The following is a 114,284-nucleotide window of genomic DNA, read 5'->3' on the forward strand; positions in this document are numbered from 1 at the left end:
CTTTGGTGGAACTCGGTTTGCTATTTACTAATGTTATGTTACTCATTAAAGATATTGTAATGAACACATGAGTAACCTATTAATAAAATGTGTTTACATTTTGACTTAAAACTTACTAATTTAATTTAAAAAATAATTTCATTGTGTAATTAAGTTTTTTTATTATTTAACTTAAAACGATCATAAGAAAACTTAATGACAACTTTTCAGACAATTGAATAGTTATAGTTTTAAATGTTTGCACATCGTTAACATAAATATTATTAACTGTGAACAAAGATTTTAGTTTATAATTTATAAATAATAATAATTAAAAATTTTAAAACAATAAAACTGGATAAAAACATCATTTTTAAAAATTATAAAAGTTTACTTTACATAAAAAACATGGTAAACATGAATTTTACTTTGTAATGTTTTGTAAATTAAAAATGCGTAGACCTTACATAAATACAATATATTGAAATAACACATACAATTTTGCAGTTTTACCTATCATACTATTCATATTCATACTTAATATATTCTATTCATAAAATTAGGATATCGATTTATAATGTTAATAGGTAAAATATATATATATATATATATATATATATATATATATATACAGGTAAAATTGGGTAAAATATCTTTCAATTAAAAAGACGAAAATATTAACTAAATTCCATTTCAACTATTCGATACATTTCTATCTTTTAATCTTCTTAAAGGTCTTTCATTTGTGCCAATTAAATTATAGTGCATTTAAAGTCAGAATGTCAGAAGCGATTTAATGTCGATATCTTTGAATTATAATAATTATTTAAATGCACATGACTAATTGTATGCACTTAATGTATATATAATATAAATTAATGTATTATTTTTGTGTTTATTTAAATACTAAATCTTCAAAATAGCAAAATTAATATATACGCGTATTATAATCAATATGGTTATAGATAATATTCTACAACGATTTATTTATATTAAAACTTATTATTAATACAATATATTATATACTTCTTTGCTGTACTGTTCTAAAATATTATTATTTGTAGCTTGTATATTATTTATTTAATTTTGGGTTTATAATAAATATATACTGCGATTTTATAATATTTATAGTCATTTTTAAAGCAAATACAAGGATGGAAATAATTAGAGCAGTGCAAACTGTTATTATAATAATAATGAGTACAATCAAGTTTCCGAAAAGACAATTTCGAAAAAAACTAATATTATTTTAATAAATGAACGTTGGTTGTTAAAAAAATAAAATACCCATATCCTATATAATTATACGTATAAGTACGAAATAATATATCATTATAGGTTCAATTTTATATTTATTTTATATTTTATATACAATAAAATTTAATTCAAATTTCAAATGATAAGAAAATGTCTAACTACTGTATTGTGTACTAATCAAAGATTATTCAATTGAAATATAGTAAAACAAAAAATGTATGTAGATACGTATCTTTGGTATAATATAATATTATGTATAAATCTTAATGTCCCTCACGCCTCACAAGCTAGGAATCACTGATTAAAACTATAAAGTAATTCAATTTAGTAAATTGGATTTTTTTTATAACCAATAATATAATAAATTATGTAATGAATGACTGTTGACATGGTTTTTATTTTTCTCTCTAAAATACCATTGGTACTTAGTGATTTTGTGTTTTTGTGTCAATAGATTTTACTTAGTTTAATTGTGATTTGTATTTTTTAACTATGATATTTTTGGCCATTTATAGAAAATTATTACTATATTTTTTTTTAATTTCAATTAAATTGGTTTTGCTCCGTCAAAAAGTTTACAAGTTTAAACTTAAGTTTTTCATATATTACTAATCGAAAAAAATCTAAGAAATAAATAATCATATAATTTTATTTTATGGATTTATGAAATTAAAGTTTTAATAATATGAGATGTTTAAAGAATAACGATTTTAGTTATTTGATTGTAACTCAAAAATATTATTCATTAATTATTTCATTAATCTCTATTTAATTATTTATTACACATCTCTTTATTTTTAATACGTGGAATCTATAAATAAATTTTACATTAAGCATGTTTGAAGATTTAAATTTAATTTGTTGGAATGATTGACATGATGAAGTAATCACCCAGTGGCAACACTTACTGGCTAGATTTACTACACATAATGACATTTTCTAAGATGTAATTTAATTTTTAATTTTTTGTTAGTTATCGCCTTTTTAGGCAGTTAAAATGCTTCGATTTTAAATTTGTATATTTTACCAATCACAATAAAATTTTTAAAATATGCAGATTAATTTATAGATAATACCTATTTATACCACATCATACTGCTGTTAAGTTAGGTTTATATACAATTAATACATATTGCGTAAATCATTAAATTATAGAATTATTTAATGTTTTCAATAGAATGATTTTATTAAATATAATACTTCATTAAATTATATTAAATTTTATTACGTTTATAAAAATAATATTTTCTCTAACATTTTTTTCCTAAATCGGTAGTTGATTGATCGCTTTTAGTGGCAGATATATGAGATATCACTCAAATAAGTAGATAGTGTATAGGAAGAGTTCCTTTTTTATTATTAAAAGTATGTTTACATCAATATAAAGTTGCTATCTTCAAATCAATATATTTTTAATATTTGATGGTTCATAATATAATAAATAAAATTTATTTATGGCTCCGTTTAGAATCTAAAAAAACTAAAAATTTACATAAAATAAATAAATTTATTTTTTATACATGAATATAATATTATTCATAATTTAATTAATTTCATTCATTCTGTGGTATTTACTCGAAGAGTTTGTGATATTTTATTTATTTCTATTAATAATTTAATGATTGATCTTAATATTTTTAAAATGTATAACTCATATAAAATTTTATTTTTCATATAAATTATAGATCGGTATTTAGAATTGTGTTAAAAATGTTCCTGTTTGTGATTTATCAGTAAAATAAATGTGAATTTGTACCCATTAGCACACTTATATTAACGTTGATATTATTATATTTAAATCATATTGATATGCTTAAAGATAATTCTGTAAACATATTTATTATAGAATGCATTTTATATAGTATCTATATTTAGATCTAATGTATATAGCTTATACAAATCGAATTTCGCATCCTTTTCTTGTTCGAAGAAAATTAGAATCCACTAATTATACTATTTAACTTTATGTTAAGTTATAATTTAGAAACTATGTCGTTAGAAAAATGTTGACAATTTAAGTCGGTTTAAATTAATCATTACTCTATATTATTTATTGATTATAATCATAATGTACAAATATTGACTACGGTACACACGACAGCAGCACTATATGTCTTTCATAACAGTCGTAAGTCGCTTTAAAATTTTTTTTTCAAAATTTAACTTTTACCGTTAGACTGTAAAGTCGGTAGTTATAATGTCATTCATATCTAAATAAAAAAAGAAATTTTTTCGCATCGTTTTTTGCCACAATTTTCACTACTTGCTTGATTGCTTTTGTTATTGCAATCACAATATGTGTGGTTGCGACCATATAATCATAAAAATATATGTCATATTATATACGAGTTTGTTAGCCGTCGTTGCGGCAATGGTGGTGGCGTCAGCGGGGTCAGGTAGATATAGGTAGATTAGGGGTATATAACGCATACGCGAGGATAACGGAGAGAAACCCAAAAGCTATTGATCAATTTGCCGTGTAGTTGAATAATTCATTTGGTACAATGTTGTTTTACGTAGCCAACGCAAACATTACAATTGCCGGATGTATATACGGAAAACAAAATTTCATGACGCAAAAACCCCGGTAACCCATATATATATAAAGTGATGGCTAAGTGGAGAATACCGGAATGGAACAGAGGGTTATACGATATCGAACGATTTTGAACTTGACACGCGCATTATATAATCCGCAGGGCATATATTGTACACACACACACATACACACACACACACATATATCGGTATTTATATTTGTATATATGTAGGTATTGTATAAATATATATACTATATAGGTATATCACAAAAACGTTTACTCACGTATATACACACTATATATACTTTGAACTTAGTATTAAGAGCTTGATAAATATGACTTTAAGACTGTTGTTCGTTGAGAAACCGTAATATAAGGTAATGTTGGTATGCAAAAGGCAGATCTAAACGTTGTGCATAACATGATATTATATGTGGATGTTAGCGATGTTGAGTTAATGTTTACTACGGTTTATTGAAGATATTTGCACGTTTTTCATCTTATTATTATTTTTATTATTTTCTTTTTATAATATACAAAATCTACAATATGAATACCTATATTATGTTCATTTTTGTATTATAGTAGCAAAGGGTACTGTTGCTGAGTATAATAATATCTTATATAACTTGCAAACATATATAATAAAATAATAATATAATGATATAATCATGAAAATAAAAGAGAAGTACAACATTAAAACATTTATATAAATATAAAAAGACAATACTTTTAACAATCGAAACACATTATTATAAAAGTATTAAATTTTTTGAAATAAATTGTTTAGGTAATTTGAAGTCATTAAAACAACCCCCCCTCCCTCGAATACTGGATCTACATTTTTCTGGTTCACTTACATCATTTTACTCTAGTTATCTGTAGTTAAATACTCATGATATAACCAATTAATTACTCAGTAACCGTTTGAATTTTGATTTTTATAAATTTAAATTATAATAAAAATATTCTTCTTTGGAATATGAAATCAAAAATGTACGTTGTCGTTAAATAAAATGTAAACCTTAAAATAGTAAATTTTTTATAATTTGTTATAATTTATTAATAATTATTTATTGAGGATTATGTAAAAGGTTTTAAAGATATTTTCAAAAAATATAATACATTTCAAGATAACCTGATAATGATCAGTATTGTATAAGTGTTGACTATTAAATAAATCACCCTTCATAATATTAATTGTATTTGTAATTTTTTTGATTTCTGAATTTCGATTAGAAAAACCAAATAGGTAGTGTATATTTTGATTTATTTTCGATTAAAAAAGTTGAACAACCCAATGCAAGCATATTTTATGTGAGCTATTAAAAATATAATAATTTTTAATTTATCAAGTCAATAGGTATTAAAAACACATTATGATTAAGTATAAAATATACCACTAGATTAAATTATAATAATATATTGTATTTAAAATTAAACTGAACGGTTGTACGACTTAATAGCTCTTGCACCAAGTATTGGCACCACAACCATTGGATGTACTTATTTCTTTCGGATGACAATCATACATAGTAAACATAGGTTGGTAATTATAATTGCATACAAACTTTATTTTATTTATGTAATGTAATTCCACATACGCATTATCACTGATTACAACAATTCTTGAATCATTAATATTATAAATTACGTTCAACAATTATCATACTAAACTATGTGAATATCTATGATAATATGAAATATTGCTTATATGTAAAAAAAAGTTTTAAATAATAAATAAAAATTTTTAACGAGGCGGTGAGCGAAACGAGATGAGTAGGTAGGTATTCCACTCAATTTTTGAATAATGTTTATAACTAAAAAAAAAATATTTTACATAATACATTATGAAATAGGTCACTTTGAGTGAATATTAATTTACATTGATCAGCAATTTTCAAAAAATTAAAATATCAAGTACTTCATTGACGTAATAAAAGCTCTTATAAAAGTATACTTGAGAGGACATCATATATCGATTTTGTATTTCTGTCAGCCATATACACCATAATAAATGTACATTATCTGTTGTAGTACCAACACTGCTGAAAGCTATATGATAAAAATATTTAGTATAAGTTAATTTACCAATAGTTAAATTTTAATTTAAACAATGTATTTTGTTTGACATTTGTCTAATGTCATTTTATTTTTGAAGTATTAGGCGTATTATATACTTAAATAAAAAAAATTAAGTATAACATATTTATTAATATTAATTAATTATTTAGCTCCTGCAATATTGATAAATGTGTAGTGAAAAAGTATATATGGGCACTAATATTATGCTACTGAAAATGGCTGTACAAATATAAATATAAGTAAAAAGAAACCATAAAGTAGATAGATTGGAAGGGTTATTCTAGTTGGTTAAAATTAACAGAATCGCATACCTAGTACGAATTATTATTGAATTGATGATATTACATAATTTTTAATTAAGCATAATATTATATATTTAAATCTAATACCTGCATGATAATAATATTTATAAAGTTCATATGCATAGAATCAAGATCTTAAGAAAATTATTTGTATTACTTATTTAATCCAAATATAAGTATATCATTAGACTTTCTTTTTTTAAATACATAACTGGTAATGATTTTAGTATATTTCAGAATTACGTTGATAAAATTCATACTCATAATAAACACAATCGATGTAACCAATATAATATGTATAACATTATCAGAATTCCAAGTTGATGAAAGATTTTATTACCACCTTTAAATATTTGGTATTCATCAGTTTTCAATCGAATTAATCATATTGAAAATTGACGTCTTATATTATACGTTTATACGTAGTAAAGTATATAAAATGTAAAATATATTGATAATATTATGTTATAAAAGACATAAATATTTAATTATAAAATCAGTATCAACGATATTATTCTTATATTTATTTTAATTTAATTTCAAAACAAATTTGTGTATTATGTAGGTTTTTGAGACACATAATATACTTATATTTTCTGTAAGTGTATCCACTTATTAGTCTTACTTATTAGTAGATATAAATAACTTTATAGTAACAAATAAATACCTATTAAGTATAGTTTATTTTTAACTACTTATGTCAAACTGGCTTAAATTATGTATTAAGCTATTAAGCTAAAAATAATCCAATCTATTTAATGTTAATTTTATTTTATTTACTCTAAATATATAATATAAAGAATACTTTACGCAGATGATCTTGAAATTTTCTATTATAACCTTTATAAAAGGTTAACGGTGTGAATTTTAATTCAGTTTACATCTAATTACCAGTAATATTTTACTTTTAGGCTGTATGTTTATAGGTTTAATTATTATACATAGCTAATAAGTTATAATTCTATAAATATATATAGGTAGATTATTACTAAGATTTTAATTATTTTTGTCGAATATGCATAATTCTAGGAGTATTGGGATTATAGCTAGATTTCTATAGGTTGGTAAGCACATTTAATTTAATTGATTGGTATTTTTATAAATACTAATGATGATGATAATTATTAAAAAAAACGAACAATAAAATCGACGGACTTAGCAAAACGTTAATCCTTAATATTATACAAAATATCTCTATCATTATAAATTAATATAAATAATAAACATGTACATATTTTTCTTTCTTTAAATACTTATAATTTATTGTTTACATAACAATTAAATCAATTTTTCTTTTAGCAGTGTTACAAGAAACATCATAGATAGATATCGAAAAATATATTTTTTTTAAAAATTACTTATTAGGTAAGAAAATATTAGAGATGATCAACCTTTTAAGTATAATATGATGCATTTATCTGTACTTATTGGACATTTTGATTTTTGAATAAAGCTAATGATTATTATTAGTGTAATATGTATACATATATTTTAATATTATTGTAAACTTTTCATTAATAAATGAGTAAGTGATAAATTATAGCGTGTTGATTGAAATTTGCTTCTATTAATATAATATTTTAGAATAATAAATAATAATAATAATAATTTTAAACGAGTGAACCGTGGATTCATTATATTATAAATCTTGGTTGATGTGTAAATTGATGTATAGTTTTTACATTTTTATATTATCAGAAAAAAATGTTTTTCGTTCCAGTACACGTAACACATTAAATGTAAAAAATTAAATTAAATTTTGTAGTTTGTACAAGGTTTGCGATACTAGTGATTATTTATACAATATATTATCTCACTTATATGTAAAAAAAAAGTTATAAAAAGTGTTTTGAACCGTAGAAAGTTAGTTTAGTAAGTTTCAAAATAAACCCTGATAGAAATTAGTTGGTGACCTTTAGTATATCGGGTACAATGTTCGGATGATATACTATATATTCGTGTATATATATATATATTTTACAATCTAAATTCAATGATTGTTTTTATAATAATTGTTCTATTCAAATCTCTCAAAGACAATCTTATATAGTGAACTCCTTCACGGTTTTAAGGAAATCTTTTATATTTGCATGAGTATTCCATAAATTTTTTAAATATTAATAAATAATACATTTTTTTCATCGTTATATCTAAAACTATTTATCACTTACATTTAAGATTAGTTTATTTCGTTCTGAACAACTAGATATCGACTTAATTTAAATTGGTATCTACTTGAATGATGGGAGTATTCGATGGTATAGAAACAACATTCCTCACGGCTTTTGATAATTTTATAATATATTGTTTATCATAATTCATGATAATATATAATATTAATTATTATTGTGGACGTTTGTAATTAAGTGCGATCTATCGGAGAAAATTATTTAAATGCGACTTTGATTTCAGTCATTATGATGATATATTATTTAAAAACGTGTCACTGCATACAGTTTTTTAGTCTAAATTGAACATTTGAATGACCCCCGGGTGGGCTAATAGAGTCGGTAATGTTAGGGACAATGGTTGGTGGACCGCGGTGAAGGATGATATGTGAATTTGTTCGTAATAAGTACCTATCCTGCAAATATCGAAAACGCGACAGCACTCGCGTGTCATGTGTGGAGGTACATCGTCCAAGCATCTATCACGAAAGAGGGTGGCACGTATGATTATTATATTATGTGTGGCGCTTGTATTGTGTGCCGCTTATTGTCTGGGGAAGCGTGTACTTGCACTTATAACTTAACCCGCTTAGCACTTACTCGTGTGTAAACAATGTTATAATAATATATACGCGATGCAACATTACATCGTTGTGTATGGACGGACTGCACATACAACATAATAATAATGATTATATTAATATATTATATATAACGTAACGCGCGATGCGTTCGTGTGTGCCCGTGGCGGCGGCGGCGAACGAAGAATCAATCTTCGCGCGCGCAAAAGGTCACCGCCGCCGCCAGCTCGGTCGTCGCGGCATTGGCGAGAGGATCGTGTGCCGCCGGGCGAGCCAGATGCGACGGGCGTCGAGGCGGAGGGAGGGTGAATCGAAGAGGGGGCCGACTTTGGGGTATAGACGGGGACGCCGCCGAAAGAAGGGCACGAGGCTGCGTTTAGCAAAAGCACCTGTGGTGCCCCACGGCGCACGATCGAACCGGGCGGCGGCGGTGGCGATGGGCCTTTGCGGGAGGCGCTCCGCACGTATATATAATATATTTTATTATATAGTATATATAGTATATTACAGCGTAACCGACGAGAGGGACAACAGTACGCACTACGGCGGCTCAGGGTCATGAGCTGACCCGGCCGCGCGCGCCACAGCCACCACCGCCGCCACACGCAACAGCGAATCGCGTCAGCCACCACCGTCGTCGCTGCTGCTGCCGCCGACGCCGCCGCCGGGTCGTCGTCACTTCGGCTGTCAACCCGACGACGATACGGCCGCGGTTGCCACCGTCGTCGCCACCGCCGCTGCCGCCTCCTCCTCCATAGTCGACCACGTGTGCCAATTAGTCACACAGGTGAGTAGTATAATATTTTAATTGTTATTATTACTATTATCAGTAGTACCTATTGTTATTAGGTAGGTATGTGCAAACACATCGTACCGGTGTTTTGCGGCTTTATGTTTTTTGTTGAAATTTATTTTTGAATTCGCGCGGTCGACGTAATATACGTAATAATATGATACACACGCTACGTCACCGCATACGAAGAAACACATAAATTATAAATGATTATTTAGTAAATCGTTTTTTGGTCGTGAAAATATTTCCGCCCGGAAATCATAGCGTGCTAGTAATAGTATACATTTGAATATTATAATATAATATTATTATTTTCGCAATCGTGGTCAATCGTTTTAATATAAATTTATAAATTTGATTAGCACAAGCTTTACCTTATAGGGGTTGTTGATGAGATAGTTCAAAAGATGAAAGTATAAAATGTTATCATTAATATGGTACAACGTACGAGACGAGGGCAGGTCGGTAAAATTGTACTACATCATAACCACCGCGCAGAACACAATTCGTTGTTATTTTTGTCGGTGCACGAGTATAATAATATATTATTTTAACTTAATTTTAATTTTATGTGCACAGGTGTTATAATCTTTTAAAAACGTTGACTTGTGCAGTTATTTATACGAAGTCCTCCGTGCACGTCTGGGTCATACATATACAGTATTTGTTTTCGTTCTTCCCACGCCGTCATTATAATCGCGGAACTGGGATTGGCATATATATTATATATACTTTATACCTACGCGTTATTTCCGTAAAAAACATTTATCCATATCTAATAAGTTTCATTACACATTTATACGATACGCGTATATATTATGTATATTTTGTACTAAAATGTCATTACCTGATATATCATTGCGTCTCGTCTTCGCAGCCGAATATTAATATTATTCGCTCGCACCACTTGTTTGCGATGCCTCTGCACAAACGACAGGTTGTATATACGCGGGAAATGTATATTAGTTTTGTACATGACATTGTGTACTGTATAGCACCTATATTATAGGTATTGATTTTTTTTTTTTGTAACACATCGTGATGGTTTTCAAAATATATTATTTCCTACACCACATAGCCAACCATTTTCTTTCAATTCAACCACCCAATTCAAATACATCTCAGAACGCTTAACGACACAACATCAATTTTTATTTTATTATGGACGAGTGTTGAATAGGGACAACAGAGATAATCTTTTTAAATTTAATTTTCGTTGTATACATAAATGAGAATAATATCATTAAAATTAATATCAAAATATTACAATTATAGTTAACTGTATTTTTTTTTGGATACTGATTTATTAATGGAAGGGGGGTATAAAAAGAGGGAATATGAGGTCATATACCAGAGCAAAAACCAGGCACCCCCTCGGGGATTTTTTTTTAAAGATATCTTATGAAATTGTGTTGTTTTATAAAAAATAAAATGCTTAAAAAATTTAAAAATATAATACAGTGATTCATATGAATATTGAAGTTATTTCATTCTAATATATAGTGGAAATATATGAATTTGATATGCCTAGTAAAACATGCTATACTCTATATAGTATAATATAGTATAATACACACAAGACATAGATAATGGTTCTATATAATAGCCGATCTCATTACCACTCATCAGTTGTCAACTACCTAGTTGGGTTAAACGATGATTGTAAAATACCATATTTGTATCACTGTTTAAGAATTAATTGATGAATTGGAAAAAATAAAATTAGCTGAAATTAAGTATTCATTATTATTATTATTTAATTATTTTAGCGTAAGATGTTGAAATAAAGTATACTAAATATGTTTACGTTTTATTAGAAAACATGGGTCATTTATAGAACTTCAGAAACATAATATAATAGATGTCACTAGGATTTAAAAATTAGAGCTCAATATTTTTTTCAATTTAAACTTTTTTAATTCCCTCCATCCATACAAAATGTATGCATATGTCCAGTGCCATAGACAGGAATTTTATATAGGGGGGTTTATTATAATAATAACATGTTATAGTAAATTAAGAAAAAATAACACATTATTTATATTTTTATATCTTTATTTTGATAGTGTCTTTATAATATTAGATCTATTTTTCTCTTTTTTTTATAGTTTGTCCAGTACTTCTTCCGGTGTTATTTCGATATGTTGATAGTAGCTCAAAAGCACTAATCCATTTAAACGATCATATTTAGAGTAGTGTTTAATTAATAAAATAAATATATATATAATTATAATATATTTCTTTCATGCTATTTCTGAGATAGGTCTTTACTTTTTTTAAACTAGAAAAAGTTCTTTCTGGCGTGACAGTAGATACTGGCAGTGTGCATAACATTTTTAAAATTATAAATATATTTGGGAATATTGTAGGATCACAATGCTTAATAACATCTAAAGCATTTGATTTAATCACTTCATCACTACTAGCTGCTACACGTTTGCCCTTTTGTTTCCAAATTTGTAGTTCACAGATTGCCGTAGTCAAATCAATTTGTGGTAGATAAAAAGAAACCAGAGTCTCAAAATCTGTATGATCCGAATTAGTGTCATCAAACAAACACTGAAAACCTGAAATATTGTTTTGATTGTTTAGAATTAAAATATATAAGAAGTTAATCATTGATATAGTTTTCGATATTTATACCTTTGAAAATATTTTGGTGAGCTAAGAATCTTTCATTTAATTGATGTATAAAAGATTCAATGAAAGGGATACATATAGAAACACGATAATAATCTTCTGGATCATCACTTGATATTAAATAGTTAGAACGGTGTTTTTGACGGCTTATTAATCGTTTGACTGATATTTCAAATTACATATGATATGTCATTGTTTCTGTTAAGTTAAGACAGTATATACTTTCATTGGAACATGTTTTTCGTACTATTTATTATAATTGGTACTTTAACTTATACAATTACTAATATAGTTAGTTCAATAGATAGCTCTGTTATATAAAATGTGTCGAGTGAGTTACTGTAATAGATATGTGAAGTTGTAATTTACTATTTTCAATTTTGGATTATTATGATAAAATAAAGAAATTAATTTTGCCGAAACCTGGTTCATCATGATATTGATGGTTTATTCTTTATTCTTTTTTTTTTTTTCCTAATTGTTAAGACAATTACTAAGAATGTTTACTACTGATTTCAAAAGTACTTACTACATCTAATTGTCTACCACAAACCTAATCAAAGTTGAAAATTGAAGCATTTCTACTGTCTCAAAACACACACACACACACACACAGACACACACACACACAAACACATCATTACATTCATTACTTCATTCAAAGTCTAAAATAAAAATGTATTTATAAATGAGAAACACAATAATATGTAGCTAGGTCTAATATAATTAATACTTTATTTTATTTTAAATCATGTAATTGGAATTTATTTCCGTAAATAAATAAATAATTTTAATAATAATATATGAAAAAATCATTATACTAGGGTGCCAACATTTTTATTGAAACGTTTTTCAGAATTTTCTCAAAAAACCGAAAGGTCGTCGTTTAACTGTCTTAATACAAATTTATGTATTATGTATCTTATTACTAACAAATCTTTTGAATTGCCTATTTTAGTAATAATATAGGTATGTGTAAAATGTATATATTATACATTATTGTTGTACTAGAAAAAAACATGTACTCATAATTGAGCTGCAGTGGTAAATATGATAAGAACCATATAAAATATTTTGTAATATTTAACATGATATTTTATATAATATTATCTACAAGAAGCCGTAAATAAGCACTTATAATAATAATAAAAATAATAATGGTGCTTTCGCAAACAGAAATTTATATGTATTGGTATATACGTATAAGAATATAATATCAGATCAGATTGGTTTTGAAAATCTAACCTTGTGAAAAGCAATATGTTATATACCTAACGATAAAATTAAAAATCTGTTATATTTCAGCAGTGATGTTAAGCCCGAAGATGCAAAGATGTGTCCGGGTGGTAGACAATCAGCTCCTGATGTTGTCAGACCGTGCCCGTACAGATAGTACACTTACCGGAAATCTCCATAAAAAAGCGTCAGACAGCGGAAGGTGGAAGAACCGATATTTTGTTCTATACCAGGTATGTTGTACTAATATTATACATAAACCAAAATATAGTGGTAAATTATAATTATTTGTTTTATTTATCATAATTATATAATTTATTAATAGTTATCAATACAATGACTATGAACAATACATTGTATTTAATATTGTATAACTAAAGTTATTTAAAGTGTTTATTTTATTTGAATACCTATTACATTATAAATAAAATTAAAAAAAAACACACAATTTATTTAAAACTGTCAACTCGTAGAACGTTGGAGTTAATAACAAATACATTGTAAAATTTTAATTTAGTTTAAGGTATTGTAGGTATAAGGTATTGTACAATTTATAAAACATAAATCCAATGAAACGAAATGCATATGCAAATAAAAACAAACTATATCGATATTGATGTTAAATAGAAACGTTTTAGTATGGAAATATTCAACAATACATAGTCGATTGAGCTTCATAAATTCTCTTTTATAAAATGTATAAATTGCTCATAGCAAATCATTTTTATCGCCGTCCGTCACAGATTGATCGTTCGAGTGGAATTTTTTTTAACTTATTTATATTTTTAAAATATATTCAGTTATCTTTTTAAGTGTGTAATATATTATAATATAACCAGGTCAGTTGAAGACAAAATAAAATTGTTAATATATTAACGTAGGTTCTGAAGAGTCGATTAAAATTTGTTCGAATACCTACATAGTTATAATAGTCAATTTTTTTATTTTGTCATATCCCAAGTATTATTATAAAGTGCTATAATAACTAATAAGTAAGCTTTTTCAATGCGTCATCATTTACTGAAATCAGGTCATAAAAATTTAAAAATCACGTGCATACAAAAAAATACATAAAAACCATTTTACTATATTACTTTACTCTGAAATCAAATCGATTTGATTCCAATATTTATTTATTTATATTAAGTAATTAGTATATTATTATATTTTTCCCTTGATTAGTGTTCATAAGATAATTTTAAAGGTTTTATTTAATCATCGCAATAAGTGGGTAAAAGGGTGTCTATTTATATATGCATATATGACTATGTGTATGATACTAGCTGTCTTTTTCAATTGGGGACATGAGCTGACTACAAATAGTATTTGAGATTGAGAGGATGGTTGAAGCTAAGGTCCATACCGAGCTCTTATAAAACTTCTGGTATAACAAAACCCTTCAAAAAACAAATGGATGACAGTATGGAAAATGGTAGCCGCAAGGAACCAGATATTTTCAAATTTTTTTTAATGTCCCATAATGACTATATGTATTGTTGTCATCTGTCTAACCACTGAACCACTCGGTACCAAGTGTTCATATTTTAAATCGAAACAAAACACTGTGCATCTATATAGATATTTTAACATCAGAGTTAATAAATTTTTATATTAAGTTCCTTTAAAAAAATCCAAAGTTATCTAGCTTCATATGAAATAATATTATTTCATTATCTAGTTGTTTAAATATTAGACTTAACATTTAATGGAATGTTATGAATTTATGATCTTGATAAGATAATTGTCCCGAAGTTTTTTATAGTATATTTAAAGCTTTAATATAATTATTACCTACTATATAATCACGTATATTTTCAAAATTAGTATGATTATGTTTAAACTGTGAGTTAATATTTTATATTATTTTATTTTTTTTTAATTAAAAAATGTTAGTATGTGTAATACTGATATGAATTATTTTTTATATCAAAGGTTATAATAATATATTTTATAGTATATTTAGCCTAAAGAGCTATACATTTGTTATATATTTTTCTGAGGTTCAATGTACTTTTAGAGTACCTATATACATTTTGATCAGATAATGGGTTTTGGTAAACCATCCCAAAGTTAAATGCCTTAGGGATTAAACTACATAGCATGTGAATATTATTCTGTTTAGTATTTAAGCTATTAGACATGTACAATAAATTCTCTTCCAGGTTCTGGTTAATAATTCTATTGAAATCTATATAGCGGAATAATTGTTCTCACTCAAGTTGTATAGTGACCATAGTGGAATAACTACTCAATTGACCATTGGTAGATGATATTATTTAGAACTACCTAAACCAACAATTTGTCGAATATACCAAATCATAGAAATTAAAGAAAGTTAAGTTATAACATCAACTGAATAAAATTAAAATTGTTATTTAATTTTTATTTCAATTATAATAATGATTTATTATTGGTATTTCGAATGGAATAAAGTTTTTATATTTAAAATAATTTAACGTTTATTTGATGTAAATTATACAAGGTACAATAAACGGAATGGGTTTATGTGTATAGCTTATTAATAATATATATGTAAAAATGTATATGCTTATATGAAATCGTAATTTAAATGTTATTCATAACAAAGTTCAAAAGTTTTATGATATTAAAAATTAATATTTAAGGTGTACCTACATTAGTAGGTAAATAAGTATTACGTACACATTTATAATCTCAATTGATTACTCGTTTATATATACATTTGTTTAAAAAATATTTGTTTTATTAAATCTATGAATAAAATAAAATAATAATATTCTCATAGACATTACCTATTTGTCATTGACGTTAAAACTGAAATGTTTTGTATTGTGTAGGTATCACTAACGAGTGACGATATACTAAAAGGAACTCCTACATTAAAAGTCTCATAGAAAAAGTAATTCAAACTTTAACTGTTCTCTGTGAGCTGTAACATATTTTAGGCTGTCATTTGCCGAATATTCTGAAAAAAAAATACGTGTAGATATTATTATTTTCTATTTTCGTAGAATTCCCTAAAGCAACTTTTTATGGTAGTTGAAAATTACTAATCTATCCTTTACAGCTAACAAAATGACACTAAATAATCTCCATGCTTATAAAAACATGGTGTTATAAAATGAAGGTTTTTTAATAATAAAGAAAAAGATAGTTACAATGTAATATAAGTTACAAATATTTTGATACAATTTCATTTATAATACAACCACGAATATCAATTTATTTTATTTTGAAAAACAATTAATAACATTTTATTTAATTGGATAAAGAAAAACAAAATTATATAAATATATAATGAAATCAATAAATCGTTTTTGTATTGATAATTGTTTTATCAGACGTATTCAACTTAATCATCAAAGAGATTTTCAAGAAGAAATCTCATTATTGTAATAAGAATAATACTTCACTTCATCAAAACTATTAAAATCCATCTTTTTCAATAATTTTATATAGTTTTAATAAACATGACTATCATATAATATTCCATAGAATATAAATTATAAATAACATACAACCATTAAATGGGGGTTTTATTTCAAAGTTTGTAATTGAGAAACAAAATTTCACAGAAGAAAAAATAATCTAGTGATATTATAATATTATTAGGAATATGAAATATTTTATTCAAAACTTAGTATCTGTCTTCATAAAATTCTGAAGTTCAAACCCATGGCTGTCATATATTTTGATATATAAAAGGTAAAACAGAAGTTAACAGGAAAAAAATTGCGCAGTGTTCTAATAAATCAACTAATAAACTAGAAGTCTGGATTTTTAAAGGCTGCCGGTTTAAAAGCTCTTTCTGAACGTCATATACCTTATCTTTTTATTATTTTTTTCCTGGCGTATACAATTTGATTTATGATGTACATTTCATCCGATGCGTGCCGAGTTTTTTGGAAAGAACAACAAATTTAGGCAACTTCATTTTTTAGCCGGCTAAGCCGGATGAAACCTAAATAGAACGGAAAACGAAAAAAGAGAAATGAGTGAGAAAATAAAAAGGAACAACCCTTGTAGTGTTACCCATGGGCTATAGTAAAGGAAAGCAACAGGTCAATGTTTAACATTTTTATTTTCTCATCAAGTAGTTCAATCACATGTTTTGTATACTAATTCTATTTTTATTTTTATTTTTTTTTAATATATCATTGTATAACTAAAGAATTATTGAAACTTTAAAATATTTTTGTCATTTTAGAACACAAAAACACTGATATTGATAATATGTTAAAACGTCTATATAAGTTAAAATTGTATTGAAAGTTAAATATGCACTTTTTTAATTCGTGTGTTATTGTTAAATGAAAATATTGTAGTATTTATAAAAGTTTTAAATAGCAAATTTAAATTACATTATTCTTAGTTTTCCAATTTATTAATACCAATTCGTTTTCTAATAATTAAGTTGCCTATATTATAATGTTACAATTTATATTATTTTAAATTATTGTCACAAGTTTCAATATCTGATTAACCACTTTTAAGTATAAATTATTTTTAAAACTGTTGATTGCAACCATGTCACATTGTTACTGCTGAAGTTGATTTTAATGTATATTGCCTAATATAGAGATCTTAATTTTTTTTTATGAAATATGTTGCTATAGAAACTTGCCGTTATTTCATAGTAAAACAAAGATTCTTTTATCAGTGACTATTAAGTCTCATGAAGACTTATAATAATATTAATTTAAGCTAACATTTATTCATATTAAAATGAAAAGAAAAAAATACTTAACTTAAACTTATTTACAAAAATACACATAAACACAATCTTCAATTTTCAGTAAAACAATAATAACGAAAGGTACTGAAACTGGAGGTATCACCGGTATGGGTGAACAATTTTTTATAATCATCAACATTAAATTTGTATGTCATAAATTTAATATTTATAAACTTATTGAAAATATAAAAATTATATTAAAATGAATTTCATTTTAATTTATATCAATTTTCTTAGTTTTTGAAGACCAGTTATCCATATAAAAATATAATTTAATATAATAGGTAGTGTGTTTCATTTTAAATTTAAATGTAATACAACATATTCCTGTCAAGTAACCTTAGATTAAAATATTATTTTTGAGAGAATTTAGAGAATACTGAAAAAACATTGTTTATTATTGAATTATTACAAGTTAAGTTTAGTTGAATAGGTGACATTTAATGGACATCTGGAAAACTATTGGATTATCATCAAACAATTCATTAATTTAGTTAAATTAATTGAAATTTTAACTTGTAATTCATCAATTTTGGTTTTTAGCTATGATTAAAAATCAAAATGACTAAATTTAGTCAATCTAATTCTGATTTCATTAATACATGTCATCGTTAAGAAAAATCAAGTTGTACAATTGCATGTATCCACATGAAAAAACTAAAAATGTAAACATTTTCAAAAAACGTAAAATTTCGTATATTTTCTTACCCTTCTTGAAAACTACGTTTTTAATACTAGATAATAACTGAATAGAAATAGTTCATGAGTTCATGTCGAATTTAAAAGGAACACGCTGTATATTCATATAATATTTTATGTACAAAACAATTACAATTAAATCGCATTCAATCAGGCAAAATTTTATTTAATATACGAAATTGTATGGTTACTTAATAGAAATTCTACAGTTCTCTAAAACACATAATCAGGTTAGATTTAGCTATAATGGTTAATACACTAATGTTTATAAAATAACTGTGGTAGGTTTAAAATATGTCTTTTAGAAAATTAAGAATTTAAATATTATTTCGATATATTTTATAGACTTTGTGTGAACAATAATTAGTTTTAAAAATGAGCTTAGAAAAGTTTTAAAAATTGTTTTTACTTTATAAAATTATCAATAAGTTTGATAATAGTCTTTTCCTAGTATATATCAAGTTTTAACGAATTAAAAAATATCTGAAAATATGTTGGTTATCCATTTATAATAAATAGGTATTAAAAAATATCTTAAATATATAAGAATTGTAAATTTGTTATCTAATATAACAAGTATTAACTTAATTGAGTTTATATTTAAAAAAATAAAATGAAAATAAAATAACATTATATTTTCTTTATATAAATGTATTGAAAAAATAATTTATAACTAATTATATTTCGTTAACACAATTTACCCTTGTCAAATATACCTAAAAACTTGCCTATTTAAATAATATGTATAATGAAATATTATTCAATTTCCTAGTTATTGAATTCATATTTAAATTAAAGTATTTAATTAATGTAAAAATATTTTTAAAGTAAAAAATACAGACTTAAGTATTTATATACTTTATTACTAGATTGAATTATTATTTGTGTGTATAATCACTTTATTTATTGATTTTATAAAAATTAGAGCTCTGACATATTATGTATATTCATTTTGTTTTTTAATGATTGTAATGTTTAAAACGAGTAACAAAAGTGCATTTCAGATAACTAGTGTTCAATAATTTTAATCTAAAAGTTATATTTACAATATAATATAATATTATACTGTTATATATTATGAACATTACACATAACTACCTTTGTAAAATTAAAATTAATATATGAAATATATATCATAGTTATCATAAGTATTTTGAGCGGTGAATGTATTTACACATTTACAATTATGGTTTTTTTTTGTGTCTCTTGTTAGTTGTCACCTTTTGGCTTTTGAAGTAATAAAAATGTTTCAATTTTCAACGTTAAGTGTGGTTTGTAGTAGAAAATAGGATTTAGTTTGTCAGCATGCTTAGCAAAATAGTTGGGAAAAAACAAAAAAAGTAAGTAGTAATACGAACGCGACTAACTAAATATTAATATTAGTATTTAGGTAGTAGATATGATATACTTTTCAAAATATTTCGGCTCGTTTTGTGCTTTTTATAAATATTTGAAACTGTTTACTTGTATAGTTTCTTTAAATTTATGTTCGATAACATTTTAGTTTTTGAGTAAAAAGACTAAACAATTAAATTAAAGTTCATCATAGCCTTATCATACTCTAATAAAAAATATCAACAATATATATTAACAATTATTTTTATAATATAAATTTCAAACGATTAAGAAATTTATAAGCACCAAGAAATCATTCAGATTATTTTTGTACCTAGGTAAAATACTAAAATGTTGTAAATATTTTAATTTTATTACTTTAAATTGAAAAATATTTTACAAAATTCCATTTTAATATATATAGTTACATATTTACCTAATAAAAAAAACAAGTTACATGAAATTATTAATTTTATAATATATACATTTGAACATTTGAAATTTAAACAATTTATAAATAAAAAAATAAAATTTGAACCTAATGAGAACTAAACGAGAACCCCTTGGAACACCAGAAGGAATACATTTAAAATTTATATATTTTACAAATTGTTTCCTATTGTTTGATGGGACCGTATACCAGACCGTTCTAAAACCACTCGGTATAAACTCAAAAATTAATAACAATAATATATGTTACACTGTTATAATTTATAATAATTAACATTATAATAAATGCGAGGTTTTAGGCAAAAATTAATTTAGCCCACCGTACTAATAACAATATGAATATAATCATAAATTATATACAAATATACTTTGTAATATGGCCTGACAGACCGCTTTCGCCCAAAATCGTTTTTGTTTACAATGATATATCACTGGATTAAAATTTAACACATCCGTTACAGTAGCTCTCTCAATGACCATGTACACTTGAAATCTACTATACCAGTATAATGCACAGTGGTTTCCGCGATTTCATTTTTTAGACATGCTTAATTCGTTGCTTGTCATGTGTATACTATTTTAATTTTAGACTGAACTTAGTCACGAATGTAAAGATTTTAAAATTATGTAAGTTTTTATTTTTTTACTTTTGTGTAAAAAAATTCTCCAATCATAAATTTGTATGAAAGTTTCTGATAGCAATTTGCATCTTATTAATAATTTTAGAGAAGTTAACATTTAAATATCTCAGTATTCTTTAATATAATAATGGGAAAAATGTAAACACATTTGTTATAATTTTAATTATTTTATTACTTAAATTACAATAAAAAAATTATATTTTATTAGTAATAGTAATTATAATAATAATATGTTTATTGACGTCTTTGTCGGGTCAATAAACTAGTGTACTCGTTTTACATTTTTTACAAGAAATATGCAATATTATTTAACTAATAATTAAGTACATGATATTAAAGTATGATATAGTAAGCAATAGTAATGAATTATAATACGATTTTGATTTATATGAATATGTAACTGATATAACTAGTTATTGATTAAAATCAGACATAAATTAATTGAAAGTTAAAAATAGATTCCGAAGTTAGGGTTCATTGTTAAATTTAAAGTCAAAATTATCCAGGCTATTATAGGATCGAAGCGTTCGATTCTCAGGTTCATTGAAAATATATTGTTGTGTCTGGAATGACTCATACAATTTAGTTTTAGACCAAGAAGTATAGTATGTGGGAACCTGTCATCCTATTTGTTCTGAAATTTCGTAGCAAATAACAGTACCTTTGATAATTTTAAAAATAAATGATGTATCATTGCATTTGCGTCTGAAAGAAATATAATGTTATATACTAAACCTAACAAAAAGATCTTCAGTAGAGTAATATAATGTACATCTTTGATTTTTAATCATTTTCATTGTATACAATGATTTATCATTAAATTTAAATTTATCACATTCATTACAAATCTCACTAATGAGGTACACTCATTCCTATTGTACTGTAAATTGCCAACAAATAGTTTATTATTTCAAATATCAAATGGTTATAATATTTTAAAGGGGTTTTATTTATTATAGTTATTATTATAAACACTACAATTTATGATTTCTTCATTAAAATTAATACATAAATATAGTTATGTATTATTTTTGTGTGTGTTTATATACATTAAAAGAAACCTATAAGGAGTGAATATTTTTAACATCAGGCCATATATGGTGTCGGGTTTCTATGTATTAACGAAAAAGTTTCATAGTAATTTATTTATTTTTTTTTTTTTTAAACTACCGCAATATTTTATTACTCTAATAATGAAGGTAATTCCCAAAAGTACGAATTTTGCATAGCAATTTGACTCCGGTTGTCTTGTTAAAATCATAAGACGAAAAAATATCTTTAAATTTTATAGATATTCTTAATACCTACATTTATAATATATCTTATAGTAAATAATTATATTTTTTTACTATGACTTGTTAGTTACAAGCTGAGTATCTATCTAATATTTTAATCTAAATATTCTTAACAATACAATAGATACATAGTAGTAATATTATATAGTTATTTTTATCCTTAAAATATTTTTTTCAGAATTAATCAGTACTATAATAGTGTAGTATAATTAAGTAGGTATTACCTAAGACTTAATACTTAAGTAAAACAGATGCTTTTGATACATTAAATCGCTTGATCGTGTATATTTTTATGATATAAAGCAGTTTAGCAGTTATCGTTAGTGTATTGTTTATACTTAATTTAATATAATATAACTGTAACTTCATTTAATTTAGGGAGAAGAGATGCATTAACGTAACAATGTTTATTTAAAATATTTAAAATTATTCACAAACATTTTCCAAAACCACTAAAAGTTTTTAAAGTTTAAAAATTGTGGTATACTTACATATTATACCTATAATAGTATGTATAATGTCAGTGAAATATCAAATACATACAGGATTTAGGCATTTCAAATTAAACCTTGTAAATAATTCAGTTTTTTTTACTTAATTTTGTTGAATTATTTAACAAGCAATGTTAAATGTAATTATTTAATTTACTGTCGGCCAATGGCCTAAATGTCGTAGCAGTTGTTACGAATAAAATATGTGTGTAACAAAACAACTGTATTTTCCATAGATATTTTATTTCAAAATGTAAAATATTTTAAGAACAAAATGTAAAAATGAATATTAATATAGTTTAGAGTTAGAATAAAGTTTTTAAAATATACAAAAAGATTTGTGATGGTACAAAAGTTTTGTAATATTTTTAATAATTCCAAAGAAATTTTAAAATGTTATTTTTTTATTAAATGAGACTAATTTTTCAGATTATTTTTTTTAAATTTTTTTTATAAATTACTACATAAGATATTTTTGTATAATGTGATTATACCAAGTGTAAATAATAATATTTTTTCAAAAATAGAATATTTTTCTCGACAATTTTTTAAAGTTTTATTTTACAATAACAGTCACTACGATATTTTCGGAAAATAAATATTTGTTTTTGTAAACTTTATAGATAAATATCGAGTTTTGAACATTTAATATTGTAAGAAGTGGAGTATACTGACAATTGACATACTGTTGTAATTTGATTGAATGTACTATATATCAGATTGAAATGAGCTATATGGAAGCTTTTACCAAGGGTACTTGATATATCATGTTCTTGATTTTCTTTTTAATTTGGAGGTTTTTTTTAGCAAAAATATTATCAAAGAACTACGAAGATGGCCCAACATAAATATTTTAACACTGGTGCATTATAAAATATCATGTAACAAATTGAAAAAAAGGTTACAAAAAAATTAGATTTTTTTTACTGGGAAAATTCAATTCTCAACAAAATCAATTTTCTTATTTAGTTTTAATCCTAGAATTCTTGATTCTTTTTGAACTATTATTATAGGTATTTAATATTTTTAATTTTTTTCGTGTTGTTTCATAATGACTTTAAATTAAACAAAAGAAATATTTTAAAAAAACAATTTTTAAAAATTTATATTTATCGAGAAAATGAATGTTTACCTTTAAAATAATTACAGGCTACAATGTTAATTTTACCAATTTTCCAACCTTACGTAACCTTATGTTTTATTGTTTTATTATAAATAATAATAATTATTTAATCATTCACCATATATTTTGTAGTGTACACATTCTTTTGAGTTCTCTTAATATTGTATTATGCTATAAATAACTAATAAAAGCAGCAGCTTATTATTACCAACACTAATAAAATACGCAATACATAATAAGAAATATGTAATTTATTTATGCTTAGGTATAATATAGTAGTTATATTCATATATTATGTTTTATATTCCAACGAAATATATTCGTGCTCCATTCTTGTGGCTCGGTTTTAGTTATAATATATTTGTTCAATGTTTTCATATCATTTCAAGTACAACCTACTCCAAATTATTTTTTTCAACTTATAAATATTTTTTTTTGAGCTACGTGTTTTTACAATGTAAAAATATAATTGTAATTTTGATGGCGAGTCTTAATATATTATCGATTGCCCACTGAAATTGTACTATTTAAAATCAAAAAGTTTATTTACAAGAGCGGTTTATTTATAGATGTTCTTTTAGAAATGTAAATTCCAATCTATTATTAAATCATGTCCTTGGTATAATTTTAAAAAAAAAATACGTAACAAAAAAAGTTCCTATACGATTGCAGACTTATATATTTGTAGTTATAAGTTATAACTATTATTAAAAAAATTAAAAATATAGTTTTTTTTATTAAATTTTAATAATATTTAATAATTTATATTACCTGCGGTGATGATTGTCGTTATGCTTGCCTAGTTTCACGTTACATGCAATTTTATTCGATACTTTACAGATTGTATATATTATATTGTATGTAACAGTATATAAAGTCGATAATATTGTAGATGAGAAGATAAGACGATTATTATTAGTAATTAGTGGCACAACTATTAAAACTTATACATACTCTAGTGGGATATAGTTAGTGTATACTATACATAACACGGGTGATTCAAAATGTATGTTATAGCCATTTTATCATATAAATATAAAATATTCACGATAAAAAAAAATATTTTATACGAGTTTTTTAATTTAGAAACATTTAATAATCTTGAATATTAGAAATTTTGTAGTATCTATAAAACGATTAGTAATCTTCATATTTATTTTTATAATATTTTAGAGGGGTTTAGGGTTTTAAAAATTCAAATGAGAATCTATACTTTTTTTTGCAATTATAATAAATTTTTCGCAATATTTCATAACATAAAAATTGAAATTCGGACGAATAGTTTATGAATTATAAGTATTTTAAATTTAGATTAGCGAAGTAGTACGGAGACACTATGCAAAATGTTGGTCACCTTAACTTTAAACTTGAAATACTATATTTATATGATTTCAAAAAAAAAGTATGGGATTCTATTTAAATTTTTAAAGCCCCCTCTCTACATAAAAATGTCATTTTGAATATTTTTCTCTATTATGAATATAATATAACGAATTTAACATCAATTTTGAAACGCCTTGTATATAATACTCCTAACTGTCCTCTGTAGTCCTTATCCCAGAACCAACCTGATCGCAAATTTAAGACAGGATGTAGGATATAGGATTGATTATCAATTGTAGATAATGTATAATAGTACAAGTGCTAGCGAAAATATAATGAGTAATGACTATGTAACATATTATTGTTTCTAAGCCACTTTTAGACGTGACAATAGTTTACGAAATTCAAAAAAATTATAACTGTTTTATTTAGTATTTGTTAGGTGATAATTTAATATTATTTCATAACCATAATGTTTATAATGTACCTACCTATTAATTATATTAAATGGTAATTTATGTAATTTTCAAACGAAATAGCCGCTTTTAAACTTGCACAGAATATTAAATTCTATTTCATATAAACAACTCTTCACACTTCAGAATTATAATTGTTCCATTTCTGTTAAATGTGCACTTATAAACTCGTATAATTATTAATTATGTAATCGAATTACCGATAATTGGAAATTACAATAAATTCAAAAACAATATTATCATTTATCACTGTGATGTGTAAACAATAAAATACTATTTAAACGGTTGTTACAATCTTGCTATAGCTTGTGTAATACAAATACGACATTTTTGTTTTGCCTTTTCACTTAACATTGTGCACAACTCTCGACGTAGTCGAAATAATTGAAATAAATCAGATCACCATTGGTTGTTCACTTTTTGTATACTTCAGTAATAAATGTTGACAGGTTTATGGCCAAATCACTCGTCGTATTTTAATTTGTAGAGTTGTTTGTTTTTTAATTGACCTACATTTTGAATTCGATGCAAGTTATTTTTATGTTCATTTCGGTGACAAAAAAAAAAATATATCCATTTTTCATTTGATTAATAAAAATGTATTTAATCACTCTTCGTAATTAAAATATCCGAAAGAAAGATACCTAGACACATATTATAATTTGTTCGTCTATAATAAAAGTATATTTTACATTTATTGTACCTGTCCGTGTATATTTAACGACGTAAACGCCGTTTCACTTTATGTCCTAACTGTAAAATTTCATATTGTCTCATACAATTTTCTACCTAGTGTACCTATAATATTATAATAAATAATAAGCTCGTTTTATATATATACGTTTGTGATTGTTGTTTCATGTAACACATTTTATTATAATATTATAATATAGACCTATTGCTCGTAAATAGTATATTAATTTAAATCACATTACAGATAAATTTTCGAAATATTAACAATATAACTTAAATAAATATAGCACTGTAGTACAAGATAGATATAAATTATACAATTATATGTCCTTAATTATTGTATATGTTAATAATATTTGTGTATCGTTCACACATAGATGAAGTCGGTGGACATATTCAATAATATTATAACTAGGCGTATAGGTAGCTATCGTCTTCAGAAACCATGTATTATTTTTATTATATTTAACAATATTCGCGTAAATATATACTTCTGTATATATACTCGGGATACGTATTTCAAGTGCAAGATGTATGTACGTGCTCGTTTGACATGATTAAAGGACGTGCTGACGTCATTCGCTCTTCCCAGACTAGAGAATAGAGAAAACGGAGTATACGAAGTACCTACTATCTAGGTACAAACTACAAAGAGATTTTAATATCTATTATATTATATATTATAATATAATATGTGTCATTATAATTATGTGATTAGCCACGAGCGGGGAAATGAAGAAAAAAGAAGTAGATACTCGACGACAACCCTATATTTTCGGACCTTTCTTTCATAAAAGTCTACACGTCATCGATTTCCTGAGTCCTGACTTACAGTTGTGTAAACAACAATGTTGTGAATCGCTACCGAATGGGCTACAGTACGACCGCGGATTAATGAATCTATTATTATAGGTACTTCCTTATTTAGGAATATTTAATAAGGGGGGAGTGGGCTACGAAATAAATTAGTTATACAACATATTTTTATACAATGAATCATGTTACATGATTCATGTAGGTATACAAAATTACAGTTTATACTTTTTTTTTTTTTTTAATTATATTTATAAAGTTAATAATCGGTCAAGTTTAACGTGATTCACACTAATATACCAACCGCGACAATATACTATTCAAATGAAATAAAAACTCGAATTCTAAAAAATGATATTATTATAAATATGTATAGTTTCCAATAGTCATATTCTTAATTTTGATGAGTATGTTGTTATTTTCAACTGGGTGAAATTGAATACTTCGAAATAAAAACCCCATAGCGTTTTGTGTTAGGTAAAAAAGTATAATATATATGAATATAAAAAAAATATTTTCATAATTTTGACGTAAAGTAAATAGGACTTATAAAGTCTAGCAAAGTAGTTAACACGGGGCGAGGGGAGATTTAAACCTGGTTTACCCGATCTCTCGCTATAAAATATATGCCACTATTCTCCACAGTCCGACATCGCATGTAATATCGTACACTAATTTAACAATCATGATTCATATCATGATAATATTATGATTTATGAATGCGTACGTATCACAGTATTTATTACTCATAAACAAATAGTATATACGCACGACAACAACATATTAGAGTCCAAACCCATTCTTGCTAATACCACCGAATAATAGTGAAATTCAATTAATATAATACATATTAATGTAAAAATATAGTTTGGACCCCTGTCCGTTACTTGTGGCTACGATTTAAGATAGTTCCAAAGACACTGTGTGATTAGCTCGTATCATGTCACCGACACACTAAATGGTCTTGACATAGATAATATCAGTCATTACTCAGTGGTCGTGCCATCATAACTACAAACATAATATCATATGATAACGTTATAAAATAAAATGAATAATAGGTAGGTATAAGTATTATTTAATATTAAAATTAGCACAGAACAATAAACTATTTAATATATTTTTTTTATTTAAACCCTGCAAGATAAATAATTACTTGTAAGTAATTAATGTACTAATAGTGTAATGACTGTAATGAATATTATGAAATAACAATATAAATCATAATACTTACCCATCAATGTAGTGAAAGGTTTACATTACTTTGTAACTAACACGTTGCTAACATCTTATCAGGTTACTAAAATATTTTTACCTTTTATTAAAGTATAATAACATTATACTCGTATATTATATTCCATTAATTATTATACTTTATGCCCAAAAATTGTTTGTGGCCTGATCAGATGATCGGATGTCATTTATATGTATATTTAATTGTGGCATTATAATTATACTTATTAGTTGTAAGTATTTACTATTCTTATGACTGCATAAAAAAATAACTAATTTAATGGTCCATTTAAATTTAATGAACCAATAACCGTGAATTAATAAATCGTGTCTAAGAAAACATTGGCTTACTATGTATATTGATTTATTATAATGCATAGTGATAACAAGAAACCTGGCATAACAGTCTTATTTTATTGATTCTATAATTATTCTGCTTAGTTAATCTCTGTGATAGAAAATATAAAAAACAAATCTTGGTTTGTAATTGTTAAATCAATTTCATAGTAATTCATCATAATAATGTTAATTATTGTGGTAAACTGATAAAATTAACAGCGATATCGCATCAGAAAAATGTTGATTTTATGTAAATTATGGATATTTGAGACTTATTAAGAGAATACATTTATCGTTAAACAGTGTCTCGGTGGTAACTATTTTTTGAATTTTGAACAAAAGTCTCTCAGGCGCATGCCACACAATATTCTCAATAACATTTTTTTTTCGTTTAAACGTAAATAGATTGTCTTTCACAAAAGTGCACTTTGTCATTCTCTACTAGCCGTGTCGTCTCTTGTTGTGTATTTGATATGGCTGCAACCGGCTTGCGTACAATTTATAATTTTTACCTGAAAAATCGAAACTCTTTTGGGCATACGAAAATAATATTGTTTTTTTCATCTATCTAACGATATGGGCACTGATAGCGCCATCGATAAAGATTACGAAAAATATAATTAAATTCCTTACAAACAGTACATCTCGAGAACTTAAAGTGTGCGTACTCAAAATGGATTTAGAAATCAGTAAAGTTTTCTAGTTTTGACGTGAAAATGTAAACACAGGTATAAACAATTTTAAATTTACAAGATATCGATGTTTACAAAGCGGTGATTTATATTTTTGTTGTACAAATAAAAAATGCAAAGCTATTGTTATTGTAAACTAACTATATACAACAGTAATTCAGGATTATAAATGATCATAGAGAACATAGTGAGTAAACTTAGCAAATGAAATTGAAACAGAGATGATTTGCAGTGCTGTGAAATGTTAAGCTAAAACAGAATTACACATACAATAATACAGTCGAGTTAGATAATAAAACAAGTCTATCAATTTAATCAATAAGGTAATAATCTAAAATTCTAGAACAAAGTAATATTAATTTACTAATCTGTGTACATCGATGCTGTAAAAAGTCGTCAACAAGTTTTTGTGCTCAAACCCGTACCGCCCATCAATATGTAAGCAAAATAATGATTGTAAGTGATGATACGTTACCGACAAGTTACATATATTCGACTCTATATTAAAATATACGAAATGGCAAGTTGTAAACGCAGCTGTAGTGCTGACGTGCTTGTACGCTTAATTAAACGCGGTCCCCTGGTTTAATTGTAACGATATACTATTTCGTTTAAACCGTTTAAGCGTTACAGGTAGAACCACTAAAAAGTATAATTAAATTAAATTAAACAACACCCAGGATTATTTCTGTATCATTAACATAATGTGACGTGACGTTCGCCATAATATTTTATTTTTATTACGAGTACCTATACTTACATTATTTCGTATTATAATATCTAATGATAAACATTATTTTGTTACTCATTATTGTCGAGGTACGTAGTAGGTAGATACGTACATTGAAGTCGGAAAGTGCACTTATATTATTGTTATTATTAACAATTTTTATATTTTTAAACAACCATAAAGACTTACAATCTACTAGTCAGTCCGTGAAAGTCTGCTACATCCGCGGAAATGCTTGTGTCTGTAATGATAAACGTTTATTCAACTTACATAAGTAATATTTTAATTATAGTTTTGTCCTATATGTACGCTTAAGTTTTACGAATACTTTTATTAACACAGACAAATTATAACATCAAAAAATATCTTTATTCAAAAAAACATGTATCAGTTCACTGATCGTAGTACCACGAGTTTCGGTGAAAGCCCTTTGTGTCCCACATTTCGTTTTATGTTTACCTTTACCTTAGAATATGCCTTATTGGCCATACGACAGCTTAATATATAGTAGTATCATATCATAATATTTGTAACTTGCTCGGATATGTATAAAATTAGCAAAATTGGAAAAAATTATGGAATTTAAGACTTGAACGTCAGAGATTCCAGTCAGTCAAACATTAAAATCTATTTGGCTCATATACCTATAATCTAAACTAAAATAATATTAGTTCAAAGATCATTTATTTTTGAAAATCGACTTATACGTAGCAAATATCAAACAATTATAATCTTAATTATTAGAGCAATGCAACGATTTTTCTACGTGAAAATTATTTTCACTGCACTGTAGCCGTTGATGCGAACGTAAACGACTAAACAGTATACACGTGTATATTTAACCATCAGTCACAAACATGTAAAAAAAAAACATTAAATTCAAACTTTAAAGTATGGCTGCGTTCGAAAAATATTCGATAACGACTTCGTTTTAATAAGCTTCTTAGTTTTTATAAGTAGGCTTAAATATAGCTTATTCGAGTATTTGAGAAAAATATATATGCTACCATTAACATTTAGATATATATACTCGATAATAATATTTTGATTGATAATTATTCATAATCACATATGTAGGGCTTTTAATGTGGAATTACTTTATAGACTGGAAATTTACTTGCAGAAATATTATTTACGTACAAAAATAGATTGTAACATTTTAATTTTTAATATACATTGACAGGACATATCAAATGAAATGTATTTGTTATAAATGACGGGCAATGGGAAATTTTTCGGAAAATATTTCTTAAAAAGAATATATTATACGCGCGGTATTACGGCTTGCTACAGTTATAATAGAATTTTTTTTAATGTATTTATTATATTTAAAATGACTCGAAGTACAACAAATTATTATAAGTTTGATAATGTTAATACATAACAAATTAAGTTAAATTATATTTTTCCAGTTTAGCTGACTCTAAATTTTTTATACACATATGTGTTTGATATAATATGTAGATTTTGTTAAAACTAATTATAAATTTTGATTTTATAATTCGTCATATTTCTTATCATAATATAATATACTATTATTTATTGTTATTTAGAGATACAATCAGTAGCAAATTAAATTATAAATTTATTGAATCTACGCTTATAAAAGTCAATTAAATATTTTATAACCAAATTTGCATTTAATTTGCAATGAAAATCATGGAAATATTTTGTTTTTAATTTTTTATTGGATAGTAATAACTAATAATATAATAATAATTGTATGATTTATGAGGGGAAACTCCATTAAACTGATTATTCATCGAAACTAGATGTTGTTTTAATCGAATCCGAAATTCATATTTTAGTGAATTTTAATAAGCATCAAGTAGATTAGCTATCTGATTTTAATTAACACGAAACTGTACATAATTAAAATAGTTTTTAATGGCTTATAGTTGTTGTACTCGTACATAATATATACATAAGTTCCATCGTTCCGTGTACCTGTTTACAAAATCGATTTTTTTCTTTTCACTTCACACTGAATATTATTATTATAACCATCATTTTTTTTATTTCTATCTTATCAGAGTAATAGCGTAAGAACCGCTTATGTAAATGTAAAAAAATCAATTTACTGTTTGTTCCTCTATTTTTCTCATCGTTTATGAACCAAAAATAAACTACCATTCTGACAATATATCACAAACGCTGCTTGAAAAATAAATGTATACACTTGTATCAAGATTATAATATTTATTTCAGTTGGTATGTAACCCATCCCTCTTTTTTATTATTATCCAAGTGTTTGCAATGCTAACTACACGAGTCATAATTTCACATATTAATTACTGCCAATTAAAAAAAAAAAAACCGCACGTCTATTTTTATTTTCATATTGTTTAAAATAAAATAATGAGGTAGGTATAACGTTGGTAATTAGTATTATGTCAACACTTAATAGAAATAATTGTTATTTATAAACGAACTGATAAATGTATCGTTAGTTTGTTTTTTATCTCTACGTTATAATATGCTCGTTTCAATGTTTTTATTATACGTTATTTCAAATATTTTTAATAACAAATTCTTATACAATCAGTTTCATGTTTAGAACTATTATTACGATTTTAAAGTAAACTGTTGAAATTTATTTTATAGTTTAAAATACTAAAATTATAAAAACTAAAACACATATGTAGAACATTGTGTTTTATGTACTAAGTTTTTAGGATGATGTATAATATTTTTCCATCAATACGTTGCATAATATTATTATGTTTTTTGAACTTTTTTCTCTCTATATTTTTATTTAAATTTTTTTTGTAAATATTTATTTATATGAAATTGAAAGTTAAAAACACGAATTTAAAATTAATTTTTGTCCTTTAACGATAAATTGAAACGTTATTCGTAATATATTCATGTATTACTATATCTATCGTAATATATTTTTTTTAATAGTTTTCATATTTTGCTTTCTGAGAAATATAATATAATTCAATTTTATACAACAATGGATTAAATAAAAATATTTTTAGGAGTAATATAAGTAATAAATAATGTATATTTTAGAACTATTGAGTTGGAAGTGATAAATCTGTTATAAATAATATTATGTGTTCTATTCTTTTTTTCTATCTGAGCTGTCCGATGGATATTGAAAAAACACCTTGGTCCACTCAGTATACATTATAACGCAATGTATGTTATGCAATGGCCATATCAATTATTTATTAATTGACTTTTTAAACTTAAAATGCAAATTATTTTATTTTATATAAAAATATAAATAATATTCAAAAATGTATAAAAGCTAAATATAAACAAAAAGATTTTATTTTTCTTAAGCTTTGAAGACCTATATTTTGATTTATTACCTACATAATTAATTATAGATTTAAATTAAAATAAGTTCTAAATTATTCTAAATCCACTTATCTATACTGCCAATTTTCACCAATACAATAATAATAACATAAAGTCGACAATTATATTATTTTCGAATGTGAACGGTTTAAAACATTCTTCAACACAGCATTGTAGCTATTTTGCCTACACAATTCGCCATTCAACACATACAAATGGTAAAATATACAAGTACCTTTGTAACAATGAATTAATGTCACCATTGGCATACATTTTAAGTGGGCTAAAAAAGAAAAGTTAATCATTGGTTTTCCATCTCAAAAAACAATGGATATGTTATAGCTGTTATTATTAAAACGACTACAACTTAAACATACATATTTTATACTTTGTCCTGCAAATGATTTTCCTTATTTTTCAAAATAATAATGAGTTCTATTTGGTATCATGATTAAAAATATCATCAAAAAGAAAAAAACATCTCAACTATAGATAATTAAGAAAAAAGGTACCTTGCGGCCCACATGACTGAAGAGTCAAATAATAATGTAATAGTGGTTATTAAAATGTATCTATTAATAGTTAATATCAACAAAAAATACTATTAATTTTATCATTAGCAGTTTTTTATAAATCAGCATGTTTTTCCAATAATCATATTATAATAATCACTGTGCTTAACTAAAGCATTCTTTTCGAGCATAGCATTCCATGTATTAGGTATAAACAGAGCCCAAACATTTGTTTGTAACACATATTTTTTATACATTTATATTCCTTTTATTTAAATATCATACTTGATCTAAATAGTTTTAAGTATTGCGTACGAAAAACCCAATATAACTGACCCACTTTTATTTTTGTTGTCGATCGAAATTCAAATTCTCAAACTTATTAATTGTTTTATTTCCATTTTTTTATTTTTTTTTTCAACTTTCAAAGTTAACTTATTTTTTCGGGTAACATAACACAGTCTTGAAATCCACTTATACTAGGGTTTTATGTTATGTAAATAAAAGCGTCGTTATAAATACTATCAATAATTATTTTAACGAATGAGAATCGTTTTTTTTTAATAGATTTACGTTCACTTTATTATACATCTGCATCTTCATTGTCATTTGTCGCCGATTAACTAATATTATTATATCAATCTCCGTCGAGTACCTTGATCCCAAATTGTGTTTTATGTCGTGTTCCATCGGACGGTCACAAAAACCACTTAATAACTTTAAACACCAATCGTGGTTGCAAATGTGTCAAATGTCGGCTTGATAGTAGTTTCAGTTGATTCTCTTATAAATATTGATAGTTAACTGTAAACTGTATGTAAGTTTTATTTTTTATGTGATAAATATTTTAACTTGTTCTTCCATCTCCGTATCACCGTAATTTTTAATTAAACATTAAAATGATAAAATATCGTAAGCACTACGAATGTTACCGTTGATTAAAAATACTATTAGCTAATATTTTAGTGGCCATTAGTACGTTATTATTGATTAACTACAAAATGTATATTTAGAAAAAAACGAATAGTACACGACTACCACATGGTTACACTGGTAAATGTTTACTATGCAATATAATTTAATCAATTATTTTTCTACATTTTTTTATGTTACTAAAATTATGTTTCTAATAGTGTGATTTGTATTTTTAGAATTTTTGTAATTTGCTCATATAACATTTAAAAACAATTGATACAAAGTTTCAGGAAATGAGTCTATGTCAGGGTGGAGCATGTTTAAGTGATAAATAAAATCAAACAATTATAGGTATTGGTAGCTTATCATTATCATTGCTTTTTAAATTAATAGCATAAACGTACCACACCCAACCATATAAAATTACTCATATATACCTATTAGCATTATTTTATCTTGTCTTGTAAAAATAATGGTTCTGTATAGTATAAACGCTCTGACAGTATTTATATTGATTTTTAAATTTCAAAAAATAGGTATAAATATATAAATATATAATTTAAACACACGTTTTATAATCTTATATTACGTATAAATTTGATATTTTTAGAACATCTATATTTTTAATTTTTAACTTAAAATAATATATTTTTTAAGCATATGTTAATATTTATCCTTGTTTGTACAATGTTACTAGTACAATTTTCATCATGTTTCTGTATTTTAATAATTTCGAAAGTCTATTTCAATTAAATTGTTTGTTAGTAATATTGTATCATTTGCAGTTTTTATTTTTCATTTATAGTAGTTTAACAATTACTTACAATAAGTTACATAAGATTATAACATTACATTTCAAGTGGTGAATAACCTATTCATTATTGTACTTCAATATAGCAGTTACAGTTACATAAGCGTTCTCAAAGTGACAACCTATATTAGAATAAAAATATTTTACTGTGAATAAAATTAATACCTATTTTATAATTATTATTATTTTTAATATTGTTATACGTAGTTTGTAATTTTTCATATAGGTATTATCGCATTTAATCACAAATTAATAATGATAATAGTTACGTGGTAATTTTGTCAAACTACAAAGTGAAAATTTTACCAGCAGTTCATTATAATTATTGTTAAGTCTATTTTGACGTTATTTTATCACGTTCTCGTCGAAAACGGATTTCTTAGATTTTCAAACACCTTAATGGAAAACAAACTATTGTTGGAGCAATTTTAGTAATTATCATTTCATTATTCTCTTCATCCATTCTCATTCTTACTCAATCACACACTATCTCTCTCTCTCTCTCTCTCTCTCTCTCTCTCTATTATACACACACTCACTATCGTCGTCGTTCAAAGAAACCTTTGTCGATGTGTTGATTTTGGAAAACAATAATAGTTTTCGAACAACAAAACCTACGTAGCTTGGTCGTCTCGTCACCTGCAAACTTGCTTTGTTACGTCTCTCTCACCGATATCGATTTTTGACGAATATTACTGGCGACCTTTGATTGTGAGGGTGTGTAGGGTTAACTCCCTAGTGCGGCGAATATCATCGTATAGGTAGGTGCTGCTCGTCGAGACCAAAATACCGTTATTTAATTATCCGTTTGACGTCGTGGAATACGCACGCACAAAGGATTTGTAGGGTATGATGTATATATAGATAAGTATATTCGTACATCTATAGTAATAAATAATATAGTATACTGTATTTAAGATTGCTGCACCTGTTTAAGACAACTCTGAATGTACGATAAACGTTAAAGGAATTAATCCGAGAAACTCGAATACTCGATGTATAGTTTTGCTTTGTCGTTGAGTATATATATAATCATAAAGAGATGCCGGATGTATAAGATTATAATATAATAGTTGGACTTCCCGGGTGGAAGATCTGGGGGCTAGTATGTCATACAATAGGTGAATCCCAATTCCTTTCCATACATACCTGCTTGTTAGAAGTTGTACCCAATTCCTCTCTTGATGTTTGCAGATAAATCCACACATAAACCCAATTCCTTCTCGAAACAAATTTTATTTACATGTTCCCAATATATATTATCTATTGAAATTTTACTTCAAATTTAAGCTACTACTAATGTCAAATAACCTCATAAAACATAAGTTATAATAAAAGAAAGAATAAGTGTAAAAACAAAATACTACTAGCAGCAAATGAATATTAGTATATTATATGAGAGATGAATTAGAGTTTGTAAAATTTGTATCGCACATGCAGAAATCCGTTGTTTTCATTTTTTTTTTTTTTTTTGAATATAACTATAATAACTATGGCAAAAATACATGATGGCTTCAAAAGTAGTGATATGATGCCAATTCAAAAAAAACTGATATTATTTTTTACATTAATGCTAAAAAAATTGGTACACCTTGGGTAACATCAAACTGACTGGGGACCAACCGTAACTTCAAAGGGGAAATACATTTATGTACCTCGTATACTCCACTTTTATATGAAAGGAATCGACTGTACCTCATACAATCATATCTATTATTAAGTATTGAAATAAAATTAATACTTTATTATGACGTACGTATTTAAGTTTAGAAAAAAACAGTAAGTTAGAACACAGGTGATGTACTTGTAAACAACAATTATATTATTGTAGGCCCAAGTGTACCTTTACTAGGTATCTTATGGGTGTATACGTATAGGACAGTATTATTATCTATATTATAATAGGCCTCAAATAATGAAATAAACATTCACCAATTGATTACGGGCATTTATTTTGTTGTTACATTACTTCAATAAAAAATTACTGATAAAGTGATAAACATAAAATTAGGTACCAACACTATACTAACGATTGCATGTGTCCTGCGCAATAAAGTAAAATAAGCACTACTATAAATTAATTATATTATTATACGCGTTTGTTAATTTGGAAAATTTTGGTATTCTATAAATACAAACGTAAAATGATGAGGAGGAAGGGTTTGTAAAGGAGATGTGAAGTTTATGGGTTATAACCATAGGCCGTAATTTATTTTTGGTTATGACACTGGATTGTTGCTAAACTTCCTTTTTTCGCCTTGGCCGAAATACTCTCAGTCTACCCGTGACAAGATCGGTGAAATGTTTAATTTATATATATATCGGTTATACTGGGGTAGTTAAAGAAACACTACAATATCATATTGTATACATTACACAATATACGTTTATATAATAGATTCAGGAAAATAAAGGCGTAGCCAAGGGATTGGCTTAAGAGTTACAGCCTTTCTCTCTCTTGACTGTGTTTATTTTTTCCATTATAGCCGTTAATAATTGATATATTATATATATATATATTAATTACAGACTAATATATTAGCTAGAAGTGTCACTTCGGCAAAAATTCAACGTATCTGTTTTTATATTCTATACATTTTTTCTTATATTATCATGACAGTATAATTAGTTCAATTATACGAGCTGTTATACCGATAAGTATTTCATTTACATCTATATCTAATATGAAGTATAAGACCGTATCTGAGGGGGTTCAAGAGTATCATATGGAAAACTAGTTTACAAATGTTTAAAATAACTATGTTTAATACCTATCAACATACTCGTAAATATTTTTAGTCACAAATGGCTTAATTTATTAATACCATATAAAAATATTATCATATTTATATTATTTTATTATCTAAATTCAGTAAATATACATTATTTAGGTTTTTGACCCCCGCCCCTTCAACAAAAATGTCTAAATACGGCATCGATTGATGTGTTTATTGTTAATAAATTATTAGTTATTAATAATTATTATTATAAATGATAATTAAAATATACTGTTTATTGTTACTATAATATTCATTTTTCGTATTTTCGTAATTACTGATGAGTACTGAGTAGCGTCTAGCTCAAAATGGGTGATAGATGGAAAGATATTTTTTCAATATTTCTTATGAAACGCCAAATTTATTCTTTTCTATCTTGTCGAGAATGAAAACTTCCTTACGTCCCACAATGACGAAAAAAAGACCAAATGGTTTGGTAATGAGTAATGACAAATATGAATAAAAATAACATATCAAATGTTATATAATTTTGGCTTAAAACGTCCCAAGAAAGAATTAGAAAATTGGAGCCATAATAATAATGGCTTGTTGCGTTATTTATTAAAAACATGATTTTACAAAAAGTGTAAATGAAAGAAATATTTAATAGGGAATATTTTTCGGGGCGTAGCTCTCCCCTCCCCATTGTACAAAATCTCTAGCTACGCTACTGCAGGAAACCGAGCTACTTACTAGGAGTACGTTTACTCTTAATTAAAGTATAAATCTTGTTTTCGAAAAAAAAATATAATCTGTAGAGTCTAGACAATAAATTAGACAACAGAATTCTAATGGTAAACATATTATTGTATACCTATGTACTCAAAATATTATGCTAACATAGAGTGAAAATTATCTTCAATAACTCAATAACTTACTTGTCTTATGACTTATCGTTTATCTACATTATTACCTAGCTGTGCTTCTATAGTAATATTTTTTTTTATAGTTAGTATTTATAATATATTAATATGCTTTGCCATTGTCAAATTATATGATAATATAATATTGATAGCAAACGTAAATTACTATAGCTAAGAGATCATTTTCACCTACGTATATTTTAATACGGCTAATAAACTTTTTTCGTTTTTTAAATAAAAATTAGTCATCAACAAGTAAATGTTGAATAACTGAGAATAATTAATTTAGTGAGTTTATTAAGAACAATATTATTAAACATTAACGGAAACCTTAAAATCTAATAAAAATGTGACTGAATTGAGAACTAATATTAAATATACTCACGAGGAAGTAATAATAAAATCATCAACCATACTTATTTTCTAAATATTCGATTTATTAAAATGATTTTCATTTTGATTTGATTCAAAACAACTTATGCAATATTAGTAGATCATTAATGTAGTAGTAGATCTTCATCGGTCATCACGGTACGATACATTTGATCAAATTACAATAGTATGGCAACACTAAAATATATTTATAGTAATATATTAATATCGTATACAATATATACATGTAATTCATTGTTTTTTCTAATTTTTAATTTCAGAATATATTGTTCTATTACGACTACGAGAGCTGTAATAAGCCGTCCGGAGTGATACTGTTGGAGGGCAGTTATTGCTCGAAATTAGATTTTTCTAGCGGTACGTCGAAAGTCACTGGGAAAATTCATCCGGAAAATGAGGTTAACTATACATGATTTATTTTTTATTACTATTACTCAATAGACCATGGCTTACTTGCTATTTGTGATTTGTGATTTTCCCAGCACTGTTTCGTCATTTCATACAACCATCCTCAAATGCGGCAGTACGAGTTCCGCGCGTCATCAGATACGGCTTGCAAGACTTGGGTGAACGCTTTGAAGCAAGCCAGGTATACACCTAGTTACCTTACCTATAGTATACACTAATACAGTGGAGTTATTTAAAACGAGGTAGATATTTGACATGTCAGATTTTTTCCAAATAGATAAGCCAGTTTTTGCTGATAAAACTGGCTTATTTTGTTAATTATGAGGAACTGTAAACAGGAATTGTATGTACCTACTGGAAAATAATTTTCACAATATGATATAATTAATATTTAATAATTTGAATAAATATTAGACACGTGCGCATATGTTTTTCAAGATACGCAATTAGTTGTTTGATTAAGGTATGTGAAATTATTGTGTGAAAGAACGTATTATTATATTATAATATTATGTATTTTTGGTGTGAGCTTTTATTATTATTAATTTTTCATTATTTATTGAATGGAAAGACACATGCAGACGTATATTGAACGTATTTATATAGGTCATTATATATTTACATTAATTGTATTGCTTTTTTACGTTTATAATAATTTCTATGCATTTATAGGCTGCAGTATAAAATGTATTAATATATAATTATGTATATTTATTATAGTTTCTTTATTACAATATTATATTTTAAAGAAAAAAAGAAAATTTACAATTTTTTTTAAAAAGTTGTATTGAACTGGCAGATGTATACATTTTTAATATTCTCATTTTTTTAATCATATTTGTAATATTCACGGACAGTTCTTACATGTCTGTTCAAATGAGAGGAAAATATGTATTGTGTAAAATTTCGCCTAAACGCTATACACCATATTATTAAAAATGTTCATTCAACTGAAAAAAAAAATTTCATTAACTCGTCAAAACGCAAATCATTCTATTCATATATAATATTATATAGGTACAAATTTACAATTATTTATATGCAGAAACATGTACAGTCAGAATAATATCATTATTACACAGGAATATATAAATACAATTTTATTTCTATAACTGTTTTTTTCATTCTAGTAACAACATAATATAAATTCTAAAAACAAAATAACCGATCTTAATTTTATTCATAATTTTTTAAGTACTTCTAATATAAACAAATATTTTTACATATCCAGCAGTTATTTGATTATAGTAGTTGTATAGTTATAAAATCACGATACCGAGGTAGGTATTATATTTTATTTAGAGCCCTTCCTCTGCTTTAAACGACTTTTTCTCAAAAAATGTACAAAAATCGTACTTGTTAAATGTTTATTTTATACATAATATATAAAATGCTATAAAACTCCATATGAAAAACTAAGATGATAACATTTTACTAATATTATGTTATGAAACCTTGAACATATTGCTTCACGTCCATTATAATATCTTCAATTTTCACCGTTTCAGTTTCAATAAATTGTTGTTACAAAAAGAAGAGCTCGAACAACGGCACTTGCATTTACTACAGGTCGTCGAAAGCGAAATGACTGCAAAATGGCAATACGCCCAACAGGTCGATGAATCGGCCTCAGAAATCAAAAAACTACGCGCAGAAGTAAAACATATTATTAAAAACGAATTATTATTTCCCTGTAGTTTGTACATAGTGACGTGTCCATCGTAATGATTGCTTTTCCATTTCATATCACTGGTACAGTTAAAGATGTAAATTATCAGAACTAGTTTTTGTACCTATTTCAAAAAGTCATATACATTACGCCACATTATTAATTTTAGCATATTTTTTCTAGTTAAGTTCATCGTAAAGATTCTAACATCAATTATTTGGAAAATTATTGAGTATCTTGAGTAAATCATATACTCTATAATTTTGCGTGATATTCCGGCTATCTGTTATATTAGTATTTAGTATTTGTATTTGTACGAATCGTACAACTAGATAGTTCTGCCCAAATAAACGGTAGAAATAAACTTATGTAGACATAAATGTATAACGTGTTATATTTGTTATTATAAGAACGCAGGTAACAAGTAGACTGCCGTGGTATTTCTTTAAAATTGTCTACAGTTGCCATAAGAATTTCAAAATTGTCTCTAAAAGACTGAGAGTAAAACGCCAATGAGTACCAATATTTGTATTTAAACTTAAAATTGTGTAATATAAACGAGTTTAAACTGTTTAAGCTTAGGGTATAAACCATGGTAATTTCAGATGTACGTTGTACTCGAGATAGTCATCTATGACCTTTTGTAATTATTCAGAATAGGATCTAAAGATTTCATATTTTATGATACTTATATTTTGAATCCGTTTACATGGTTTCTATAATATGCAAATGAGAATGCACGAAAAACCTCGTTCGATTTATTTTAAAGCGTTTTGTTCTAAATGCCAACAATGGTGTACGTATTCAAAAACACTAAACAATATTCATCTGCAATAAATATTTTAAATGTACTACATACTTTAAAACGCTATTGGTTTATTTTATTAGATAAAGCTTTTGTACATATAACTGGATATAATTTGCCATTCAACGAGTAACGTTTTGACTAATAATAATAATAATAATAATATAACAAAAAACACCAAAACATCTTACTTTCGCTTAGTTGGTCTATACTAAAACGCCAATAATATTGTTATATGTACTTAATAATATATAGACTCAGTGATGTATAGGTAAAATAAACAGTGATAGGTATATGCTTTTTTCACGTAGATATTTGAAGCGATCCAATGGTATAGTCCAAAATTGTTTTTTTTTCTCTTCGCTCGCCTGATTTTTAAATATAATATAAAACAATAAATAATTTTACAATTTATAGTAAAAATGTTTTATATTTTTCCTCTGTTTTAAATTAAACAAAAAACCAAATACGGATGTATGTACCAAACAAATATATCTGTAAAGTACATGACAATACGGCAAGATCGAGTTATCACAATAACTAGTAAAAATACAAAATAATATTAAATATGATAGTGTTATTCGAATTGACCATAGAGTAACCTGAAAATTCTATGGTTGATATACCACGAGTTTCAGTTATGATTGCTTGATAATAAAAAATTAATTCTTAAATAATAACATTTCGTATTATGTCTTAATTTTACAATATTCGTGCTGGACGCTAGTGACTAAAAATTTATTTTACAAATAGTTCATTTATTATTTATAACTATTGTCCTATAGGATGTACAACACTAAATATGTCCGTATACCCGTACATCATCACTTTCTCATAAGCTATACAACATGGATAAAAAAAAGCGTGTTGGATATACGCCGTATACCCCCGTTTACTCTCCAATACGTTCACGTTAAAATAAATAAATAAATATAGTTGTATTAAATCTACATCTCGCGATGTAACTGATTTTCTCACCTGTACGCCCCGAACACCACATGTATAAAAGTTATAGTCAGCAGTCAGATATTAAAATATCACTGGACACCGTACCTTTTGGGGTGCCGTTTTTATAATAGGTGTTAACATTAAAGAAGGAGCTGCGACCGTTAACATCGTACGGCGGGTCAAGTACCGGGTCGTTCGACGGTGGAACGACGGGCTCGTATTCGCGAAGGCAATCCAAAGACAGCTTTATATTCTCGGACCCGACCACTTTCAACGTCCAGGACTCGATCGAAATGCGCAAGATCAAGAAAGTGCAGAGTTTCTTTAGGGGATGGCTGTGCAGAAGACGGTGGAAACAAATCGTCGAACAGTACATCAAAAGTCCTCATGCCGAGAGTATGCGCAAAAGAAACAGGTGAGTACCAATATATTAACTATGTTCATTATAATATTAAGTAAACCCCTTAATAATTAAAAATATCATACCTACTCAAAATTATAATAGAAACGAGGTTCCGGTATATAATATATAATATAATTTTATTGTAAAATTAAATTACCCTCCTCCTCGAAAATACTAACTAATTTAATACAAACGTCACGTTGATTAGTACCTATAGGTATTGATTAATATTGAAACGATATTTAATGTTTGATTAAATGTTTTACATTCGTCGTGCCCCACATTATTTAGTTATTAACATATTAACTTAATATTTATTCAACGGATTTTAGTCAATAATGTACACTTAATATTATTAAATAAGTACAGTCTGCAGATATTTGGCTAATTGGCTATAATATCATATAATTACATTATAGATATAAAACATACATTTTATTTTTCAAACCATATACTACCTCTATTTTTTTTTATTATTGTATGTAAGATAACTATACTTACTAAAATATGTATATTTTAATTTTATTTAAATTAAATTAAATTATTCTATTGTTTTCATAATTTCAATTGTATAAAACCACCACTTATTGGTAGTCTAAAATCGAAATAAATACAAGAAAAAACTTACTTTTCAAGTAATTTCTGTTTTTCAATCTACAATTTTCTAAATATAATACATTTTTTCTTTATTCTAATGTTTTTTCTGTAAAAATATTATTAATAATATATTTTTAAGCGTTTTAATGATTACCTAATATATTATAGGTAAACCAATAATACGCTGTTAAACAATATTTTATTTTTTAAAACATTTTTGTAAGATTAAATATTTGAAATTATTCAGAAAATTCTATACTAATCACTCTGTTTAAAAAAAAAATACAACTTTATTTGGAAAATTTATTGTCTTTTGTTTATCTATTCAACTGTCATAATTACATTAAATATTTACTACTACAGTGTGCGTAACATTTTTATTATTGCGCAATATTGATCGAAAGCATATAATATAATATTAAAACTTGCATTATATATTTATGTCTACGGTTTGTTTGAATCGTTCGATCGTGTGACCAGAGAATTTCGTAACTATACATACAAACTATAATATTATTTTGGTAAGTACACAATATAAGACAGCAGCACATGCCGGTAAACGTTAAACTTTGTTTTTTACGTGATTGTGGTCTAAGCAAAATACATTTGCATGATAGCCATATAATTTATGTAAACACGTGTTTACTCTCGCATAATCGTCACAACTATTTCGAGTACTGTGGTTTTTTATTTTATACATACCATGTAACTACGGTTTAAAACTAATACAACATTAGGTTATAACACAATAACAAAAACAACAACAACAACATAATGTTATTATAGCCGCTTATCGTTGTTGTACACACGATGCGGTTTTCCTGTATTTACGACGCTGATGATGATGTTAGTAATAATGATAGAATCGAGTGCTTGACGTTGCATATAACTACAATATTTTTTTCGTTTTAAAATCGCCATCAGCCTGGTTTTTCGTATGGTCGAAGCCGAAGAAGAGTACGTGAGTCAACTGGAGGTGTTGGTCACGTGTTTCCTGCGCCCTTTACGGATGGCGGCCAGCTCAAAAAAGCCGCCGTGCTCTCACGAAGACATAAGTTCGATATTCCTGAACAGCGAAACAGTGCTGTTCCTCCACCAGATATTCTACAAAGGGCTAACGACCAGAATGGAAAATTGGCCCACTCTAATCCTAAGTGAGTTTTGAATAAATCTAGAATTATTTAGCATGCTTATATAAAATATATTATATCGACGCGGGTGACGACTAACCTAATATGAACCTGACGTCCGTAACGATATTGCTCGATATAGCTCATTGCTTTTTTCATTATGCTGTGAATTTTACACACACTGTTTAATGCGCAACTACAATACCATTTCTGTAACTATTAGAAATTACTGATTTTTCATAACTATTTGTTCTTTATAATTTGTTCTTTTTGTTTTTACAATATTTTTTATTAAAGCGTACTAGTCCTTTTTGTTTAAACACTGAGTAGTGAGCTTTTAACGCGAATTATTGTTTCGTTTTAATACTCGCACGACGTGCGACGTTTCAAAATTATTCATCAATGTTTCGTCTCCGTCATAATAATATTTAATTGATTCATTATTTCAACCCCTCGTGCGTTATAATATATTTAACTTGTATACATTTCGACCATCAGGTTGCTATATGCTATACAGCCGTAAAGGGTGGTATTATGATTACGACCTTAAGTAAGGCAAAAAACTAGGAATGTAATGACTATGGGTTGTGTTATTGATAACGTTAAGCGTACATACCGATTATATTGTACCCAAACACACCATAATAATTACCTACCCGATTTTTCCACTACTGAGTTCCCGATATTATTCAATTACTTTAACACGCCTTCAGTAACATCGGTCTCTTGTTTCACGAAAACAATGGCATCCCGTAAAGTTTTTTTTTTTTTGTTCCATCTTGTTATTAATTTTTTCTCTTAGATTGGAAAAATATAGTAGGACTTCAGCGGCATCAAGTGGCAGTCACCATAGAAACAAACGCCTTTACTGTATTCGCTTTGGTCTTCAGTAATCACTAGAAACTTTTCCGCACAAAACTTTACTCGGCCAAAATAAATTTGGCAAACGTATTATTTTTATCTCTTGCCCAGTCCATCTCTCCTCCTTATTTTCATTTATTTTCACTACAAAGTTATTTTCACGTTCTCTAACGCAATAATAATGTTTTATCTCGCTTCTATTACTGCTAGAATCAACTGACATAATATTACATTATAAGGTCGCTTGTGCGTGTGAGTGGAATTCTACATTTCATTTATTGATTCGTTGAACATTCCCTAAACCCGTAATACTATAAAATTAAAGATAGCCTATGGCATATATTTTAGACGTTTTAAAACTTAGTGAACTAAATTATACAGTACAGTTTACTGTTGGTATAACTATATCTAACCTCAACTCAACTGCCGTTAAAATTCGTTTCGTTTCCCGTGAGCTTTAATAATTTATATAGGTACCGAAAGTCAAATACGGTATTTTATTATGTTGGACTTAACTACGAAAATATACGATTTTTTTATTTTTATTTCATTCCCAGGTGATCTCTTTGACATACTACTGCCTATGTTGACAATCTACCAGGAATATGTAAGAAACCATCATTACAGTTTGCAAGTGTTAACCGAATGCAAACAAAACCCGGCGTTTGTTAACCTTTTGGAACGGCTGGAAAACAAACCAGCATGTCATGCACGATCATTAGAAAACTTTCTAATAGTACCAATGCATCAGGTAAAACTTATGATTGGTGTAAAATAATAATATTGTTATTTACGTATATAGTATAAATAATAGTAAATCTTAGTTAATCCGCTTAAAGAAATAAAAAGTCGCAGTAACTACAACGCAGTAAAATTAATTATTTAGTCGACTATTAAGATAATATTTTCAAAATATTTGGACTGTTGATGAGCTATTTTTAGGCATAAGAAATTTTCAATTTATTTTAGTTTACTTTTTTTTTATAAATGTCAAGTACACTGATAATTTTTAAATTAAAAAATATCGAAAAGCTATAGTTGCAATATTTTTTTATAAGCACTTATACTTTGAATTCTGATAATTCATAAAAATGGCGAAAATTAGTTAATTATTTTGTTGTTAGAAATTCATAACAATTTTTGTTTTTATACCTAAGATTTAAATTAACACAAGGTTCTTTATTTAACTAAAAAAATTCTACCGAAATGCCAAATTAATTTTTTACGAATATTTCAAGTTTAAATGTTTATAATATTCCGTATTCACCCGTAAAATAATTATTTATAATTAATTGATAGTGTTTTACATTCATTTTTATTTTTGTATTACTTAGGTTATGTGATAAATTGTACTTATTTGTGTTAATGTGTTACTAAGGATAGAACACGATTGAGATTGTCCTTATCGGTCGTATCTTTTTATCTTTTTTAATAACACGATTGAGAACATTTTTACCTACTAACTTTTATGCAACGTTGACACATTAATTAAAAATATAAAATGTGTCATTTTATTAAATTTTTAAGCAATAAAATTGTATTCTAAATGAGATTTTAATTTCAGTTAAAACTGATTGCCTAAATTTTAACAATACTTCTTTTTTAGCCCTTGCAACTACTAATAAAATCTTAAGTTTCTTCATTTTAAGTAATTTCTAAAATATTCAGTTTCTTTGATTGGATTACCTAAGCTATTTGAAAATTGATGACCACTGTCTACTATAACTTTCAACTACGTATACAAAAATAAAAATTCTGTAATACCTATTATAATACACTTCATAGTAGATAAGATCTATAAGGTTTCAATCATGTACCAAACATTTCTGGAAATTGTTGTATTTATATTTATTTTATATTAACTTATGGGTGAATCAGTGTTTTTAAGTTTATATTATTATATAAATTAGTCAAACTTTAATACATAATATGTAGTGTATATCATAAAATTATTACTCATTAATAGAGTATACATATATTTTATTTTAAGTACACATAAAACTATGTATGGGTAGTTATTATAAAACATACTTAAGTTATAGACATTTGTGTTATATGCATAGATAATTATGCAAAGTGTATAAGGTATCAAAAAAATTATAAATTATTTAAAAGTCAACCTTAAGTCATTGATTTTTTTTCCTTCTCAGATTCCTAGATACATAATAACTCTTCATGAAATATTAGCACATACACCTCACGACCACGTGGAAAGAAAAAGTTTACAAACAGCATGTCAAAAACTGGAAGACTTAAGCCGACAAATTCATGACGAAGTTAGCGAAACTGAAAATTTACGAAAAAACCTTTCCATCGAACGAATGATTATAGAAGGCTGTGATATTTTACTGGACGTCAATCAGATATTTGTCAGACAGGGTACTCTGGTACAAATGCCAATAGCAAGAAAAAAGAGCAGAATACCCCATTTCAAAACTGAAAAAGAAGCAGTAAGACAATGCTTTCTATTTACAAACCATATGATAATCACAACTAGGTGAGTCTATAGCTTATAATATAAGTACCCTACAAATACATGGAATTATTAATAAACACACATATTTGAAAATTTTAATTTATTTAGAACTACTAGTGGAAAATTACATTTGGCTCCCGAAGTCGGAAAAATATCTTTAGCAGACTGTCGTTTAATAGAGGACCCTAATGATAAAGAGGACGATAATAATAATCCAGGAGAATTGGAAATTCCAGATGGAAACAACGAAGGTATGTAAAATATATTTTTATCAAAAATATTTCTGACTGTAGTGTTTTTTTTCAAAAGCTGACGATTCAGCGGGTACCAGCCATTCAAGTGATGTTGAAAATAGCGACTGTGAAGGCTTAAAATGTTCATCTAGCCCAAGTCCTAGTCCTAGTCCAAAACCACAAAATTATGATTTTCAACTTTGTGTTGATTGCAAATCGTCTACGCCGATCGCAGTTCATTTGTATGCGCCATCTTTACAAGAAAAAACCGCGTGGGTCAGTGATATTAGTCAAGTAAGTACAGAACATTTTTCTTTTAGTATAATTAAGTACTATTAATAATAATTACAATTTGGATTCTTTTAATTTTATGAATATTAGTGTATTGAAAACTTAAGATTTGACGCGATGCTTCGAAATTCAATGTCAGATACTTCTTCTGTAACAATGCCGAATTCAATGCGTGATCCAAAACTTTTTAAAGATGACAAGGATATCAAATTTAGTAAATACTACAATTCCTGTAGGGTGCGTCAAATTTTTGATTTAAGAAAAATGATTTTTTTTATGTAAAATTACCTTTTATATTTAGATTCCACGTATTCACCATGCCACAAAAGAAAAACTTATATCTAGACTCGTTGATTTGCGATTTTTATCAATAGATTTTCTAAATACATTCCTTCTTACGTATAGAGTTTTTACTGATGGAGTTACTATTTTGGAAGCGTTAAAAAAGGTGTTTTATAATAACGAAGTTGACGCTTATGAAAATATTGGTCAACCTATGAACAACACGTAAGTCAATATATTATTATATTACTTAATGAAAATCTAGTATTTTATTTTATTATCACTTTTAGATCATTAGATCGAAGCGAATTGCATAACAATCATCACCTCACCACAGGAGATAGAGATAGAAGATCTAGTGTTATTTCATCAAATCGAAAGAATAGTGCCGCCAGTTCTGTATCCGGTATCCATTCTATTAAAAACGCTCACAGGAGCGTTCTTTGGTACTTACGCATTTAACATATATTTTATTTTAATTTACAGGTTACGGATCAGAAGTCAGTGATCGAGATAGAAGTTCCAGTGTGGATTATTGTCCGAGAGGAAGAAAATACAGTTTTCGAAAATGTAATAAAAAAAAAAGTTTTATTATTGCAATTATTTTATTTAAATGGTATATTATAGTGGAAGAAGAAGAAAGAAAAAATAAAGGAAAAGTGTCGGAAGAATACAGTTCAACGACTAGTTTATACCAGCAACCTTCACCGGGACGAAAAGTCAGTATACTAATTGAAGACACAGGTGACAGTTGTCATTTAGCCCCTCCTTCTATGAGTAAAGCAACTTCATCATCTAGTAATGAGACTCTGACTGGAGGTTAGGATAAAATTATGCATGGTGTAGTTTTCTTTCTTTAAATGTTTGCATATTTTTTAGATAACCAACCAACAGTAGTTGCAACATCTCCATGTAGCAATAATAGTAGTTCAACCTTAGTAGCTGCGACTTCTAACTGTGAAAAAAGTATTAATGACAATAAAATCAGTAGTTTTCCAAAAGTATCTACACCAGAACGTAAAATACAATCGCCTTCAAAAGGTTTCCCCATTCACCATGGACATGCGATCAAATTTGGTTCCATAATATCAGATGCAGCCAAAGAACTTGTAGAAAAGTAATATTATTTTACTTGAAGTAAACAAAAGTATAACAATTACTTTTATAGATTCCATTCAGAAAAGCATTTTTCCACTCCACAACCACGTAGAAGAAGTTGGTTCAATCATGATTGTACTCCAACTATAAGGAAAAAGAGTATTGGACTTTGTGAGGACGATATGGGCGGCACCGATGAAAACGGGTGGCTCAGTAACTTACATAGTGCATCATCGTCAAGATCAGCTTCACTAGCAAATTCCAGCATTGCACAGGTAATTCTTATTTCTGGTATATTCATAAAACAAAACTAAACATAATAGTTTGGATTTCTGCAGTATTTCTCTAGAAGAAAATCATTTGCATGCGCTGGAGATGCTGATGGCTGTTACAGTGGAAATATATCACAGAGAGCTAGCATGCAACACGATAGCCCTCCACTATCTAGTCGAGTTGGTGTCGTAATAACGTCATCGAGACAATCAAAAAGAAGGTAAACCCATAGTTGATATTCAAATCATATCGTCGTTTATTTGTTGTTTGTTATTTTGAAAAGCGTGGGACCAAATTATCACTTAGGAACTATAGAAAATGACTAAATAAAATGGGTCCTGCGCTCAAAACATTTATACAAACCCACAGCTGTAAAGACGGTTCTCATATGTTTACACGTGTTTTGTTTTATTTTTGTGTTCAGAACTGGAAGGCCGGAGTTTTGGTAAGTGCTGTGGATACGCACAATGTGAGAGGTCTGACATTTGAAAATCGGCATAGCTAAAGGGGTTTTTATTCAGTTTTATTTTTGATTTCATATTTCTGCATGAACCTATCACTTACGGACTACATATACTATTTTGCTGCTCTTTGACAACTTTAAAAGCTAATATTATTATAATACTTAGTACTCTCCCACACTGTACAGAACATTTGGTTTTAGCACATAATGAACCAAATAGTATTTATAAAGGGTCTTCCGATATTTTAGAATAATTAAAGAAGGAAAATAATATATGCATGGACTCTGACTAGCAGTTAGCTAAAATGTTTGATCCACACACCCTAGTAGTGATAATATATTTAAAGTTCTGAAGCTAATACTATACTATATTTAGTTATTCCAATAATTGGTCTCACAGCCACCAAAACCATTTAGTTATAACTGCTCATCCTTCCGCTGTATAACGGCAAATAAAAAGCCATTCAATCCAGACTAATAGAAAGTAGAGTTTAAACTTTTAAAGAATGTAAACAATATTATTGCCGTATAAATAGTTTGAGTTTGTTGCTGACAAAATAGAGAACACCTGCGACTCCTGGGAATGTTTCCGTGCACGTGTTATTCATTCAAGTATCATATTGAATCGATTCTATTCCCTCTGCCTCGCAATCGAGACATATGCACATTTCAATCAGTATACTCTTCTTTTTATTATTATTATTTTATTATTTTATTTTATTAAATCAATAATCCGATCAAAATCAGTTCTTCAGCGCAAACATTAATATTTTCGATTCAGTATTAATAAAAGCTCAACACAAGTTTTTCTAGACGAACAAGTATAGTTTTACTATACTAAAAGTCACAATAACACACATGTGTTCTTTTATTCAAAGGAGCAGCACGTCTACTGCTGCTGCAGCGTTTGCTATTGCAACGTCAGCTTCAAGTAATCCTCGAGAACTCTCTCCATTGCATGATCAAAGATGTTGTTCAGTAGAACGAAAAAGAAAAGAGTCTGTAATGTCCACAGCAGCTACGATGCGGGTGTTAAATGTCTTAAAACATTGGATATCAAAACACCCACAAGTACCATATAACAAATTTAAATACGAAGAATACTTATTAATAAAATTAACATAACTTTTAGGATTTCGAAAATGAAACACGCCTTAAGAACATGACTATAGACTTTTTGGAAGATATACTCTTCAGTCCTAATCTTTTACCAGCTGAGCACAAAATAGCTGGACAATTACTTAGATTACTCACAATGGACGAAACAAAAAAACCTACTGTTGATCTAAACTTGTTATTGACTCCGTCTCAGGTATGTTAATTATTTTCTTTTTTTAAATTATTTACTAAAACAATTACCATAATATTTTTAATACTAAATCATTTACAACACATATTATGTACAAATAAATTTGTACAAAAATACCATTTTTTATGAAATAAAATGAAATTGTAAATAATTTGATCAATTTTGTACTGATATACCTATTATATTATATATATAATTCCATAACAGTATAATAATATTCTATACTATACTACAACAAAGTATATGATGCATTAATATATAACTGTATTTAATTTTATACAATAAAAAAACATTAATAATATTTATTAAGTTTAATCTATTAAGTAAATGTTATTATAAAATCAATATTACTAGGTATTATTGTTTATAATACCTATTATAAAATATTTAATTACAAATTTAATATTGTATAATATTTATGAAGACTATAAACTAATTTAAAAACATTTAAGTATAGATAACTCAATAATAATTAATAATTATACATTCATAAACTGTAATTGCATTTTCAGATTCCTAGTTCTGAAAATATTGACACATTATCTGCACTAGAAATTGCTGAACAAATGACTTATATTGACCATCAAATATTTATAAGAATCCAAAGCCAGTGAGTACAATCTCATTAAAACAATTCCAACGAAACCTTTGTCTCTATGGTTTATATAAGTAGTCATTAGTCGTTACTTATATAATGGAATTGCTTCACGCATTCCACTTTTTGTAGTTAAACTGTATAAATTACATATGAATGACCTGTTAACACGCATTATATAAGTAAAAATTTAGTGCTCAACATCAATTATCAAATATTGATATTCAAATTCATTTTTAAACAGCTATAGGTTATAGCTATTAGTATAATAGTTATAACTTATAATTCCTTGAATTTAATCATTTTTAACTATAAAAGGATTACGAGACTTGGTAGTTTGTTACAATGTTATAATAAAATAATGAAAAAAAAAACATAATATGTAATCACGTATAATACTAGATTAAAATCTTGATAAATAATTTAATATATCATTATTACCACGGGAAATTAGCTATAAAATAACAATATATACAAAAAACGGATTTGTTGTGTTTTTGACAGAAATAAGTTACTTATAATATAAGTGGACTTCTTGGGTAACAAATGATTTTTCGTTATCCTCGCATAACTATTTACTTATAAATATCTTATGCCATAACACTCATAACTCATAAGTTATATATTTTATTATTTTACAACTTTATTTTAATATTCACAGTCCAATTATGTTTTTATAAAGGTAGAGTTATATATTTATAATTGTAATGTAACAAAGTATAATTAAAATTTTTGGTATTTAATAGATTAATTAATTCATTGATGAAATTAATTAATTGAAAGTTATTCTAATTGATAAGAATCATCAGTGGTAAAAAAACAAGAGCATAAAAAATTACTGGATTAGAATTTTAAATAAATACATACACTATATGATATGTATCTTGATTTTTGACCAATATACTCGTATTATGTTATTCTTTATTTATCATCAAAAGTATAATTATTTATTATTGATGTGTCATACACAAATAAAAACTCTATTTATGTCTTAATAGTTATGTTGTTGAATAGAACAATGATTAAATAAAATTAAGAATAATAATTGTTACCTTTAAAAATATAAATTTGAGTTTATGTATTTTCAAAAAGTTTAAGTAAAAATACTGATGCTTAATCATTTTAACACTTTTTCGTTTAAGGCTATTGTTTACATTACTCATAATAAGGTTATAACCTATATAATAACATAATAATACATAATACTAACCATTCATAAATGCTAAGAGGTCTAGAAAAGAATGTACAAAAATCTATTTCTATAGCGGCAATCTTTAACACTACCACTAATCTATTAATGTAAAATAATATTATAAAAATCAAACTAACGTGTATTTTTTTAGCTTTAATAGTTTTCAATAACAATATGATAATTTTTTCGATGGTAAATTTTATATTGTTGTTGTTAGGACTCGGGAATATTTAAAAAAAATTATCGTTAGAGATTTCTATATAGATACAACAAAAATATTACTGCAGAATTTGATTATGAGCAATAATTAAAATGAAATAACAAACGTAATAGTTTGTTAAAATATATTTAACTTTTTTTATTAGTATTTTCCAATTACATAAATAAAACAACAAATTTTGCATTTACACAAATTATATAGTGCATTAAATGTGCTGTATTGTTTTTTTTCACTGTACATTATTTATTTTTTATTTTTTTTTATATAATTAAAATATAATTATATTTAATAATCATTTAAATGTTTACAAAACTAGTATTTTGGACTTCAATAATCAAAATTATGAATTGTTATTATATCACAATTCTATGTGTATTTTTCAAGGGAATTTTTCGGTCGTGCTTGGATGAAAGACGACAAAAATATCAAAGCGCCTCACATTATTTTAATGACCAAGAGATTCAACGAGTTGTCGCAGCTGGTCGCTTCGGAAATAATGCGTAAGAACAATGTGGCCGCGAGAGTGATAACAATAGAAAAGTGGGCCGCAGTAGCTGACATATCCAGATGTTTGCATAATTTTAACGGAGTCCTTCAAATATGTTCTGCTTTTACTAATAGTTCAGTGTTCAGGTTGAAGAAAACGTGGGAGAAAGTTTCAAAAGCTGTAAGTTGATACGATTAAAATTAATACATTATACGTATAATAACAGCTATAACATTCTATAACTGTTAATTATTATTTTGATTTCAATGATGTATAAAATATATTCACGTGTTATTAAATAAATTACACAAAAATGTAATCCAATAAGATTCATATATAATTTCTACCTACATTATATTATGCATAACCTACTGTGAGTTTAACAAATTTGTTTATTTTTATGGTTACTATTTAGATCTTTTACTTGTATCTTACATTTTATAATTGTTAACCATATGTGATGTAATTATAACTTTCAAATGCTTTATAGCATGAAAATCAAATAAAATACATATTTTATTGAATTAATTTAACTACAACTTTTAAATGAGTTTTTGAGATTATTTATTCTGTATAGCTTATTTTGTTTTTAGACAAAATTGTCAGTACAAAAACTTCAGATAATTGTCTCATCAGACGGAAGATTCAGAAACCTTCGTGAAGCTTTGCACAGATGCGATCCACCGTGTATTCCGTATTTAGGAATGTACCTAAGTGATCTGTCGTTTTTAGAAGAAGGGACACCAAGTTTGGCAGACGACGGTTTACTAAACTTTTCAAAATTACGTATGGTGAGTATAGTAAATTAAAAACGTATCATTTATTTGATTATGTAAATTATTGGAAAAATATATTCCATCATTGCAAAGCTTACACCAATATTAACACAAACTTTCTTTCGAATACCTTATTTTACAAAATATTTCACATTAGGTTTGTTCATACTGAAACCACTGATATAACTTAATATATTATATTAGGACCATTATTCTAATACAGGCACTGGCAACCCGTGGTCCGCGGGCCGCATGCGGCCCACCAAATATATTTCATGGTGTTTAAAATTTCAATTGTATATCTTAAATTGATATAAATTTAATTTAATCACGACTTTAATATAACAATGTACACATCTCATGACATAAGCTATGAGCAAGAACGTAATATAATCGTATATAATGTTATGTCGTAAATCGTAATATATATTATAATAAATTATATTTTTTAATATTTTATTTTTGTATGCGGCCCTCAATGAAAAACTAAAAAAAATTATGGCCTGTGTAGGTAAAAAGGTTGCCAACCCCTGTTCTAATATAATATATTTAATTTGTATTATGACTTATACTATTAAGTCTTCCATCGAATACCTATATTGAATCTAAACAATTATAATTAATTAATGTTGCTTTTATATTCTGTATATGATGAGACAATATCTTTCTAGTTCTGCATTCTAAGGTCAGCAACTTTATACAGCATACGCGTATGAATGCAGAACACAATTATAGATGTGTACAACTTAATATCTCTATTCTCTTCGCATTATTTCTCAAACACTCTACAAGCACATATTATTATTTTAAAAATATTAAATTTGTTGATTTTTTCATTCAGATCGCTCACGTAGTACAGGAAATCCGCCGGTTTCAGCAGACCCCGTACAAGATCGATTTCCACCCTAGGGTTGCTAACTATCTATTGGACACGTCGCTACTGATGAACGAGGACGAGCTGTACACCAGGTCTCTGGAGATCGAACCCCGGCCGTCTCGGCTCAGCATCACGACGCTGTCGAACTCGCCACATCACGGCGGCAGCAACCAATGACGGCGGTTCAGCGCCAAGAGGAATCAGAGCACGTGCTTTAAGTGAACGATCGATGCGACTGGCATCCACCTGTAGGCGACGGCGGCGAGCGATAGCGACTATTAAATATAATAGTAATATAATAATAGTAATAATAAATTATAATAATTGTCTTTGGTATCATTACCGTATGTCACTGTATTAATCGGGTCACTTTAAGTTGGGTCGAAGGTGCTGCAGAGGTAGAAAGAGGATTTGTTTTCTCGTCTCCGATGACAATCGTTTCCCATCACCCTTCACGGTCACAACTGTTTTCTCGCCGCCCCGCCGTCGCCGCCGCCGCTCGCCTCGCCCGGAAGGAATATTATTATTAATACGCTGCCAATGATGAGCAAATGATCAGTGAATACGATATTATATTATATTAACGTCCTTCCGGCGGGCTGTCCCGCTCAGTTTACGTGCACAACGAGTAGGTAGGTAGGTAGTAGGTACCTATATACACATTTCCGCTTGGCCACGCTGGCACTACTACGCCACCGCTATCAGCTACTTAAATTTTTATGCGTAACATAATCGAATGTAGTACACTTTGCGTGTATTCAACGATGATCTATATCGTTGTTATATATTAATTCAATTTTTTCCGTCTTAAGCGGTATTTTTCTTCGAATTTTTTTAATAATTTTGTCTTCCAGACTTTTCGAAAAACGACTGGGCACTGCAATAGCGACGGCATAGGTCGTTGTTATACGTCGTACTCTAACAATATTACTGTGCCACATTGGCATTTTACCCGAATCTTAGGATTCTCTTTTTTTTATATATATAATATAATATACATGGCTTTCGAGCGTAGTTACTTATCGTACGTTATGCGATTCAAATATATTATAAAAAAAAAACAACACGTACAAACGTATAGGTATACGTTGTTTCGGTACTATTTCATTACATAATCATTTTATTAATAAGTTATTTTTACTGTGTATTAATTTTACACTATGCATTCTGTTATTCTATTATCTGTACTGTTTGCTCTACGGGCATAATCATCGTTTACGATGAAAATAAATAGCTATAAAAAGTTGTGACAACTATACGATTATAAGGTACAATATACGATGATAATCGATTGTCGAGATGAATTTTATAAACATTATTATCGGAAAAATTATCCTTACATGTCTCGCCCCGTTGATGACGTCGAAAACAAAACGCGGCCGAAACGGAAAGACAAAATTAAAAAATTATCGTACTGAACAATCAAAATATAATATTAGATAGTAGTGTAATAATTTATCATAGATACTTAATGTAATAGAATATAGTGTGCAACACATCGTTTCCGTGTTCCAATTCGGCTTCGATTAATATATTTCGTTCCTCGTCCATCCGATAGTAACCTTCCTATGCCTCCGGTAGACGGTAGTGGGACAATGTACCAATAGGTCGGTGCGGAATTAGATTCTTATAAACAGCGTCATATTATTATACACGAATCGAAATATGCGCTGCCCTTTTCGCGGTTTTTGCTCAGACAATATTATTAAAAAAAAAAAAAAAAAAAAAAAATACTTTTGTTTTTAACCTGAATCGTCGCCCTTCACCTTTCGATTGATTTTAATAAAACGACAGATTGTGTGTGCGTATTTTCAATTTATATACTAAGTTACCTATACGAAGGTAAGTATGTGTTGTATCGTTAAAGGTATATAATATATATTTTGTTTTGAGAGTATTAATAATAATTATTGATTAATTTGTAAGGAAATGCGTTTTGTTTTATTTTATTCGTTCGTGCAGTCATTTGTCGGTGGGTGTACGAAATTTTAACGGTTATTGCGGATATCTGTTTTGCAATGAACCTGCAAATATAGAAGAAATATTATGAAACGCTGAGTGATGATGAAAATCATCTTTTTTTTTCTAACGATAAATTGCAATATTATAAGACATAAGATCTCCCAACTTTTCCCAAATTGCCAAATTTTTCTCATTAACTATACGTAACTGATGAAATAAATATATGACAATTTATTTGTGTGATACGAGTTTCTTTCATATTTACTCTTCTTTTTCTATATACTATCTCTCGCCATTGCATTATATATATATATATGTATATTTAATGTATTTTATTTATCAAAATATGTATGTAATGTACATATACCAAGTTTTTATTATATTATTGTATTTTAACTATAAATGTACTTCATTCGGTGATTTTAATGTAAATTCGTTAGTTTGTTGATGTAATTTTTTTCCTATTTTGTTATTAAATATTTATTTTCTGTACTATAGGTGTAACAATAATATTAAGTTTAAACTATGTAATACGTTCAAACGCCATAAAAAAAAATGTATGATATTACATTATTATAATAAATATTTATTTTTCTCATAAATGACAATCACCTATAGACGCGGTACGACTACCTATACAAACATAATATATGTACTGATTGATTAGATTACATGGTTTTAAAGGATAAATATATATAAATTATTGTTACCTATATATATTATAATAATATGTTTCAAGAAAAAATATGTTTAACGAATTTTCTTACACTAACATATCGTCGGTGGAGTTTGATCTCTGTTTTAAAAGCTTAAATTGTATTATATTATAATATTTCATTATTATTATTATTATTATTATTATTATTATTATCATTGTTCTTATTATAGATTAATGGACTTAAATGAAACAAAACTGGATACTTAAAAATATAATATGTGAATGCATGCGTATTGATGATGTGTTTCGATCACTGAAAGGATTGTATTTTTGTGCAATTGTACCGTCATGGGCATTTTTTATTACTTATAGTCATTATCGCAATTTTTAATTATTATTGATACCGTGATATCAAATATTTTTTTCGTGCTCTAACTTAAAGAGATTGTGTGTATGTGACTCTGTGTTTGTGTGTGTATGTGTAAAAGAGAGACCGCCAATTTATAACTGTCTGCAATCAAAATAGACTTTAAAATATGTGCCAAAATGATTTTTTCATGTTGTGATTTTTCAAAAAACTTCTAATTCCATAAAATATTATTATTATATATAATATTATAAATACTTATAGGTGCAAGTGATGATTTTTACGCGAGAAAATCGACGCATTTATTAAATTTTCAAGTGTTTATTATATATATTATATAGTAACGTAATAATGATAATAATAATAACAATATCGATTCATTGTAAGTCTCTATCGTGTTTTTCCTTTTGTGTTCCATTTAAATATGATTAAATGCACCCGTTTTGTTTATTTTTGTTCCATAAATCTTAGTATATAATATTATTATATGTTGTTAATTATATATATATATATATAAATATATATATATACATATATTATATAATAATTATTGTTGTATCGATTTCTTCGTAAATATTACGACAAAGAGTTTATGTCATTGTTCAATAAGGTATTTCGGTTGTTATTAAATTTAATGAACTATATACATTATTTTACGTGTTTTTCATCTACTTTTATATCCACGCACTGACAGTACATTAATGCAATACTACACATTTTTTTTCACTGACTGCCAACCACTTTTGAAGATAATCAATCTGCCGATTGACGGTTTTTCCCTATACTCTACTTCTTTCTACGCAGGACCAGATTGACGTATAGACAGTATAGGCAATTACCTAGAATACTAAATTGTATTGGGTGCCAAACAGAATCTAATGCCAAATCTTATATAAATATGTATTTTTTTTTTTTGACAGATTTAGTATTGAATATTATTGAAAATTTACTAAAAAATAATTAACACAATGGCAACACATCTGACAATGCGTGTAAAGTTTCGGAGTTCAAAATCAAATCCTTCATCCCGAAAACTTGCATACGATTTTTTTTCGAAAAAGTGGTTTTTAGTGGCCCTAGGTAATAAATATTTTGATTTTCGTGATTTTATTGATATAAAAACGAAGTCCGACGGTCTTTTAAACACGCTACGGGAGCTTCCCACACGATTTACACACTTAATATGACGTAAACTTAGTTTTTTTACGGCGAAATCATCAAAAAGTGACAAAGGCCAATAATATATGTGTAATGTCTGTAGTGTGTATGTAGTGGTGCATGTCATGTTATACTGTAACGTCGGAACTGACCACATTAACTCACGTACGATTGTATATGTCTATGATATTGTTTATCGCATGTCGTAGCAGTAAGTATCAGAACATCTTTGAAACTCATAAATATATTATAGTAAAATTAGAGTTGTCCCAAAAATAGCAAAAATGAAAAGATTTTTCAAAAATTATTTTTTAATATTATATAGTCACGTCTCTTAATTCGTGTTCCTACTTTTTACATAAATATTTCTATGTTATTTTAGACATTTTATTAATTTAAAAATATATTGCAAAATCTTAATAGGTATAGGTATTATAGATAGTACAAGACGGTTATTCAATATTAGATACAGACGGTACAGCAAGTTACTATTTTTAAAAGAAACAAAAAGTAATTTTGTTTAGAATAAGGAGACTGGGTATAGTTGTTGTACGATAGAATGGTACAATCGTAATACGGGAAATTAATTGTAAATACGGCATACCAATAAAAAAAATCTCAAATAAATATAACGTTTTCGTTTTCTGCATAATAATCGTTGTTTGACTTACCAAAATAATAACAAATTTATTAGGTGCTCGAAAAAAAATGAAGTGTTTTTAATAACAGATAGTAAATTTAATACAATCTTACACGTACGTTCTTTCTCGAGTAAATTTGTTTTATCTGTTTAATTATTGTGATTTTGATATGAACCTAAAATCGTTTAGTTTTAGATGGTTTTGGTCAGGACACTCTGACAAGTAAGTATTTTTTCTTATGTACATATAAGTATTTGAAAAAATATTGAATAGGTACCTAATGTAACAGTTTACAGAGTATAAATGTAACATTTTATTTTCGATCAAAATTGTAATAAACTTGTAAGCAAACATTAATTTACATGTTTATCACAGTTGTGCACGAATAAGATAGAGGTTAAACGTAAATTACTTGACAAACTGATAAAGAAACTAAAAAATAAAAACAAAATACAAAAATAAACAAAAAACTACTGTTCGCGAAAATGAAGAGGACACCACGTTTTGTATAATTTGCACAGAATTGTATTCAAATAGTAGAAATGACAATTTTCCATTCAATTTTGTCGTTGAAAATTTAATTGTGGTTAAACGAAGCTTGTATCATAGGTAATTTTACTGCTAATTATATCTGTGATAATTATTGTGAGGCTGATAATGAATAATAATGTGTAATAATTTGTCAAAATCTGTTTACTAATGTTATATTTTATCATATGTTATATGTTTTTAACGTGATAAAAATCAAAAAAATATGATTATATGTGTCACATTTGTTCTTGACGCTGCTACGATATTATTCATGTACAGGGTACAATACAATTGTAACATATTTTTTTTCCATATTAATATTTACTTAACAAACTATGGAAATTTAGGTTTAACATTCTAATGTTTTTAAAGATAACAACTTACTTCACTAATTAAAAATATAATCAAACAAAACAAATTTGAATTTTGGCAGAAATAAATAATTTTATAAAAACTGTTACAACTATATCCGGTCACCCCTATTGGCTATTATATAGTACTTTTAAAAATATATATATAATATGCAGACATCCTATACAATTGAAACTTAATTTTTATAACAATATAACAATATAACTTATACTTTTAAAATTATATTTTAGTAAAAAACTTGAACATTTAAATGAAATATATTAGTTAAATAACTTCGTGATGCGTAAACTATAACTTGTTTCCTTAGTGTCTTAGTAATCTCTTTAATTTCACCACGTCCTCGAGAAGTCTTGGAAATTTTTCTCCGTGATTCCCGTCGCATTGTGTTTCAAAGAATTGCCTATCCCTAATCATAAAATTGTACGTTTTTAATTATCATTTGGATCGGACTTCTCTCGGCGGGGCCCAACGGTCTCCTGCAGCTGCTCTTGGATCTCTTGGAGCGTTTTGCCCTTCGTCTCAATGGCGTACTTGTACGTGTAGAACGCGCCGGAAAAATTGACTACGGTGAACAGCGTGAACATGACATAGAACCCGTAGTTATTGGACACGAACAGAAAAATCTTGTTGGTGACGAACGAGCAGAACGCCAAAGTGATAGATGCGATGGCCGAACAGTGCGACCGGATGTTGACGGGGAACATCTCGCCGAGGAACACGACCGGCACGAACCCCACGCCCGCCGCGAACATGACGGCAAACAACAAGTGACAAAGGTACGGCAGCCACGAGAGCTCGCGGACGACCCACTCTCCGCCGCTGCCGCGGGAACAGAAGAAGTACACGGTGAACGTAAGCGTGACCACGCCCATGCCCACTTCGGATATGAATAGCAGAGATTTCCTGCCCACCCTGTCCACGAGTCCGACAGCCACGAAGTTGGCCACGACAAGCGTGATGGCGAACAGCATGACCGACTGGTGTTTGTTCAACAGTGGCGAATCGTCCGGCAGTATGAGCGCCGAATAGGCCATTATGCAGCTGATGCCGCCCGCTCGCTGCGTGGCGCACGCGACCACCACGATGGCCAGCGCCCGCATGTCCTTCCGGCTACTGAACAGCTCCCGGAACGTGGCCCGGTTTTCCATCTCCTGGCGCACGTTCACCGCCATCCGGTCCAGTTCGTGGTCCACGTCACCGCCACCCCGGAACCATTGCAGGCACTCGGCCGCCTCGGGCCGACGTTCGCGCTTCAACAAGTAATACGGCGACTCGGGCAGCCAGACGACGGTGACGAAGAACAGGATCGGCACGACGGCAGACATGGCGTTCAGCGTCCGGTACGACACCAGTGGCCCGACGATGGCCTCCAGCAGGAAGCCGAAGTGCAGCTGAAGGCAGAACACGCTGCCCAGGGCCCCGCGTATGGCGGGCGACGCTATCTCTCCCAGGTACACGGGCACCACCGTGTACGACATGCCCTTGCCCATGCCGGCCAGCAGACGGGCCGTGTACAGCGCCCAGGCGGTGGGCACCCACAGCGCCAGCGCCCACGTGATCATGAACAGCGGCCCGAGCACTGCGGTGCTGGGCTTCCGGCCAAGCCAGTCCATCAGGTGGCCGGCCAGCAGCGGGCTGATCACGTTTCCCAGGTCCATTGTGGCCACGATCCACGACAGCTCGCCCATGGTCGCGTTGAAATCCGTCTCGTGCTTGATAAACTTCTCCACCACCGAGCTCGGCCACCCCAGCCACATGCCGCTGATGAATATCGACAACGTCGCTGCGGGAACGTCACATATCATCATCGTTATCATAATAATAATATTATATTATTATTTTGTTCTACTTCGATATTATATTATAGTTATTATAATATAATATAATCGCGTTGTAATTATCATCTACAGCGTAATTTTATTATATTTGTATCGTGAACCGACTATAGCCATGTACTATTATTATTATTATTTATTACCAGTCGACAGTCACTAACCCTTAACATTCATCATTAAGACGAGTTATTGATTTTAAGATTAGAATACTGATTTATCGTATAAAATCGATTTAAATTAATAAATCGTGTTAAAAAAAAAAGAAGTACCTGCCTACATAGAAGTTACGAAAATAATTATTTTGAAATTATGATAAAGCCCGGTGAAATATAAAAATAAAATCGATCTGTGTTCGCGTGTTTCAAACGTTCGATCACGCGTAATTATATATAGTACTAATCGGGACTAAAGGGGTGTGGATAATCAAGCAATCAATGAACGATTAAAATAATGTTCAATACAATTAAATATTAAACTTGTGTACTGTAGTATTTACACTGTATAACGTGTAATATTATGATATGATACAATAAATAAGTAATGTTAAAAGTACGGAATATAATTAATTTAATTTTAGGATTTAAAAATACATTATTTTTCAAAAATGTTAGGTAATATGAATAATCAACGCTCTACTGTATCACTTATTTCCGTCAAGTGTTATTCAAATGTGTAATATGTTGGTAAATTTATTCTAAGAAACAAATGTGGTGAAAGCGTGAAAGAGGATGGCATAATATATTGTAAGTATAAGTAACACGTGCTCGTGTACTTTAGTAAATTAGTTTTTCTGATCGATTTTACTACTTTTTACAAATTAAATCAATATTATTTTATATTTTTACGGTATTATTATTAAGACTGAAAAAACCTACTAAGAATTATAAAAGTATCACAATGATTGAATGTAAGCAAAAGATAATTATTATATGGATTACTATGCAAATACGGTATATTTAAATAATCTAATGGGATTTATAACAGAAACTTACCGACTATGGTGACATATATTTGTCTGTACACACCCTTCTTGGACATTTTGCTTGATTTTTATTGTTAATCTGCACTAAAAATATGATCTTATCTGTGAACAAACAACCGTAAAAAAAAATTATTTAATAATTTATGTGCAATAAATCATTTTGTCGTAGTGTTAAGCTACCTTGACACCACACGATATTCAATAGCATAATAATTATTATGCATTAGTATTTAGTTTAATCGGCTTAAAATTCAATATAACTATAAGAATATTTTCCTCAGCTGCATGTTTAATTCACTATAATTTTAGATTATTATAACATTATAAATTGTAGACGGATTTGATATCAAAAACTACAAATGATGCATTCATATCTGCAGGAAATCGTATATTTGATAATGATTGAATTTTAGAGAGAATCATGTACAAATTACAATGAGTTAATTCGTATATAGGTGCAATGTCGATTATGAATGAGTTACTAACTGAGTAGGTGACAATAAATTGTTATTTTTTATTGGTAGTAATATTAAATCAAATAATATGTGGCTTATTTATTTTTGACAAAAACTAGTTCGACTAACCATATAATTACTATAAAATAAATGTTTAATGGCAATAAAAAAACATTAATAAAATATCTTTATTATATCGGCTGATAGATCACATCTCTTCACAAATTCGTCTTTCATTGCATACATTAAATGAATAAATCATTGAACTCCAATCTAACAAATATGTACCTACTACCTACCATATTTTAAAGATCTACTCATTGATAATTATGATGGGTACACTCAGTACCCTTTTATATATTTTTTTTATTCAGCATATTAATTTAAGTACTAAAGTGCCTACATATATTATAAAAATATTAAATCGTTACCTATATTTAGATTGTATAACGTGATCAAAGGTTATGGATTTTTGGCTAATTTAACTCACAAATATTGAAATACTTTTGGTCTTATATAATATTTATTTACTATCGAAATTAAACATATTTGAAAATTATTTTAAAATATTTGTATCTATACCTACATAATTATTTTTTTAGCCAGTTTCGATATCTATATTTAAAACTTTTTATAAGTAATACACTAATACCTACATTTTACAACGCCGGTAGCATCTATATCTATATACTAGTAATAAATACAGTATCTTCAGTAGTATGCAAGTGATATTTAGTACCAGGATTATCTGACAAGTATTAATTAATAATAACTCCATAATAACTTTCTCTCTAAAACACTTTTATTTTGGGAAAAACTAGTAGTACGAATGGTATCTCTCTTTGAGAATAATATTTTATGGTAATATACTAATATAATATGTTTAAGATGTTAAATACATTCAAATAAAAAAAATATAGTTTAAAAAATATTTGGAGTATAAAAGAAGCCACTTAAGAAGATTAAAAATGGTCCTTTTATGTCTTTGTTTAACACATGCGTATGCAATATAGGACTTTAGAAGTATTTTCATTCCATTGTACCCATTGATCTAGTGAAATGATATAATTCTTAAAACCGATTTTAAATTTCCGTGAAGTATGGTCGAGATTGACTTTTTAACATTTTTGGTTTTACAAATATTGAAGTATGATATTTTTTTAATTTATACTTTTTTCATATAATTGTTTAGGTTAGGTTAAGTCAGTTCCCAAAAATTTTCACGCATCCCCCCAAAAAAAATATGTAATTACACCTCTTCAATAAATGGAACTATATTATTTATTGGGTTTTAGTACTTTAAATTATAATAGTATATACAGTATAATGTATATAATACAATATAAATATTAAATTCATCTCCCGCCTTCCCAGTTAAATGCTTACGCCTTATAAATTTGTTAGAATTGATCTTGTGCAAATTTGACAACAAATTCAAATCTGTTATTAGAACTCTTATCACTTTACTATATTAATTGGTACATTGTAATAAAAATATATCTAAATTTGCATGCTAATGTCAAATACGGAAAATCTCCATTCCCAATCCTCTTAATCGATTAAAAATTTAAAAAAATAAAAATAGGAAAATTATTAAGGTATATAGGACTGTAAACATAATATTTATCTTCAGAAAATATATTTGGTAGGTACTCACTTATTTCTTGTAATCATAATCCAAACTGGAATTTCTTTACTATGAACAGCTTGAATATAATATTATGTGTGTAGATGAATGGAAATCGGTACTTTAACGATAATATTAATTATTCGTTTTAACTCGTTGACATAATATACCTATTAAAATTCAAAGTTGTCAATTTCCAAGCATTTTAATATATAGACGTTTTATTTAAAAGGACATTGTATAAAAAATCAAGTACATACATTATAATATAATTCTTTTAGTTCATATGAACGAGAAATAAAATTATAACATACTATTTTGTTCACCTATTTATAGGTACATAATATTTGTCCTGTAAGCCTTCACATAATATATCGTATACCTAAAGACGCTTATTAATATTCGTACAGCTGAGTTCCAGTCTTTACTTACGTTAATCCTAAATGATTTTTGATTTTAAAAACATACAAAAGCTAATTTAACAATGCAATAAAGTAATCATAATTTATAAACATAATAATTGGCTAAAATAATATAATTACGATATTATTATAACCACTGTACAGTAAAATATACACGAGTATCTATGTATTATAGGGATATTACTCAAAATATATTCACGAATACGTAGATACCGGCGAGCCGCCGAGTCAACAATAATTATTAAGCTAATAATGCATTAACGCAGTAACGCAGGTAACCTTTTTACCACACCTACTGTAAAATTATTATCATTATTATTATTATTTTTATATTGATATCAGTTTAAATAACGAGTACATATTTAAATGTTTTGGTAGATGGCAGTATGGTACCTATACCTACTCTCTATAATGTGTTAGATAATTATAATGTGTTTTATATACGATCGATCTCAGTTACACATTGTTAACTAGTTATAATAGTCAATTAATGAAATGTAAACGTACTTGAGATTGTGAAAATGTGGAATGGATCGTGTGTGATGCGATGAAAGAACCGCAACTCATTATTTTCTTTGTCGGCTTATTATACAGTTGTATACGATTTCGAAAATAAAAGCGTCTTAAATTCGTCAAAACTATGTATTTTTAATTTCATTTTCGGAATAAGTAGAATATTTTCAAGAATGACATACATTATACACTCTATAATTGATGTTTGCGTCTAACCTGCGATGCGTAACATAACAAATGCTACTATGCTAGTTCTGTATAGTTTCACGCTTGTTGTAACTTGTAAGTCTTGTTATTAATAAGAATGAACCTTGCCGTTATTAATACATGTAAATGAATACATAACTTACTAACACTACTCAATTTCCATCCTTGTCCCGTAGTCCAGTATAATTAATAATACAAATAAAATAATTTTAGTTTTAATTCATTAATTATAATTGATTTTTAGCAATGGAATATTGAAAATGACTTCAATGTATTAAAAAATACTGTTATAATTTAATAAAAAAAATTAAAAAGTTTAACTTAAAATATCTATATAAAAAAAAATGTATGCACTGGGTCAAAATTCTTAAAAATTTAATACAAGATTCTACATAAATTATTCTTATATCCGTATAAAAATATTAAAAATACATAGACACGATTTCTTTTATATATTATATTTGAATTAATATTTTCTACAAAATTCGTCAAAATCGCAAAAATATTGCAAATTATTTTATAGTTGGAAATTCATAAAAACTTTACTTATTATATCTAAATTTTTAACATTTAATACAAGATCCCTCATGAGTAATTCATATACTAAAGCCATTGAATATAAAAAATATGCAAAAAATAATTATTTTTATAGACATTTTAGTTAAAATTACAGTTTTAAATATAAATAACGATGTTAATTATTTTGTTACGATTTAAAAACTTAATTCGTAAAAACCTATAAGTTTTACATAACTATACTGTATAATGTAGATTTTACCGGTAAATTTGATAATTTTTTATTAAAAATGCATCTATAATATACCTATTGAGTAAATACAATGATATATCAATGAATTAAAATTGTATACACTCATAATAGTGATCCACTGTTTTTTTTTTAGTTTAGTTTTTGTAGGTAATACACATAATAGTTGTTATAAAACAGTTTTTATGTACATTTATAAGTTTTTTATTATTTCACAAACAATTTTTTTTAATCATAATATTTAATCCCCATAACTCCTTTAATGCGGTCCATTTAGATAAAGCATAAATTGATTCTTTGACGAGCACTTTTTATTTAATAATTATCTAATTCAATATTTTATTGTTATATGTTTATGATACACATATACCATATGCTCATCATTTCGGCATTATTAAGGAGTAAGGCAAAGAAAACATGATTGGTGAACTTGAAAATAAAAACCTATAAAAACTTTATAATATATTGATAGCTATAGGTTTAATTTTATACAATAAAAAATGGTAAAAATTGATTAGCTAGTTCTAAAATAAATATACATTTCAAAAAAAAAAAGGGCCGGCAAGTGGGTATTGCTCTGCCGTACTGCTGTATAGTAAAGATGGAGAGTACGTCATTATAATGGATGTGTTATATTTGAATATAATGACAGTTATCATTGTATACGAAAAGTCAAAAACGATTCTGAACGGAGATGATTTGTCAGTTTAGGATAATTAGTAGGATATATTATATTATTACCTATATTTAAATTTTAATATATCGTTATTTTACGTGATTTGGTAAAAAATTTAATTTTATAGGCTCACAAAATGTTTTGTATAAATTTTAATATTGACGCTGGAGTTATTTTTACAGTTATTTGAAGGACAACTTATGGAATACCTTGTATTGGGTCTTTTAATCTTAGGTTTAAATCACAAACATTTTATGGATTTTTAACTTCAAAATTCCTTGCAAATTTTCGTGATTTTGACATAGTTCGTAAACATTTGAACTTTAAATGCTTATAAACAAAAATTATGACTAACGATTTATGATTTTTTTTACTATAATAAGTACAACTTATAATAAACCATGTATTAAATTTTAAAGATTTTTTTGAAAAACCAAATTTTTTATCGGCATTTCAAGAAAAAAAATTTAGGTTAGATTAATCGAAAAATTCAATTGTCTGCAAATAGCTTAAAAATGTAATTATTAAAAGTTAATCGTAAATAGATAACGCGAATATAAACCTCTGGTGAAAATTTCAAGTATTTACAATAATTTATTTTTGAGTTACAGCAAATTAAAAAAATCAAATTTGTCAAAAACTAGTTATGTGTAAAAATTCCCTTTTTCCGTTTTTTTTTTTTAGGGTATTTCCTGACGCTTTAGAAAACTACTGGACATTTTTACTTTTGACCCCTCAAAGTACCAGCTACATTTATTTTAATTTTTAAAGAGGTGATGAAGTTAAAAATCAAAACACTATTACTACTCCAAAACGTGGTGGCAGACACAAAATAGAAAAATTAAAAAAAATCAAACATCATTGTAAAATCAATATGAACGTCATTCATCACTCCGTTCAGAATCTAGAACATTTTTTGGTGTAATTTTTATTTTTTAACTTAAATTTTTTATCATGGAATATTTACCCATCTTTCCTATCAATAATAACATATGCAACGATGATGATACTTATATATTTTTTAACTCTGCAAAAAATATTGTTATGATAATAATCATTACTATAAACCTGTGTGCAAGTTAACTCGGTATTATTTTAGAATCTAAGTTAGGTAACGAATGTATTGATTTTATAATACATTTTAGTTTTATTTTTGAGTCCGTATAATTATCCTTTGAAGCAGTAAAAATGCTTTAAAAATAATATTAAATTGTAAAAATGTACAGTTAGTAGTGACATAATTTTAAAAATATTTTAGGTATTTATATAATTTATAACAATTTGACATTTTTTAATTTTTGTAATGTTTTACAAAAAATTCCTAAAATAACTATAATACAATTTTTGTACGTTTAGTTAAACAAATGTAATATTTTTTATATGCGTTTTAAATCTTTATTAAATTTTCTAAAATAACTAGAATTTGTAAATTATTTTGTAGTTAAAATGCATAACATTTTAAATTATGATAGTTATGCATATTAATAACAAGATTATTTATAAAATATTCATATAGAGTTTTATAAATATCATAAATACAAAAAAAAACTTGACAATTAAAAGAATTATAACGATTTTAGTTAAATAATATTATTATCATTTTTTTGTTATTTAATCAAAGGAATTTGAGATTTTTCATTTTGAATTATACCTATTATTATTTTCTAATTTCTATCCACAATATAATTTTCAAAATACCACACAAACTTATTTATACTTTTTTACGATACGTATTGTTTATTTATGTGTCAATAAGTAATAAGTAATAACTTTAATAGATATTTATTTACGATAAAATATTATAATAAAATAATAATATACAATATTTTGTGTAACATTTTATTTCTACCATAGTAGGTACTAGAAGTAATGTAAATATTTATTATAATTATATTATAATATGCAATTTTCATTTTGCATACATTTTTTCAATTGCAATGTTAATACGACTCCGAAACAACAAAAACCAAAGATACCTCGTGTTTAAAAACATATAGGTACTTCAGTAAAACGTACAGTAATTTGAATATAATAAGTATCTAATTAATAATCTTAATAACATAATGTACTATAAAACTTAGAAATTAGTATTCAGAACTTAGTTATGTCTACGTCATTAATATATCGTCATGTTCATATACAACTACTTATAAAGTTTAAATATGACTAAGAGCAATTAATATTTTAATTGATACCTACTTAGAATTCAGAACACTTAAATTTACTAAATGTGTTTATTTTGTGAAACTTAAAAATTACATTAAAAAAAATATATCCTGACTTTTTAGATTATTTTTAGTAAAAATTGATTTTTTTTAACGGTTATAGAGTTATAACCTATACTACTATACTCGTTTGCGCACAAAATTTTCAACTATGAAAACCACTTTATGAGTTCCATTTTTTGGTGTATAGGACGTATCACAAAAATGTCATACAGTGTTATCTTACCTAGACCTTTATTATCACACATAATATAACTCATATGATATTATATACTTATAATTTATATTATACTTTTTTATAAGTTGTCTCCTCTTACTTCTTAGTATTTAACATTGTAATAAATTGTCATGATGACCCCAAATACATGAGTGGTGTATGGGACAACCTTTAATGTTCATAGCTATAATATGCCCACTATATTTCTAAGCTTACATTATTTTTTATAAGCGTTCACTATCTATAAACCTTATTACAAATTTAACTCAAATCACTTATACATTTTAATTTAACTCCCAATTGTAACGTAATAAAAATGGACGATATCTGCTTAACATGCGGAAAGATAAATCTTGAAAATATTTAAAATTTAATAACTTACAATTTATATAATAATTTTCCATTTATCGGTAATTTTATTTATTAAAAAATGTAGAACTGCACAGATTATGTACACTTTGAAGTTGAATTTCTTTGAAGAAAAATTTCCATTGGTCATACATTTTGAGAAAAAAAATTGTTTTTTGTGCGCAAGTGAGTCGTTAAAAAAGGAAATATTCACATACGAGTTGTAGCCATTTCAACGTACCGATTAATCTTATAAAGCGGTAAGAAATTTAAATCATTTTTGAACTTGTTATCAAATCTACGTCGTGTGACTAACTTTACCACATTCTTGGTTATATTTCTCCAAAAAAAAAAAAAAAACATAAAAATAGTAAACATATATAAAAATGTTTTTATAGTAATAATTATTGCTTTACTATATCAATCGGTAATTTGGATCTCTATGCTGCTTGTATCTTAGACCTAGATGGAACATTTAACCGAAATGTTAAGACTTTTATAGGTGTTTATGATTTATAACATAAATATCTTCTATACTTTAATTACATAATCTTTGAATTTATATAAACTAAAATATATATTACTTCTAAGAATATTATAAACTTAAAAAAGTTATTTGTAAAATGTGCATGGCAAGACAAAGATGGGAATGATTGTATTTTTATGTATAAAACCTATTATTTCTCATAAGACAATTCATACTTAAATTTGTTATTTTTACAAATAATATATATGTTTTTTTATAGCATAGCTTAAGAGTGCCTCTAGGGTATCAATACAATTTTTCTGTCTTATACATCCATACAATCATATAGTATAAATAAATATCTATATTTCATTCATTGTGATTATATTATTGAAATTAAGGTATATAATATGTAAATGTGATTACAATATAAATAATAACATTTCTGTATTTTATCAGAAGCTTTTTTTTTAATAATTTAATTTTTGATAAAGTTGTTAATAATTAATTTTTTTGATTTTTCAATCATTTATACATTTCTTAAAAATAAAAAAAGCTTTTCTCACGAAACTTAACAAAATATGTTATTCTTTATAATTTTTATAACGGATTATAACACCTTAATATCAAACAATTTAATGATATTGATTAAAATATGGATAGAAGTTTTAAAATTAACTTTATCTATATTACACGTGTGTAAGACGAAGAAAAAATTATACCACCTAGTGTGCTCTTTTAAAGATCACGTCGTTGAGCACTTATAAAAAACGTATAACTATAATAACCTATAGAAAAACCTAAAACCTTTATAAAGTTGAAAATTTTGTTTTAATTATTTATCGTTACAATAACTTACAATAATTTAACTATCAAATCCAACGCACCTTCAACCTCAGTTTCAGTGTGACGAGACCATTTTGCATTATCATCGAATCTTTCCTGCTCCAGAACGGACACATACCTAATATCGTTCTATTAAAAAAAAATGTAAAAACTAAAAAAAAGCTATACACAATAATATACTTATATAAGATGTAAATAAACAATCACTAGCTGTGTATATTACGAACAATATTGAGTCGCACTATAAAAAAAGCTACAAAATATAATTTTATGTCGCATGGGACCGTATAATTATCACGAACAGTATTATAATTATGTTATATTATTGTGGTTGATTACGAATGTTACACTGTTTTCAATAATGACCGGTGATTGCCGTCGGACAACATCGTTATTACCTATTAAAATTAATTAATATTATTGTTATAGTTTATTAGCATATATTCGTAATAGGTCGGGACAATAGACTGCAATCAACTGTGGTGCGTCGGCGGCGGCGACCCAGAAATGCCTAAAACTCGCAAAAAAAAAAAAATAGCCATATAATATACTGATTGACCGACCACCTGCAACGAAACCCAATATGATATATGTATATGTTTATAAATGTATACGTGTATATAGGTATATATTATAATATTTAGCTCGCAATTAACACTGCGATACAAGAAATTTAAATAAGTAGGTATAATCTATAGTTAAACTAAACTAAAAAAAAAAAAAAAAACATTTGTGCATAAAGAATTATAATATAGCCATATAGGTGTTAAATAGAAAAGTAAAATATGTACGATAACTGATAAGTATAGCGAAAAGTTAGTGTAGAATAATAATTATTATTATGAAAAGCAAGAGTGACACTGGCACATTGCTTATGTATTTCAGACATTTCAGTATTTTTATCTATATTTATATATATATTAATAAATTTAAATATTTTATGTATTTATTTATTTTATAACAGACAAAACATAATTTTTATTTTTTTGTAGGTACATACATTATACGTATCTGTTGCACTTATCTATCTTTTTCAAATGTACCTATACCAACAGACTACTTCTGTATTTCGGGTTGAAAAACGACTTCTCTACTACAGTAATCAATAATCTGTTAGTCGATAAATAATTGTGTTAGTTGTATAATAACACGTTTTCTGCCATAGATGATAAAACATAATTTGTTTTTCAATCAAGAATGAAAATACTTAGTTATAAATGTTATAATGGTATTTATAATAGGTACCTATTTAGGTATTAAATTAGAAACATAATAGGAGTAATCAGCTTTTTGTCTTTCAACGTTGCAGAGTTTATCTAAATGACAAATGTGAAATAGGTACAAACCTATATGTATGTTATACAATGATCTTAATCATACCTACCCAAACTTAGATTGGTTTATTATACATATAATACCGATAACTATACTAACCTTGAACATTTAAATATTTTTATTTATAAAACGATACGATATTGATCATCAGGCAATTAAACCGACCGCATAAAAAGGTACTCGTATATGCGATTACAATGCAATTTTAAACTGCAGTGAGTGAGTTGATTCCCGAGACCTACTTTATGTATTAGTTGATTTTCCCAGATCAGGCATGCACGAGTTGATTCCAGGGTTATTAAGAGGTATGTACGAGTCGAACCCAAATATTTATTTATTTATAATTAAGCTATTAGAAGTGTAGTCGAAAACATATTACATAAATGCAAAAGCACTGAGACTAAATTATCCAAGAAAAACCAAGAAAAACAAATATTTTTGAGAAAAGTGATGTCACGGTATACTGTTAATCTCATTACCAGATACCTGCAGTTTTTAAAAATAATGTGTTTTAAATTTTAATAACCTAACTAGTAATTTTTTACTTATAATTGTTTGTTTAATTACTATTTTTTTTAATAAACAAATAATAAATTGTAACAAAATACTATAATCAATTAATAAATAAAAAAAATAAATTGAATGATTTTTAAAATATTAAAAAACCAAAAAGAACAACAATTTTAAGAAACTTGTCAGCTTATCTCCTCGTGGTGTCTCTTGGGCTACACAATAGGCTGAATACTTGACTAAATATTGAAAAAATTATATAATGATCCTAGTAACAACTGTATAGGTAAACAGGTACCCGGGAATCAACTAGTACATAGCCTTTTAAACTATTTTTTTTAATATCGCAAAAAAAAGATATGAGTAAAAATATGATATATTTTTTAAAAGAAATTCAAATTTGATCGAAACAATGATATTTATATTTAATCAATGGCTGGCTTTACAGTCCATTTCTCAGTAGAAGAATTTAAATTATTATTTAAATATCATTATATATTATCATATAATTACTATAAAATAATAGTTAATTAATAAATAAATTATAGTATTCAGTGTAAATACTAAATAGTGTAATATAAAAGTAACTATAGTAGTATAGTCTAAGTCTATAGTAAACTTCTGAAATTGTACAAATAAAAATAACAATTTATATTTATTAGATATATTGTAAAATTCAGGTAATTTTTCTGAAAATGTTAACGTATTGTAATCAAAATTTCAACGAAAACTTCCATAGTTATTCTACTTTAAATACTAAAGAATAATTCTAATAATCTATTATATTATACTAAATATTTTGTATACGAGATCGATAATTATAATTCAGTATAGGTACCTACAATATAAAATATTCGTTAATAAATACTACTTATTACTAAATACTTATGGATTAATATTGCACCTGACAATTTTCAAAATATAGATTATTATATCCTTATTTCTTGGTATTTAAAGTAGAATAATTATTCCGAAAGTTTTCGTTCAAATTTCGATAACAATACGTCAAAATGTACAGAAAAACGACCTGATTCACATTTTGTTTAAAAACATTTAGTATATTCTCATTTGAAAAACCAAAGTTGGTACCACCACAGGATTAATAACCTAACCCTACTTGGCTTATTGATTGTGAAAAATCTAAGTACTCGAAAATATCGTCTTTAATTACATTTAAAAATTCCAAAAATCAGAATTTGAATATATATATAATTTAAGCATAAAGTGGGGGAGCATGCTTAAGATCATCAGATCTTCATCAGATCATGTATTCATGTCTATTATTATACAATTTAAATAAATCTTGAGTCTATAATAGCATAGATTAAATATACTAGGCTAATATATTTAATCTATGATAATAGTCATTTTTCATACTTTGTTTTTAAATTATTATTTATTATTTTCAAATAAGTATCTATACAGATATAATATAAGTGTACCTATAACTGTAATCATATATTAATGCGTCAGTACTACTTCGTAATATATTACATAAAATATTTATGATGTAGGTATTTTCCCACAACCCATATAGAAACGATTTTTTTATACCGTTAAATTCGTTTAATTTTTCTGCATTTTTCGGTGTAATCACTGAAGTGATAACCCTCGTATTTTGTTTTATAGATAAAGGAACGTAATATTACGTCCGTAGCAGAGAAAAGGTTAATTGATAAACATATTATTATCTACTTATAATATATTAATGATATTTTGTAGTTTAGCTTATTTATTTATAATTTTTTGACGATTCTTTATTCTTTTTTATATAATTTAGTGTCATTGGAACTTGTTATTATGTAAAAATATTACTGTTAATTACTTAAATTAAGGTATAAGTAATTTAATTTTCTACGTAAAATGAAATATCAAGGATAAAAATTTATAGAAAGGGCTGAGAAATAATTTTAAACATATTCAGATATTGCTTCTGTAATAATTCTGCAGTTAGGTAGGTAATTACAATTTTTTTTTAAATCAAAAAGGATACAAAAGCTGGCTGCGAAGCCAGTAAATTAAGTGTTAATACAATAAACAATACAATAGATATTCAGGGAAATTATCCAATGTGAAACCCTTATCAATATTTAAATATACCTACACATTTATCAATTAAAGCAGCTATTTGAATTAGATTTGTTACTTTGTAAGTAGGGCTGCTAAAAATATTGAAGTATTGAGATTTGAGAGCAAAGTAACAGGAGTACAGGACACAGGGCCGTATCCTGATCAAAACCGGTGGCCGCCGCGCATGCTCCTCCCAAAACCACAATATAATAATATGACGTATGTACACTACTCGGGTAGCGTATAACGATGTTGGTTCGTCTATTCGTCAGTTGTCGTTTGCCGTCAGTAACGTGGAGTTGTACATCGATTGTTTGTCTCTTTTCACGCGGTGGTTGAGCCGACACAAACGAAATGCACGAAACGGTCCCGTTCTCTCGTGAAAAAGAGTACCTACCTAGATAAATATTAAGTAAGTATAACGGATCTTGAAAGTTTAAAGGATGAAATTAATTTTGGAATTTTGGATAGGTATTTCGTAATTCATAGTTTTTACAACGGCTTTATCATCTTTATTATCTATGCTTTAGATATGGTATCTATAACCGTGGTTTTTACCGCAGACTAAAAATTATTTGTTTACAAATAACTGAAATAACCAAAGAAGACAAGAAGAGTCTGTTGCTCAACGTGGTTGTAAAATAAAAATTGTTTTGTTGCGAGGCAACACTGATTGCACTGAAGCTCGTTAACAGACTTTATGAAGAGTGTCGATGTCGACTATCGAGCAAAAGAATATTTAAAAATAAATAAATAAATAATATAGAAGATATTGTTATACGTAATACGTATAATGAAAATAAAAAAAAGATAAACTGTAATGTATACTAATTACTAATGTCTGTAACAGTTTTATCCTTTCTAGTTTCTAATTATTAACATAGACATAATATTTGAATATAATATTGTCAATATTAATTATTATTATATCTAGGTAACATTTGACAACGAAACTTAACTAATAGCATGTAGAAGAAAACTTAATCGAACGCGGAAACAAAAAGTCACATCAACAAAATGATGATTGGTATTGGATTAAAATGGTTTAAGAAACTGAATCAGAATTTATTTGGACCAATAAGCGAAAACTTGTGTTGTTGAATATGATGATAGAATGCGCAGAAACCTGTTGGTTAGTTTTGTTTTTACAAATTATTGTTTCTATGGCTTTAATAAAATATAGTATTATTTTAAGTTACAGAAAAAAAAATTTGTTAACCATAGTTCTCTTAATAATTTTAATAGTATTATTAGTATTAGTTATTTTAGACCAAATGTAATAATATAATTAATAACAATTTTTTTTTTCTATACTTTTTACAGATAACTTAGCTTTCAACTATTACTAGCATTAATACTAATATTAATTATAATAATACTTTATGAAGAATTTGAATAATTTATTTGCATTTAAGTATTGCATAGGCATATGAGTATGCTTTTGATTCAGTTTCATCTCAGTGAACGTCTTAAAACTAATGTTTATATTACTGTTATATGGGATTCTCTTAATACATATTAAAATATTAATGAAGCTGTAAGTTTTATAGTGATAAAAATTGTATATTTATTTATATTTGCTAATTATATTTTATCATAGGATAAATAGAATACTAAGGAACAACAGTTTAAAATAAAAACTTTGAATTATCCCAAACTCAAGAGTGGATACAATTATTTGCTGAGCAATAAACCTTATTCAACTTCAATAATACAAATACAGGTATTTTAAATTAACTGTATCTCAATTTTGAAATTAAAAAAATGTTTTTAACTTTTTGGTTAAATTATCTAAATAATTATAGGTATTCTGTTATTTTAATAAATAAATTGACACATTAATATTGCGTTGGTTATACATGTTGGAATGGACGCAACTAGAGGGGGGGTGCTTGGAAGTGCTTAGCACTCCCAATATCAAAATTAGCACTCCTAAATTTTCTGTATTAGTATTTTACAATCTTTGTAAAATTTCTGATTTGATAATTAATAATTTACGAGTATTGACCAGTAAAATTGATATTTTATCAAAATATTATAAATAAATGGAAACTTCAAATACATTTATTATAGGATGTAAGGCATACACTATACACAAATATATAGAATCAGTAGGTTTTTTTAAGAGGACGTAAAACCTAGTACCCGCATATGTTGCCTCCGTTTTACACACATACGACATGGCAAATTTTTGTTCACCAGTTTCAATATTGTAGGTACTGTTAGTTTTGATATTAGAGTGAATTGATATATTATAAAATTTAAAGGTAAAATTATTATCCAGGGCCCCACGTAGCATTTTATAGATATTATTACTTTTAGGTAAGTTATCATTTTTTTGAAACTGTATATTTTAAAATGATCATAACTGTTAAATCCTTGCAGTTAACAATTACCCGTGAAAGATCTTTTTCTGCAATGCGAAGAGTGAAGAATTAATCAACTTTGAACAAGCATATGACATAATTTTTTTAAAAATCTAGTTTCAATATGTATTAAAAGTGAAATTACCAATAACATAAATACTAAAAACATTTGAAATAAGTTTGCATTAACTAATAACAGAAATATTAATTTACTATAACAATACAAGTATTAGGATTTATGATATTATAATATTAAATTTTTTTTTCATGTATAATAATTTTACTTATCATAAATAATGGAGAAGACTCTCATATTGTACTATAGCTTTAAGTACCTCCATACATTTTACCCTAGTTGCACCCATGCATGTTGGTCAATAATTAACTAAACTCAATACCAGTTATAAAATGCATAATTCTACTTCAGCATAATTATTAATTATATATTATATTACATAATAGAATAAATAGAATAAAAGTCCATATGTGGATAAACTGGTCCATTTCTAATTATTAAGTTAAATTAAGTGAATAAAATAAATATGATTGTTTCCAAGATATTACATTTTTTTTTTCATCTTTCATTGGTCATTGGTCTGCTGGAGTGAACATTAAAATTATTTTTATTTATATTGAAACAGTAAAACAAAAATCAAGTATATAAATCTACTTATTGTGCTAACTGAAATATTTAGTATTATAAATAACAGTATTTAATATTTAAATTATTATTGTCATTTTTTTTTTGTATGAGCATTTTTAGCCGTTAGATAATGTTTGTATGTTATGTATTCTCTAATTTACTGCTCAGAGGATACAATTGCATATATATAAAGTATATACATATTATCTTGATTCAATTTAGATAGAATTGGATATTTGGATGGAACCCCAACTTACTAGATTGTAAAGTTTTTTCTGGAAATCAATTTTCATAAACTAACTCCTTACTCCTAAGAAATTAATTTTAAACTAATAAATTAAAACAGTAAATAAATTGTAATTTATTGTTTATTATTTAGTATTTACTTAAGATAAAACATTTAGAATAGGTAATATATATATTTGTTTAGGTTAGATTTAAATTTTTGCTCTAGTATTAATATTACATACAACAATTACAATGTTACATTAACATAATATTAAAATAGCTAGAAAAATACTGACCTAAAAATAATTAAATTTATTGATAATAATAATTAATAATATTCACAAGAAAAATAGTTATTACTTATTAGTCATGTTTTCAATAGGATTAAATATTTATATATTTTTTTATCTACATTATATGTTTTTAGTGTAAAAATTATTGATTAGTTTATGTATTTTATAAATAATACAATTGATATATATTGACACAGATCCAACAAAAAAGAAAGAAAAGAGTACAATATACTAGAAATCATTTACGGAATATTCAGACATGACTGGCAGCAAACCAGGAAATGTTCCACAAGACCGCTGGAATAGAGAAATACATTTAACACAATAGTTTAGTTGTCATAAGTCTCCAAATTATAAATTATCAGATTGATAGTTAAATTATGTATAGCTGATGGCACCTGTTGTCAACATTTAGGTTACAAACAAAATTATGAGTTTTGATGTATAACTAACTAAACATATACATTATTTAAATGGTTGGATTTTTTTCTATTTCTGGATCTAGAATGCTTTTCGATTCCTTAAATTTTTTCCACACTATACGTTATTCAATTTGTATTAGATTGAAAACAAGAGTTTTTTTTAAAAAAATGTTAGTATTTTTCATCAGCATTGGGTTAATAATAAAAATCTTACTCCATTTTCAATTAATCTAGTTATTTAAAAAATATATTTTGGCCCTCAATATTTCAAACATTCATCTGAAGCTATTTGCCTTAATAATCTGAACCAAGTTCTTAATCATATGAGTGACAAATCAAATATAGTAAAATGATAAATGTGGTTGCTTCCAAAAAAAAAAACAATATTTTTACATTTAAAAACTAAGTAGAGCACAGAAATCTGAATATTCTATAGGCTAATGCATATGCTTATGTATGCAGATATTTAATGAAAACCTATTGACAAATAATTTCTCCTATATTTTTTAAAAATATATTCAATTAATAAGAATTATTATGATTTTTATGGTTACATTTACATGACTGAATTAAAAACTTTTTTTTTTTTGAAAAATTTCCAACAATAGCCCTTTAAAGATAATATTGGATACATTTTAAATGATTTTCTTTGTGATGTATTGTTTAACTGTCCATGTGAATTATACGCCATTTCTTAAAAAATTATTTATCAATTTTAGAATTTTTTCTAGTATTAAATTTTAATATTTTGTATATAATTGTATAGTTAATTAACTGTAAAAAATTTTTTTTATTTATATTTGCAAGTCTATTGCATAAATAATAGATTTGGTTTAAAGGTTAAACCTACATTAAGTACAGAGTGCAGCAGAGCTGACTGACGAGTTTTGAAGGGTTATGAAAAAACTAACAGTAAAACTTAGAGAAAAAAATTTTTCTTATTAAATTAAGTATGAAATCCATTTTTAAAAATTATTGTTTGAAAATTATATCTCCAAGATGGCGGCCGTCAGCATTAATATACTGTTGTAGACGATCTCTGAAGCTCTCATATGATTTTCGGCACGTTTTGACTGGTATGGCTTCGACTTCCTCGGTGATTTTCTGTTTAAGGTCTTCTATGGTACGTGGGCAATGTCTGAAAACCTTATCCTTAAGGTAGTCCCAGAGGAAAAAATCACACATGCTTAAATCTGGAGACTGTGCTGGCCAGCTTATGTCTCCTTTTAGAATGATTATTTTCGTAATACGCACGCACAACGAAACCACAACGTACACCTGTCCAGACCATGATTACGACTAAAAATGGCATTACGATACAATACAAAATATATCACTAATATTAAAGCCTGCTCTTATCTCAGGCTAATGAGCTCATTAAACTCGTCAGTCGGCTCTGCCGCACTCTGTATATTGTATTTTGGGATTTGTTTGATATGTGATTTAAAAAATATAATATAGTAAATTACTAACTTTACTTAACACATTTAGCTCAACGATGGTGATATTAATTTAAAATATAAATGACTAAATCTCACACAAAACAACAATGACACCAGAGACTAAGCATCAAATTGGGTTCATATTATAATGCAAATTAAATTTTCTCATATGAACCCAAATAAAAAGGAGACAAGTAGAGTAGAAGAAGTAAGTTACTCAGCAACAGGACTTATTATTTACTTGCCAGATTACTCAAGACAACTAATCTCCCAAGAAATAAAGAATTGAAGTTTGAAATTAGTATATAATATGAAAATTAATATGCTTTTAAAAAATTATAACACATTAACTAGTTATTTTTAAACATTTTTATTAACCAACTCTATTTATAATTTATATAAAAAAAATAATAATTTTTATATTAGGTACTTACTACCTAATGTTATAGAGATAAATTGTAACAATATTTTTTTAATTTGTTGACAATTTATGATAGTTAAGTTATTCTAAAATGTAGGCATAGATCTGCTATACATTTATACAAAGTTGTAATTTAAAAATTAATAATTTATTACACAATTCTTATATTAATATTGTTGTCTTCTGAAAGTCTTGATTGATGTTTTTCACGAAACTAGCATTACATTTCGGTTACCTAGCATATCATGTATAAATTGTTTAGATAACCGATATGTAATATCAGTAACGTGTCATATTGGAGTTATCCTCATCGTGTTTGTCTAAAACCCTTCTAGGTGTACTTTGAATTAAACATTAATAGAAAAAACTTGCAACTTTACATCATAAATTCTTAATATTATGTGGAAAGAATTCTTATTAATTATAAATTTAACTATTAATTATTTACATAGGTAACTTAAAAAATAAACTTAACATTATTTGTTTGGTTATTTATACAATATTACTTGTGGTCAACACATAGTACAGTTATTGTTTAATTTATGCTTATATCTGCTATACATTTATAGTTTATACACAGTTGTAATTTAATACTTAATAATTTTACTTAATTCTAATATTAATATTGTTGTCTTCTGAAAGTCTTGATTAATGTTTCTTACGATACTCAGATGAGCGAGCGGCTACCACAACTATTGTATATGTATTGTTGTGGTAGCCACTAGCTCATATAAGTAACATAAATATTGAAATTATCCTCTTCATAGTTACATAGGTAACTTACAAGATAAACTTAACATTATTTGTTTGGTTACTTATACAATATTAGTTATGGTCAACACATAGTACAGCTATTGTTTAATTTATGCATATATCTGCTACACATTTATAGTTTATACACATTTGTAATTTTAATAATTAATAATTTTTTACTTTATTCTGATATTAATATTGTTGTCTTCTGAAAGTCTTGATTGATAGTTTTCGCGAAACTAACGTTACACTTCGGTTACCTGACATATCATATATATATTGTTCAGATAACCGAAATGTAACACCAGTAACACGTCATATTGGAGTCATCCTCATCGTATATGTCTAAAATTCTGTTGGGTGTACTTAGAATTAAACATTAATGAAATAAACTTGCCACTTTACATCATATATTCTTAATATTATGTGGAAAGAATTTTTATTAACTATTTACATAGGTAACTTACAAGATAAACTTAACATTTTTTATTTGGTTACTTATACAATATTAGTTGTGGTCAACACATAGTACAGTTATTGTTTAATTTATGCATATATCTGCTATATATTTAAAGTTTTTACACAGTTGTAATTTTAATAATTAATAATATTTTACTTTATTCTGATATTAATATTGTTGTCTTCTGAAAGTCTTGATTGATAGTTTTCGCGAAACTAACGTTACACTTCGGTTACCTGACATATCATATATAAATTGTTCAGATAACCGAAATGTAACACCAGTAACACGACATATTGGAGTCATCCTCATCGTATATGTCTAAAACTCTACTGCGAATAATTATAATTAAACAATAATGAAATAAACATGCCACTTTACATCAGAAATTCTTAATATCATGTGGGAAACTGAAAATTAATAATTTTACTTAATTCGAATATTAATATTGTTGTCTTCTGGAAGTCTTGATTGATAGTTTTCGCGAAACTAACGTTACACTTCGGTTACCTGACATATCATATATAAATTGTTCAGATAACCGAAATGTAACATCAGTAACACGTCATATTGGAGTCATCCTCATCGTATATGTCTAAAACCCTACTGCAAATAATTATAATTAAACAATAATGAAATAAACATGCCACTTTACATCATAAATTCTTAATATCATGTGGGAAACTGAAAATTAATAATTTTAATATTAATATTGTTGTCTTCTGGAAGTCTTGATTGATAATTTTCGCGAAACTAGCGTTACACTTCGGTTACCTGACATATCATATATAAATTGTTCAGATAACCGAAATGTAACACCAGTAACACGACATATCGGAGTCATCCTCATCGTATTTGTCTAAAACTCTGTCGGGTGTACTTAGAATTAAACATTAATGAAATAAACTAAATAAATAAATAATTAATAATTTTTTACTTTATTCTGATATTAATATTGTTGTTTTCTGGAAGTCTTGATTGATAATTTTCGCGAAACTAGCGTTACACTTCGGTTACCTAACATATCATATATAAATTGTTCAGATAACCGAAATGTAACACCAGTAACACGACATATCGGAGTCATCCTCATCGTATTTGTCTAAAACTCTGTTGGGTGTACTTAGAATTAAACATTAATGAAATAAACTTGCCACTTTACATCATAAATTCTTAATATCATGTGGGAAACTGAAAATTAATAATTTTAATATTAATATTGTTGTCTTCTGGAAGTCTTGATTGATAGTTTTCGCGAAACTAACGTTACACTTCGGTTACCTGACATATCATATATAAATTGTTCAGATAACCGAAATGTAACACCAGTAACACGACATATTGGAGTCATCCTCATCGTATATGTCTAAAACTCTACTGCGAATAATTATAATTAAACAATAATGAAATAAACATGCCACTTTACATCAGAAATTCTTAATATCATGTGGGAAACTGAAAATTAATAATTTTACTTAATTCTAATATTAATATTGTTGTCTTCTGGAAGTCTTGATTGATAGTTTTCGCGAAACTAACGTTACACTTCGGTTACCTGACATATCATATATAAATTGTTCAGATAACCGAAATGTAACATCAGTAACACGTCATATTGGAGTCATCCTCATCGTATATGTCTAAAACCCTACTGCAAATAATTATAATTAAACAATAATGAAATAAACATGCCACTTTACATCATAAATTCTTAATATCATGTGGGAAACTGAAAATTAATAATTTTAATATTAATATTGTTGTCTTCTGGAAGTCTTGATTGATAATTTTCGCGAAACTAGCGTTACACTTCGGTTACCTGACATATCATATATAAATTGTTCAGATAACCGAAATGTAACACCAGTAACACGACATATCGGAGTCATCCTCATCGTATTTGTCTAAAACTCTGTCGGGTGTACTTAGAATTAAACATTAATGAAATAAACTAAATAAATAAATAATTAATAATTTTTTACTTTATTCTGATATTAATATTGTTGTTTTCTGGAAGTCTTGATTGATAATTTTCGCGAAACTAGCGTTACACTTCGGTTACCTAACATATCATATATAAATTGTTCAGATAACCGAAATGTAACACCAGTAACACGACATATCGGAGTCATCCTCATCGTATTTGTCTAAAACTCTGTTGGGTGTACTTAGAATTAAACATTAATGAAATAAACTTGCCACTTTACATCATAAATTCTTAATATCATGTGGGAAACTGAAAATTAATAATTTTAATATTAATATTGTTGTCTTCTGGAAGTCTTGATTGATAGTTTTCGCGAAACTAACGTTACACTTCGGTTACCTGACATATCATATATAAATTGTTCAGATAACCGAAATGTAACACCAGTAACACGACATATTGGAGTCATCCTCATCGTATATGTCTAAAACTCTACTGCGAATAATTATAATTAAACAATAATGAAATAAACATGCCACTTTACATCAGAAATTCTTAATATCATGTGGGAAACTGAAAATTAATAATTTTACTTAATTCTAATATTAATATTGTTGTCTTCTGGAAGTCTTGATTGATAGTTTTCGCGAAACTAACGTTACACTTCGGTTACCTGACATATCATATATAAATTGTTCAGATAACCGAAATGTAACATCAGTAACACGTCATATTGGAGTCATCCTCATCGTATATGTCTAAAACCCTACTGCAAATAATTATAATTAAACAATAATGAAATAAACATGCCACTTTACATCATAAATTCTTAATATCATGTGGGAAACTGAAAATTAATAATTTTAATATTAATATTGTTGTCTTCTGGAAGTCTTGATTGATAATTTTCGCGAAACTAGCGTTACACTTCGGTTACCTGACATATCATATATAAATTGTTCAGATAACCGAAATGTAACACCAGTAACACGACATATCGGAGTCATCCTCATCGTATTTGTCTAAAACTCTGTCGGGTGTACTTAGAATTAAACATTAATGAAATAAACTAAATAAATAAATAATTAATAATTTTTTACTTTATTCTGATATTAATATTGTTGTTTTCTGGAAGTCTTGATTGATAATTTTCGCGAAACTAGCGTTACACTTCGGTTACCTAACATATCATATATAAATTGTTCAGATAACCGAAATGTAACACCAGTAACACGACATATCGGAGTCATCCTCATCGTATTTGTCTAAAACTCTGTTGGGTGTACTTAGAATTAAACATTAATGAAATAAACTTGCCACTTTACATCATAAATTCTTAATATCATGTGGGAAACTGAAAATTAATAATTTTAATATTAATATTGTTGTCTTCTGGAAGTCTTGATTGATAGTTTTCGCGAAACTAACGTTACACTTCGGTTACCTGACATATCATATATAAATTGTTCAGATAACCGAAATGTAACACCAGTAACATGACATATTGGAGTCATCCTCATCGTATATATCTAAAACCCTACTGTGAATAATTATAATTAAACATTAATGAAATAAACATGCCACTTTACATCATATATTCTTAATATTATGTGGAAAGAATTTTTATTAATTATTTACATAGGTGACTTACAAGATAAACTTAACATTATTTATTTGGTTACTTATACAATATTAGTTGTGGTCAACACATAGTACAGTTATTGTTTAATTTATGCATATATCTGCTATATATTTATAGTTTATACACAATTGTAATTTTAATAACTAATAATTTTTTACTTTATTCTGATATTAATATTGTTGTCTTCTGAAAGTCCTGATTGATAGTTTTCGCGAAACTAACGTTACACTTCGGTTACCTGACATATCATATATAAATTGTTCAGATAACCGAAATGTAACATCAGTAACACGTCATATTGGAGTCATCCTCATCGTATATGTCTAAAACCCTACCGCAAATAATTATAATTAAACAATAATGAAATAAACATGCCACTTTACATCATAAATTCTTAATATCATGTGGGAAACTGAAAATTAATAATTTTAATATTAATATTGTTGTCTTCTGGAAGTCTTGATTGATAATTTTCGCGAAACTAGCGTTACACTTCGGTTACCTGACATATCATGTATAAATTGTTCAGATAACCGAAATGTAACACCAGTAACACGACATATCGGAGTCATCCTCATCGTATTTGTCTAAAACTCTGTCGGGTGTACTTAGAATTAAACATTAATGAAATAAACTAAATAAATAAATAATTAATAATTTTTACTTTATTCTGATATTAATATTGTTGTTTTCTGGAAGTCTTGATTGATAATTTTCGCGAAACTAGCGTTACACTTCGGTTACCTGACATATCATATATAAATTGTTCAGATAACCGAAATGTAACACCAGTAACACGACATATCGGAGTCATCCTCATCGTATTTGTCTAAAACTCTGTCGGGTGTACTTAGAATTAAACATTAATGAAATAAACTAAATAAATAAATAATTAATTATTTTTACTTTATTCTGATATTAATATTGTTGTTTTCTGGAAGTCTTGATTGATAATTTTCGCGAAACTAGCGTTACACTTCGGTTACCTGACATATCATATATAAATTGTTCAGATAACCGAAATGTAACACCAGTAACACGACATATCGGAGTCATCCTCATCGTATTTGTCTAAAACTCTGTTGGGTGTACTTAGAATTAAACATTAATGAAATAAACTAAATAAATAAATAATTAATAATTTTTTACTTTTTTCTGATATTAATATTGTTGTCTTCTGAAAGTCTTGATTAATGTTTCTTACGATACTCACATGAGCGAGCGGCTACCACAACTGTTGTATATGTATTGTTGTGGTAGCCACTAGCTCATATAAGTAACGTAAATATTGAAATTATCCTCTTCATAATTAATTGTCAAAAAACTATTCAATTTACTCCGACTTATAATTTTATATAAATAATTTGCCACTTTACATCATTTTATTTTGAAAAATTCTTATTAATTATAAGTATAACTATTAATTAATTACATAGGTAACTTACAAGATAAACTTAAAATTATTTGTTTGATTAATTACAGATTTTTAGTTATGGTCAACACATAGTACAGTTATTTTATCATTTATGCATATATCTGCTATTCATTTATAGTTTATACACAGTTGTAATTTTAATAATTAATAATTTTTCCTAATTCTAACATTAATATTGTTGTCTTCTGAAAGATTTGATTGATGTTTTTTTGCGAAACTCACTTGACCTTGCGATTACCAGACATATTATATATATATTGTTCTGCTAGCCACTAGGTTACATGAGTAACGTAAATATTGAAGTTGTCCTCTTTATAATTAATTTACTAAGACTTATATGTTTATATGAATAATTTGCCACTTTACCTCATTTTATTTTGGAAGTATTCATATTAATTATATGTAATTATATAACTGTTTAAGTTAACATTGGTATCTTACATGCTATACAAAACATTATTTTTTTAATTATTTTCACAATGTTAGTTATGGGTAAACAAATAATATAATTGTTATAAAATATAGGTCTGGTATTCATTTATACATAATTATAATGTTAATTATTATTTAATTTAAAAAAAAATGCATTTACTCACTTAGAATTGACTGTATAATTATTAACAACTCTAATGATTGACTTACAATAAATAGTTGTCTGTATCGATGTTGTAATAGCAACCTATAATAATCATAGTATGACATATTATTTAGAGTAAATCTTATAAATCTTTCATTTTACTTACAAAATATGTACAAACAGTTGTCAGTTATTTATTACTTTATTGTATTCATCAACAAAATAATTGAAAACTCATGCATACCAACATCATTCAAGAATTTGGAATAAAATAGATAATGTTTGCTGTGCTTTAGTTGATGTTCTATTTTCTTTTCTTTTTTCTTGTTTATATTTAAGTCTTAGCTAGTTATAACAAAAAAAAAAGTTATTACAAAATGTGTAATCTCACATAATGATAATATTTTTTTAAAGTTTATTTAGTTTTCATGAAATAATAAATAATTACTAATTAATAGGTATTAAATTGTATACTTGTTATAAGTACAAAAATGTCATAAACTACTTTATCGTCCAACATAATATTATGGCAGACTTCAGTGTAACAACAAGTCAAATTTAAATTTAACATTTCTTTTGCTCTCGGTGTAAAATGTTGATCTAATTTTTATTTTGTTATTTATGTTAAAATAATATTAATAATAATAACAAAACAAATTGTTCATTCTAACATCTAATCTTTAAAGTTATCATTATTTCATAATTTTTTTCTATTAAAAATTATATTCACTTACTTAGAATTTACAGTAGAATTTTCAATGACTCCGTATGGATTCATATTAAAAAGTTTCTTTTATTAATCGTTATTGAACCTGAACACTGAACTGTAAAATAATAAATTGTATGACATTATTTTAATTAACTCTTTAATTCATTACAATCTTACATTTTAAATTATATTATATGTTTAGAGAGCTTACAGTATCTAATTAGTTCTAAGTTGTACACCAAAAAAAGTATTACAAACTTATATACCTATGACACTATTATTAATTGACTTAATAACTTTGGTTTTTATCTTTGAATTTTATTTATAATTAGGTACCTATATTTTTAGCAAGAAAAATTGTCTTATTGTTATACTATTATTAGATAATTAATTGGTAATATCTTTATTTAGTGTTTAAGACACAAAATAATAATACAATAGGTAGATAATTTTATAAGTATTAAATACTATAATAAACACTTCACGAGAGACTAGGTACAAAATAAACCAGACTCTAGATTCAAATTAAACGTATATTCTTGTGGTCACTATAAGGCCGGATATCCTTTTATTCACAGAAGATACACCTATTATAATTATTTAATCACAAACTAATTTAATCGTTAATACTTTTAAAAATACCAAATATAATCATTTATTAATTTATATATAAGGCATTTTTCGTAACAGTCATAATTATTGTGGATTTTTCTAAATAACAAAGCCTCGGCACCTTCACTTTTCTAATCAATATTTTTTGGTGTAACTATACACTGAATAATTAAAATTTACCGTTTCGAAACTCGGGAGTTCAGGCAGTTCAGGCTTATCATAGAACATGTTTTAAAAATATCTTACAGTTTACGTGATCCAAAAAATAGATCGCGACCCACCGGCCACCGGTAGAAGACCGCATTTATTTATAATCTAGAAAGATGTGTAGGATCTATTCAGAATTATAAGATAAATAATTAAATTTATTTTAATACCTTTTAAGTAACATTAATTTTAATATTTATCTTCTGTAAATCTTGATAGATGATTCGAGCGTAACCTATGCAATACTAATGGATGGCAAACATATTTTACAAGTTATTGTTTCACCATCCATTAGCATTGCATTGTTAACGCCAATGATGAAACGGCGTATTCTTGATTGTGATATTAAACGTAACCAACGTGGGGCAAATGGCAAACATAATATTATTGCATATATTTTCATTTTGTTTGCCATTTGTCCCACATCGGTAACGCGTGAGATGAAGCGTTCCTTGTTGTAATTTTTGTTAAATGCTAGTGCTTATACTAAGACTTAAATGTTAAAGCGGAGGAAACTTATAGCTTTATTATATTTGGTAGAAAATAGCGTATTAATACGTACTTAGGATCTATATTCAGAATTATAACATAAATAATTAAATTTATTTTAACACCTTTTAAGTAACATTAATTTTAATATTTATCTTCTGTAAATCTTGATAGATGATTCGAGCGTAACCTATGCAATACTAATGGATGGCAAACATATTTTACAAGTTTTTGTTTCACCATCCATTAGAATTGCATTGTTAACGCCAATGATGAAACGGCGTATTCTTGATTGTGATATTAAACGTAACCAACGTGGGGCAAATGGCAAACATAATATTATTGCATATATTTTCATTTTGTTTGCCATTTGTCCCACATCGGTAACGCGTGAGATGAAGCGTTCCTTGTTGTAATTTTTGTTAAATGCTAGTGCTTATACTAAGACTTAAATGTTAAAGCGGAGGAAACTTATAGCTTTATTATATTTGGTAGAAAATAACGTATTGATACGTACTTAGGATCTATATTTAGAATTTTAATATTTATCTTCTGTAAATCTTGATAGATGATAGAGCGTAACCAATGCAAATACTAATGGATGGCAAACATATTTTACAAGTTATTGTTTCGCCATCCATTAGCATTGCATCGATGACGCCATTGATGAAACGGCGTATTCTTGATTGTGATATTAAACGTAACCAACGTGGGGCAAATGGCAAACATAATATTATTGCATATATTCTTATTTTGTTTGCCATTTGCTCCACATCGGGAACGCGCGAGATGAAGCGTTCCTCGTTGTAATTTTTTTTTAATGCTAACGCTTATACCTAGACTTAAATGTTAAAGCGAAGAAAACTTATAGGTTTATTATATTTAGTAGAAAATAACGTATTAAATAATAATTTACATTGATTTTAAATTAATGTTCTTATACTTAGGTACCTACATCTGTATAATACAGTAAAATCCCGTTACAACGAACTCCAGGGGGCCAAATTTTTTTTTGTTATAACGGAAATTTCGTTGTAACGAAAATTTGAATAAGCTTATTATAAGCCCTGTTTTCGGCAGGGGAATTCTATGACTTTCGTTATAACCGGATTTTTTGTTGTATTGGTATTCGTTGTAACGGGAATTCACAGTATTTTATGTTTTAAACATTGTGCAAATTTTGGTATTTTATATAGTTGGTCTACCTAACTAAACCTTGGCTGGGAATGTTGGTACTAGGTAGGAACATGCATTCGTTTGTCCGTTGGCGACAACATCAGACCGTAGCTTGGGGCTTCGGGCTAGGGGTGTAACGATAACAATAGCGACGGTACTGCGTGTAACCCCTCAACAAAGAGGGCTGGAAACAATAAAGGGAAGGGTCGCTCATATTATTGTCGAGGTTCGCTTAGAAAATAGGGGCTGGGTTGAAATATTGCATTTTACCCATTATGATATTACTGAAGAACGAAAAACATTGTGACTGTGAGTTTAAACAATATTTAAAATTATATAATATATTCTCATTTCTTATAATATAGAAAATAGAAAATAATTAATAATAAAATCAACACAACACGAATGATTTGAATTCATATAAAAAAATTGTAAGTTATGACACGGAGAAACGGCATACAGGTTACGCGAAATACAGCGGATAAGATTCTCAACCATGCTCCAAGGTGAGGGGGACATTATTTAAAAAATTTAAAGTAGTCATAAATAGGTATATAAGACATAACTACCTATTTTACGCAATTATTAAGAAAAAAAATGATTTTATAAAATGTTTTGTATAACATTATAGTGTTTATTATATTTTTATTTTTATTTAGTATCGTTATCAAACAGCGCACACAGAATTTTTTTTATCCAAAGGGTCATACTCACAATTATTGTCCCAAAGTTACATACTACATACTAAAACTAGAAGGGGGTAGTAAAAATACATTTGATTTTCATAATAATAATATATTTATATACATACCATACGAATAAAGATATTATAATATTATATTGGTAGATAATTGAATAGATACCTATATTAAGAAATTTATTAAGAATCGACGAATTAAGGCAATAAGTCAAAAAAAGCACTTAAATTTATAAAGATAAAATTTTTTAACAATTTTAGCATGTCTGAAAGATCTATCTTTAATTTAATAATTTTAGAAATAATAGTAATAGGTATTATGAATAACAATAATTTTTATCTACATTAAAAATAATTTATAATTGTAATATTTTGTTAAAACAAGAGAGTAATGTGGTAAAATAATAAATATTCTATATTTCTATAAACTTTTATTATTGATTAGTGGGTAAGTTATAGTGTTGGTAATAAAAACATAATAATGAAGGAAGGAGCTGGAATCAAGACACTTTGGTTGACATAATACTAGCATCCCTGAATATTTAAATCAAATTAATTTATCTTTACTAACTTTTACTTATATGGTATTAATTTTATAATTGTTTTGTTACATAACTTATTTAATAACTATGTTATTTTATTATCAAATGTTTGAATTGTTATGAGGTTGGTAGGTACTTAATTATTTGTACGTATGGTATTGACCATAAATAACAATAATAAAAATGTGAATAGAAATAAAAAAAGAAGAAAAGAAAAGAGAAGGATTTACAATTTCATTAAAATATATACTTAAGAATAAATAAGTATTATCACATCTATAATTCAAGTACTATAATTGTAAGTACCTACATAACTACAAATATTTACTTCAATCGCTACTATACCTATGTCTACCTACGTCTACTTTACGTATATGATAACTAATAATGAATGACCGTTGACTATACCGGTAGGTAAACAACTTGAAATTATTGTTATTAGCGACGTGTATTAATTGTTAGGTTCACTCATTCAACTGACCCTTCCGAGGAAAAACTGGTTTGAACAAAAGGTTTTATAGGATAAATAAAAAAATAATAATATAATTGATATATACGGCGTTATTTCTGATTTTACAAGGTGGGTCAGACTTTTAAATGACCCTTTATTTTTAACATTTGATAAATGATAAATATTTATTCCACCCGTGGTGTATAATAAAGGTAAGCAATTCCCCTGGCCAACACTTAACATGATTAATTGAATTCACACCGTAGCGATTGTATTTATTTGCTATTTCTCGCCCGTATCTATTGGTCGATGTATATTTTACATAGTTATACAATTACATATCTGTCCACAATCTAAAAACTACAATGTCAACATGTCATAATGTAAAAGTATATTAGTTACATCAATAGTGACAATGCTAAGTATTGTTGTAACCGAAAAGACCCCTAAAAAATATTTATAATATATATGCTATACTGGTAAGAAAAATATTAAATTGTTATTATATTTTGTTATTGTTAATAATATATTTATAATATAAATTATTGAATACGAAAGATGTATACTATAAAAATTAGTAAGCAATGTATCTAGGTACTTATAACTATTTTAAATATAAAAAAATTATAATGAGTGATATACGGATATTGTATAATTATTATATATTATATTGTTATTATAAATAAGTAAAAATATATAAAGTTTTACAATTTTTAAAGGAAGGAACAAAAATACAAGAATGATTTTTGTAATATATTATTGTCATTCATAATACACAATATAGTATAGGTAATAGCCAATAGTTACTCTTATAGTTATGTAATAAACAAACCAAGATAATATACATGCAATAAATCTTAATTTTAATATTAAATATAATAATTAAATACTTATAGGTATAGTCTAGAACAGTGATGTATTCAACCTTTTCTACTCGCGACCTATTTTATTTTTATAATTTATAACATTATTTTTAAAAAGAAGAGCTGTCACATCTAGCACCCGCCGTTTCTCCCGATTGGTATTTTAACCCAAAACTTTTTTTCCTTATTATTGTTCCCGAAATAAAATAACATTTACGTGACCCAAAAAATAGATCGCGGCAACCGGTTGAAGACCGCACTTATATATAAACTAGAAAGATGTGTAGGATCTATTCAGAACAATAACATGAATAATTAAATTCATTTTAATACTTTTTAAGTAACGTTAATTTTAATATTTATCTTCTGTAAATCTTGATAGATGATAGAGCGTAACCAATGCAAATACTAATGGATGGCAAACATACTTTACAAGTTATTGTTTCGCCATCCATTAGCATTGCATTGATGACGCCATCGATGGAATGGACTATTCTTGATTGTGATATTAAACGTAACAAACGTGGGGCAAATGGCAAACATAATATTATTGCATATATTTTTATTTTGTTTGCCATCTGCCCCACATCGGTAACGCGCGAGATAAAGCGGTCCTTGTTGTAATTTTTGTTAAATGCTAACGCTTATACTTAGACTTAAATGTTAAAGCGGAGAAAACTTATAGGTTTATTATATTTGGTAGAAAATAACGTATTAAATAATAATTTACATTGGTTTTAAATTAATTTTCTTACTTAGATCCATATATATAATATTTTATGATTGAAACATTTTGCAAATTGTGATATTTTATCTATTTGGTCTACTTTTACTTACCTTGATCGTGGTTTCAGACGTAATCGACATGACGCAATAGGTAGTCAAAATAACGTACGTCATATTGAAGCTGCCTGGATTGTGTCTGTTTAAAACGCTTCTGTCTTGTATGCTATGACATTAACTTGAGTTTGAAGATTGCGTGTTGTATAAATTACTAATTAAAAAGAAAAATAATGATTTTTTTGACGATTCTTCTATTTCTTCTTTATAAATATGCTTATAAAAAAAATTATACAACAATACAACATCAACAACCGTGATGTCGGAGTGTTGCATAAATGTAAAATGGCGACTAGCCAGCGAGAACGACAAAGGATGAAAACTGTACAGAGAGCGTTATTGATTTTAACAAGGGCGTTTCCGGTGGACCGTTTGAACATAGGAACGATCGCGATGTTGCGTTGTAACGGTTCTAATATTGATGTTTAATATACTTCCGCCCTTAGTCCGCCATATTACTACCCTCACCCCATCCCCGTACATTGTTATATAAGCGTCTGGGGGAAGGGGGTCTAGTCCGCATGGACCACACTCGTAAATTCACTGCTATAACTTGGTGCCATAGAGTGGTCAGGAATTGAGTTTAGATTGTTGCATTGCATCACGTAATGAGTGAATAAATTCAAGGAATAGCGACTTGATATTTATCACCTGTATAAAATCACCCGAACACCGAAAAGTAGTGACGTAATAGGTATATGGCCTGTAAACCAATTAAACTACGAAACAAAAGGCTTGAAGAGGACTGAAGAGTACACTAAAAATACGAACGACAAGCTTTGCGTCCAATGGCAACACTAATAGTCCGCTATTTATGACATAGTTTAAGGATGTGAAATTACCAGAGAAACTAGAAGGAGAAATCTTTACAAAAAAATGTTTCAAACCCCCCTTTAAAAAAAAATAAAGATGCATACAACAGTACATTTTTTACATAACTATTTTTTGAATACATACAATTTACAATAGTTGAAGCATGACATTTATGGTTGGTTATCTAGAACAAACTTCATAAAATATTATATTTTTTTATTTCTATCGTATACAATTTCGTAGGGATGATGGCCAATGAGTAGGCTGATATACGGTCTATATTGAAAAATTGTATTCATTGATCATAGATTGGTTACATGTTCGTACCGGTATAGGAAATTTACGGTTAAATTTTTAAATAAAGAAGTGGGTAATAGTAAACTCGATCCGAAAAAAAAATGTTCAAAAGGTCTATTGTAAATTCGGCCCGTGTTTTTTTCAGGTAAAAATGAATTAGTTGTAAACTCAGCCAGGGTTTCACTAGGTAAAAACAATTGATATGTACAGGCATAAAAATAAACGTATAATTTTTTTATATTTTTGAGATCCATTTAGAATTACTCAGAGGACACCACGAGGAGACGATTCTCATAATCTCCCAACAATTATTTTCATTTTCATACTATTATTCATGGTATTAAATTCAATATAAATATAAAATTTTGTGAAGAAGTAGGTAAAGTGTTTCAATGTTGGATTTAATTTGAGTATTCAGTACAAAAAAAAAGTAAAATGTATTTAAGTAAAACAGTGTAAAAATATAGGTAAAATTGTAGTGTAATAACTAATAATGTAATGTATTTATAATATAAATCTAATTTTTTTTTAAAGTAAAAAGCCATATATTTGACGCATTCACTCACCGATATTTCCTTATTTTTATATTTTGTAAATGTCAAAGTTATCCGGTCAAGTTTACAACCGGCCTATTTTATTACCTAAAATTTTCTGAACGAATTTTCAACGAAAAAAGTAACCGGGGGCCCAGTTTACATTTGCCCAAAGAAGTAATAATGGTGTCCCAGGTTAATTAAAAGGATGTATTGCGGTCTGGGTTCGCCTTTTTACCTGCTATAATAAACTGATCAAATGTGTCAGCTATCGACATCACTGAACTTTCCATTAGTAAAAATTACCATATAGTATTCAGTGGTTTACTATCTAATTTTAGTAGTTTACTACTTACTCATGGTAGTTAACTAACTTAACTATTATCTCTAATAGTATTTATTTAGTAATTTATTAATAAAATTTAAGTTGTTAGACTAATAGAATCTTGCAGTGAAATTATTAAAATCTAGTAGTAAAACTACTTATCTGTATTAGTATAACTATTCAAATCTAATGTTAAAATTACTTAAATTGCAGTAGTAAAACTATTTAACCAGTAGTAGGTAACAAATACTATTCAAATAGAATATGGTAGTAACAAACTATTGAAATTTATATACAAGTTATTCTGAAATGACTATTGGAGAAAATTTAGTAAGTTTTACAAAGCACTAAGGGTTATAAATCTATTGTTTTTATAAAATTACGAGGTTTTCGTTATTCTATAATTTATTTATTGTTCAATTATTATTATTGGTTTGGCAAAAATATGATACATATTTTTGTTTTAGAGTAAAATAAAATTAACTATATAATCTAAAATATGATGTAATTAGGAATAGAATAATCTTATTTTTAATGTGATTTTGAACATAAGTTTTAACTATACTAGATTAGATAAAACCGGCGTTTGAATGTGGCTTACTTAATCGTAATAACTAATGTCTAATAACTATATCACCGATAATCAGGGATAATCACTCAGACAGCTAATCACATCTAGCCAAAGGTCAGAATTAACCAGTCTCCGATATCGTAATTATCATGTAGAACCATAATTAACCCACATCCGGTCATGCATGTTCGGGAGCGCCAGCTATATCTTTTATACAGATAACATAAGACATAACACATTCGCATAAATATTATAATTTATAACGATCAATAATTATCACTCATACACAATATGCGCGTCAGATAATTGCCGTATAATTTATTGAACTCCTTAAAAATGATCGGCATTCGGTATTGAAAGATAAAATTAAGTTTCTTTTATTTCAATTTATTTTAGTTAAAATATTATTCAAATTTGAAAATATAAATATATAAAGAAGAACGTGGTTAACAATAAAAAAAAAAAAACTAAGATTTTAATTTTATATTATCTAACTTCAGAAAAAGCAGCTTAAATCATATGTCTGCAAAAAGTATATATTTAAGTATTTTATTTATTATTCAATTTCTAAATACAATTTATGTTCATTGTTCAACGTTCGACGAAACACCAGTAGAAAACAAGTTTTTAATTTTTCTTAATATATGTTTAATTATATGCATAAGTATAACATTAAGATTTTTGATATGGTAAAACCATATTATAGTATAAATGAAGTTGTTAAGTTTAAGTTTAAATGATAATTATTATAAAGTGCTTTTCATATTATAAAAAAAAAATATAAGCGTATAATAAGATATGAATAGTTAATAGATAATAGAAAGTAATCGCAAATTCACTATTTCACTACTTCACTAATTCGTTATTGATAGTTACTAAGTTTTAATTTAAAGACTACAGTAAATCAGAAAAAATAGCCACTGAATTGTGTCGTGAATAATAAATCACTGATGCGTGTGAAATTCGAATATGCGATAGCGATACTTGCATGTTAAAAGATAATATAATACTAATTTTAAAAACAAATTTAAATTGACAAAAATACACCTGTTGGAAATAGCAAAAATAAATGTATATATATTCTAAAAGCATTAAAATTCCAAAGCTTAATTCTATTCATACGACATATGTAAGTACCCATTAATTTCGCATTAAAATAAACTTAAACACAGACATTTTGTTTCTACACATACAGTCTGTTTTTACTTGTGCATATATTGATATACCTAGTCGTTTTCACTTTTCTATAAGCAGCAACGTATTAGTTGCTACTCGAATAATAATTTGTCCTGTTAATCAGTGGCGTAGCCAGAATTTTTTTTAGTAATAAAATAAAATAAATCTACAACCGTTTTAAAATAATAAAATAATTGAATGAAAATGATTATTATCACCAGTGCAGTCGATAACGTGAATGCGGCATAACAGAATACTTTTCACCACGAATAATTAATGATTGTATTCCTGTATTATAAACATTATATTTTTGATATAAATACGGCCGAATGTGGTGGTGGTCAACACCCCCTTCCCCTGTCTACGCCACTGATGTTAATTGTTTATGTTCTATTTGTGGTTTGATTAGTTCGATTAAAATAAAATATATTTAATGGCTTACCATAAAATAAATGTGAACTGAGTTGAATTTCGATGTTTGTAGGATTCCTTTTCTCTTTTTGAAATACTCGTACACTAATCATGGCATGAGCAATATACCTATTCGAGTGGTTTTTGTTGTAATAAAATACTTCGAACGAACTCGTTAAATATTAAATAAATATATGTACATAAATCTGTTGAAGCCTGAACGGTCAAACATGTCGTATCATATTGTTATTATATTGTGTGAGTACTGGGTAGTGGGTATACATACACAATATGCGGCAGGCTACTGTACGTACTGCGTAGTATTTTATAAGGGAGGCCGTGTTTTGAATAGCGCCGGCGCGGCACCTGGCACAATATTATAGTACTGGACCTATATTACTGGACTAATGTCTAATCACTCGGTAATCAGTAGATAAAAAATATTTATAGTTGGGCTACATTAGATTTACATAAGTAAAGTTAAAATCCCGAATACTTTGAGAATATTTTAATTGCACTTTGAATCGGTCGTTGTTGATATAACGTGCGATTGTACACTCTCCCGATGGTAAACTCTCTCGGGTTTACTCCTGTACTACCTGACTGAAACACATGAACTCTCCCGGGTCTACTTCAGTAACACTAATTTAATTTTTAAAATGTCGTCGTGGGCTATTATAAAATTATAGTCAAAACACAAATAAAATAAATCGGATACACATTTAACATCATATATTTTTAATATATTTGCAAATTAACGTGAACATATATAATACAGATTTCAAAAACTTAATTCATCTATTTTTTGTAGTCTATTATTCTTTGTGATACGGTTTTTTCTTTACTTTGGGTAAGACTGTTTTAACTAATTTTATTTTATTTATTGCAACTATGGATTTTTATGTATACTTCAGTTTGAAGATGTGGTTCACTTATTCACAATGTAACAATAACGTTCAAAGCAATTCGGGAGAGTTTACACGTTTGCTTCAGGTAAGCATAAATTGACCCGGGAGAGTTTATTATTTTTAAAAGCTCGGGTAGTTTACAACTGTGCGATTTAAGTATTAAATAACGACACACAAAATACATAGGTACCCAACATGAACGAATATAGGTACCTAACTGTTAAATATAATAAATGATGGACATTGTTTTTCAAATAAAAATGTCGATTTATTTGATAATGACAGTGTGTACAATTATATTTTAATATGGGTCCGAAATTTGCTATATAATAAAACTAAATTTATTTTGTATAATTAAACATATTTTGACAAGATTGTTTTTTTAAATATAGTATAAAATCTATAATTCTATGTTGTTTCGGTTTGTAGATTTAAATATTTCGTGTTCTAATTCTAAAAATAAAAATTGCAAATTAAGTATTATTAATTCGGATTTTTATAAATTGTTATCCATATCTATGGTAGGTACATAGCTTATTTTTATTTCTTAGTCAAACAGTTTGAAAAATAAGTATTCCATGCTGAAATACCTTTATATTATAATTACAAATTTTAAAAAGCACCTTAAAATTTCAGAGACAAAATATTTCAATACGTATAAACCATATTATAAAGTACAAAATAATAATCATTATTTTGCAACGCGGTACTGTTCAAATGTTACAATGTTCATGGTACATCAATTGCGTACAGTATTGATGTAACCATAACAACGAAATTCACGGTGGTCCTTTGAATATATACATATGTAATGCTGTGGAAATAAACAAAAATCGATCAAGCTGAGATTTCGGGACTGCGCGCACGCGTACAACGAGGAGAGTTTTCTCTTTAGTTGCTACTCCGCGGGGTGCAATAGGTCTGTACAAATAATATACAGATATAATATTATTATTATGCCGGGGCGTTCTGTATTTTTCATTTTCCACTTTACGAAACTTCTACCCCTAGTTCAAAAAAACGAATAATAAACTCGTCAATTCAAGAATAGAAATTAAAACAGACATGTAAATTTACCAAAACGATTTTACGAGATGTAAGCTTATGTGAATTATAATGATATGGTTTTTACGTGTATTAAAGCCGATTGAGTCCTCACTTTCAATATCTTTACTAATATCTAATAATTTATTAGATTAAAATATTTATAGTCAATATCAATTTTATTTTGGCATTGTTTAGTCTACTTATTGTATCTGTAGATAAATTTATAGATAAGATATTCATTAATTATTTTTCATACAATATTATATTATATTTATCTAAAAAATATATATTTTTTAAACAACTATTAAAATTAATAATTCAAATATAATTGTTGTGTTAAAAAATAATAATCATAGAGACATGACATTTTCATTTATCATGCATAAAAATTAAAATCCTGTGAGGCAAACCTTTTTTACCGGACATTTGTTTTACGGTAAAATGACATACATCTCTTTAGATGGGAATCACATAAATCCCAACGATTTATTCCAATGAGGTATGCAAATATATACTGATATAGTAATGTCGTATAATATATAAGCTGCAATGGTCATGTAAGGGATATGTGAAACAGTGAAAGATGAAGACATGTACAATGTACATTATACATTTTATTGATTAATGGTGACAACGTCATCGTAATATTCATAGTAAATAATACAATAATATTAAAAATAATCTAGTGTACGTGTGTTGAAACTATTATGGGTACATAAAACATTACCTATATTTGATGTTAACCACAACTATAGATACTTATCGATATTCGTGATATTTGTATATTAAATTACAATTTTACCCCCAAAAAGCTTGAACACAGCTACAAATATATTGTTATACCAATGAACACTATAAGACTATAATTATTATTTTAATTCGTACCTGATATAGCTCTACTAAGTGTTATATCTTGGTTATAATATTTAAAAAAATTATACGAAATTCCGGTGATATTAAATTAAGTCCATGCTACTTTTATGTGTTTGAATTGAGTCCGTATAAATAAAATGTCATAAGTACCTAATACCTACACAGTAAAATTCACTCAAAATTAAATGCTTTTTTTCATTCGGGACATCCAAATATTTTTATTTTTACGGACACTCTTCTGGGAATACAGTCTGATACATATATATATATACATAATTAAAGAGCAAAGTAAAAAGACCATGTAAAGAAACATTAGAAAAAGACAATTTTTACGGGAGGAGACAAACAAATTTGGATATTTGACTTTTTAAAATCTGTATCATTTACATTTTTACCAGCCACTATTTAATTATTAGCATTATTATATTACACACACCTAATCATTATTATTATTAAAAACAATGTAAGCAATCAATATATGCATGTATCAATAATGGACTCGAACAACCTAACAGTATTGGTCGGACTCAACTCCAATATCCCAAAAGTATTTGCGGCACTCAATTCAATGTCATCCCAAAATTCAATGTCGGTGGTCGGTAAAGTATATAATATAGTAAAATATAATACCTATATACACCATTCGATAACATTTAGATTCGCAGAATTTCTCTTATTCCAGGTATGATTTAATACAAACACGCCCTGTTTCCATCACGTATATAGCTGGCACCGGTCAATAGGTTCTCCACTCGTATTGTCAATGAGAACAATATAATGAATAATGATATACCTATTCATGTTCTTTTCGAAAACGCGGTATAAAATATAAAATATAAAAATAATAGTTACCTCCTCCAGCGCTTTATATTAAACATTTCATTATTATTGATATTGTTATTAAATGGCAGGGATTCGAGATAAATATTTCATGTCGGCTGTCAGCATTAATGCACATTCGGCTAGACGGTATATTATTTTGGTGACGCCAGACCTAATGGGAATAAAAAGGAAAGGATCGCCAGGCTACAATACGAGTTCTCGATAAACGACAGTATGAGGTTTTGTATACTTTAACCAATGCCTCTTTAAAATACAGATGCTGCCATACAATGATGTGCTTAGAGTGTTTGTGTAAAATAAATCCGTTAAAAACATTGTAACACTATTGTAATTTTGGAGAACGATATTCATCCACCAGGTCGTATCGATAATATTGTTATACGGTGAATAACTGAGGGTGGTTTTTTTTTTTTTTTGTAAGCAGTTTAACAACATTTTGGAGGTCATTCGAGTGAGTTTCTATTGAATGCGGGGTTTGTTTGTAACAACATCATGTATACATATGTAATGATAAACAAACACGTTAAACACGATATATTTTACAAAAAAAGACAATATTATTATTTTTAAAACCTACTGCAATATTGGACACAACCGTTCATATGTATACGCGAGATCAATTCTGCGTCTTTATTTATATGAATATATAGTGTCCCTGGCCATAACCCCAGAGTATATGTAGCTTGTGAATATTTAAACAACACGTACAGCATATTGTCAAAAAATTTTAATTTACTAACCATGTTACTTGATTTTACATCAAAATGTTGTGTAAAAAAAATAATGGTAATGGTAAAGATATATTACACAAAAACATTTCGAGAATATTCAGAAACCCACGTACGAATAAAAGTGGTATAACAAGCAACAAATATTTCTATATAGACTTAACAACAGCCTATTTTATAATTTTTAAAATTTCGTTTATTAAATTAAATTTAACTTTTATAGGCTTATCTGCACGTGGGAAATGTATATATAGAACATCAGTGAAATATAATAAAATAGTCAAAATAACGATATGGAAATTAATATAATTTTAATATTTTTATAATAATACGTCATAAGCTCGATAAAACATTAGTATTCTCTTCAGTGGCCACCGAGATGTAAAAATATGAGAAATAAATGTTCACTATAGATTTTTGCGGCAAAACCTCAGTGGTGCGATCTTGGTATGAACATGTTAGAACTTAGTGCAAAAGGTGTACAACAGGTAGTCAGTCTGATCTGAATAGGTAAGAAAACAACTACCTATATCTATATAATTATTATAAAACACGTTTTCTTTAAATTTTCCATTATTGTGGATAATATATTTTTTTAATTTTCCATTAAAGTCCGAAATCTACAAACGACCAAGTGACTAGTTGTGGAAGTAGTAGTAACCCGCGCAGTCGCAACAGGCCGTCTTCCAGCACCAGTTCGTAATCGATTATTTCTGACTCACCGAAAAACGGCCACTGTGGCGCCGCCGACAAAATCACCAATTATTCCGCTACCGTTACCACCGCCACCACTGCTGCTGCTATCGGGATGGAACTCTAATCAGTCATCTTGTTCACCGCCTCCCACCCACAGATGACCAAGACAAATCAGCGCTGCTGGCGGCAGCTTCGACCTGTACACCGAAGGATAACACCCAGCAGTGACCCACGACATTTTGTCCCGTTCGTCTTTATATCGCGCACGTATATAGCAACAACAGGTTCCATCATACTAACATTTCATTCACACACTTAATAGTTATAAAACACAGCATTCCTACTGTGTCGATTGTAACTCTGAGGTCTTGAATAAAGTCTAAAACAATATATTACAAGCAACAACACCGTCATAATGTCTATAGTTCTAAATGGTGTATGTCCAGAAATTTGTTTTTTAAAGACCCGCAATCTCATGAATGACCAAATGATCACGTGAGTATACAATATTCGTTTTTAGTTCAGTGCACGATCAAATAATAATTTCGTATCTTTTTAGACAACTTCTCAAAAAACGAAAGTATTTCGTCCAGCAAGCAGTCACCGAAGAAATCACAAAAGAAGAGTGTATGCAATTAATAAGACTCGAATTGAGAGTGTTGGAGATTTGCGATATTGAAATCAACGTATGTGTTGGACACTTAGACCACTTAGAACACGAAATTATCAAACGAGTACCATACAATTATAATATTTATTTTTATCGATTTTTTTTTTTTTTTTACAGAAAAGTGCTAATCTTAATGCAATGTTCGAACGTCAGAATTTCAGAATCCTTAGCGTTTTGTCCAATCGAATCGATCACTTGTACTACAGCATGTTTTTACTATTTTCATTCGAATCTGAGTTATTGGAAGAGTACATGGAATTTCAATCAACACATGTAAGTAAATCACGATACTTGAGATTATTATTATAATTATTATTAAAATAATACGTACACTACCTGAGGCTAAACAATTTACCATTTTGGAGGTAATTTATAATATGGTTCGTCTGTCTAGCCTTTATCACAAAATAAATCAAGCATCTAATTCACACTCTAACAAATTCAATATTTTATTTATAATAATTGTAGTGTTTAAAAATGAAATTATCAGTAGGTAATCTTGTTTTTCAATATTTTTTAAAATATAAGAACATTTTAAAACCATACTTTATATAATTTATATCGCCCTCAAAAAATTACTACCAGTAATATTACACGAAATGGGGCGTACATTATTTTAAAAAAATATTCCTAAGGAAGAGACCATATAGTGCCATATGATAGCATAACTTAAAATATTTTAAAAAGACCTCTCAAGAAACGAAGTATAATTTTCAGCTTGTAAGTTATGGGCAATTAAACTTTTTTTTAAATAAAATCGAACCTTGCTATCGCACATTTCTAAAATATCTTTAAAATTTTTAAACTGTTTATAGTAATATATTTTTAATTTTAAAGCTATTATGCTGTGCCATCAATTAACTACATTATTAGACTATAACTAAACAAATTATTTTATTAAATAAAAAAGTTAAAAATATTATTAAAAATTAGCATATTGGAAAGTAAAACACGTATAACACCATAGTGTATAACACTATCGTTTTTACAATAGTTTTTATTTTAATTTTTTACTTATTCTATTGGATAATATTAGAATACCTAAAACTTTTTGTAATTGTATCTTTCACAATTTCCAAATAAATTATTATTTTTATTTTGTTTCTATAATTGATTAGCTTAGGATTCTGAGAATCATTTATTGGTTTTTGTTTGGTGTTAAATGGGGTAAAATTGATGATACCATGGTTAGTTAATAGTTATATTTTATTTTGTATTGATTAGTTTATGTCCATATAGTTGATCGTATTTCGACGCCAAATGTGCGGTACATTTGATTTTTTACAAAATCTTTTAAAGTTTTTATAAATACATTTTTATATAATTTCCAATTGAAATAAAACATTTTTTTTAAGTTCTATTTTATCGTTATAATTTTTTTCTTTTTTGAACAACATCATACATTTTTATTTCATATTTTAAAGCAGAATATTATTTGGAGTGTATCAATACATAAAAATTGGAATTTGACTACTGGTTTATGAGTATAATTTATAAGTATTTAAAGCTGTGGTTAGTGAAGTAGTAGACCAAAATCTTGTGGGGTATCCTCATACCACTCACATTCCGCTCAGTTTTTCGATTGAGAATTATGTAAAAAATATATTTTTAAAAATATTAACAATGAATGTTGTTTGATAAAATAATCATCCTGTATTATATAAATTTAAGCTTTTACATTATTAATCAAATTCATTGATAAGTCTCCATGAGCAGAGATACTGAAAGTAAGAAGTTTTGAGAAAGTATAAAAAAGAAAAATGAAAGTCATAAGTGTAACTAAAATCAGTGTTACCATCATAGCAAAAAAACATTTGAAAGTTCTACTACAAATAACACTTAAAAAACTGACTGGCCCCAAAGATTTTCTCTCAGTGTCTATCCATCTTTAACAAAAAACATCATGGTATTAGACATAAAAAATTATCTATAATTAGTATACATTTAATCTTTTATGTTAATATGTTATTGATCGATTGATTGATATGCCTTCATACGTAGAGAAAATAAAGGGCTCTACTTAAATATAATCTAACAGTGTGGCCATCATTAAAAACTTTTTGTAATAATCGAAAATAAGGGCGTAGTTGGGTGGAATTGGGGGTGCACCAAAACTTTATTTAGAAATATTTCTCGAATGGTATGCAAGTACTTATTATGAGTAAACCGACAAGGCGACGAATGATACATTTTTTTTTGCAACGCTTAATTTTATAGAACTTTTTCAAAATATTAATCTATATTTGTACTTTGTACATGAATATTCTGAATAGTTAATATAAATATTACTTATTAGTTATTACCTATATTTATAATCGAGTTAAAAAACTATTGTGTGGTACTAATTGTTTTTCTTAGTAAATGTGATTCTGTACGGAATTAAACTACGTTCGTTCGCATTTGTTTGAATATTTACTATGGTCGTATTATAATTTATATCACATAATCTCCTAAATTGTATTAATTATTTAAGTAGTAAAATATATTATATTGGCAGTATTAGCACAATTTATTAATGCATGGGTGTTTAATTTAATAACTACTGATGACTCATATAAGTCACATTATACACGAGTCATGACAAAAAATTATCAAGTACACAATAGTGATGATACTAATATAAATAATTATTATTTATTTTATCGAAATTAATTAATTTTTTTTTTTATGAATAAATTTACTATTTTAAATTCACCTAAAAATTAGTAATAATTATACATATTATGTATTACTATTAATATTTGAATATTTTTACTTATTTATAATTGTTTTATTATTAGCACATTAGATCATCATGAAATGTTCTGTTTGATCTGTCAAAAAGTTAGTTTGTCGTTTGGATGGTAATATTGCGCTTTAAGAGGACGCCATACCCGCATGTGTTGTCTCTGTCTTACTAATGTACATCATAACAAATTTTCGTTCAGAAGAATACATGTTATGATGTTAGCTTTAATATTAGAGTAAATTTATATATTATCAAATTTAAAGGTAAGAAAATTTTCTAGACAACTACATATGCTTTTATTGATATTATTATTTTAAAGTGAGTTATAGCTATGTACAATTGTACAACTTTAAAATGTTCATGACTCCCTTTAAAATGATAATATCAATAAAAGCGTAGGTCATTGTCTAGATAATTTTCTTACCTTTAAATTTGATAATAGATAAATTTACTCTAATATTAAAGCTAACATCACAAAATGTATTCTGCTGAACGAAAATTTGTTATGATATCGGTTAGTAAGACAGAGACAACACATGCGGGTATAGCGTCCTCTTATAGCATAATAATAGCAATAATTGTCTTAAGAATATTGATAGCAAAGTCATTAATGTTTTAAGAAATTTTTTGTGTGAGACTGGAGCTCTTTTTAATAAATACAAAGGTCTAATTACTTTTGGCCTATATTATTGTAGAGTGTAATTATTTTACTATATCAAATTCATATATAGGTACATATATTTATCTATATGTAAATATTTTTTTTTTAGAAGATGTATAATATTAATATTATTTTCTTAAGCTTCTTATAAAATGTTAGAACTTTATTAAAAAAATATATATTATATATATTCCATTGTGGATATGACACCCTAAATCCCCTCTTGTTTATACACTTGCGCGGATATACATATTTATATTATTTTATTTAATATATAGTAGAGCCTAGAAAATCTGGTGATCGTTGTAATTCGGACAGGCGCGCGGGACGGAACATAATATTTTATATTTTTGAATAAGTTATTGATGTCAAAATTAATCAAATTTTTTTAAAATTAAAACATGCTTATATTTATAATAACATTTAAATATTAAAAATATATACAGTTAATATATAGAAAATATTCTTTTTTATAAAATATATAATAAGTGCCTCTGTCCTGAATTGAACCAGACTGTCGTAATCTTGAAAATACGGAATATCTTTGTTTCTATATTATATCGGTGCTAGACGGAGAAAACAAATATTGGTGTGGCGGCCCCTTAATAATTAATATTTTAAGAATTCCCTAATATATTTTATTATTTTTTTGGGAATAATAAATTGCTTATTAGATCATTTACTTCTTTCTTGTCACGTATACTACTCAAAAATAAAATAACCTATTTTTTTCCTAATACATAAATATGTGTAAGTATGTATCTAGTTATAAATAGGTAAATACTGTACTCAATAGTTAATGTATTTTTTGTAATTTGTTAAATTTAATAACAATTTTAATACAAATTTTTTAAGTAATTTGAGTAGCTACTTTGAAAACCTCCAGTATTTCGAGCGTCAGTCGGTCTGAATAAATTCCGGATTATTGAGGCATAATATATATATTTAATTATTGATTTTTATCGTTTGAAGAACTAAGGTACCTAGTGATAATTATAGTATGAAGTTTGTATTGTAATAAACCATAATAATCATGACAAACGATCGACATAGTGACACCGCGTGTTTAATGAATAATAGCAAAAGATAGTTATACCTACTGTTATACTGAAATAGTATGGATAGGTAATGATAAAGTTTATAAAAATATACACAACAATCCATTTAACCAACACCAATATCACTCGATAGATATTAAAGATAAAAACCTTTATTTTTTTTTGGTTTTACTATTGTGTCGTAAATTCCGAGTCCACCCCATAACCACCAAACATTTTTTTTTTTTCGTATAATTTTGAATCTATAAATCTCAACAATTTAAATAAAATGCAGTATATTTATTAGAAAAATCGATTAGGCAGCAGCACAGCACTCATTATTGGTTTACCCTAAGACACCAGTTTTTGAGTGGACACTAGGTACCTAACTATCTATGTTTGATTTACTTTTCAACCATAATCACGCCTTAAAATTTAAATTGTAGTCTTCTTTATTATTAGCCAGATTAATACTATTAATATTAATTATTATTGTATATTGAATTACGAAATTTTAATTTTCCTGTTCTAAAGGTAGGTATAATCGATATATAGCGCTCGTTGTCAAATAATCCCGCAAACAAGACTATTGTATTTTTATTTTAATCAGTTTTTGTACTATAACATAAAAACAATACGTCTTTACTTTTTCTGTTTGACTACTATTCATTAGTGATTTTTTACTAGTCACCATAATACTTGGTACAATTTTTTAAATGTGTCAAGAATATATGGACTTTAGTAAAAGTCCGTTAGTTCAATACAATTGTTTTGAATTATGAATAAAAATTATGTATTTCTCTTAGATTCTTGGGAAATGAACAATTACAATTTGTTTTATAGATAATATTATAAATTATAAATTATTGAAAATAGGTTAAAATAAATATTTTCTCAACTAAAAAATATGTTAAATTGTGCAAAATATGTTTTTTCTCTACTTATTCTGTAATCAAGAAATCATCCGAATTGTTTACTTCCATAGAGTATTGAGCTACATTAACCCAATACCTATATATACATATATATATAATACATTTTAACCTAAAAATTCACTTTCCACAATTAAATGTTTCCTAAATAATTTATAAGCGTCTATTGTAAAAATATATTACGCTTAAACATAATTGCATTATAATTAAAAAATGCTGCATGTGTGTTAGAAACATATGTAAAACCAACTCTAATCTCTTTAAATTAGTATTTTTACAAATATTAAATTAAAATTTATGTTTATATTAACTATACTATTTTTATATTTTGTGAAACTAATTTAATTTATAAGTGTTGGTTATTTTTTAATTTAATTGACTCTGTACTCCACTATTTTATATTTTGGCGGGCGCCCTTGCGTTACAGGGTAGAAATCAATTTCTTAGTCTGTGTGAAGCAACCTAAGTGGGGGTGGGGTGACTCGCTTACATGATAAGGCTGTTTACAGCCCCACGCGGACCACGCTAAATAATCAAAGCGATGATACTAGTTTAACTTAACTATTGCAGTACGTAGATCTCTTGACATAGAGTATATCTACAAGAAACTACAAATTACAAGGGTGTACAATAATGGAGGCCCAGCCGAAGAGTTATCGTGCTTTTAATAGGTGTATGTTTCTGCAGTGTAAACATTTGTAATTTTGAATATTTTAAGCTTATAGCAACGAACTTCAAATATCTGTGTCTTTAAAAGTAAGTAAATCATGATTGCTAAATACTCTGTACCATGGTATATTCTCAATTTTTACGAAGTATTATACAGTCGGCGAATGCATGTTTTTATTATTATGTATTACTATGTTTAATCATGACGTAAGCTTATCTGTGTTTTGGGGCGGATAACACACTAACGAACAGACAGCGTAACATAGTACGTTGAAAATATAGATACCAGAGTATTTAGAATTACTGAAATTTAGTATTGATGGTAAAATGTGTACGGTAAAGTGGAATAAAACTAAAAATCAAACATTATTTTTTTAG

At 27.0% G+C, this 114,284-nt stretch overlaps 3 protein-coding genes and 1 long non-coding RNA gene across 14 annotated transcripts in view; 3 read left to right on the forward strand and 1 right to left on the reverse strand.

The window, feature by feature from the left end:
- The first annotated feature begins 9,568 nt into the window (after positions 1-9,568).
- On the forward strand, positions 9,569-59,975 carry LOC113558963 (ras-specific guanine nucleotide-releasing factor 2-like). Of its 6 annotated transcripts, none has more exons than XM_026964551.1 (26): positions 9,569-9,699; positions 13,654-13,814; positions 40,472-40,609; positions 40,694-40,800; positions 42,128-42,275; positions 44,173-44,456; positions 45,966-46,195; positions 47,590-47,783; positions 49,183-49,529; positions 49,617-49,759; positions 49,818-50,035; positions 50,123-50,269; positions 50,334-50,539; positions 50,605-50,720; positions 50,801-50,884; positions 50,942-51,133; positions 51,194-51,431; positions 51,483-51,687; positions 51,751-51,905; positions 52,110-52,130; positions 53,027-53,219; positions 53,281-53,460; positions 53,970-54,067; positions 55,849-56,131; positions 56,545-56,742; positions 57,569-57,781. In XM_026964551.1, the coding sequence occupies exons 2-26, from the start codon at positions 13,656-13,658 to the stop codon at positions 57,779-57,781; spliced, it is 4,497 nt and encodes a 1,498-aa protein (XP_026820352.1). In that variant the 5' UTR covers positions 9,569-9,699; positions 13,654-13,655. The 6 variants fall into 6 exon arrangements, with proteins under 6 accessions (XP_026820352.1, XP_026820355.1, XP_026820356.1 ...); XM_026964554.1 differs by having other exon boundaries at positions 9,589-9,699; positions 13,651-13,814; positions 50,605-50,708; positions 57,569-59,975; XM_026964555.1 differs by having other exon boundaries at positions 9,589-9,699; positions 13,651-13,814; positions 44,188-44,456; positions 57,569-59,975.
- Positions 59,976-62,123: 2,148 nt separating this feature from the next.
- On the reverse strand, positions 62,124-75,069 carry LOC113558964 (facilitated trehalose transporter Tret1-like). Of its 5 annotated transcripts, none has more exons than XM_026964560.1 (4): positions 74,920-75,069; positions 68,223-68,362; positions 66,121-66,212; positions 62,124-65,076 (listed from the first exon to the last, which is right to left on the reverse strand). In XM_026964560.1, the coding sequence occupies exons 3-4, from the start codon at positions 66,164-66,166 to the stop codon at positions 63,722-63,724; spliced, it is 1,401 nt and encodes a 466-aa protein (XP_026820361.1). In that variant the 5' UTR covers positions 66,167-66,212; positions 68,223-68,362; positions 74,920-75,069; the 3' UTR covers positions 62,124-63,721. The 5 variants fall into 5 exon arrangements, with proteins under 5 accessions (XP_026820361.1, XP_026820359.1, XP_026820358.1 ...); XM_026964558.1 differs by having other exon boundaries at positions 74,892-75,069; XM_026964557.1 differs by lacking the exon at positions 74,920-75,069 and adding an exon at positions 68,625-68,831.
- A 4,010-nt stretch (positions 75,070-79,079) lies between these two features.
- LOC113558817 lies at positions 79,080-82,732 on the forward strand. 2 transcript variants are annotated; one of them, XR_003405704.1, is made up of 5 exons: positions 79,080-79,205; positions 79,324-79,925; positions 80,117-80,330; positions 80,394-80,516; positions 82,521-82,732. It is a non-coding gene; the product is annotated as an uncharacterized LOC113558817 (long non-coding RNA). The 2 variants fall into 2 exon arrangements; XR_003405705.1 differs by lacking the exon at positions 82,521-82,732 and adding an exon at positions 81,179-81,343.
- A 24,830-nt stretch (positions 82,733-107,562) lies between these two features.
- The window catches only part of LOC113558694, a 17,149-nt gene continuing 10,427 nt past the window's right edge, over positions 107,563-114,284 (forward strand). The window contains exons 1-3 of the mRNA XM_026964204.1: positions 107,563-107,704; positions 107,769-107,895; positions 107,997-108,152. Coding sequence (XP_026820005.1) covers positions 107,625-107,704; positions 107,769-107,895; positions 107,997-108,152 — 363 coding nt within the window. The 5' untranslated portion in view covers positions 107,563-107,624. The remainder of the gene's footprint in view (positions 107,705-107,768; positions 107,896-107,996; positions 108,153-114,284) is intronic.

Source organism: Rhopalosiphum maidis, chromosome 4 (assembly GCF_003676215.2).
Source record: "Rhopalosiphum maidis isolate BTI-1 chromosome 4, ASM367621v3, whole genome shotgun sequence".
In the NCBI taxonomy this organism is placed as follows: Eukaryota; Metazoa; Arthropoda; class Insecta; order Hemiptera; family Aphididae; genus Rhopalosiphum; species Rhopalosiphum maidis.

Excerpts from the sequence above, each read along its gene's own strand:
- LOC113558963 (XM_026964551.1), top strand. The coding sequence starts at position 13,656 with ATGTTAAGCCCGAAGATGCAAAGATGTGTCCGGGTGGTAGACAATCAG. Across the intron at positions 40,610-40,693 it reads AAATTCATCCGGAAAATGAG|CACTGTTTCGTCATTTCATA; the intron begins GTTAACTATACA and ends TGATTTTCCCAG. Across the intron at positions 42,276-44,172 it reads TCAAAAAACTACGCGCAGAA|GTGTTAACATTAAAGAAGGA; the intron begins GTAAAACATATT and ends TTTTTATAATAG.
- LOC113558964 (XM_026964560.1), bottom strand. The coding sequence starts at position 66,166 with ATGTCCAAGAAGGGTGTGTACAGACAAATATATGTCACCATAGTCG. Across the intron at positions 65,077-66,120 it reads AATATATGTCACCATAGTCG|CGACGTTGTCGATATTCATC; the intron begins GTAAGTTTCTGT and ends ACGTTCCCGCAG.